The sequence below is a fragment of the Sitophilus oryzae genome, unplaced genomic scaffold, assembly GCF_002938485.1.
Source record: "Sitophilus oryzae breed Bouriz unplaced genomic scaffold, Soryzae_2.0 scaffold_1440_pilon_pilon, whole genome shotgun sequence".
In the NCBI taxonomy this organism is placed as follows: Eukaryota; Metazoa; Arthropoda; class Insecta; order Coleoptera; family Curculionidae; genus Sitophilus; species Sitophilus oryzae.
Window position 1 is genome coordinate 6,676,465 of NW_022146105.1, and position 137,475 is coordinate 6,813,939.

The window sequence follows — 137,475 nt, forward strand, 5'->3', positions numbered from 1 at the left end:
TCGTACGGCCACCTTATCAAAATTAACAATAAAAGACCACTATTTAATTTATCAGTTGCAGGCATCACTTCACCCGGCTTTTCAACCCCACCACTCATCGCGATTTATTATCAGACTTAAACAGGTTTTGAAACCGATATCCTGAATCATTTGTTTACGTGTTGCAATTATTATTTATTAAATATTTGAATATGAATTTTGTCCACCTAGCTTGGCCAACAACACCGTGCGTCGGTGTCTCGCTTGCCTACTGGGCTGCCCGCGGCCACGCGCTAATGTCGTTGTGCAATCCGGACGCTCAATTGTTTCGTTTTTCTTTTTAACCATTAGTTTATATCTATATATATTTGTTTTTCATCGGGCATACCAAGAATTCAACAACTTGTTTTTCAACATATATGTAGTTGTTCTTAATGAAATAAAACGCTTAATTTAATGTGAAAAGAATAAAGAAACACAAAAGGAATATAAGAAACGTTTACATTTTAATATTAAAAAAATACATGGAAAGGTTTTAGTTGGTTGCTTTACTTGAAAATAGGGTAATTACTTAGATTATTTTATTTAATAAAAATTTTTATTTGTTAACCAAAGCTTACAAGAGATTAAAATCATTTTAAGGAAGACTATTTACACAGAAACACATAAGAAAAAACAACTAACAGACACCTAGACGTATGAAATCTGCAGGGGTCACATCGTGAACTTTACCGCTTAATAATAATATTAAATAATAATAAATATCGCTTTATTGTGCAAAAAGCCAAAATAGCTTTATCGACAAAGCATTTACAAAACAAACAAAAGCACAAAAATATACAATAATAAAAAATCCTTCTTGCATTGGTCAGCCTGACACCTCCCGTCAATCCAAGTTGGTTAAACCTCCCACCGCTGGATGGCACTGGGCTGTCTATCTTATACATTTAAGCCAACTTTGTTTATTCTTATTTACGTGTTTTTTTCTGAAATCCACAGACGGTTTATAAACATCCGGCGACAGTTATGGCAATCAAGGGTGGTTATTGGTTTAACAATGTCCCGACGTTTTTATGTGAGAAGATATCACAAAGCTCTTTTAAAGTTGTACAGTTTGGGAATATTCAAAATAATAAAGTTTAAGGTATAGTTTGCAGATGTTTCCTTCACAAAATCCTGTTAAAAGGGCCATATCTAAAACCAGCAACTCAAAAGATCGAATTTAAGGTAAGAAAATAATCTGTTACAATTTGCTCTCCCCTTAAGAGTGAAGCTATTATTTTCAAAAAAAAATTCAAAAAAAAACTAAATAACATCTGAGCAGAAACAATATAAAAGATATAACGGAAATAAAATCAAACAAGATAAGATTGTCAAAACAAATGAAACAATAGATTCACGACAGTGTTGCCAACTATCTGAAATAGAATTTCCCAAGAATGCGGTCAAAATTTTCGTTTTTTTAATTCTCACCCCGCCTTCCGTTACCTGTTTATTTACGCTTTCATCCGACGAATTAGACATTATACTGCCATGTTAACGAAAAGTTAACTAATTAGTAGGTACACTAAAAGATTTCAACTCAAAAATAAAATACTGGCCACTAACTGCGGCTGATCCGAGAAAACGAATGAATTGAACGAACCAGGGAAGATTTCAACAGACGACATCCAAAAATGACTAAAAATACAATTTATCTGTGTATTAAAATGACATACACAACTGTCGCTGTCATGAAGAGCGTCCTGTATGAGAATCGCGGTAGGCGATGTGCGAAATTATATTTTTATCGAATGAGAGATTTAGATATATTGTAGGTATAAGAGACGTTTAGTTGCTTTACAATGCCTTACTTTCAAAATAAGTACTTCGTAAGTACCCAAGACCTGTTTTCAGAGGAAAAACAAACACTTTTTCAAGCGAGTTCGATTTCTATTAATTGTGAAGAAACTTGTCCACAGATAGCGCTATAATAAAAATAATTCGATTTTGTCTTACTATACAATAGACTATTAGGCCTTTATTGAAATAGGCTATAAATATATTTTTTGCCAAAAATTAAACTAACGAGGTTTTCAAAGCAAGTTTGTGATCGTTCATCATTACAGTTGGGGGTTGGAGTTATAATCATCTGCTGATGATGCTAACAAACGTGTTTATATTGTTATAAACATTTTTGTTTATGTTGTATTTTATTTTGCTATTTATCATAATAAAAAGTTCAATTTACTCGGTTGGCCGAATACGATAACTCTTTTTCTACAGTAATACATGAACTTTAGAAATTCCCACGAATATGGTTAAAATTTCTCCTTTTCCTCTGGATCTCGAAATTTCCAGAAATTGGAAAATTTTCTAAGTTGGCATCACTGGTCTACGACATTATTCCCGCTTATTCAAACTGATCTAATATTAACTATTAAGTACTAATACTAGCAATAATATAACCGCGGCTAACAATTTCCCTTCGCGAATTTCGATTACGACACTTGATCGAATGTAACTCCCAACTCCCATTCTCGCATTTCTTGATCGATGCTTGTTTCTTCTGAATGAATGATGTGCAGATGAAACTGTGAATTATGTAGACGGGTCCATAAATATTATATGGATGTCTCATTAAAATTAACCATGGCACCTTGCTGGAACTGCGCTGCTACTTCCTTTGCGAAATTAACCTAATTTCCGCTTCGACGTTATAATATATATAAAGTATAAATAAAGTTACTTAATTTTGAATAACGTCATATTTGACCTCGGAGGATGAACATTTGCTGTCAGAGGAGGATGGGAAATGCCCCTTCCTCCTAAAACAGGAAGATCCTCATGTATGATGGACTGTATGATGAGTTATAACTCAAGAAAGAGGGACACAATAGATTTTTAAGGTTGTACAGATCCTCATTCCACTCATTCTACATTCTACGTCATATATTGTTGCTGTTTTAAAATGTTAATAAAATGTTAGTAGCACATAATTTATATGGTTCAATGTTACGGAAAATTTGATAATAGTTATCGTCGGGTGGTTGAAGAAGAATTACATATTCCACTTTTTGAAAAGATAACTTTTATTTAAGAATCAGAAATTTTGGAATTACAGATAGCGATTTTATCTGACAATAGCAAATGTTTAAACAGAATAAAATCGTTTTGTAATAAGTCAAAATGCAGAGACTGTCATGCATCTGTATCACAGGATCTATTGGAACCTGCCTAACAGCGGCAATGAAGGTAATTCTAGACCTAACACCACTGCACATTGAAATCGGTAGATATGCCAATGTGACAATGATTAGAATCGCCATTCTACCACGATACAAAGAAAACAAGAAAACAAGGTATAATGGATAGCGGCTCCAATTTCGTTCACTTTGCGCATATCATCTGTGATGTCACTACGCTATACAAAAATATCCGTATTGTTCAATTAGCACTAATAAAGAAAGATCTATAATAGGGAAGAATGAAGACATAACTTCAAAATTTATATCAGATCATTCAGCTTGACATTTGAAAAGTAATTTTCACATTTATTATGTGTCATCAGTTTGACGAATTGAAGTTGGCGCACGGGGCGTGCCGACCAATGATTCCGATATGTAACGAAAATATTTTCGTTACATTTTTCCTTTTATATCGTTTATCCGTTTTTTTATATATTATCGATTTTTTGCGGTACCTCGATAGTGGTACACATCACTAGCGATGGTTGTTAGTTTAAATTGTTTAAATATTTTATATATTTTCTGGTTGCCTATGGGTTACCGATAATAATTTGTTTATTTTTAATAAAAACGAAGGTTTATTATTAATATTTTGTTTAGTGTTAAATAACTAAGATGCAATTGTTACACACATTTTTTTGAAGGTATGTAGGAAATTTTATCGTATGTATTATTTTTCCTATTAATTATAAATTTTTTATATTGACATTTGGTACTTAACGCATGTCTAAATGAATGGGAGAATTCTATAAAGGGACTTGTTTTGCCGAAAATCACTCTCTCTCATCTCGATCTTCTTTGCTTAAACACCTAGGTTTTTTTTCCAGACACCGGCACGAGGTACGACTTGGAAATTATTTATTAGTTTTATTTTTTAAACATTTCTTACTAATATGATTTAATTATTTGATTTAATTAGCTTGTAACTTTAAATTCCTTTTTCTATTTTATCTTTTTATCTCACAGTTCATTTTTTTATCATCATTTCTTTATCTTCTTATCTTAGTAGCACGTGTATGGTAGTTTTGTAAATTTTTTTCTAATGCCTTTAACTTTTATTTAGTACTAATTATTTTTATCTTTCTTATTTATGTACTGAGACGCAAGCTGTCGAACAGAAACCCGCATAGGTGTTCGATTTAGCAATCTCAGGGGCCATGAATAGAATCAATCACTGCAGGAGTACTCTCAGAGACGAACCAGGAGGGACTCTGGTAAGTAAGGATTTTTATAATATTTATATTATACGACTTATGTCACCTTTAACGGATCCTTGCTTGCCAGAAGGCAACTCTTGTTTTATCTGGACCCTGTAGTGGTGGTGTCTATTGGCAGGCCATTCGACAGATAGATTTTGTTTTTTGTTGTTTTGGGTCACTCTAGGGAACGTATCTTTACCTCGTATCTGCCAAATTTACCTTACCTTATCTTTATCTTATTTGGCGGGTGCATTATCTTTGTTCCTGGAGTGACATATCTTTTCTTTTAGTTTTTATCTGTCGAATTGCCGCATTTATCGTTTTCGTATCTTATCCTATCTTTTTATTTACCTTTATCTTTCTATCTAGTTTTTTAATTTATCTTTTAATATCGCATTTTAGTATTAACTTTTGTTCTAATTTAAATTTTCATATATTTCTAGTTATTTATTTTACATATTTTTTTATTCTTTTTACACGTGTCTACAAATTAAATCAAATAATTTACTGTAACAATATATATATTTTTTTCAAGTCGTACCGAAGTGATTGTGGTGGACTGGAATTTTCTAGAGAGAGGGAGCAAAATATTTTTCTTTTATATTTTTTTTATAATTCTATATTTATATTCTTTATATTCTTTAAATAATTTGGTCAATCTTTTCAATTATAACTTAATTTAAACTGTCATTGCCTATTTTCTTTCTTAAATTTTAATTACAATTTTTATTATAATAATTAGTAGTTGGATTTAGATCTTGATTATTGTTTATTTGAATCACTAATATGTTATTTATCATAAGTTATTTTTATTGTACCTTCATTGGCAACCAACAGACAGTTCAATTGGTGATTTAGAACACCACCACAAAACTGGGTACTTATCAATTGTGTTGAGTAGAATACTGCTGTTTGTTATCTTCTAGGAAGATACGAGAATTGACCCTCCCCATAAGTAGCTCACGCACTGAGACTGGTGGAACGTTAGCCGGACAATCACGCTACCCACCAGCGGACGAGTGCAGCGAAGAGGGTGAGGCCTTTCTCCCAACCAACCGAAGCAGAAACACTTAAGTATTCCAGTTGCATATCTAATCTCATATAATCGAGACTGTCACAGCCAATTACATTGATTGTTTATAATTGTTAATTAAATATAAGTCATTAAAATGAAATTTTCTATTGTCTTATTTAATTCCAAAGCATACTTCCACAAACCAGTAACTTTTAGAATTTTGTGGGTTATAGATATCACCTGTGACGTAGCGACCAACTTGCGCAATATCATACCTTCTTTCTTTTTTATAAGCGGAACTTAAGAACCTGGAGGACTCCACACGTAACCTGGAATGGGAATCCTTAAACGGGTATAATACACTGGAAGAAATTTCTCAGAGCGTACAACCCATCAATGATTTTTCTTGATTTAGGTAAGAACAATCTTCGGATTGTCACGAGACTAAAAATCAACGGTTAATGCAGATTCTATGGGGAAAATAGGAAAAGACCAGAACACCTCATCACTGAGTGCGCCGAGTCGACAACCACTCGTGCCATAAACTTTGGTACGATATGGGAGATGGAGAACTAACCTCTCTAAAACCGTCTCAGTTACTGGCTTTTCTCAGAGCCCTGAAAGTGTATGATGAATTATAACACAAGAAACGGGGGGACAATACATCTATAAGATAGCGGTGATTAACTTTCCTCCTCCCATACAATCTACAATTTATATCTACATCTTACTAACTGCGCCAGTTAAATTTAGAAATTAAATCAAAACATTTAAAAAAAAATATTCCACTTTTTGAAAAGATAACTTTTATTCCACAATCAGAAATTAGCGATCCAATCTGGCACTAAAAAATGTCGATGCATTAATATCTTTTTTCCATAGCAACTGTTAAAATTGTCTTATACTCGTATCTATCAAAAATAGTAGATAAAATAGTACTTTAACCGTATGACAAATTTTTTGGATTAATCACTTGTAGCGTGACTATTTTATAATTACAAAAAAACAATTAAGTTGAGCGGAAGGCAAACTTGGATAAGAAGTGCATCGACTCTTTGGGGCGTATGTTTAATGCTTTGTCTTAGTGATGTTAGTTACACAACTCTACTATAACTTACCTTAATTGCGGCCCGACCTCTGTCTGTAATTCTGTAGCTCATTTCTGGAGCCTTTTCTGGACTGCTCTTGAGATATTGTGCTCGTTCATAATGATTTTACTTTTATACTTTTAAAACACTCTTGGTTATTTTTACTATAGAAATAAAACTGCCGAGTTTTCAGAAACATTTAAATTTAATATTAAAAAAAAATATAAAGAACAAAAAGAAAATATATAACAAAAAATTAAGTTACTTATTATTACTCAGAATAAAAAAAGAAGATGGAAAAAATACAAAAAAATTGTCTGGCCTCTGCTTTTATTGAAAAATATGATAATTATATAATCAATTAAACCTTTCATTACCAAATCTTGCTACAACACATTAAAATAAAGTAATTTTAAAGAAGAATAAAATCGAAATTAAGAATATTTGACAAAAGAACTTAAAAACGTAACTATTAGCAGACACCAGACTTAAAAACTACAGGGGGTCACATCGTGAACCTTACCGAGTTTCGCGAACCCGAGGGAGAACCTTCTCTTTTAGAAACTTAAACCGAACTAACTTTTCTGCCTAATAATAGCCCCGAGGTTCCAACATTACAAGGTTGAAGGGTGGTGCATTCGGTACTTAGCCAATAGGATCATCCCTAAAGGTACTGTTCTTTGCTTGATTGGTCAGCTTGACACCGCCCTTCAAACCAAATTGGTTCGACCTCCCGTTGTTAGATGGCAGTACTATGACCATTTTACGTATTTAATTCTCGTTTATGTCTAGTTACGTGCTTTCCTAAAGTTCCCAGATCCTTTAAAAACATCCGGCGATAGTTACATGTTATCAAGGGTTGTAACGTTTTTAGTTCGTTACATGTTTTTTTTTATATATAATATATGATGTCTAGCCTATATCATCACCGGATTCCGTATCGTTCAGGCCTGATAATTTATTTGGCACGCTTGGCGTAATTTTTACGTTCCCTAGTCGCCAACTCTGTTATCGTTTGACAGAACCCTGTTATCGCTCTGAGGAGGCGCTGTCAACATCGCTTCTGTCAACTCTCTCCGTGCTTAACCTGACTTTGTTTTGCCGCTCTGTTGTATCCCGGCTTTTAGAAATGGTGATTATTTAAATCTTGCTGTATAATCTGAATCAGCTGCCATTTCGAAGCTACAGGGTAGAGTTTTGGATTGACCCACCTTAACTCGTATTTGTATTTTGCTGACACGTTGGTGTACTTTTGCTGTTGTCCTCCAGAATGTTAAATGGAAGAAAAAAAAAGGTACGGGTAGTGTTCCCCGGTACCGTTATCTTATGGACGTACATTATCTTATGGACGTACATTATCTTATGGACGTACATTGTCTTATGGACGTCCATTATTTTATGGACGTACATTGTCTTATGAACGGACTGTCTCCAAGGTACGGGTAGTGTTCCCCTGTACCGTTATCTTATGGACGGACTGGGTCCAAGGTTATGGTCCAAGTTACGGACATTATCCAAGGTCCTAGTAGTGTTCCAAGGTACGGGTAGTGTCCCCATATTGCCACAGTATGGATGTAGCGTAAGCCCCATGCTGCTTCGTTCCCATTTCTCAGTCTAGTCAGTAGTTACAGCTGTATCAATTCATGGTGTCCTCATTCTGGCCCCCTTTTGTTGTATTGGATGGCCGAGTAGAAAGATGCAAACCCACCTCACGCTGTTACTGTTTGAAGCAAGATTACATAAAGAACAGCTAAGTGTAGATTTAAGTTCTAGTTTACATTTAATATTTAAAACATTTTCAGTCTTAAACAATAACGTACATTTTAAGTAAGATCGTACAGACTATATTTAGTGGTTAGATTATTAAGAACATTTATGTCGATTTAGTAGTTACAATATGATTTAGATTTTAGGTTTCATTACATTACGCCTTGTAATAGTATGTAACCACTATAATAATTATTAAAATTCTACAATGTCATTTACCAACAAAGAACATCATGAATAAATATAGTCATTAGTTTTAAGTAAAATACAACTGTGTTTTCTTTCTCTGTACATGCCTGGTGCCCAATATCTGTATTTTTTTGTTTATTGGTATTGATTGGTTTTCTCTCTAGTGAAATACCTTATCCACGACTGCTCTCCGATGAAAAGCTGCCGTTCGCAGTGGTAATGTTTTATAAAAAACGCTATAGGGTGGTTATTGGTTTTAAAACGTCCCAGCGTTTTTATCTAAGGTCTATCTTTACAATTTTTCTGTTTAATTCTAAGTACTACAGTTTATTTGCTTTGGCCTTCTATAAGTTTGGGAATTTAAAAATAGTCACGTTTGAAAGATGTTTGTTTTATTACTTCCTGTTAAAAGACCCTCTCCCGAAACTAATAACCGAAAACATCGACTTGAACGTAAAGGACATAGGAAATAATCTGTTAATAATATAAATAATAATATAAAGGAAATAATCTGTTACAACCGCAAGGGTAACCATTTTTGTATTCCTTTTCATAAGTTATTTGGGATTTAAATGGAAGTAGTTCGGATATGGCGTTTGTCGCCTCAGCCTGCATATCTGTTGGTAATTTACTTATTTCATTTTGAGCCATTTCTGGCTCCAATACAATCAGCAATCGACACGAAAGAGAATTAAATAATATTGACTCAAACTGACAACTAAAGAGACAGCTTTATTTATTTGTCAAATTACATAGGTAAAAAAACCAACTCCAACCTAGTACAATATTTTTTCTACTCGTAATAAATTCCTTGAAATAATAATTTCTGAATATTTTTTAAACGTAACTCGCTAAATAAATTTTATCGTCTTGTATTAAAAATAACTATTGTATGTATTACACTAGCTTTTATAAAAAATGCCTATACCTATGTGGCGGATTCATCTCTCCAAAAAATCCTATATGGGTATTTCGCCACTGCAAGAAAATCTAAAAAAGAAAATAGTTATTTTTGTAAACACTGCTGCGTTAATCTATGGTTAATCCAAACGGAAACTACTTGTCAGCAGTTAGGTTTACAGTTATACAAATTTGCCTAACGAACAAAAAAATGCCATTTATATTTAATATAAAAAGTTTATATGATAGGGCAAAAATAATATGTTCAGACATTTCACTAAGCAGAGATATAAACCACATAAAAAATACATTAATAAAAATTGATTATCCACCATATTTTATTGACAAAACATTAAATGAAATACAAATCCCAAATCATAGACACAATGATAACAATACACATTATAAACAACTTACAATTCCATACATGCGAGGCGTTTCGGAAAAAATAAGAAGGATAGGAAAACAATATAACATACGAACATCTTTCAAAACACACAATACACTTAGATCTATTTTATCACATACTAAACCAATGAATACAGAACAACAAAAAAAATGTAATATATAAAATACCATGTGAATACGATAAATTTTACATTGGTAAAACATCTAGACCCTTAAATGTTCGAATTAAAGAAAATAAATATTATTTAAGAAAGGGAGATTTTCACAAATCTAAGATTTGTCAGCATTCATGAGACAAAGGGCGCAGAATAAATTTTAATAACGCCAAAATTATAATGAAAGAAACGATAGCCTCTAAAAGAAAAATAAAATCAGCTTTTTTAATACAATCTAACAAAAATAAATGTATTGCTCATGCATGTGTAGATGTTAGTAATGTATGGCAATCGCTTCTTTGATTTTAAGGAACATAACATACGTAAAAATTAAAAATAAGCATACAGAATGTTTGAGGTTTTTTGGTTTTACCTTATTAAGTAATTGTTATCAGGTAGTAATTGTTAATTTTGAAGTTTAACTTGATAAAAATGTTATTTTAACAGAACGTTAACGGTTTTTGTAGATGTATCTGTTTTAAAAAACTAAAGTGTTCTCGAATAGTTGAATTTAAATATCTTAAATAATTTTTTTCTTTATTCTTTGTATTTTTGTTGCTTCCGACGACGGAAAGAGACAACCTTTCCGAAACGTTAAGCATTTTGCGTTTTGTTCGTTAGGCAAATTTGTATATTTGTAAACCTAACTGCTGACAAGTAGTTTCCGTTTGGATCAACGCCAGCAGTATTTACAAAAAATAACTATTTTTTTTAGATTTTCTTGCAGTGGCCAAATACCCATATAGGATTTTTTGGAGAGACTAGTTTTTATAGAAAATCACGTATCTGTTGCAAAAAAAAACTGGTTTCTAATGAAGTATTAATATTTATCTAAATAATGGAAGGAATGTTTTAGAATTTCCTAAATAATGCTAAGAAATGCGTTGTAATATGCACTAATGCAAAATCAACATAAATTATTAAAAGAACAATGAACAATGTGTATTAAATGCGTAGAATATGGCGTAGAATATAACTGTACGACACATTTTAAGGTTGATTAAGGCATATTCTTATTCTACTGTATAAAAGTATAAATATAAATATTTTATGCAGAAATTCATAAATATTACAGTTCAAGAAACTAAGTTAAATTAATATAAATATTTTTATTTATATAAATATTATATTTATAAAAATATAAATTATCTGTCTTTTATTATATAACATTTAAAATTTTAGATGTTTCACCAATATAAAATTTCCCACATTTTTATGGCGTTTAGTACAGGGTGAGTTTTCGACGATGTCCTCTGTTGGTATCTTGGAGACTACTGGAGATACAGAGTCGATTAAAGGGGGACAGAATTGCAGTTTTGTGGGGTCATAAATATGCGCCTTTCGGATTTTTGAAAAAGTTTATGTCTTACTAGATATTTCGAAAAAAAAAACAAATTTCGGCTGTTTCAAAAATGCTCTCTAATTCCATTATAGTCTGTTTTAGACAAAAAGTTTTCAGTTAAAAGTTGTAGATAAGCACATTCTTAATGAGATTGTGTTCTCCGTTTCTTTTAAAGACTGTCATTTTTGACATACCTATGACAGAAACATAATATGTTTTTTTTAAATGGAAACCATAGTTTGCCATGACTTAATAAGCGTCATTTTTAAAGCTTTCCTTCGATATAGGCTATAATATTTTTTTTTCCGAAAAATTACCTAGTTGCCAATTCTTATCTTTTTTGGCTAATTTCACTTAATTGATATGGTATTATTATTCTATTATGATTTAAAACTAATAAAAGACAGTCTATTTTATTAAACGGTACTTTACAATTATTAAACAAATTAAAACTTAAAAAAAAACTAATATCCCTATACCTGGTGCGTCTCAAAAGTGGCTCATCCCTATCACTTTTTTATTTTTTCAGATAAAAAAACGAGATTTAGTATGTTGGTATATGACATAAATGAGGATTGGTTGGGTGTATTCATTTGTTTTTGGTCACTTCCTGTTTCACCGGAAATGACTACAACTTTTGATTTTTAAGTGCCACCCTCGGTATTTTTTTACTTTATTCGATAGAAAATGACATTCTGAATAGAATGTCATATCATATGTCAACTTTTGACATTCCCGCTTAATAAAAAACTGTATTTTAAAATTCAATCTAGAGTGCCATGGCTATATTAAAAACATTAATCCTTCATCAAGGAGCCTTGGAAAAATAGATTTGATGGTCTAATGTTTTTAGTGCCTTGTCCTGGCCAGTTAGAAAATGCTCAAATCGTATTTCTAATCATATCTCAATTTTTTTCAAATGAAACGAGGGTGGCTCATTAGCATATTTAGAAAAAGAATTTTTTACGAATAATTTGATACCACACACTTGGTATTTCAAGTCAAATTTTCGTTACGAACCGCAAGTTATAGTTTCAAATAAATCATATGCGAAAATGTCAAAAGTTGACATATGATATGTCATTCTATTCAGAGTGACATTTTCTATCGAATAAAGTAAAAAAATCCCCGTGGTGCCATTTAAAAATCAAAAGTCATAGTGATTTCCGGTAAAACCGAAAATGACCGAAAACAATTCCATACGTCAATCAATCCTAAGTTATGTCATATACTAATATACCAAATCTAGTTTTTTTAACTAAAAAAATAAAAAAGTTATAGGGGTGAGCCACTTTTGAGACGCACCCGGTATACACTTTAAGATATTTTAGCAAATGTTCAAAAAATCCGCCATTGTTTTGAGCACATAAAATGCATTTTTTAAAAACTGAATAACAAGCTTTTTTCACAGAACGGCCGGTCGACTTTATTAAATTTCTCCCGTAGCGCCTGTGCCTGCCTCTTCGTTTACCTCTCTTGATTCATAAGTTCTCTTGTAAACCTTGTTGTTAACCATACAGCATAAAAAATCTAAAATGGATAGGACAGGTGACCGAGCGGGCCTATACAATTGGTCCACCTCTTCCTATCCCTGAGTTTACATAATTATGATATAAATCATTTTTAACAATTATTTCATTATGAAGGGGAGCATCATAATGAAAGTCAAGTTGGAACCACTCTATTGATGTGCGCGACTCTAAATTTAACTTTTCTAACATGTTTTATAAACCGTTTTGTAAAAGCGTAAGTAACATTCACCGGTCAACGTATCCTCGAAAATATATGGCCAAGAAAAGTTAAACCAATAATCCCACATCGTCAGTGAAACGTGATAACCTGCTAATTCCATTTTTTTGTTAATAAGTTTTTTTATACCATTAGAAAGAGAAAAAAATACTCTATAAGTATGGAAAGCATATAAAATTTTTTCCATTAAAAACATTTGCTATTTTAACTCAATAATATCTGCTAACTCCCAGCGATCTGAAATAACTACCGAAATGCTGCTATCTCCGTAATTTCCGTTACGATCTAAACGATGCTAGAGCAAACACACACCGATTCTTACTCGTATGTTTCTTTAGTACAGTACGTCGATCCAGTGGATTTTTTTGCGTATTTTTTCATCTTATGTTTTGGTCAATTTTTCCCTATTATATACAGGGTGAGTCTTAAATAAGTGCAAATATTTTTAGGGGTAGTATATTTCGACTCAAGAAACACGATTATGAGTTTTATTGCGCAAATTTCTTTTTTTTTTAATTTCAAATTTTTTAAAAAAATTTTGGATTTTTTTTTAATTTTTAGTTTAAAAACATACTTTGTTTGTAATATACCTAGGTAGATTAAATTTACAAGAAAGAAAATCCAGTAATTCTCAAAATTTCAGCAAAAAATTGGAAATTTTAAAAGTGAAATAACTCGGTTGTTTTGGATTTATTTGAAAAAACGGTAAAGAGAAAATATTATCTTTCTTTTATCGAGATTTACCAGCCCTGAAAATATTTGCACTTATTTAAGACTCACCCTGTATAGAAATCAGGAAACTACCCTAATGCAAGGTAAACCAATGCAATGCAAATATTGTTAAGAATAAATAATGAACTATAAAGGGGGTCCGCGAAGGCTGCCCCCCCTCCCTAATCGTCGTTCTGTAATACGAGGTATCCGTAAAGGGTAAGGGAAAAACGAAATTCTCGATATACGAGCAATTCATCGGCGTGCTATAAATAGTTTAATAAACCATTACTTACTTGTACAAGAATTTCCATAATACCTAATCAGTTTTATTTTTTTCAATGTTTTTCCACGTAATTGATACATAATCTTTATAAAAATTAAAAAAATAAGGAGAAATTATTTCATGCTATAATGACCGCACTGTTTTCCAAGCTCAGTCTACTACCGTTGTAAAAAAATTAGGATAAGCATGGAAGGATTCTACCATATCTTCTAAGAATTATAAGTTTAATTTTTAAGTTATTTTCATATTCATTAAGTCCAAAATGCTGCTACTTCAGTTCTTTAAAAATGCATTAAAAATTTATTCGTTTTTGGACTTATATGTTTTGCTTCTAGACCGACGATATTATAAATATATGGTTATGAATATCATATTTTTTAAATTTAATTGATTATATTTCTAAATCTGTTTGGGTAATATTCAATTCCATTTTCAAAATTCCAAACAATAAAGGTTGCTAACTCCAGAAATATATTTTTATTTCATATTTCTGCAAGACGAATATCTGCTATCTCCCTATTGCGTCTGAAAAAAATGAAGTAACTCGAAATATAGAGTTTTATTGTTCCCCAGCAAATAAAATTCTTATCTCTTTATCATATTAACGCATGAAAATACATCCTACATGTGTATATATTTTTTTGTACCGTTTTTTTGCTCTCCTGTAAAATTAGGAATAATGGAGTTAGCAGTTTATCACATTTCACCGACGACATGCTTTTCTTCATTTGAAAAATTCATATTTACAATTTAGTTGCATCTCGATGGAATATTTTTGTTTGGATTTGACAGTTTGACATCATGGTACAAAGAATACAAGGTATGATATTGCGCAGGTTGGTCGCTACGTCACAGGTGATAACAGGCGCTATTGGTCAGCACGCTCCGCGCGCCAGTTCAAATCGTCAAGATATTGTTATAAACCTGTTTTTTTTGTTTATATACCGTCATTGAATTATCGCTAAGCAAGTTACTGTGGAGCAGTGCGTAAGGAGTCGGGCTAGGAAGCGAGAGACCGGAGTTCGAATCTCGGCCGGGACATAACTTTTTATTTATTTTTTTAAAAACTGTTGTATTCTATAGTTTATTTTTGTAGTATAAAAAAAGAACTATTTATTCTGTTATTTTTTAATCTCCCGTATTAATATAAATTGATTGTTGGTACAATACCTCATTTAATATAAAATAATATTCTACTTTTTGAAATGTATCAAGCCCTAATTGTACCTAAAAGTAATATATTTTTAATGATATACCATATTGTAAACCATTTAATATTTCAGTCACTTAAAAAGTTAATTTGCATTGAATAATTGCCTACCATTAAAGGAAATTTGAGCTATATAATCCTTGATGGGCATATTCTGGGTATGCAAATACTTCCTCTAAATTTTGGGTTTCGTTCAACCGATTTATTCTCAAAACCTGAAACATCTACATATAAAAAGAAGCACAGGTAACTAATTATAATAAACTTCACCCTTGGAATTACTTCCACTAATTATAATAAACTTCACCCTTGGAATTACTTCTATCACAATTACAATACATTCATCTGCATTGGCATTTTCTGCTTTTCGATGGGAAACAATAAAATTCCCAACATTTTTTAAATGATGTAACAATTCCTCTTGTGGTTACTTTTCCATATATATCCTCATGTGAAATCAGAGGCAATGAACATGAAAATTATTTACCATAAACATCGCAAACTAAAAATCTAATAAACAATTTTATAGGTACCGAATATAGAAATAAATTTAGTATTCTTACCTATTATGGTCCAAACTCCAAATCCATGTTAATAGATAATTATTATTTTTAAATATATTTTTTTGGAACTTCTGGTTTTAGTAATTATTAAATTAAACGAACTAAAAAGTCTTAAAAATAAACAATTCTTAACCATAACCTCAAAAATGCAGATCTGTCAACTTTCTTTATTTTTTATTTATTCATTATTTTCCTGGTGACGTCACAGGTGATATGCGCGAACTGAACGAAATTGGAGCCGCTATCGATCATACCTTGTATTCTTTGTACCATGGTTTGACATCTCTGAGAGCAACAGCGATTGAACTTGTTTCCATGGCTAACTAAGTGAACTTGTTTAAAAATGATAAGAATTGCTTATAACTCAGTAATTAAAAAAAACATATTATAGCTTATATCGCTGGAAAGCTGTAAAAGGCGCTTTTTGTGAAGTCATGGCTTGGAAACTATGGTTTCCATTTAAGTTTCCATTTTTTTTTCCATTTTCATTTTTTTTTATTTCCATCCTCTGCAGGTATTTATTTTTCCGATAATTCGAAAATCTGGAAACATCAGATGCTGCGCCGCTTAGTATCTTCCTGTCTCTGCATATTTTATGAGAAGTGTATGTTTGCACAGCGTTTAGGGTAGTTAGTAACTTTTTATACTCATTTGCGGAGTGTCAGTCCGCGCGCGGTCGTTCGTGATACCATTTTTACATCAGTCATTTTATAGTGTTAAATAACTTACCTTTATTTTACCGATTTGTTTTAAGTGAAAATGAGCAAACTGTGATAAAAAAGTGAATAATCGACTTTTCTTTATTAAATAAGTATTATTTTTTAGATGTACTCTGTCAGAAAGATTGCAACAGCTTATGACTGTTTGAACGAAGATGACAAATTAACTACTGAACATGACGATGAAAAGGAAGAACGAGAAGTGGATATTATAGAAAGGCAAGGAACCAAAATAAATTCCGATACTGAAAAATAAATTTCAGATTCCGAAGCATTGAATACAGTATTACCAGAGGATCAGCACTAAAGAATTGTGATAGGCGGAAAAACAGACCAACTCGTTACTCTTTATACAGTGTTACAATTTCGTATGTTTTGAGCACACATAAATATTCTGTAATCACTGTTATACGTAATTAAAAATCAGTGTAATCTCTGTAATTACTGTTATTTTTGAATATTTATTAATATATCTTAATGTTTATGTTTGCTATTTGTAATGAAGCAAGTAAATAAATAATTGTTATTTTGATTATCATATTATTTTATGTCTTTACACCACTCGCAACGCTTAAGATCTCTTGAATTTAGCATGCGGACTCAGAGTCCGCGCGCGACCTTTCATGTAACAAATGAAGTTCGACCTCCTCAAGGTTAAAAGAACATAATATATTTGCAGAGAGAACACTAATAACTAAAGTGAGAGGGCTTGTGGAATAGGGCATTTTGTAGACAAATTTATTTTGTCACCGCGCATCCCAGACGCGCATAGCGTTTAGGCGGTCAAAAAAGGAAGTTTTCATCTTTGCAAGTTAAACATTTGACAGGATTAATTAGATTGTCAGTAGCTTTTTCTATTTCTTAGCTCTAGAAGGAGATAACGAAAATCTGTTGATAATCGGAGTAATAAATTGTTTTTGACTCAATGTACCTGTTCTTTTAGCTTGTGAGAAGAGATTATTGTCATATGATTGTCATTATTGATTATTTGAGATTCCACGATTATTCGCCATTTTTGTAATTTTTGTTTTGTGGTTGAGATCTAGACAAAACGTTTCCTTTAAAGGTAAGTTTTATCTCGGTAATTATTTAAAAATACCTAATAGTAATAGTGAGTGCACATAATATAGTCTAAGAGTTAGCAATGTTTTCGAGAAAGTATTTTAAGACGTCTGGCCCTTTGATATATCTTTTACTATGCTCTCTGGGACAGTCTGCGGCCCGTCTGGCTGCCGATATCCATTGCGTTCACTACTGCGCATCGGAAGAAGATCCTATATTTTTTTTTAATTTAGTCCTATAAATTCTAGTATTGAATATAAATCGAACATGTCTTCGTAGCGCAGTGCGTAGAGTTTCCGACTACGAACCGACGATTCAGAGTTCGAATCTGGGTCAGGGCAAAGACTTTTTTATTTTATTTTTGTATATATTCTGATAGTAAAGTATTAAATAATTCTGGTGATTCAAAAAAAAAATATTTAATACTTTACTATCAGAATATAAACGAAAATAAAATAAAAAAGTTTTTGTCCTAACTCCTCGGTTCGTGGTCTGAAACTCTACGCATTGAGTTATGGAGACTCGGTCGGTTTATATTCAATACTAGAATTTAAATGACTAATAAAATATAGGATCTTCTTTCAATGCGCAGTAGGGAACGCAACGTTTACCGGCAGCCAGACGAGCCGCATGCTGTTCTAGAGAGCATAGTAAACGATATATCAAAGAGCCAGACGTCTTAAAATACTTGTTTTTCCGACGTTGCTAGCTCTCGTACTAATAGTCGTACATTGCTAATTTACATAGGTAAGCATAACCTACGGGATAAATCCGATTGTAAAAGTAAAACATCACATTCTTATTCTTTTCTGATACCTGTGGAACGACTAGGTATTATACCTGGTATTATTAACAATTACCAGTAATACAAATAATTTTTTTCAACTGATAGGTTCTTGGTATAGAATAAAGACTATCAAAAACATTGAATACCTACGGGATACCTACTGATACTCTGTGCGAGCTCCCAACCGTGCTTCCATGTTTACTCCCAACCAAGTTAGATAAAAAAGATATTGAAGATTGCAGCCTTGAGTTGGAGTATGGGCTCTACTACGACATGTACAGAAACGGATTACCTAAACTGGTAAGCATGTAAAATTAATCCTTAATGAAAAATTGAACTTATTTATTTTTAGTTCAAGAAAAGGCATGACAATCCACAACCCACCAAAGACCTGGTAAATGCATTCTGCAAAAACTGAAAATCAAACTAAGTTAAATAAATTATTGTGTTCCTACACAGTATTTTATTTATAGGTTTTAAAGTCTAATAATAAATTTTCGTTGTCAACAAAATAATCTAAAGAAACTACGAAGATTTCTTATTATAAACTTGAAAGATTAAGTTTCGGTTCAAATATACAAATTTTAAATTTTTGGCGCCAGTATATAGGTATAAATGCAACCTACTATATCGATAATGCGCTCATAGTTCGGGTTAGACGCCAAAGGCCGCGCCACTAACATAGTCTTCAAAAATTAACGTTGATCGGTCTCTCTCACTTTAGTTTTTAGTGTTCTCTCTGTATATTTGTATCATATGTCAAAAATGACAGGCATATAAATTGTAAAGAACCGTTTAATAAAATATTCTGTCTTTTATAAGTTTTAAATCATAGAATAATATCAGGCCAGCTAAGTGAAATTAGTCAAAAAAGATAAGAATTTGCTATAACTCAGTAATTTTTCGAAAAAAAAAAACATATCATAGCCTATATCACTGGAAAGCTTCACAAATTACGTTTTTTATGAAGTCATGGCCAACTATGGTTTCCAGTTAAAAGAACATAATGTTTGTGTAACATCTCAAAAATTACAGTCTTTAAAAAAAAACGGAGAACACAATCTCATTAAGAATATGATTATCTACAACTTTTATCTCAAAACTTCTTGTCTAGATTATAATGGAATTAGGGAGCATTTTTAAAACAGTCGAAATTTGTTTTTTTTTCGAAATATCTAGTAATCCATAAAGTTTTCAAAAATTTGAAAGACGCGTATTTATGACCTCGCAAAACTGCAACTTTTTCCCCATCTAACCGACTCTCTAGTTCCTATAGTTTCCGAGATACCCATAGAGAACATCGTGGAAAACTCACCCTGTATGTAATGAAGAAACTGTAAAAATACTAAGTGCTTATAACGCTTAAATTATAGAATGAAAAAGTTTGTATCCCAAACTTTTCCAAAGCTGGTTAGGTTAGTTTTTTCACAGTGTAATTTTTAAGCCCATAAATTGCATTAATAATGAATACTAATTAATTAATGCATTAATCAATTCATTAATTAATTAGTATTCTTATTAATTTCCCGTTGTTAATTCATTTTATACTATGTAATATTTTAATTGCCGTCTTGATATATACATATAAGTAGAGTTGATTTTTCCATATAACTCTTCTTGGTAATTGTAATCTTGAAGCAGTGATTTATAGTACACCAGAAAGTCCATAAGTTTTCATATTATCCAAAAGTGTGAAACTGTTATTAATAGAATCTATCTAATAGAACCTAATAATTAAACATGGCTTCTCAAAGTGAGAATATTCGAATAAAATCAGGCAAATATCTGGCTGAACCTGAGCAAGGCGAAGAGGTAGTGATTTCTGGTAAGTTTTATTTTTTTTGCTGAATGTCTGTTGATTTTAGCGATAAAAAGTTAGAATGTAGAATGAGTGAGAGGGGGGTTTAATCACTGGGACGTTAAAGATCTATTGTGCCCCCCTTCCTTGAGTTATAACTCAAGACACATTTTATAACTCATCATGCATTTACCAGATGTAAGAGGGACAGGGTACTTCCCATCCTCCTCTGACAACACATGTTCTTCCTCCGCGGGTATAGACCTTTCCACGGCTGGAGTTTGGCACTCCGTGCCCTTCACAGTTGAGGAGCTTGCCACCGGCTGAGGTACCCGTGAAGTGGAGGCTGTAGAATCTGTGTCCATTTTCTCCACCTCTTTAACTTGGTCTCTCCTTAGACCTGATTCTGGTATAGTCCCGTATCTGTAACAGAGGATATATCCCTCTTTCTCTTTGAATTTGAGGTCAATTCCTATTGTGAGAATCTGATCACGACCCTTCTCCCTCGAGTTGATGCCTCGCCAAGAAAAAAAGTTAACATTAATAAAAAAAATCTCTTGTACGGTCATCGCAAAACCATTACGATGCACGTGATCAACTTTGAGTGATAAGCGATGTCACCAGCGCTGTCAGATTGTGATGGATTTATGAGATGAATCTTAATGTAAAATTGGGAAACAATATATTTATTATACCATTTTTTTAAAGAATTTTACGTTTTATTTTTAATTTAAAAATTAATATTTTAGTAATCAATTGATTTATTTGTTTTATAGCTTATTTTACTTATTACATATCGGCAAAAAATAGTCCATTATGAAGTTTATTCGAAGCGTTATTATGGGTTATTTATTTATTTATTGGTGTACAATCTTACAACACCACAAGTGGCAATAATAAGTAAGAGGATGCCATTAAAGCACAAACTAATAATCACAGAATTTACTAAAAACTAACGTTGAAATAACGTTGAAAGTGATATAATGTGCTTACCAATCAAACTTACTTCCCTGACTGCAGTCAAGGATAATAAAGTACTCTTGTTGTCAAGTTTTTGTTGAAAATAGTTTATCAGGGAAGCTACTAGCTCTTTGTTTCGACTGTTTAAATGCTGCGGCATATTTTCAACATACAATTTCAAGAAATGCAATAAAAAAGCTCGAAAATTTAGTTCTTAAAAGTAGAAAAAGTAAATTTTTTAAAAAACTATGAAAATAGCCAAAAAAACAGAATTAATCACAAAGGATCAACAACACGATATTATACAAAACTAGCGTGTACCCGTGACTTCGTTCGAGTCGAATTAATCATTTGTAATGGTGATGATAAAGGAAAGCAAGAATTTTCATTAACATACAAACTGGATAAAATTTTCTCACATTTATGTCAGCATGAGAAAAAACAATATGGCGATATTATTATATAACTTGGTAATATTTGAGGGGTAGTTTCATCTCGTTAGAATTTGACTTTCGAAAAATCCGTTTGTCAAAAATAAGCTTTCTACGTCAAGCAGTTTAAGCAGAATCGTGGTTAATCAATTACCTAACTTTTTGGTTTGGTTTGGTTTGGTTTGTAAAAACCAAACACTCTGTATGATTTTTCAAAAAAATTTAAAATATGTAAAATAACAAAATAAATTATACGTGTCCAAGCGTTTTCCCGAAAGACTAACCGTTTTCTACTACACCCCACAGTCAATCCGTTTGCCAAAAATCGTCATATCATCGTTTAAACGTCAAGCAGTTTAAGCAGAATCGTGATTACTCAATGGTCATATTTTATGAAATACTCTGTATAAATTTTTAAAAAATCTTAAAATATGTAAAACAACAAAATAAAATATACGTGCTTAAGAGTTTTTCCGAAATACTCACCGGTTTTTAAATAAAAAATATTCTAATATGTGAAGGGTGGTTTCACCCTCTTAGAATTCGAGTTTTGAAAAATCCCTTCTTATCGAACTTCTACACCCTAAAGTCAATCCGTTTTCCAAAAATCAGCTTTTTACGTCACCCGCTTTAAGCAGGATCGTAATTAATCAATGACCAGATTCTTCGAAACACCCTGTATACATTTTTAAAAAATCTTAAAATATGTGAAAAATCAAAATAAAATATACGTGTTTAAGCGTTTTTTCGGAAACTTGGCCGTTTTTTAAATAAAAAATATTGTAATATTTGAGGGGTGGCTTCACCCTCTTGAAACTGGAATTTCGAAAAATCCCTTCTTATCGAACCTCTACACCCTAGAATCCACCTGTATGCCAAAATTGAGCTTCTTACGTTGAGTGGTTTGAGCAGGATCGTGATTAATCATTGAGTCAGTCACTTTAGGATTTTATAGATAACTAGCGTGTACCCACGACTTCGTTCGCGTCGAATTAATCATTTGTAATGGTGATGATAAAGCAAAGCAAGAATTTCCATTAACATACAAACTGGATAAAATTTTCTCACATTTATGTCAGCATGAGAGAAACAATATGGCGATATTATTATATAACTTAGTAATATTTGAGGGGTAGTTTCATCTCGTTGGAATTTTACTTTCGAAATATCCGTTTGCCAAAAATAAGCTTTTTACGGCAAGCAGTTTAAGCAGAATCGTGGTTAAGAAATTACCCAACCTTTTAGAAAACCCTGTGTGATTTTTTAAAAAATTTCAAAATATGTAAAAAACCAAATAAATTATGCTTGTCCAAGCGTTTTCCCGAAAGACTAACCGTTCTTTAAATAACAAATATTGTAATATTTGAGGGATAGTTTCACCCCCTTAGAATTCGAATTTCGAAAAATCCATTCTTATCGAACCTCTACACCCTAAAGTCAATCCGTTTTCCAAAAATCAGCTTTTTACGTCAAGCTCTTTAAGCAGGATCGTGATTAATCAATGACCAGATTTTTCGAAACACCCTGTATACATTTTTAAAAAATCTTAAAATATGTAAAAAAACAAAATAAAATATACGTGTTTAAGCGTTTTTTTCGGAAACTTGACCGTTTCTTAAATAAAAAATATTGTAATATTCGAGGGGTGGTTTCACCCTCTTGGAACTGGAATTTCGAAAAATCCCTTCTTATCGAACCTCTACACCCTAGAATCAACCTGTATGTCAAAATTGAGCTTCTTACGTTGAGTGATTTGAGCAGGATCGTGATTAATTAGTGAGTGAGTCACTTTAGGATTTTTTTTTAGGATTTTATAGATAATGACTGTCATTATAATAATTGTCAAATAATAAACGACAATGTTGCTGAACACGGCGCACAGTGGGGTATTTGACACAGATAGTTGATCGAAATTTTTTTATGTAGACCTTATATAAATTATTGCTATTTTCAATTAAAGAGGAAATAATATGAACAAAATAAAGGATAATTCGTCGATTCTAAAGAAAGAAAGAAAAATCACTGTTCCAGTGTTTCCACGGTCAATGCCACTAATGCCAGTAGTAATATCGCAACTAATACTACTAATGCTACGACTGATCAGCGAGCAATGCCCATACCACTAAAGTCGCTACTAATGCCAAATTGTGCTATACTGCTAATAGCACTAAAGCGATCGCTTTGTACACAACAATGTCATCGCGGTTTACACCTCGCATTAGTATATCACTGATTGACAAATTAGAGGAAACCAAGAATGTTTTTCTCATTTTATCAGCAAAGTCGCAAAAAGTCGCAGTATTTTATTCTACTGTATGAAAGCCAAATGTTTACTAAGTAAAACGTATATAGACAATATGCTGAATTCTTCGAAATGCGTAACTAAATCTCTAAGTAAAATAAAAATGTCACAAATTTAATCAAATTTTCTTAACGCTTAACTTTTAGTTGCAAAAAATCGTTACTATAGAGAATATCAAAATAAATAATACGTTTTTGTAGAATACATACCTGCAGCTTGCCGAGCCATTTTCAATCAAAACAATAATATAAACGTAAAAAGAGCACACGAACAACAACAATTTATAATTTTAAACATAAAATTTAGCCATTTACCTCTTATCTGTGAGAAGTAACAACTTTGACGTTTCGTTGAAACGAATGAATGCAACTAAACACACCCATAGCAACGCCATTCATGGCAGACATGATTTAACTTATCATTTTTTTTTGGGAAATCTTAAACACATTTGCTTTTTCGAATTTCGATCACCTTTTTCATGCTAATACCCCACCGTGCGGCGCAACATAGCAACAATAAATTCCTGCTTAAATTAATTTTTGCAGCTTTAATCTAAATAAAATATCTGTTACAATCATTTGCTCGATAAAGTAAAATGAAGTGCTGCTCGGTATCTTAAATTATACAATAAATTTAAAAAAAAATAGCCAAAATTTAATTTAGTCAGATTTATAGGCTTTAGTGTCAATTTCGATATGATTGATGACGTGCGTGATGATTGCGATTACCGTATGTAATTTTTTTGCAATAAATAGATAAAATGTATTGTTGAATATATGCAAAATAATTTTAATATAATGCCCTATCTAAAAATGTAATCGCGGCTGTTTAGAAGAATGCATTTTAAACATTGAATAATGACTAAGGATGGGTCATATGTACAAAATTAGCGCAACCACAAAGGATACACTTTAATATCAACATCATTCATCACCATTAAATAGCTATCACCGTTCACTGTTAGGCATTGGCCTACTTTAAGTTCCTCAATGTTTCGCGGTTCTTGGCGAGAATCCAATGGATAATCCATTGAGATTTAGTAGACAAAAAATAATAAAGGGACCAGCTAGGGTTATAGTATTGCAATTATATTATCTAGGAAATAAAGAGAGATATATGTCCAAATTATTAAAACATTTTTTTATGTTATTACTATACTACTATACTATAAACTAATACCTACTATTTAAAAAGTCCCGGTCTCAACGTTTTCATGTTTTGATATAAGCATAGACATTTTCAATTAGTAGAAAAAGTTATCAAACTTTTCCACTAATTTTTCCACACATTTTGGCCTTTGATTATCTTCCGGCAAGAGAAATTGTGGTTAGAAATCAAAAGATGATTGTTTTATAAGCTAAATATTAGGCTTTCTCTATGGATACAACAGACTAACGCAAGCTGTTGCTAGAATATTCTATTAATTTTAATTATGTTTTTTAAACATTATAAATGATCGTAAACCAGAAAGTATAAAGTGTAATTGAAACCACTAATTGCAAGGTTCTGAATGAAGCTAAATAGAGATTATTTTTTGTTAAATAAAACACAACGTAGCAGTTAGTGATAATTTTTAATAACATTATTTTAACATAAATATATTGTAGTCCCGATAAAGAAAGAAATAATTTCGAAATCTTATTGCGACTTGCAGATTTGTTCAAATTGTATTGTTTAAAAATTGTAATTATTAAAATATTTTATTTTTTCAGGCTTGTCTGGTAGATATCCTGAATCAAGAAATGTACATGAATTCCGAGATAATTTATTTAATAAGACTGATATGGTGACTGACGATAATCGCAGGTGGAAACCGAACCATCCAGAAATTCCTCAACGCACTGGAAAATTATACGATATCGAAAAATTTGACTCAAGTTTTTTTGGTTTGTTACAGCCTTTATTTTTTCCGGGTAGAGAAATTAATAAAAACATACTTTCGAAGGTTGAATTTTTAGGAAAAAAAAACTGTTGTATCGACCATCTATTGTCGTTATTTTTACAACGTGTCAGATAGTTATATCACTCTTCGTTATCAAGTAGAAATTCAAAATACATTTCCTAATCTACACTTAAACGTAAATTTTTATAATAAAATTGTGTTTATCTCATCCACCACAGTGAAATCGTCAAAATATCAAGAGGCAACTTTTAATCGGTATTAAACAGTTTACACAATACTGGCAACAAAAGAAAACAAGTCTGTGGCGTACAAGTTTTTTTTTCCATTGATAACCCATATGCACGTCCCTGGTAAATATGTCGACACTTTTTTAAGCATAAAATATGTCGCACCTATAGTAACATTTACCCTCAAAATTTCGTTCAAATAGCTAAAACCACTTGGAAGAAAATTATAAAAAAAAAGATCTTAACCATCCGTAACTATGAAACAAAGCAGAATCGGACCTATGTTGATATAAAAAATAAATCTTATTTTTACGCGAGGAATCACCTCAAGAGAAAAGGCACATGTTTTTTGAAACATCTTGTATATGCTAGTATCTACATAAATATTAAATATTATAAAATTAGCAGTTTCCGCTGACTGACACCATTCCTGGAACAATAATTGAACCTTCGAATTATGGCATCACATGGCCAAAATTATTGTGACGATATTTTTATTTTATTTTGGACCTAACGTGATTCTTTTTATATTTTTGGACATATTGGCTACTAACTAATATAAAATTAAAAATCTTAGTGCAACTAGGCTGTTATTATAATTTAAATATTTTAATTGTGATTTTTTTGGGTATAGTTTTTTTTTATTAAAAATTAAATTATTTCTGGGTGTTTTAAATCATTTTTTCTGAGGTTTAATTTAAAAAACCTATACCCAAGAAAATCACAATTAAAATATTGAATAAAGGTTTAAGAAAAATAAAGATATCTATAGATTATAATTTTATTTCATAATGAGTGAAAATCAACAAAAACAAATTTCATTTTAAACAGATAATATTGAAAACAATTTTAATTATTCCTCACAACTAATAGTCTGTATTGCCTCCTCGAGCCTCAATGCAAGCTGTGAGACGACGTGGCATGCTCTCAATTAAGTTGTCCAGAAGATGTTGAGACTTCCCATGTTTCGCGCGCAGCAATTTTAAATTCATTTAAGATACGGGGGGATCATACCTTTTGGCAATATGGCGTTTTAGCATGTCCCAAGCATGCTCGATCACATTCATATCTGGAGACATCGGTGGCCACAAAAGTTTTCTTATACCCTCTTCCTCACTAAATTCGTGAATCGCTAAAGTGCGATGGGGAGGAGCATTGTCGTCCATGTAAATGAATTTGTCATTCCCCACTGCCCCTCGAAATGGACGCACAATAGGCTCTAAAACGTGTTTAAGATGAGGCACCTGTTATTGTGCCATCAATAAAAACAAGAGGAGTTCGAGCTCCGTGCATTATACCTGCCCATACCATAATGCTTCCCCCTTGAAACGGGACACGGGGTTGAGCTGCATTCAAGCGTGCTCGTCTTCCAGATGGTCTCCAGATCAAAGTTCGTCGCGAGTCTGACACTATCCCATTGTAGTCGCGTAATTTTGTGCTGTAAATTAAGCTTCGGAACACGTAGAGGCCTACTTAAATGTAATCCTCTGCCATGAAGTCTTCTTGCTATGGTCTTTCTTGAAACATTTACTCCTTCACGGCGAGCTAACTTTGTTTTCATAGCAGTACTAGGAAGCGTCGTGGAATTAGGGATATTTGACGGTTTTGCACTGCAGTAGTAACTCTCTTTCTACCTCTTCCAGGTCGGTCTGTAACCTCGTTTGTCTCCCTGATTTTTTTAATATTCGCGAAGCATCGCTTTGGTTAACTCCTACAACATTTACTCCTTCAAGGCGAGCTAACTCATTTTTAATAGCAGTACTAGAAAGCAGAGGATTGCGTCGTGCAATTATGAATATTTGACGGTCTTGCACAGCAGTAGTAACTCTCTTTCTACCAGGCCAGTCTGTAACCTCGTTTGTCTCCCTGATTTTTTTTTAATATTCGCAAAACATCACTTTGGTTAACTCCTACAATTTCAGCTATTGCAACTTGCCGGTAGCCATGTTGAGACAATGTTACTATTCTGACTCTATTAAACTGTGAAATAATGTTTCTAGGCATTTTAAGGCCAAAACAATGGTCAAATTTCTTCTGAAACTCAAGAGACCACAAATCGAAATGTGCAAGAGTTTGTAATAATATTGGGGCTGAACGACAAACATTGTTTACCGTATCCATTTTAACAAAAAAATGTTTATTACAGATTATTAAAGCTATGCACAAAAAAAATCTTTAAATTCCTTTCCGTATATTTTTAAACGACACATGCAATAATTTTGGCCATGTGTGTAATTGTACATAACTTCTAGGCTAGCGGTTACTTAACGAAACATCCTGATTAAATTGAAGATTTACATAATTTCTAGGTATACATTATCGCCAACCAAACGAAATGGACCCGTTATGTAGAATATCTTTGGAAGTTGTTATAGAGGCTATATTAGATGCTGGACTTAATCCCGTTGATTTACAAGGAACAAAAACTGGAGTTTTTATTGGAGCTCACTTTAGCGAAAGTGAAGTGTCTTTGTATTCCAACGTGAACAAAAACAAACCTAATACCTTTGTTATAACTGGGTTAGTATGAATACATGTGTGACATCATTATAATTGTATTTGCTTGTATTCTTTCCTCGCACTGGTCATGAATTTACAATTAGATTCTTCACATTATTTGTGTAATACCAGTAATAATTGAGTAGTTGATAATAAGTAGTTGACACTTGCAATAGATCATTTATACAGGGTTTCCTATGATGTTCTCTATGGGTATCTCGGAAACTACTGAAGATAGAGAGTCGGTTAAATGGGGAAAAGGATTGCAGTTTTGTGAGGTTATATTGTGGGCGCCTTACAGATTTTTGAAAAAGTTAATGGCTTACTAGATATTTCTAAAAAAACAAATTTTGGCTATTTTAAAAATTGTCCCTAATTCCATTATAATCTATTTTAGACAAAAAGTTTTCAGATAAAAATTGTAGATAATCATATCCCTAATGAGTTTATGTTCTCCGATTTTTTCTAAAGCCGTTTTTGACATATGATAAAAACATGTTTTTTTTTTAAATGGAAGTGACAGTTGGCCATGACTTCATAAGAAGCACCATTTTTTGGTTTGGTTTAGCCAATTCTTATCTTTCTTGACTAATTTCACTTAGTTAGCCATGGAAACAACTTCAATCGTCGTTGCTCTCAGAAATGTGAAACTGTCACATTCAAATTTTGTAAATTAAAATAAACAAAAATTGTAAATATGAATTTTTCAAATTTAGAAAAGCGTGTAGGATTATTGGTTCAACTTTTCTTGGCCATACAGTTTCGAGGATACGTTGACCGGTGAACGTTACTTACGTTTTTTAGAGAACGGTTTTCAAGACATGTAGAAAAGTTAAATTGAGATACTCGCACATTAATAGAGTGGTTTCAACATGAATTTTATTAAAAAATGTCTATACCTATTAGTGATGGGTTGTTATTTAACTATCTGTTATTTTATAACAATTATTTAGAAATAACATAACGCAACCGTTACTACTTCTAAAAAATAACAGATATAAAATAACGACACGTACAAATCGGCCGCTCGTGAAACGAAAAACGAAGTCGGCGCTCTGCACCGCCCCGAAATTCTTGCTGCTCGAAGCAATTCCAAAAAACAACTAGTATGGATGGAAAACATGTTATTTCGTCAACCATCGATACAGGCGACGAGGCAACGGACAACGGAGTGGGGAATGCGCTATGGCGAACGTAGCTCCTTCGGTCGATCCCGTCGACGGTCGTGTTGGGCTTACAACAGCTTAAAAATAATAGGATATAAAAGAAGCAGGTTTTTTGAAACAGTTGCGGGCATAACGCCTGGCGGTCGAGATAACAGGAGTGGGAAAGGAAGGCTGCTGCATCGGTCGATTGTCGATGGAGGCTCGCAACGGGTTGGAGAAGCAGTCATTTTAGATACGTTGTTTTTCAACCTGTTACGAGCATAACAGGGTGGCGGTCGAGATAATCGGAGTGGGAAAGGAACGCTGCTGCATCGGTCGATTGTCGATGGAGGTTCGAAACAGGTTGGAGAATAACGCATCAGTTGTTTTAGATACATTGCTTTTCAACCTGTTACGAGCATAACGGGCGAAGGTCGAGATATTATGGCGCTGTATGTTTCAGTACGTTATTAAGTTATATAATTATTATATATAATTATTTAATTAATTTTTCTGAAAAATTTTCCGAATAATATTTTAAGATTTTTTAAAAATGTATACAGAGTGTTTTGAAAAATGTGGTCATTGATTAATCACGATTCTGCTTAAAGCCCTTGACGTAAAAAGCTGATTTTTGGAAAACGGATTGACTTTTGAAAGATGTTCGTATATTGTTTTCCTATCCTTCTTATTTTTTCCGAAACGCCTCGTATGTATGGAATTGTAAGTTGTATATATTGTGTATTGTTATCATTGTATCTATGATTTGGGGTTTGTATTTCGTTTAATGTCTTGTCAATAAAATATGGTGGGTAGTCGTTTTTTATTAATGTATTTTTTATGTGGTTTATATCTCTGTTTAGTGAAATGTCGTCTGTACATATTATTTTTGCTCTATCATATAAACTTTTTATAACACCTTTTTTACACTTATACTGTGATTAGATGTGAAATTTAAGTATCTATCTGTGTTTGTGGGTTTTCTGTAGACATCTAAAATTAATTTATTTTGAAATTTTGACACTAAAACATCAAGAACAAAAACATCATGACTTTTATTATGACACACCACCCTTATTTTTTGAAAAATAAGGGTGGTGTGTCAACACCCAATATTTTGAAAAACAAATGAAAGAACTGTATATTTCTTTTTCTGCTCCCTTAAGTAATATTCCGATAAAATTATCGCCGGTAGTGCCAGTTACGATTTTTGTTTTTTGAAACGTAAATTGTGCCTGTGCAATTGTGTTCGTTCAAATGAACGAATTGTAGGAGTCGCTTCAATGTGAGAAATTGAATCGTGTGATTCAATTCACTAAAAAGAATCGTAATGCCCATCACTAAGGTGTAAAAAAATCTATAGAGATAACAAACCTGATTATTTTTAGAGCTGGCCGAGTGATGATTTCAAACCGTATCAGTTATTATCTGAAATTGAAGGGTCCATCTATGGTCTGCGATACCGCATGCAGTAGCTCATTGCATGCTCTAGAGCATGCTTACAGAGCTATAAGAAATGGAGAGTGTGAAAATGCTATTGTAGTAGCAGCATCGCTTTGTTTGTGGCCAACAGTTTCTTTACAGTTTTACAGGTATAATTAGACAAATTTGTATATTTTATTCATTTAAATTGGCGAAAGTTGTAAATAGTGTTTTAGTTATTTTTAATGGTACATAAAATTAACATATGTATACATTTATTGGTATAATTTCGGATAGATGAGATACAGAATCTAAAAAAGTACTTGATCTCGGTATTTGACACTCTAAAATTTTATTTGATATTTGAATTTTTGTGAATCCTCGACGTATGGCCAATGTCGAAGATTTCCATCCTCTGTGACGCTTCAAACTAAATATATCACCCCCTGCATTAGCTAGGAGTGTGGCTGAAGTTCTCCGGAAACAATGCCCATGTAGGGCTCATAATCTGGCAGCTTCAAGTGTTTTGCTATCATGCTAGGCATCTTACCAATAGAATTTATGGCGACCACTTGGTTAACACATATTTTATTTTGATATTTTAAAAACAATCTGCGACTGGTATCATTTCTTGGACGAAGAGCTGCGCATTTTCGGAAAATCTCAATATAATTCAAATTTTGCACTGTAAAGACTCGGTCTATGTTTGTTTTTGTATCGGGCACTTTAACAATCAAAACTGAATCTTTATCTTCTATGTTATCGACCGTCATTTTAGTAAGTTCCTCACGGCGGCAAGCACCAGAAATACCGAGTATTAAAACGACCTAAAAGGAAATCGATGGCGATGTTCAGTAATAAAAAATAACATAACATTCCAAGCTCACGCTTTTTTTTCGAAGCAATAATGTGATAATAATAATTTTTAGTGAAATCCCGATTTTAATGTTTATAGAAAAAAATGTTGTTTGCAACTCGGGCGCGAACGACTTTGGTGATCTCGACTAATTTTTCAACTCGGCTACGTCTCGTTAAAAAATTCAAGTATCGATCACCAAAGTAGCACTTCACGCACTAGATACAAAAATAACTATTAATGGGTGATTTCATTCTAAACGTGATTTTAAAATTTATAGACCAACAACAATATTAATTTTTATTTTAGATTAGGTGCCATTGCTATGGACGGAAAATGCAAAGTTTTTGACAATTCTGGTAACGGATATGCCAGATCTGAAGCAATTAGCGCCATCTTTCTGCAAAAGTCGAAAGAAGCCAAACGAATTTACGCTACAGTGCTACATGCGAAAACAAATTGTGATGGGTTTAAGGATTCAGGAATCACGTTTCCATCTAGGAGTATGCAAATGAAACTATTAAAAGAATTATACGAAGAATGTCAATCGGTTAAACCGTACGACCTAAGTTACCTCGAAGCACATGGAACGGGGACTAAAGTGGGCGATCCAGAAGAATTACAAGCCATCGAGGAAGTGTTTTTACCTGAAAGAAAGAGTCCTCTTCTTATTGGATCGGTTAAGTCCAACATTGGGCATTCAGAACCGTCGACAGGATTGTCCTCCATTGCAAAGGTAACACTATTAATGCCCCCTTGCACCCCCATACAGTAGCATAACACTATAAAACATAATAGTCGGAGAGCCGCGTGCAAAAATATGCGAAAGTTTTCTGAAGGTTCATATTTTCAAAATCGATTGCATTTTAGGGTTAAAAAGCAAAGATACAGTCACAAGTTCTAGTTTCGGGTCACCTGGCGCTGAGAAGCGCGCAAAGGCGTAATTTTAATTACCACCTCCAAACTGTTTTCTGAAGGCAGAAAATTTGTGGATAACATTCGAATGCAATGCAAAAATATAACAGTCAGTCATTGCGCGCTTCTCAGCGCCAGGTGTCCCGAAACTGTAACTGCTGACTGTACAGGGTGGTCGAAATTGGTCTGTTTTAACAGAGAAAACCTATTTCCTGACTAGACATTTCCGAGATACGGTTAATGGCGTAAACCGCCTGTTGATATTTTCACTGCCAACAGAGATACGGGGTCTTTTTTAACTTTTTACCATTTTGAAAATTGCCCATAACTTTTTTATTTCGCGGAATAATAAAATTCTGTAAAAACGTTCTTAAGGAACTTTTTTAAGCACAATCCAGTGGCGTAGTCAGTTTTTTTCCATGCTTGCTCTTTTTGTCAGAAATAATAAAAAATATAATTTTTTAAATGGAAATCATAGCTGGCTACGAACTTAAAAAAAATGCTGCCGTTTAACCCTTTCGAACGATATAAAGTTATGGGTATCTAGTTCTAAGAATGAGATAAATATTAGATTTTTTTATATTTATATCGAAGCGGGCCTTGATTTTGTGTTGACCTATTTGCCTAGATATTTTTTATCACAATTTAATATTCTATATTATTAGTTATCTGCATAATTAAAAACTTTTGGTAAATTAGCATTCTATATTAGTATTAGTAATTACAATTGAAATCGATACAATAAACAAAGAACAAAATTAAAAAACGTATTTTTTGAGTGACGAATTTAGTTTTCTAAAAAAATCATCAAAGATGTTCAAACTGAGCACCTCCTTTTTGGGCACACAATAAACATCTTTTGCGCACAGAGTTCCAACGATTTATTATGCGAACTGGTGTAATAAGTCCAAAAACTTGCCTAGTAGCCTTCTGCAATTCTTCTCTCGTCCCAATGGTTCTTTCCTTATATATATAAGGTCTTTTAATTTCCCCCCTAAAAAAGTCGAAAGGAGTTAAATCACAGGATCTAGGAGGCCCTTGTTCCAATCCAATTCTTTCTAAATTCTCCATTTAATAGTTCAGTTGTAACCCAGGCGTTTTAATTGTAATTGGTAATACTATCATAGAAATGTTGATTTACCTTTTCAAAAGTCATTAATTATGCAGAAAAATAATAATATAGAATATTAAATTGTGATAAACAATAATTAGGTAAATATAGTCTAAGAGCTAGCAACGTTTTCGAGAAAGTATTCTAAGACGTCTGGCTCTTTGATATATCTTTTATTATGCTCTCTGGAACAACGTGCAGGCCGTCTGGCTGCCGATACACGTTGCGTTCACTACTGCGCATCCAAAGAAGATTCTCTACATTTTACTTAGCGCTTTAAATCCTAGTATTGAATAAAAATCGAGCAAGTCTCCATTAGCTCGGCGCGTAGAGCTTTCGCCTATGAAGCGAAGGTCAGTGGTTCGATACCGGCTGGGGGTGCAACATTTTAATTTTTTTTTTCGTTTTTATTCTGATAGTAAAATATTTTTTTTATGGGTTTATGATCCGTAGTGTATATAAGTAGAATTTGATACTTTCATTTGTTTTAAAGGATTATTGGGGTAATTAATTATTAGATAGGTTTAGGATGGTCTGGATGCCGCGCCGGTAGGTTGCGTTCACTACTGCGCATCATATGGGTACAGGGTGTCTCATTTTCGTGCGTTTTTTGGGATTTCGGATATCTGGGATTTCTCGTTTATGAGTGGAGATACAATGATGCGTTTTTTTTTCACATTACTTTGCTAGTTTTTTATGTAACTAATTATTCTACCCCTAGATTTGCGCATTTTCTACACATTAACATTAATTAATCTTGTTTAAAAAGTATTATTATTTTATTTAATTTAATTTAACCAGATAATTTTCTTTTTCCATCGTTATCTTAACAAACTGAACTGAAAATAAACTTGTGTAGCTTTTAGATAACAATTTGTTAAAAAAAGTATTATTAAAATGATTATTAAAATAATAAACAGCTGAAAAAATATTTTGAAAAAAGACAGGCAGAAATTACCTTAATAAAGCATTAAAATGTTAATTTTTTTATATTATGTTTAAATCTTTAAAATGAAATTATAAACGAGAAATCCCAAAAAACGCGCAAAAATGGGACACCCTGTATACATGTGATACGCAGTAGTGAACGCAACCTACCGGCGCGGCAGCCAGACCATCCTAAACCTGCCTAATAATTAATTACCACAATAATCCTTCAAAACAAATGAAAGTATCAAGTTCTACTTATATACACTACGGATCATAAACCCATAAGTGCCATCCGCTCTGGTGATAAAAAATATTTAATACTTTACTATCAGAATATAAACGAAAAAAAAAATAAAAAAGTTGCACTCCCAGCCGGTATCAAACCACTGACCTTCGATTCATAGGCGAAAGCTCTACGCGCCGAGCTAATGGGGACTTGCTCGATTTTTATTCAATACTAGAATTTAAAGAGCTAAGTAAAAAATAGAGGATCTTCTTTCTTCTTTGGATGCGCAGTAGTGAACGCAACGGGTATCGGCAGCCAGATGAGCCGCATACTGTTCCAGAGACCATAATAAAAGATATATCAAAGAGCCAGACGTCTTAAAATACTTGTTTTCCCGACGTTGCTAGCTCTCGTACTATTAGGTCAACTCCAAATCAAGGCCCGTTTCGATACGAAGATAAAAAACCTAACATTTTTCTCATTCTTAGAAATAAATACACATAACTTTATATTGTTCGAAAGCGTTAAACGCCAGTATTTTTTTAAGTTCATAGCCAACTATGATTTCCATTTAAAAAAAGTTATGGGCAATTTTCCAAATGGTAAAAAATTAAAAAAAAAACCGTATCTCAGTTGGCAGTGAAAATATCAACAGACGGTTTACGCCATTAAATGTGTCTCAGAAATCGAGACCATGACATCTATGTCGGTTTTGCTCTATCTAGTCAGGAAATAGGTTTTCTCTGTTAAAACAGACCAGTTTCAACCACACTGTACCTTTGGTTTTTAACACTAAAATGCAACTGATTTTGAAAATGTGGGCCTTCAGAAAACTCTTGCATATTTTTGCACCCTGCTCTTGGACTCTACCTCAATTGTAACTAAGATTTGTATTTCCGTTTACTATAGCTTATTGCGTTTACGCTTTTATTAAAAACCGATTGTTAAACAAAAGGTTCCTGTAATTTTAGAACTGCTGTTTGGAAAAAGGTACGAAATATCAGTTTGCCACAGTGCATAAAACACGTAACAGTTTTTTTCTGATTTACACAGCAATGACGTTTCAGAAAGCTACATCACTCTTTGTTATCAAGTAGATACTACAAATAGATATCCTAAAAGACACAATTTATTGTTAATCTCCGATATTTGTCCTATTATAGGTAATTATAGGATACGAAACTGGGTACATAGCACCTAATCTACACTTTAGAACTCCTAGGGAAGGTATAAAGTCGCTAATGGATGGTAGGTTGAAAGTAGTTACAGATAAAACGGAATTTAAGGATGACAGATGCTTAGTAGGTAGGTAGAAGTATCTCGTAGGTATGACGGAAATGTATTTTCTTATTAAGAGTAGTATCACTTCCTAAAACACTAACGTATAAGCTAATCATTAGAAACTATTTTAAATGTATTGCTTAGGAATCAACAGCTTTGGATTAGGAGGTGCTAATTGTCACATACTACTCCAACCAAATACTAAGAAAAAAGTAAACCAGGGTAGACCATCTGACAATATACCTAGATTGATTTGTGCTAGTGGTAGGACGCCCAATGCAGTGAACATTCTTTTGGATAGTGTTATACAAAATCAATTTGATGCGGAGCATATCAGGTTGCTTCAAGACGTTTTTAGGTACATAACATAATTAAATATACAGGGTTGTTCACCACATACGACACGGAATATTGTAGCTAAACGATTAGATTTTTACAAATTGTAAATTTTGGGTTCGTTGAAGGTGTATTAGAGCTACAATTTAAAAATATTTTTACAAGATACAGAGTGTCCCAAATAAGTAAAAAATATTATAGTTGTATTTTTTTAAATGGAACACCTTGTATATTATTCTATTTTTAGATTCTACGGTTGAAATCAAGGTAAATTTGATTAAGGTTTATCACACTTAAACCTTACCGTTTTTGAAATATTTTCAATTTTATGAAATTGCAGTAAAAAAATTAAGGCTTTATTTCTCCAAGGGTATCAAAGTTTTTAATACTAAATATTTACTGAAGATTATTTATTGATCAGATATTGTGTTGCAATAATAAAAATTTTACTACCTTATACAGAGTGTCCAAAAATTTATATTAAATAATTACTAGCTTTAAACGGCAATAACTTGTTTAATTTAAATGGAACACCCTATATATTTTACGTGAATCAGATGCACAATGTAGTTGTCTATCAAATTGTATTGTTCCATTTTTTTACCCATCTCTTCAAGTTTTCGTAGAAAATGCATTTTCTTATAATTTAGGCCTCATTTATCACTATACCCATGGAATATTGACATTTTAGCTTATTTTTAACGATGTGACAAATTTTCAAAGGGTACAGGTACTAATATTGTCGAGATAGTTCGCTTAGTTAATTAAAAAATAAAAATAAAACTGTTTAAATATTTTTTGTTAAAGAGTACCAATTAATATGATCCCAGTATTCAAACTACATTAAATTGACTGTTTAAAGTAATAACTGTTCCAAATACTAAAAAACTGAATTTTATGTGTGTATTAGACAGTGTGGTAAAAAGTAACACCTTATAAATTTTATTTCATTTATTGACGAATGCTTATTTATAAAAACAGAGACATTCATTTTCATAACTTATTATTATATTGATTTCTGAGCCAAATCCACATTTATTTAGAATAATTTATTAATTAAAACAATTTACAAGTATGTAACTAACTTTTGGTGTTTTTTTATAGGAAATAATGGTGATATATTTAATTCGTATACTCTTTTACAAAGATTTAAATAGTTTTTTTGTATGCAAATGGGCTTGCAATATTTACCACCTGTATATTTTGTACATATTATGGTGCTATAAAAAAATCTGAAATGTCAATATTCCATGGGTATAGTGATAAATGAGGTCAAAATTATAAGAAAATGCATTTTCTACGAAAACCTCAAGAGATGGGTGAAAAATGGTATAATACAATTTCATAGACAATTACATTGTATATCTGATTCATGTAAAATATATAGGGTGTTCCATTTAAATTAAACAAGTTATTGCCGTTTAAAGCTAGTAATTATTTAATATAAATTTTTGGACACTCTGTATAAGGTAGTAAAATTTTTATTATTGCAACACAATATCTGATCAATAAATAATCTTCAGTAAATATTTAGTATGAAAAACTTTGATACAGAGGAGGTCGTTTTTTGGGAGAAATAAAGCCTTAAAATTTTTACTACAATTTTATAAAATTGAAAATATTTCAAAAACGGTAAGGTTTAAGTGTGATAAACCTTAATCAAATTTACCTTTATTTCAATCGTAGAATCTAAAAATAGAATAATATACAGGGTGTTCCATTTAAAAAAATACAACTATAATATTTTTTACTTATTTGGGACACTCTGTATCAAAAATATTTTTAAATTGTAGTTCTAATAGATCTTCAACGAACCCAAAACTTACAATTTGTAAAAATCTAATCGTTTAGCTACAATACTCCGTGTCGTATGTGGTGAACAACCCTGTATACCGGGAGCGTCTCAAAAGTGGGTCACCCTTATAACTTTTTTATTTTATCAGATAAAAAAAACAAAGATAAAGATTTGGTATGTTGGTATATGACATAAATTGGGATTCATTGACATATATTCAATTGTTTTTGGTTATTTCCTGTTTCACCGGAAATGACAACAACTTTTGATTTTTAAATAGCACCCTCGGTATATTTTTACTTTATTTGATAGAAAGTAATACTCTGAATAGAATGACATATCATATGGTCATATGTCAACTTTTGATATTTTCGATTAAAAAAATCGTATTTTAAATTTCAATCTAGAGTGTCAAGGCTGTGTTAAAAACGCTCATTTGTACACAAGGAGCCTTGGAAAAATAGAGTTCAGCGTTTAATATTTTTCGTCTCTTGTTCTGGCCGGTTAAAGGATGCCCAAATCGTATTTTTAATCATATATCAATTTTTTCAAATGGAACAAAGGTTTAGAAAAAAATAGCGTATTTGGAAAAATAATTTTCGTACAAATAATTTGGTAAAACACACTTGGTATTTCGAGTCAAATTGTCGTTATGAACCTCATGTTACAATTTCAACTAAACCATATGCGAAAATGTCCAAAGCTGACATATGATATGTCATTCTATTCACAGTGTCATTTTCTATATATATAATAAAGTAAAAGAAATATTAATGATGTCATTTAAAAATCAAAAGTTGTAGTCATTTTCGGTGAAACAGGAAGTGACCAAAAACAATTGAATACGGCAATCAATCGGGGTGAGCCACTTTTAAGACGATTCCGGTAACATTAACTTTTCTACAGTTTTGAAATTATTTACAATATTAATAATTTGTAGTAATTCACTACTGAGCCACAAAACACTATTGGTTAAATAGAAATAATTCTGTCGTATAATTAATATTTTCAAATTTATCTCAATATTTTATTTTCCTATAGCAAGGATATAAGTGCTCACCACTATGGAGGTTATTTATTAGCCTCTAAATTTGGACAAAAAGCAAGATCACAGACCTATTTTGATTCCACGTCAGCTCCTTTACTGATATGCTTTGGTGTTATTGACGAAACATCTACAAAAAATATAAAAGAATTTTTGGAAGTACCCATATTTGCTGAAGTTCTGGATAAGTAAGTTAAAACTAACTAATTATATAGTTGTCATTACTGCACATAAAGAAGAAAAATTACGACAATATTACTTTGAAATGAAACTATATGTCTTATTTCTGTTTATTTCACATAGATGCATGTTCTTTAATGGATATTTTCAAGTATTCTTAAATAATAATATTGATTCATGTTAATTTTTTTTGTCTTTCATATAAATATAACTAAACCCAGTGGCGGTTGATGCCAGTTACCGCTTTATATTTTTCTTTCGTCTATGCATTTTGTGACCGTTTTGATCGAAAAACAAAATACAAAACTCCTAAACAAAATACAAAAAACAAAATAGTTTGTTAGTTTCTTCACAACCACATAACCATCATACAGGGTGGCTCATCGAAAACGTTCCGCAAGGCATAACGGCCAGGGTTTTTTCAGAAAATCCAAAAACACATCAATTTTGTTTGTGAAAGGGACAACTGTTGCCCTAAAAATGATTGCAAAATCTTCAACCCTCTAAGCGGGGGTGTCATCCCCCGACTTTTTTCAAACGGGAAGGGGGGTCAAGTAGGCCGCAATGAAGAGAGCTTTTTATTCTCTATATTTTCCCGCTTCGTTTTTGAAAATCGGTAGAGTCATTGAGAAAATATGAAGGATTGAAATTTGAAAAGTTTATTTAAACATTTATCAGAGTAAATGATAAGGATAAATTCCTTTGACCAATTTGCTGTTTTTTTCTTATTATATCTAGATGTTCAGGCATGTTTTCACTTGCCACAAGGTTGAACGATCAGGTGCGGTAGTTTCTAGATAGTTGTTCTGTGACTTGTGCGTTGAAGTTCTTCTCAATATCGTTAAACTTTTTAACAATTATGATGTACTCACTTGCAGAAAAAGTGGAAATAATCGTACTTTATTTTAAAAATAATGAATGTGGCAATCGGGTTGCGCAGATATTCAATGAACGCCATCCTGACAAACACCTTTATGGCAAAATTGTTGGCGAGTTAGTAGCAAAATTTCGTGAAACTGGTTCCGTTATGAATAAAAAGAGGCAGAGGGAAAATCCTGTAGTAAATGAAGCTATGGAGGTATTCGTATTGGGCCAAGTTGCCATGGATAGTACGCTGAGTACAAGAAAATTAGCCAATGAGACCGGCGTGAAACGTACAAGTGTCCAAAGGATATTAAAAAACACACAAGTTCCACCCATGGTACAAAGAATACAAGGTATGATCGATAGCGGCTCCAATTTCGTTCAGTTCGCGCATAACACCTGTGACGTCACTAGGAAAATAATGAATAAATAAAAAATAAAGAAAGTTGACAGGAGATCTGCATTTTTGAGGTTATGGTTAAGAATTGTTTATTTTTAAGACTTTTTAGTTCGTTTAATTTAATAATTACTAAAACCAGCAGTTCCAAAAATATATTTAAAAATAATAATTATCTATTAACATGGATTTGGACGATAATAGGTAAAAATAGTAAATTTATTTCTATATTCGGTATAAAATTGTTTATTAGGTTTTTAGTTTGCGATGTTTATGGTAAATAATTTTCATTTTTATTGCCTCTGAATTCACATGAGGACAGAGATGAGGATATCTATGGAAAAGTAACCACAAGAGGAATTGTTAGATCATTTAAAAAATGTTGGATAGTTTATTGTTTCCCATCGAAAAGTAGAAAATGCTAATGCAGATGAACGTATTGTAATTGTGATAGAAGTAATTCCAAGGGTGAAGTTTATTATAATTAGTGGAAGTAATACCAAGGGTGAAGTTTATTATAATTAGTGACCTGTGCTTCTTTTTATATGTAGATGTTTCTGGTTTTGAGAATAAATCGGTTGAACGACACCCAAAATTTAAAGGAAATATTTGCATACCCAGAATATGCCAATCAAGGGTTATATAGCTCAAATTTGCTTTAATGGTAGGCAATTATTCAATGCAAATTAACTTTTTAAGTGACTGAAATATTAAATAGTTTACAATATGGTATATCACTAAAACTATATTACTTTTAGGTAAAATTAGGGCCCGATACATTTCAAAAAGTAGAATATTATTTTATATTAAATGAGGTATTGTACTAACAATCAATTTATATTAATAACGGAGATTAAAAAATAACAGAATAAATAGTTCTTTTTTTTTATACTACAAAAATAAACTATAGAATACCACAGTATTTAAAGAAATAAATAAAAAGTGATGTTCCGGCCGAGATTTGAACTCCGGTCTCTCCCTTCCTAGCCCGACTCCTTATGCACTGCTCCACAGTAACTTGCTTAGCGATAATTCAATGACGGTATATAAACAAAAAAAAAAACAGGTTTATAACAATATCTTGACGATTTAAACTGGCGCGCGAAGCGTGCTGACCAATAGCGCCTGTTATCACCTGTGACATAGCGACCAACCTGCGCAATATCATACCTTGTATTCTTTGTACCATGAGTTCCACCCGTACAGAATTCAGTTGGTACAAGAACTCAACGAAGACGATTTTGATCGTCGCGGGCTGATATTTTTGGAAATTCTATTGTAGGTCAGTTTAACGATATTGAGACCGCACCTGGTCGTTCAACCTTGTGGCAAGTGAAAAAATGCGTAAACATCTAGAAATAATAAGAAAAAAACAGCAAATTGGTCGAAGGAATTTATCCTTATCATTTATTCTGATAAATGTTTAAATAAACTTTTCAAATTTCAATCCTTCATATTTTCTCAACGACTCGATCGATTTTCAAAAACGAGGCGGGGAAATATAGAGAATAGAAAGATCTTTTCATTGCGGCACCACTTGACCCCCCTTCCCATTTGAAAAAAGTTGGGGGATGACACCCCCGCTCAGAGGGTTAAAGATTTTGCAATCATTTTTGGGGCAAAAGTTGTACCACTCACAAACAAAATTGACGTGTTTTTGGATTTTTTGAAAAAAGAAATACCCTGGCCGTTATGCCTTGCGCAACGTTTTCGATGGGCCACCCTGTACATAATTTAACTAACTAACTAATAGAACACACTTAACAAAACGTTTGTTTACAGAATACACCTGATGCTTAAACCGAAGAACCTTAATATTAAAAATATAATCCTGAGGGATAACACCAAATCACCTTTCAACACCATTCTTACTAATGTTGTGTTACAATTGTCTATGTGCGATACTCTAAGAGCTCTTCAAATCGCTCCTACAAAAATCTTTGGCGTTAATAAAGATTTATCTCTGGGTGGTTTGGCATGTGCCTATTTTGATCGTGCTCTAAGTCTGGAAGAAGTTGTCCAGTTGGCCTACGTCATTGGTTCTTTGATGAAGGCCGCAAAGAAAAGTAGTATCGCAGAATTGTATGACGTAATTCAGCAAGACGAACATTATGGTAAGAGATATTTTTAATTAAATATAAAAAATTAAAAACGATATACAGGGTGCTACAAAATCGAGGTACGAGCATTGGTATCTCGGAAACAGTGATAGATACAAAGATGGTTAAATTGGGGCAAAGCTGCTCCTTGAGATGTTCACCAAGATGGCCATCAAAGAAGATTTAAAAATTTCAAGTGTTGCTAAGTTTTTTTGAAAAAAAAACGGATCTTTTTGAAAGTCAATTTTATTTTTTCCTGTCGTTACTTTTCAGAAAATCAAAAAACTGATTGCAGATTCTCATAGCCACTTATTAGGACAATTTGATAGTATTTTTAGATTTTCAAATTAGCTGACAATTCGTGAGATACAGAGGCCAACTTAATTTTTTTAAATACGAACCTGAATTTTTTATTTAAGGTTTTGAAAGAACTGGTTCTCCTGAGTACAATGATATGCTAAATTTGATACTTGTTTTTGTTTTGGGTACCCTAACAATAACAAAACTGTTTAATTATTATTTAAAATAATTTCCAGTTCGACTCTTGTTTTTTAATTTATTTAATCTGATTATATTCATCGCAACAATATTGATCAGCGCTAATTAATATTGAATACAGAAAAGCAAGCCAAGTAAAAGATTCCAATAAATACTATCCAGGTCAGCAATTTAAAGATATTATTTTTAACTTTTTTATTGTGAATTTGAAAGCTCAGTATACGACTTAATAATATGGATAATATCAATCGTAGTTATTATAAATAAATCAACTTCTACAAACTAGTTTCTAATCGAAATATATTGATTTCACTTTTATGAATAATGTCAAGTAATGCCCCCCCCCCCCAGCCCCTTGGCGACATGTTTACGAACCCCGCTGGCCATTATACTGATAATCTACCCTTTCCAATCCATCTTCCGGGGAAATGCTTCGATTGTTTATGTTATATTATATTATTTATGTTACTTATTTATTTCTTTTTATTTATATTATTTTATTGCATTTATTATTATTTTATATTATTTTATTGCATTTGATTTTCTGTATTCAATGTTTACCCCACGTCATTGTTAAATTTGAAAGCTTAACAGTATTGTAACGATGAATAGATTAAATATTAAAAAAAAACAGAGCCGGACTTGAAATTTTTTAAACAAATTATGTTCAAATGTCCGAAACAAAAAAAAAATAAGTGTGGCATATCATTGTACTCAGGAGACCGACTTCTTTCAAAACCTAAAATAAAAAATGCAGGTCCGTATTTAAAAAAATTAAGTTGGCCTCTGTATCTCACAAATTATCAGCTAATTAAAAATCGAAAAATACCATTAGATAGCCCTAATAAAGTGGCTATGGGAGTGTGCAATTAGTTTTTTGATTTTCTAAAAACTAACAACAGGAAAAAATTAAATAGATTTAAAAAAAAACTATTTTTCCAAAAAACTCAGCAATCCTTGATATTTTTAAAAAAATTTTGATGGCATCTTGGTGAAAATCCTAAAGCGCAACTTTGTCGCAATTTAACCATGTTCGTATCTATTACGGTTACCGAGATACCAGTGCTCGTACCCCGAATTTGTAGCACCCTGTATATGTGTCTGTTCCAAGGTTTTAACGTGAGTGAAAATATATTGAAAATATATTCATATTGAATATTTTTTCGGTATGAAATTAATTAATAATTGTCGGACTGTGATAATTACAATTATCTTTAAGCCAAAAGGGAAAGCTTTTTTTATTCCAGTTTATTGGCGCACCTATATTCTTCGCTATTTATTTAGAAGAAATATGAATTTTTCTTCTTCGGGTTCCATCTCCTAATGGAGGTTGGAAATCATTATGGCAATTCTAACCTTGTTAACGGCTCCTCTGAATAACGGGTTTGAACTCATTCCAAACCATTCTTTCAAATTCTTGAGCCATGATGTTCTTCTTCTTTCTTGGCTTCTTCTGCCCTTTATCTTTCCTTCTATTATGTTCGGCAGCAGGGCATATTTAGGTCCTCTCATTATATGTCCAAAGTACTCAAGTTTTCTCTTTTTAAGAGTGTTAATCACTTCTTTGTCCTTCTGAATTCTGCGTCGCAGTTCTACATTTGTAACCTTGTCAGTCCATGCAATCCTCAGCATACGCCGATAACACCATCTTTCGAATGCCTCAAGCTTCTCCATTTCGGCCGTTTTAAGTGTCCAAGCCCCTGAACCATAGAGTAGAGTTGCAAATATGCAACCCCTTAGCATTCTTAATCTAAGCTTTAAGTTGATGCACAATGCACAGACATTTTTTGAGTTTTACAAAGGATGCTCTGGCTATTTCTATTCGAGTTTTTATTTCTGCTGATCCAAGTTTTCGATCAACCAACTGCCTAGATATTTATATTTTTGTACTCTCTCCATACGTGTATCATCTATTAGAACATTGGCTTGGACATCTTCTCTCTTAGTGATTATCATAAATTTAGTTTTCTTAGGGGGTTCATTTTCAGGCCATAGACTCTACACGTGTTGTTTAGTCTTTGTAGAAGTGTTTGCAGACCCTGCTATTCCACGTTGTCTGCTATAAGGACGGTATCGTGAAATCGAAATATGAATAACATTTGAAAAACAATCAACTAATTTTTCTACCATTAATTAATTATATGAAATTTTTAGCCATCCAATATATTAGCTGGCAAATTATATAACATTTGAAATTTATCTTTTAGCAAGAGATTTCGAAGATATTTTGGATAATATCATTACCAAGCCTATAATTTTAAGCGATAATGTAATTGTTGATTCATATTCTGCAAAAATTGATTACAACTATATCATAAATTCTTTAAAATATGACGATGTTCCACAAGAAATTCAGGGTTTTGTCAAAAGTTCAGGTATTTTATTTGAAATTGGAAATGGTGATATAGATCTTCTATTAAAGCCTTCTAAAAAGAACTTATCTGTAGTAAGTCGAGGAGGATTAAATGAGTTCCTAATGTCCATTGGAAGGTAATGTATAGATTTTTTAAAGGTAGTAGACAAAGCTTCATTTAATATAAAAGTCTTATGTCAAACATCTATTGTGTTTATAACCTTATTTACACAACTAGCATGTTTTATATTTTATATTATTTTCCAGAAACTAAAGTTAAATATCTCTAACTACAAAATTTAGATATTGTAAGTTGTTTTAATTTCATACACCTTGCGAACGACAGCTCTTCATCGATACAACAGTCGTGGGTTCGTTGGTTTTGCCAATCGCCAAGTCATTATAATTAATACGGGAATAAAGATGTCTAATATTGATACTAACAATTTGTAACAAAATTATAGAAAGGGTGCTTAAAGAGAAACTAAATAAAATAAACTGACTTAGATTTACATGAGATCTTAGAACTTTCGATAGTGGAAGAATAGTATTGCGAGATTTGGCATATTTTATATGTTTTGTTTTATATTTTTTTATATGTTTTTGATGTTATCATTAATATATTTTTGTAGGTTATTCTCCTACTTTTTTCTTGGGAAATATATAATTAAAAATAATATTAAAGGAGTTTATCTAGCAATAATTCATAAAAGAGGTAACAAAGCAATGATATTTTTAAATGTCCGGAGTGCAGTAGGCAGATAACATCACGTATCGGGCCTTTCAGTCACAGAAAAGCTCATGAAAGAAAACGCCTTGCGTGACCATCTTCTGATGCGTGTCAAATACTCGTCAGCGAGTAATGGCAGTATGTATGTAGTAAACTTTGAATTATTATAATAATTCAAACCAAACATAAAAAATAACCTAAAAATCAGAATTTGAAGTTTGTAACTCTTCTAGAAGTATCTTAGAATTTTGATGACGGAGAGTGAGTTACTGTCGAAGTCAAAGAAGTTTGAGTAGCATTAATTAATAATCCTTAAATTATTGTTGTTACATTCATATACAAATAAAATCAAAAGAGATCGCTCCGATTAATTCTAATTTTCTCCCTTTTTCTCGATTGGAAAGTCAATTACCGTTGGCGGCTAGACAACTAACTTTTAATCCAGGATATTTTGAGATTTTTATTTTTTTCCTTTGGTTATAATCTTAGTTCTTATAAACATTTAATATAATAAATATAAGCATTTTTTTTAAGACATAGTACCGTAGAATTTTGATGATGTGTCAGTGAGTTAATGTCGAAATTAAAGAAATTTGAATAGCAATAATTCTTAAACTATGAGGTATAATTACCAGATATTTAAGTAATCTAGCCAGCTATAGTATGCCCTCTGCCCTCATGTTTAGTTAAAATTAATATTCTTTCTTTAACTAAAACGAAGTTACAGAGTGATCAAAAATGCTGTTAATACCTTCGAGAAAAGGATGGTACAGCTGTGCCCCTATATAATATTAAATCGTTTACTTAGTCTAATTTAATTCATACGTTGCTTTACGAGTTTCCTTAGGAATGTTATGGGTAAAATTACCACAAGATCAACAAAAACAAGAACGAAAACTTCTAGCACAACCTGTAATATATCGGGATCATTATTGAATTATAAATATTCTAAAAAAATAGATCTTTTGCTAGATGTTGTTATTCCCGAGCGCGATTATATTTATGTAATTTTTAAACATTTTATCTCCTTTTTAGCCGACCATACCAATAGGTATGGTAGGCTATTAGGATCGGCAAAAAAAAAGTTTTTTTAATTTCACTCAAAATGAGTTATTTGGGTCATAAATGACCTAAATACAAAATATTTTCATGGTGTCTGTCTGTCTGTCTGCCGTCTGTAACACTATAGCTCAAAAACCGCTGAACCAATTTTAACCAAATTTGGCACAAAAATAGTGTGGCACCCGAGAATCTGGCCATTAGTTTTTGGTGGGGGTGGGGGGTTGGTAAGGGCCGACCATACCAATAGGTATGGTAGGCTATTAGGATCGGCAAAAAAAGTTTTTTAATTTCACTCAAAATGAGTTATTTGGGTCATAAATGACCTAAATACAAAATATTTTCGTGGTGTCTGTCTGTCTGTCTGTCTGCCGTCTGTAACACGATAGCTCAAAACCGCTGAACCGATTTTAACCAAATTTGGCACAAAAAATACTGTGGCACCGAGAATCTTGCCATTAGTTTTTGGTGGTGGTGGGGGTTGGTAAGGGGGTATAGGAGGGGGTTAAAAATTTTAAAAAATCGTAACTCCAAAATTACAGTAGCTAGCGAAATGCAGTTTCCAAATTAAGATTAGGAATAATATTTGCAACAAAATCCATACATCTATAAAAACTCAAAAGGCTTTTGAGTTTTTATATATGTTTTTTTTTGTTACATCTATCCCTGCCGAAACTGCTTTATCAATCTTGTTGATTCTTTTTTTAAATGAAAGGTATATATGTCTAGATTTGCTATGAAGTATTTTTTAAATTGTTGAATGGCTATTTCTTTGTGTAAATTGACTAAATATTAAAACATACCTGAAAAACACCTACACACAATACCTCCAGAAATAAATTATTTGTCATTGTCAGTGGTTTGTCAGTTAGATTATATATCAAGTTTTTAGATATTTTAAGGATCAGTTCATACAGCCAGATTTAGATACATAAATATCAGAACAAAGGTTCGTTTAAACGACATTAGTGAATTAGCTACACAAAGCGATTTTAGGAAATTCATCCTCTTGGAGAGTAAAATTATGTCGGAACAATTTGTTGTATGAAAATTCCTTACTATGTGATCTAGAAGAATGAAATCCTACAAGGAGAATTAGAAGAGATTTTGAAATTCATCAACCAAATGGGTAAAGTTAGTAAAATTTATATGAAACTTGGTGACCTCTGGATTATACACAATAAAATCGGGTAGATAAAAACAAAACAACTCCATCAAAAGGCACTGAGTTTAAAAAATTGTCTTAGATACTTACTATATATGAATTTACAATTACCGAGTGTTAAAATTAAAATTAAAATATCTATCTTATTTATTATTTTTAAAATAAAATATATTTTTTTAAAATAAATTATAGAGGGTGTCACAAGATTACAAATTAATTAAAAAAAAACTGCTAAAGAGTTTTTTGATATCATAATTTTATGTATTTGGCAATAGTTTACAATACGGCTTTTGTGTGTCATGTACGAATAATATCATAGTTTTATTATCTTGTATTTATTTATTAATAAATTAAGTTGTTAATAAATAAATGAATTTAACCATATAGTTGCTATATATTAGACCATTTGCTACGTTCTTAGATTTTAAGTCCCAAACATTGCTCTTGAGATTTTGTCCCGCTAGAATAACCATCCGGCGCAGTGTGTATTTTTGAATGAATTACATTTAAGTTTTATTTAATTATATAAAAAAACTAAAAAATTGACATCTGTTTTAAAAACTAACTAGCTTGAAGAGCTCGTGCGACAGAGTGTAAAAAATAGAATCTGTACTTGGAAAAATGCTAGTCTATTGTTGTCTATTCAGCACTTATACACACACACACAATATAACTCGTGCCTCCCGGCGCCAATTTTTATATAATATCAACACTATTACAAAATACTCACTGTACAATCCGACCGAAACATATTAGTTGTGTAAATAAAAAATAAGGACTATAGCGTTATGAGAGTTATCTTTCAGAATATGTTTTGTGTAAGAAGTGCTTATCGCAATTTCATAAATTGTGAAAATACCAAAATTAAATTTTAATAAAAAAACGATAAAAGGTAATCAGTTATTTTTACTTATTAGATTATACGAGCTCGGTGTTAACCCTCAACTCCAACACTTATATCCTAAGGTGCCGTATCCAGTCAGCAGAGGCACACCTATGATTTCTCCGTCCGTAGGCTGGAATCACGAAAAAAATTGGTCCGTTCAAACTTTAGATGAAAATTCTCAATTTTTTGAAGAAAAAACAATTCTAATTGATGTCAAATTGCCTGAGCATTCTTTCTTGGAAGGACATGTAGCTGATGGTAAAGATATATAAATTGCATAATAATTTCTCGTCGGAGAAATAACTAATTATTTAGTTGACAACTAATTAGTTAGGTGTAGAAGTAAATCTTAAGAGTCCATTTTACTAGTCCGAAAAAGTAGCAAAATAAGCGTTCGTCATTTAACGTTTTATGTAAAAGTGGCTAGGTATTTTTACACAAATAAAGAAGGAAATTAAAGATAAAGGATTGTACTATATCCGCATTGTAATGTAATTTAAAATTTAGTTTTTTTACAATACGGAAATAGATTGAAGTTTCGTGATTACAGTGATATACAGGGTGGCGCACTTCATCCGCCTCGGTTGATTATACGAAAACGGAAAGATGTAGAAACAAAATATTTTATGGGTATATGTAGGAAGGCAATGTGCACAATTTAAAATTATTTTGAAATGTACAGGGTGTTTCAGAACTAAGATCTATACCTAAGTTATATTTTTTCTTCTGGAACACCCCGTATTTTATTTCATTTTTGGATTCTTGGGCCCAAAAAATGATATTTATTATGAGGGTTAAATGTATTTAAAATATTTGGTTTTTGAGATATTTAAAGATATTTAAAAATGCATGCTACAATAGAATAGATTATTAACACCCTGTACATTGCTTTTCAGAATTAATTCTTGTGCTGACTGTTAAGCCAGAGAAATAAACTTTACTGAAAAATTTAATTGTTTCGTTTAATGTATACAGGGGTATCAAAAATTGCTGGTCTATTTTAAATATTTATTTTACATTAAAACTTCGTTATTTCAAATACTACACCCTGTATTTTTTAAAATAAATCAAAGCAGCTTTAAATGCTCTTTCAAACTATAGTAGTGTTGCCTATACCTATCTAGCTCAGATTTTGAATAAAAAGCGATTTTTCAATAAAATGGCGAGAGGACTGGTGTTGCCATGGCAATTTTCTAGTGAACTATTTTCAAAAGCGACATTAGTTTATGGACATTATTATTTAGATTTATAACAGTTTACTTAAATTTAGTTACAATAATTTTATAAGTAAGTATTCATTATTTTGTCAAGAAAATTAAAGCAGTATCTGCTGGCGGAACGAATGGGTATGTTACTAGTGATTTGATCTTGTGAGGAAAATTGCTTCTTGGCCTCAAGGGCTTATGCTCAAAGATATTCAAATAGGAATCTTCATGATAAGCGTTATTTTGAATAACTACTTGTTTAATTTGGCAAAGCTATGGTAGTGTGGTTTATAAAAAACCTATTAGGCAGAAGCCTGTAGTTGGAAGTGGAGAAAATTAATTTGCCGTAATTGGCTCGTAATCATCGTAAAGTCATCGTAAAATATATCAGAGAATTACTTCTTCGTTTTTCTCGATAGAATAATAAAATATTATTTATTAAACTATTGTAGGTAAATTAAATAAAAGTAAACTGCTATAAATGTAAATAAAGTTCATAAACTAATTTCGATAGGAAACCCTAATATAGTTTGAAAGAGTATTTCAATCTGCTTCGATTTATTTAAAAAAATAAAGGGTGTTGTATTCGAAATAACGAAGTTTTTGTATAAAATAAATATTTAAAATAGATCAGCAATTTTTGATACCCCTGTATACATTAAACAAAGCAATCGAATTTTTCAGTAAAGTTTATTTCTCTAGCTTAAAAGGCAGCACAAGAATTAATTCTGAAAAGCAATGTACAGGGTGTTAATAATTTATTTTATTGTAGCATGCATTTTTAAATATATTTAAATATCTCAAAAACCAATTATTTTAAACACATTTAACCCTTATAATAAATACCTTTTTTTGGGCTCAAGAATTCAAAAATGAAATAAAATACCGGGTGTTCCATAAGAAAAAATATAACTTTGGTATAGATCTTAGTTCTGAAACACCCTGTACATTTTAAAATAATTTTAAATTGTGCACATTGCCTCTCCACATATACCCATAAAATATTTTGTTTCTACATCTTTCCGTTTTCGTATAATCAACCGAGGCGAATGAGGTGCGCCACCCTGTATAATTTATATGGTTTTGTAACAAATTACTAGCGATTTTATGGCAAATGCTGAAGCTCTGCAAACCTTAATCAAAATTGGGTGTGGCTTAACATGACAGAATCTGGCCAAGCCTTAGGCAGATTTCTGAAATGTAATATACAGGGTGGTCCAAACTGTATTCCGGAAACTTCGGCAGCATATTCTGCAGATAAAGATAAATAAAAAAGTTCTTATAAATGTATGTCTTAAAATGCTTAGTTTCGGAGATAGAGGGTGTAGAAGATTCATTTTTATTTCGATTTTTTCCAAATAATTTCCGAAGTAACGTCAATATTTGGATGAAAATTGGTGTCTGGGAGTTTTTTGACATGATAAATTTGATTTTGATGTTATTATTGCTCCTACTTATAGAGGGCGCCACCTAGGTATTTTTTAACGGGTTTGAAGAGTAATAACTTTTCGTCCGTACCTGTATTAAACTAGCTAGTTAAAAAATATACATTTACGATATTTTTTACGTAAAAAAGATCTCTTGGTAAAAATCGCTACGAGTAATGCTTCTCGAGATATTTGGATTCGAAATTACCAATACCTGTCATTATTGACATAAATTAAACATGTTGACTAATTAGTTATTAGACTAAAATCATAAATTTGCAATGTTTTTGTGCCAAAAGTTCAACAGAAACTGTTTTATCATCATTTTTTCGAAGAAAAATTTATGATTAGTTGAAAAAAAAAAGTTCCCAAATTTCTCATTTCAGTCAAATAACTATCAACATTGCATGTTTATTTTTAGCCAATAATGACATGTATTGACTATTTCCATTGTAAATATCTTGAGAACGGTTGCTCGTAGCGATTTTTACCAAGAGACATTTTTAACGTAGAAAATCAAGCAAATGTATATTTTTTCACTCAGTAGTTTTATACAGGTACGGACAAAAAGTTATTACTCTTCAAAACAGTTAAAACACATGTAGGTGGCGCCCCCTACAAATAGGAGTTATTTTGATATTAAAATCAAATTTCTCATGTCAAAAAACTCCCAGCCACCAATTTTCATCCAAATATTGACGTTACTTTAGAAATTATTTGGAAAAAGTTGAAATAAAAATGAAACTTCTACACCCTGTATCTCCGAAACTAAGCATTTTAGGACATACATTTATATGAACTTTTTTACTTATTTTTATCAGTAAAGTATGCAACCAAAGGTTCCGGAATACAGTTCAGACCACCCTGTATATTTCCTTCGGCTACACACCCGCTTTACCCGACCGCTGAGAGCGACCCGAAAGTACAGCGTAATAGACTCTTAAAATTTTATTTTTAGGAAGAAATATTTATCCAGCTATGGGATATTTATTATTGGTTTGGGAAGCATTGGCTGATTCCTACAGACTTATGTTGAAAGATACAAAAGTTGTGTTTGAAAACTGTCGGTTTATAAGGGCCTGTTCCGTTTCGTCCATACATGATCCATCTTTGAGATTATATCTGAATGTGTTGTATCATGCCGTGTCCGGCAACTTTGAGATTAGTGAGGGTAAGTCAACTTTTATTAATAATACGCTCACTATAGAATTATAGTTTTCGCGTGCAATCTAAAAAAACTTACCTCAGAGGCAGTTTTTACCGGCACGAAAAACGGGCACCTTAAAATTTTTATGTATTTTAAAGTCTTATACCGGCTGGCAACTGTTACTTTTGGGTCGGCATTTACATGTGTGGAAATAAGTCGCATAGGGATCTTATTAAGTCGGAGTGAGAGAAATGCGACCGACCGACGCGACGCGCGACGGTGTGCTGTTGCGGCGTTGCCAATACGCCTTTCCCTATCAAGTAAAGTAAAATCACGATCGCAAACCGCTTATTTTTAAAAGACTTTTTTTTCAAGAGATAACTAGATAAAATCATTAGACATGTTTCTGAGCATCCGAAATGGAATTATAAGGAAATCGTTAGGGTGTCATTTTTTTATAACGAGCAAACGTCAGTAATCGCGATAATTTTAAAAACTCAACTTTTTAACACATAACAGGCCATAACTCAAGAACCACTTTAGATATTGAAACTTTTTTTTATTTTCAGGATCGGATATTTTACAATATGTTTACATAAGAAAAATTCGATAAGTTTGTTTTTTCCATTCAAAAATTGTAAACAATCCATCCATTTACTTTTAAAGCATAGCAATTTTCAGCAATCGTGTAATTTTTTTCTTGATAAAGATTTTCACATACTCTCTACATAGAAAATACAGCAGAAATATTAACAAAGTTCTTCAAAAAATTACAACCTATTATTTCTAATAGATTTCGAGATATCGATTTTTGAATTCAGAGTTCTAATAGCGCGACCACTATCGAACACCCACTCAATTCCACTTATTTTTACCAAAAATGCAAGTGTTTCTAGCTTGGACTTAAAAAAAATTCAAGCTATAGGGAAAATTACAACGACTCGTTAATAAATAAACAAATTGAGTATCACGAGACATAATTAAATCGTGAAGCTGAACGCATGACGTACACCTTTCCCTAGAACTTTTAAGTACTGACAGGGGTATTGATTGGGTCGACCGGTCAACTGCGACAAATCTGCTATATCCCCTTCCACGTCTCTTAGCGATGTGCACAGTTTCTCGGTTTATTTCATACGTTTGGCAACGTGTTTACTGTCCTCTCTTTGTTCAGTACATTATAAACGCATTGTACTCTTCTTACATACGGAAATCTCGACCCAAGACTAACCTTTGCCAGCCCTTAGTATATTGTGTTCTAGTTAACCAAACTTGATGTTTTTTTTTGTCTCTTTCTAAATTAAAAATAAAAGTTGCCATCTGTCAATTATGCGAGAGGAAAAAATATTGATATTTTGGTGAATGTTTGAAACACTCTGTGGAGTACATTAACAAAGCAAGAAATTTAAAAATCTTTTTGTCATCTAGGTGCATCTTTTCTCCATAATTTGTTTTTGATTCATCTCAATAGCTTTATTATTTTTTGGATATATTCGCTTTTGAAGAAGACACCAACGTATTTTCGTATTTTTTACATTAAAACCATGCCTTGGCTTTCGGTCCTAGTTAACAAACTTATAAAATAGTGGTTATGATTTATGTAAAGCCACTGGTTTTGAAAAATCAAATTATTATTATCTGTTAGGCAGTTACTCTAGCAGATATGGTTTTCAGTACAAAAGTTGATCACTACCATGATCAATTTAGGCAACAATACTTCAGAACTTAAAACCATCTCTATCAGAGTAAACGTCAATAAACAATAAAAATATAACATTTCAATCACAGTGACATTACAAAAGCAATAAACATGATTTTATAAGTGTATCCGATGAGGACCTAAAACCAATGCTAAAATTGCGTTAAAACAGGTCACCTGATGATGGGGTAGGGCCCCGAAACCGGTAGTGAGAGGAGGTTGATCCACATTATGACGCGTGGAATTAATTTCTATATTAGCAGTTCAAGGCAAAAAACTCTTATATAATTTTATTATATACCTAAAAACTGCAAGAAATTTATTTTCCATTGCGTTAAAATCGTTACTGTCTTATTCAAAAGCAAATATCTCCAATCAAAATAAAGCTATTGCGATGAGTCAAAAAACAAACTATCGAAAAAAGACGTACCTAGAGGATGAATTATTTTTAAATTCCTTGTTTTGTTAGCGTATTCCATAGGGCGTTTCAAATTTTCACCAAAATATCAACATTTTGTTTTCCCTCTTATAATTGACAGATGGGAACTTTCATCTTTGATTTAGAAAAAGACAATAAAAAGTCAAATAATCTAGCCACAAATTACTTAAAAAATTTACAATATCGGCCCATTAGTACAAAAAAAGTAGTAAAGTACTCAAAATAATGATCGCATATTTTCTAAAAAAATATTAATTTGAAAAACAAGACACTTTGAATTCTCTGACGTTACGATTTTAAATAGTTTGAATACTGTCAAGGGAAATTCGAAGCAATAAGCCTACTCGTTGAACTGTAATTTTTAGGCGGCCGACTATTTAGTTGCAAAAGTGAAACCAATACATACTTATGGAGCCGATCGGTCGACTATTTGATTGCATGTGAGCGCGGCTCCATAAGGATATATTGGTTACAAATATGCAACTAAATAGTCGGCCGATTAAAAACTGTCTGACAGCATATAGCCTAAGGCTACGCCATGCAATCAACCATTGGACACATCGGCTTCATAAGAATGTATTGTTTTCACTTTTGCAACTAAAGTGCGAGTAACTCGAGTGCGTACCCTAATTAGCCTAAAAAAACTCACAAGAGAAATTCAGAAAAACGCATGTTTTATTTAGAAATATGTAATAATTACTTTTATTCAAATATGCGATAATTGTTTTGAGTAGTGTAAAAAAACTGTAAAATACATTAAAATTTTAAGGTGCCCGTTTTTCGTGCCGGTGAGTGTAGTTTAACTAATACTTTTTGATCATTCTGTATGTATATCTCTAGGTAACTCAACCATTGTAACAGGAAAAATAAAACTAGCTAAAGGAGATGAAGCTAATCTTACGCCACTTCCGTTGCCAGCTGGCGTGTCAAGTACAACTGTACCTTATATGTCAAAAAAAGACGTATACAAAGAATTAAGACTTCGTGGGTATAATTACAGGTATTTTATTATTGCGGTATGCCAGCATTTTTGAACTCATATTTCTTTTACCAGCGGAAAATTCAAAGCTATACAATCTTCTGATATTAGTGGTCAGGTAGCATCAATTGAATGGGATGACAATTGGGTCACGTTTATGGATAATATGCTACAAGTAAAACTTCTACAAGAAGATACACGGTTGCTTTCCGTTCCTACGTTTATATCTAGACTAAGTATTGATGGGAAAAAGCACACTGAGACGGTAGAAAGTCTAGGAGAAAATCCCAATGTGCCAGTTTATGCCTCTAAACATGCGGGTGTTATTCAGTAAGTATTATGGTAAAGGGTGATATGACTGTAATTATATACGAAATTTAAAAATATGACTACATAATTTTATAATCACAAGAAGAAAAGAGAAAGAAGAAAAAAAGTTCAAATTAGCCCTAGCCGCAAAAAAATATGTTGACTTAAAATAGTTTAATTTTTAGATCTGGAGGTATAGAAATTCGTGGTGTAATTGCGAGTTCAATACCTAAAAGGAAAAATACGGGAATTCCTGTACTAGAGAAATATATTTTTCTGCCAAATGTGACTAATCTGAAGTTGGAAGAAGCTGTAAGAGTCAATGTGCAAATATTGTTAGAAAATATTTCTACTCTTCAAGTAAAAGTTGTGGAACTAATTGACGAAGCAACGCCTGAAGAAAACAAAACCTTTGGTAAGTTTATTTATTAGTTTTAATTTGTACATTTCCTAAATATATAAGTAATATGTAGCAAAAACAATATAGTTTTTTTTAAATCAGAGCCACAACGAACACAAAAATAGCATTTTTATCCATAGAAGTGAGAATTGCGGTCTTCAATTCATAGAAATAATAAAATTATATAACAATTAGTTCATATAATTCATATCAATCTTCTATCAAACAAACAAGTACTTTTCGGAACTATGTAAAAAGCTTCAAAGTTTATTTTCCTAAAAATCTTAATAATTTAGACTGTTGCAAACACTATTAATTATTAATCATACCAATAAAATCTATAGGCTTGGTGCATTTCAATTCATTTTAATAATTCCGACGGCAGCGCTCGAACGGCAAAAATTATAAGTGCCGGGTATAAATTATTACACGCATTGGAATAATATTAAAATCGTGGCTTTGTCATAATAATTAAGTATAGAAATTTTAAAACATTTTCCGATGCACGTCATCAACTTTGAGTGGCAAGCGATGGCAACAGCGCTGCCAAATTGTGATGGATTTATGAGATGAATCTTAATTTAAAAGTGACAAACAATATATATTTAGTATATAATTTTTATATAATTTTTTTAAGGCAGCTTGAAACAAATTGAAATAAGTAGAAATAACTTGAAAGTGGTATAATGTGCTTACCAATCAATCTTACTTCTCTGACTGCATTCAAGGGTAATAAAGAACTTATTATTTGTCACGTTCGCGCTCAAAATATTTTATCAAGGAAGATACAAGCGCTTTGCTTCGATTGTTTAAAGGCTTCGGCATATTTTCAATCCACAATTTCAAAAAATGCAGTAAAAAATCTTGAAAATTTATTTCTTAAAAGAACTTTTTGTGCTTAGAAGTACACTTTAAGAAAAAAAACTATGAAAAACGGCAAAAAATGAGAATTACCCCCAAAAATTCAACAACACGATATTATACAAAATAATGACTGACACTAGGATAATTGTCAAATAATACACGACAACATTGCTGAACATGGCGCAATGTGACCAACTATGCGATAATAAAAATCGGTTTAAACTAATTTTTGCAGCTTTAATCTAAATAAAATATCTGTTACTATCATTTGCTCTATAAAGTATAATGAAGTTTACCCAGGTTTATAGGCTTTAGTGCTATGCTTTAGTATCAATTTCGATGTGATTGATGACGTGCATCGGAAAATGTTTTAAAATTTCTATATTTGATTTTTACTAGTACAGTTATTGAAACTATAAAATACTCAGGCACGAGGTTTGTGTGATGTAAAGCTGTTTCGGGTAGCAAAAAATACACGAAAAAAAAACTGAACTAGGCATCGTGTTGTGTTGTAACAATTTTAAATGTTAATAAAGTTGACGAAAAAATGTTAACGCATAAAGGAGAGCGTAATTAAGGTGTTATTGGGTGTAATAACATTCAATAACTCAACTTTCCCGGATCAACATTTTCTTGCTTCACAGTTTCTCACACCGATTTAATCAAAAATGGATTCAAGCACGAAACAAGTGAGTAAACAACATTCATTCGACGAAACAAGTGAGTAAACAAAGTGCTCATTACATAATCAAAAAATTAAATAGGCATATTCTATCTTTTTTCTTGAGGCGCCTCTTCTCAGCTAAGATTGGCGATAACCACAGCGAATTTTTCTCGTCTTTCTGCTGTTCTAACGAGTATTTAGACATACATTCCTGTCGAATCTCATATGTTTCTCATCCACGACATCTGTCTTCTGCCTGGACCTCGCTTCCCTTCAATTTTGCCTTTAATAATAAGGTGTAATAGATTGTATTTGTCGTTTCTTAGAATATGACCAAAGTACGTTGGTTTTCTTTTCTTTATTATATTTAGAAGCTCTCTCCCTCTTGGTTCAATATAATACGTCATTTGACATGTGATTCGTCCAAGATATCTTCAGTATGCGACGAAATAACCACATTTCAAAGGCTTCGATCTTCCTCATACATATACTATGAGAGACAATATAATTTGCAATATTAATGGTATACTTTTTTTAATCAACTAGTGATTAAATGTTTCATGAAGATTTTCTAAAATTATCATTATGTACCTTTAACAAATTTCGTTATAGCCGAAATAGCCCCAATTATGACCCCACTACAAAAAACCGGTGCGTAACCGTTAACTATGCTCGCTAACGTAGTTGAACTCATCTAAAAAGTTTTTTTAGCTGGAATGATAAATAATATTTACATTTTTATTTTTTAAATTTCACAAATTATACTTCCTAACGTTTTTAGAATAATTATATGATATAATTTTCGTATACTCAGACCCGTGTATTTGTATATACCAGTTGTTTACAATATTCTCCGATGGTGGCAGCACCGGCGGAGAATACACCAGGTCTATATTTATAGACATTTAACGATGTAATAAAACTTAGTATTGTAGTTATTAGGGTAACCAAACCAAACCAACTGTACATTGCCTACTGCCAAGGCGTTAAACGCTATGTACGGGAGCTATTAATATTATTGTAGTTATAACAGTTACTTCCTCTGCTATTCTACTATATCATTAAAAGTATTACCGAAAATTTGAATATAAAATATTCGTAGGTGACACAGTATTCGACGTCCTCGCAGATAAACCGCTAATTCAACCAAACATAACCGTTCTTAGTAAAACTGAATTAGTAGTGAGCAACGTGACAGTGGAAGACAAGAGGCTGCTCACTGAGGTTGATTGTCATTTGGTTATAGCTTCACGGCTCTTGGAAAGACCTAATGTAAGTTCTGAGACTCCAATAAAATTTAATTTTGTGACTTCGTTTTTAGATTTTCTTGGACACAATATATTTTAAATGTACGTGCTGACTTTTTTTAAATGTTGTTCTTATTTATAAATGTACTTATTCTAAGCTATTTTTCATTTTTAATGGAGATAACTTGTTCAAATAAATAGTGCTAATTATGGTATATCTCCCGGTCTTTTTTATATATGTGCAGGATCTCTGATATGTATGGAAACGGTCGATTTTAGGGTAAAATATACGAGATACCGCAAAAGGTTAAATACAAAAGTTATAGGGTTTTTAAATGTCTATTGGCGAGTAATAAATGTAAGTATACAAGGTCGGTCATAAAGTCGTGGCACATCAAAGTTTCATTTTTTAAATGGAACCCCCTGTATATTATTGCCGTATTTCAATTCTTCCTTCAATTCTAAGTGAAAATAAAGATACACATAATATATCTCAAACCAACCGTTTCCGAGTTATTGACTGCTATTGATGTTATTTGAAAATATGATTTAAAAAAAATCGATTTAATTAATTTCGATGTGTTTGTTCGGTTTCATTTGACGACGCCATTCTGCGGAAACTGTGATACTTAATAATATTTGACATTCGTTTCCAAGTTAGCATATATAAATGTATAAAAAATGATTATATTAAATCTGGAAATTACAAAATTTTCGTTCAACTATTCAAAACCAAAACTCGATATTTCAGAAACGGTTGGATTTAATTACATTATGTGTATTACAAATTTTGCAAAATTGAAGGAAGAATTGAAATACCCAATAATATATGGGGGATTCCATTGAAAAAAAAATATTTAAGGTGCCACGACTTTATGATCGACCCTGTATACTTAAATTTATTGCATGTTTAAAAACCCTATAACTTTTTAATTTAACTTTTTGCGGGACCTCGTATACTTTGCCCAATAATAATCGACCGTTTCCATATCAGCGATCCTGTATATCTGATTTAGTGGTGAAATATGATTTTTTTTAAGAAATGTGTTTCTATCGAAAATATATTCTTCTCGCCCTTGGTGCATAAGTAACTAATATAAATTGTTTTAGATATTGACAGTTGCATTGGGATCTCTACATACTTCGGGGTTTATACTATCCAGAGAATCAATAGACATAGATCATTCTACTTTTGAAAACGAGAATGTCTCTGTTATAAGTGTTTATACAACGGCTAGTGAAAAATTGATCTTAATGAAAATAATATTTGAATATAAACCACCCAGGATACTAGAAATATCAGCATTAGACACTGGATTTTCCTGGCTCCCAAAATTACGCAGTCTTTTGGAAAAAGAAGAGGATATTCTTATTTTTACCGATAAAGAACCACTCAACGGAATACTTGGATTGTATTCTTGTCTTCGCAGAGAACCAGGTAAACTATTTTTAGATTTTAGGTAAGATCTTTTTCGATCACTAACCGGCGCGGCGCGGCCTTTTTTATTATTTTTTCTTTGAGAGGAGAATATTGAGATCTATGTATAACATTTGCAAACATACCGCTGAGAATACTAGGCATCAACTATGCATTGTAGAATGCGGTTTCATGGCACTCGAGTTATTTCTGCGTTATATTTAATCGCGTATCCTCTATCCTTAGGGCTGAGGAATAATCATATTTTTTAAAAGCAGTTAACTACAGTTTTTTATATTCCCGTAATCGTGATGAAATTTCCTTCTAGCCAAAATATCTGTGGTTGATACAGCTACCGTAAGTCCAGGCTGATTTGAAGATCTAGCTGTATACCATCAGTTTGATTATATCTATATTTTAGAAAAACCCCTCAAGAGCCACGAAATGCTTGAAAACTTTCAAAAAAAGTCGATGTTTTCGTTATTCCTTCATATACAAGTTCCAAATAGTGATAATGATAGGAAGACAATAACTAATTATTAACGTTAAATACAGTTTTTATTTATTTTTTTTTGTATTTAGTTTATTTTGGGTTTATTTAGCATTAAATATAGTAGTTTTGCGCACACATGAAAATAATATACTTAATATTAATATTATACTACGATAATAATCTAGAGTATAATAATTATTTACGCCGATACATTGTCTAGGTCATCTACATGATACAAGAACGGTTAGATAAGATATTACGCATGTAGTGGACGGAGCTTAACAGAAAATTACTACCCGAGTGACGTCATGCGCGCGGAGAACAGATTTGCGACCGCCAAGGATCTTATCTTCCGTTATTGTATCATGGGTCATCTACGGTCAAAATAATATACCATATGATCGAATAAAAACGGTGTCAGCGATGGCTATGATATGAAGATCGCTGTCATTTTCTATGTAAAATTATATGGGAAATGTCATCGATCGTCATTTCATAGCCATAGCTGACGCCGTTTTTATTCGATCAAACGGTACTAACTAACAATTTAAAGTACAATCTAATGAAATTTTTCATTTTACAGGTGGTCAAAATATAAAACTCCTTTTTGTATTTGATCCGTCTGCACCAGATTTTGCTGTAAACTTACCCTTTTACGAATCTCAATTAAGAAAACAATTGTATATAAATATCTACAAGAACGACCAATGGGGAACTTACAGACATATGCTTTGTGATAAAAGCAATGCAATCGAGGCTGAGCATTGTTATTTAAATTCGTTAGTAAGAGGCGATTTGGGTTCGTTGAAATGGATAGAAGGTCCAATTTTATCAAATAATGTGAGATTAGAAACCCCTGCTGAAGAAATTGTGGCAGTAAGTCAAAGTTACTCTATTTTATTTCAAGAAATTTCAGAAATAATGGACTAATTTAGATGACTGTTTATAGCAAATATTGATTATAGATTTCCATTGTTATTATTTATTAACAGTAACAGAGTTTTTGCCTTAAACCTTAATGTTAAATTTAATATTTTGAGAATTGAGAATGTTTTGTCTTGCTATATTGCTACCATTAGTTACCATATTTAAAAACTATTAGAAATAGTTACAAACTATTTAACATTAAAATCTCAAAAGATATCTCTCACTATATTAAATATTTTTCAAATATGTAAAATATAACTGGCAGGAACCATATGATCTCTAATCTTAAATTAAGTTTCTTCGGACATTAGGTGCCGAAAACGCAGAGTTATGTTTTCATTTTGTTAAAAAACCTTGATTCAGTCTATAGACACGCCGTCATATAGACATAACCAACAATATACAAACAAAATACAAATAAACACTAATAGAAGCCGACCAGCGCATGATATTGCTTTGGTGACAGCAAAAGATATAGGTGCGGCAATTTTAATTGTAAGCGAGCCAAATCGAACCGCCATTAAAAACAGAGCAGACTGGATATGCGATGAAAGAGCACAAGAGAAAACGCCATTGTTGCCGGTGATTTTAATGCCAAGTCACCGCAATGGGGAATGAACGTCACGGACAATCGAGGCAGGTTAATGGTAGAATGGATGGCATGATCTCTGTGTTGTCAACCAAGGGGATAAGCCTACTTTCCAAAGTAAAAATTATGGTTCAATACTAGACCTCACCATAACTACTTATAAAATGAGACCTAACATACTAAGATGGGAAGTTAGTGACTTGGAATCCTTAAGTGATCATAACTACATATTTTTTGATATCGCTGATCAAAGGAAGGCACCCTGTGGCAAAAGAAAGCTCCAATTTAATGGATGGAATAGTAATAAAATTAGTGAACAAAAACTCGAAGAAGCGATAGGCAATGTGTCCGATGATCAAACTGGACCGCTTTCATCAAATTTCTCAAGGCGTCTTGCAAAGATCTGTGATAAATGTATGCCAAAGAAGATAATTTGTACAAACCGCAAGCCAATGTATTGGTGGAATAATGACCTGGCAGCGCTGCGTAAGGACAGTATTCAAAAACGAAGACAGTATACCAGAGACTCAAGAAGAAACTTAGGACAGAATAGTGAAGATTTCTAGAAGGTCTACGAAACAAGTAGAAAAAATTTAGGGAAGCCATTAAAAAGTCCAAGAAGAAACATTGGAAAACAGTTTGTGATGCTGTTGATTCTGACATATGGGGCCAGGGGTACAAAATTGTTATGAAGGGATTAGCGGGTTATCCACCTAAGCTGAATCTTACCCTACATGTTGTAGTAAATATAGTAAATTTTTTGTTCCCGAAACATAGACCTGTGATATTCAACTGTGATAAAAACTCAAACTTTGTTGATTTTAGCCTAGAAGAACTAAAAATAGCAAGCAATAAATTAAAAAACAAAAAAGCCCCAGGACCAGGACAAATACCACCTGAAATAATAAAGGCGTTTGTCGAAAAAAAGCCTGATTACGTGTTGTCAATCTATAACAAATTAGCAAGGAAAGCCGAGTTCCCGACTGCATGGAAGATAGCAAAACTAGTTCTGCTAAGAAAACCTAACAAACCACCTGAAAACATGTCATCGTATAGACCGATATGTCTATAGACGTCGAGGGAAAGCTGTACGAGCATATATTATTGGGCAGACTACAGAGTGAGTTGAACCGCACTGGTGGTTTGTCTGAGACGCAGTATGGGTTCAGAAAAGGAAGACACACTGTTGATGCAATTAATCGGGTACGTCTGATTGCCGAGAGTGCAGAACAATATTCTCATGCAAATCGCAGACTGTGTGCTATTGTTACAGTTGACGTTAAAAATGCTTTTAATAATGCTTCATGGCAGATTCTTCTCGACAAACTGAGAAAAAGGAAATTAGACCAAAGTTTAATAAGTCTTATTGGATCATATTTGTCGGACAGAGAAATACTACTTTACACTCAAGATGGTAGCAAAAAGCTGCAAATTACCAGCGGTGTACTACAGGGCTCTGTTCTAGGACCGACCTTATGGAACGTTCTTTATAATGACTTATTAGAAATCAATATATGCCGCCAGAAATAGAATTGGTAGGTTTTGCAGACGACATCGTAGTTACTGGCACGGCAAAAAATGGACGTAATAAATACTGCACTACAGCGCGTATCAAATTGGATGGCAATACATCATCTGACTATAGCTCCAGAAAAAAACCAAAGCTGTACTTTTGACCAGAAAACGAAAGATAGGATCCATTGCCTTCAGCTTAGAAGGCGTATCCGTTAACATAAGCAATGCTGTGAAATATCTTGGAGTATGGATGGACACGAAATTAACATTTGCTGAACATATATCGGCTGTCATTCTTAAAGCAGAAAGAATTCTAAGAGCATTATCTGGTTTGATGCCAAATATAGGAGGTCCAAGATCCTCAAAACGAAAATTATACTCGAGCGTGGTTCATTCCCAAGTCCTCTATGGATCTCCAGCATGGTTTATGGTAACTTCCAATAAAAGGCTTATGGCCAAACTTTTTAGCCAAGCTTATGGCCAAGCAGTTTTTAAAGGGCAGTTGCTATCAGGGTAATAAGCGCATATAGAACCATATCTACAGACGGGATTGGAGTTCTAGCACGGGTACCGCCTATGGAACTCCAAATTATAGAAAGGCGCGAAAAGTACACAGGAGTTGGTTCAACCATAGCGAGGAATAACTTAATGGTCAAGTGGCAAGAGAAATGGGACTCAAGTAGCAAAGCTCGATGGACCCATTTTCTGATTCCGGATATAGAGGTATGGATTAACCAGTGTCATGGAGAAGTAGACTACTACGTTGCCCATGCTCTATCTGGGCATGGCTGTTTCAATAAATACCTGCACAAATTTCGAAGATCAGAGACCGCTGTGTGCTTGTACTGTAGTGAAGAAGATGATGCCAAACATACACTTTTTATTTTTAGCATATGGGAAGGGCAAAGAAGACTATTCTGCACGGAAACTGGAAAAGTTTTTAACCCGACAAATTTGATAGAGTCTTTAATGACCAAAGAAATGTGGGACCTGGGTTATAAAACTATAAGACAAATTATTGAAACCAAAGAACGAGAACATAGACTGAATAAAGCCATCCGGACCATATCTATCCCCCCATAAAACTTATCTGTGATATTATACTGTGATATATAATTACCAGTGATAAATCCTTACCTGTTATATGTACTTACCTGTGATATATACTTATCTGTAATGTACATTATCTGTAATGTAATATATATACTTATCTGTAATACCATATTTACCTTAACTGCAAACTCCACCATAGAATCTATGTTATGCAATGAAGAGATCAGGCAGAGCGTGTTGAAGTACTGCGAGAGCGGTTTCCGATGCGTTTTTGTCTATTTTCGGAGGGGAAGTTTTTAGTCGGTAGGCGGGCACTGATGTGTTCGAATCCGACACACGCCGGCCTTTAGAACACCAGGTTGGTAAGGTCTTTTGACGATTTTTTACCCCTCACAAAAAAAAAATAGACACAACCAGCTCATATTATCACAACCTTTCACAACCTACATACTGCCACGCCGTCATATCATCACAACCTAACCAAGAAACTTAATTTAAGAATATATCGATAGAAGATTCAAGAACTTGAAGCAAGGCGAACTTGAAATTACCAAGGATAATCCATAATATAATATCTAATTTTAAGGTATACTATGCTTCGTTAAACTTCAGAGATATTATGAATGCTACAGGAAAAATAAATGTGGATACAATTACTGGAGATCGAAGGAAACAAAAATGTGCTTTAGGCTTTGAGTTTAGTGGCCGTTTAGCAAGGTAAAAGTTTTTTTAAAGTAATATAAATTATAAAAAATTTAATTTAATCACATATGGGTTAATTACAGTAGAATGCTGTAATGTATTTTACAGTAAATATTCAATAACGGAGATTATTATACAGGGCGTTTCAAAAAATCTCTCGTGGGGTGATTCCTTATGTAAAAATAAGATTTATTTTTCATATCAACATAGACCGATTCTGCTTCGCTTCTTGGCTGCAGCGGGTTAAAGTATTTTTTTTTATTTGTTATAATTTTCCTCTAAATGCCTTTAGCGATTTGGATGAAATTTTGAGCGTAAAAGTTACTATAAGTGCAACATATTTTAATGCAAAAAATGTATTGACATATTCACCAGGGATGTGTATATATGATATCACTCTAATATATTTCTGAAACAATCATAAACGCCACTGACTGAAAATGAAAATGAAAATGTGTCCTTATAACTTATAAATATACAGAATGTGGATAAAGTAGCAGGTGGCAACATTGGATTCTCTGGAAGCACTATAAACAAATTTCCGGAAACTGAACAAGCGGCACTCAAAAGTTTTTCAATATTTTCCTGAAAATATCATGAAAAATATAAAAATTTCAACAAAAAAACTCATGGCCGTGTTTCCGGGGTCGAGATATACCACAAGCTAAAATACTTGCACTTATTTTTGGGACACCCTGTATAGTATTATGATAATCAATATTATGAGCTAATTATATATTTTAGAATAAAATATATTTTACACCCATTTGTTACAGTGGAAAGCGAGTCATGGGCATGGTATCCAACGGAGCTTGTGGCTCGTATTGCAAAGGCGACAAGAATCTTATGTGGGAGGTTCCAGAAAAGTGGTCTTTAAGAGATGCTGCTACCGTTCCTGTAACCTATGCCACAGTTATATATGCATTAGTATTGGTAATGCCTTTTTTATTCAATTGAGTCTCAACCTCTTTCATTTCTCGTATGGGAGAGAAAAAGAGCAAGAAAGATATACTCTTATTTAATTAATTGCAATTAATCCGTTTCATTATAATTTCAAATTATAATTTGTCATAAATTATCATAATTTTTATCATATGCTGTTAAATAAAAAAAATCTCTATTTATCCCTAAATTTTGATTATAAATCATAGTACTTTTTTAATAACTAAAATGAATTATAATTTTAGTTATAATTTTAATAATAATTTAATCTATATTCATGTTGATTTTTAAGAAAGCGAAGATTAAGCCAGGAGATTCTATTCTAATTCACTCTGGTACTGGTGGTGTTGGCCAAGCTGCTATACAAGTAGCCCTTGTTAATAGTTGTACAGTCTATACTACAGTTGGCAATGAAGAAAAGCGAGACTTTATAAAGAAAAGATTTCCACAAATAAATGGTAATAATAGCTTTGTTCGCGGGTCCGATTCCGAACCGGTTCAGGGACTATTCGCATGCGCACTTTAAAAAGTGGCGTTCGCGGATGAATTAATTTTGAATTTTTAATAACAGTTCTGCGTTCGCGGATCTCCTCGAATCGGTTTATTATTGGTTCGGTTTGGTTCGGTTTTTAATTTTTGCTTTTAAAAAATCAAAAAACTAATTGTACTTTCTCCAAAAGTAAGCCACCTTATTAGGGCTATCTGATGGTATCTTTAGATTTTCAAATTAGTTGATAATTCGAACTCGAAAAAAGTAACGACAGGAAAAAATAAAATTTATTTTCAAAAAATCCGTTGTCTCCAAAAAACTCAGCAATCGTTGAAATTTTTAAAACTTTTATGATGGCATCTGGGTAAACATCCCAAGGCGCAACTTTGTGCAAATTTAACCATCTTTTTATCTATTACGGTTTCCGAGATACCAATGCTCGTACCTCGAATTTGAAGCACCCTATATACTAAACTAACCCAAGTATATTAAAATACCGCATGATCGAAAAAAAACGGCATCCAGTTATGCTTTGCTAACTATATTTTCATCAACAGATGACTATAAATGAGACGACTTATATAGCTACTGAAATGAGCATCCAGAGATTTAAATAATTGATTTCGTGTCTTGTGGTTGATTCATGTTTTTTATGCAAACCTTAAAGGTTACAGGTATAAGGAAAAAACTGATTTTAAAAATTTATTAGTTTTACTGTAGATGTGAAAATTCTAAAAAAGACATAATATAATTTGTTCCTTTCCAGACAATCATATATTCAATTCAAGAGACACAAGTTTTGAAAAGAAAGTAATGAAAGCTACAGAAGGTAGAGGAGTGGATGTTGTTTTGAACTCGTTAGCTGAAGAAAAACTTCTAGCCTCAGTTCGATGTTTGGCAAAAGGCGGACACTTTTTGGAAATAGGAAAATTTGATATGGACAATAATAATCCTTTGAGACTGATACTTCTCGAGAAATCAGCTAGTTTTCACGGTATTTTTAAAATTATCATTACTATAACATTATATTCAATGTAGTATTTATTTTAAAGTTTTGCAATACAATCATTTGAATCATCAGTCAAGAATAATCAATTATCCTAACAATAAATTACTAATTATTTAATATTAATGACTAGTATAAACATAAAAAAATAGTCAAATCGTTCCAGTACTCGTCAAAGTGTCAGCTAAGCCAACAAAGGGTATTTAATTTTTACATAATTTTTGCCTATGAAATATCTCTCTCTTCAGTCCTGACCCCCATTAGGGAGTGTAGTGGTCAGCGTAACATCATGGATGATTTTTCTCCATGCGCCTCTATCTTTTGTCATCTCGATGACATCGTGCATTGGCTTGCTACAGCTAGTCGTGATCTGGTCTATCCAGCGAGTTGGAGAGCGGCCACGTGGTCTACGTCCCTCCACCTTGCCTTGAATTATGAGTCTTTGCATATTGTCCGGACTTTTCCTCATTATATGTCAAAAATATTTTAGTTGTTTTAGTCGGATTTTACAGGAAAGCCTGTTAGTAATATTAAGTTCATTTATAATGGAAACGTTTGTACGGCGTTCAGTCCATGGGATACGGAGCATACGTCTATAACAATACATCTCGGTAGCATCGATCTTCTTACGTTCCGCCTGCCTGAGAGTCAACGATTCGCAGCCATACGTCAATATTGGGAGTACCAAACAGTTGACTAGCCGGTTTTTGGTGGCTCTTGAGATCTGGCGGTCTTTCCAGATCTTGGTCAGTCTCCCAACAGCTACCTTTGCCATGTTGCACCTACGCTTTACCTCTTCTTCCGATGTGCCTGTATTTGTCAATAGTGATCCCAGATATACGTATGACTGAACGACTTCAAAGCGGTCGATATGACTTATATTTGGATTGTTGTTATGTTGCCTATCAACTATCATGATTTTGTTTTTTTGCGTATTTAGTTTCAGACCGAGCCGATTGCTTTCGTTTTCTACCCTATTTACTAAATTGATTAACTCTTCTTGACTGCTAGCGAGTAGTGCTGTATCATCTGCAAAGCGTAGATTATTTATTTTTTGGCCATTTATTGAAATGCCTCCTTCCCATGTTTCTAGCGACCTTCTCATTATGTATTCTCCGTATATGTTAAATAGTTGAGGAGACAATATACACCCCTGTCTGACTCTTTGTTCGAGGGAAAATTCCTTTGAAGCTGAATCCAGTATTCTAACTGATCCTGAAGTGTGCTGATACAACTGGATGATAAGTGAAATAAGGTGTTGCGGTACCCCCACTTCCTTTAAGATTTTCTACATGTGATGCCATCTGACTTTATCGAAAGCTTTTTTATAGTCTACGAAACAAATATAAAGAGAGATGTTCAATTCCCTTGCTTTCTCTATGATTTGGCGCATATTCAGAAGATGTTCCTGAGTGCCTCTGCCCTTGGTGAAACCTGCTTGTTCTGCTGGAATTTCTCTTTCTAGAAAAGCTTTCAGTCTTTCATTTATAATTTGCAACATTACTTTACTGGCATGTGAGATGAGGGAAATTGTATGACAGTTGCTGCACTTATGTATGCTCCCTTTCTTGTGGAGAGTGACAATGGTGGAGTGTGTCCAGTCGTCGGGCCTCATATTCAATAATATGACGGCCCATGAAATATAATAATATTCATATGCTAACGTAAACCTGGTTAATCGTGGAGTGTTGATTTTTAAAGCCAAATTGATGATTGAGAATTATATTTTTTTCTTTAATGATTGGTTTTAGTCTTTTCAGTAATAGTTTTTCAAATAATTTAGATAGTGTCGGCAATAGTGATATTGGTTGAGACGATGTTGTTTAATGGGGTGGCTTTTCTGGCTTAAGGATTATTATTAATTCAGCCACTTTCCAAAGTTCTAGTACATACATATTTCAATATAAAAAAAGGATTGATTAAGTTAGAAATTTTGACCAATGTTTTTCTTGGTAGCTCTTTTAAATTTTGTCCATTAATAAGGTCATAATCTGGTGCTTTTTTTAGATTGATATTGGTTTTTATTTCTTGTTTAATTTCAGCTGGTGTGACAAGCGGAATTGATTTATTTTCCTGCCCGCTAACATGAGGAAATGTAATATCTTCCTCTGCTATATTAAGTTGGAATACTTCTTCAAGGTTGTCCGCAAATCTTTCTGCCTTTTTGTTTTTTAAGAAGGTATGTTCGGCAATATTTCTAGATGTCGCACAAGCGTTCCACAAAGTTTGGCACGAAGTCTTGAACCACAAACTCAAAATACTGCTTCCCGCCCAGTACTTCAGAATTAAACAAGATGATGTTTACTCTTACATAAGAAAACTTCAAGCAGGTGTACCGCAAGGAAGTGTATTGGGATCAGTCCTTTACCAATTATTCATCAGCAATCTGCCTACATTCAATAAAAATGCTGTTACTGCTACATTTGCAAATGATACTGCAATTTTATCCACCGCAGACAACAATACCAAGTCAACCGAAAAGTTACAAATGGCCGTCGCCGAAATACAACGCTGGACACCAAAATGGCGCCTTAAATTGAATGAAAAAAAAAAGAGGATATCGACTTCACCAATAAACGAATCGAGTAAAAGCCAATATATGTAAATCAACAAGTAGTTCCTTACGATAATACAACTAAATAGCTTGGTATGACACGTGATTCTAAACTCAGGTAGAAAAAATGCAAAGAAAAGAAACGCATGTAAAGAAAAAATGCAAAGAACTGAAATTAAAGTACAGGAAAATGTACTGGTTACTAGAGCGATGTTTAACCCTGTCAGTATATAATAAGCTTTTGCTTTATCAACAAGTCCTGAAGTCAATATGGACTTATGGTATTCAACTCTGGGGTTGTACCAAACAAAGCAACCAACATATTATCCAAAGATTCCAAAATACGGTACTACAAGGTATTGTAGACGCAACGTGGTACATTCGCAATGACAATCTACATAGGGACTATAAGTGGATGATGTCGACAACGTCATCAGGAAATATACCTTAAGACATGAGGAGAGGCACATTAACATCGAGGCCCACCAGCTCCTGGATGGTGTTGGATTAGTTAGAAGAATGAAAAGAACAAAACCATTTGAACTAATGAAAAGTGTTACTACAGCCCAGGGCATTCTAACATAGTGCTGAACAGAACTCACAGAACCAAAATTATTATCATAGGATTAGTGTTTAGTATTTTAATCGTAGCAAATTAAGTCAAAGACAAATAGCTTATTAGTGTAATTTTACTAGATTGCTATACTACTCGTAAATTGCCCAAGGGTGATTTAAAAAATATTCTAACGTATATTTCCTTTCAGGTGTAATGCTAGATATGTTTATGAATCTCGACTGCTACTTCCGTCGAGAATTAGTAGCTGTAATGAAAAAATATTTGAGTGATGATCTAATTATACCACTCAATTCAACTATCTTTCAAATGGACCAGGCTGAAGAAGCATTTAGATTCATGACCTCTGGAAAGCATACAGGCAAAGTAATGATAGAAATCCGGAAGGAAGAAAAGATAAATATTGCTCACAATGCTACGCCTGTTCTGTATCCATGTATACCGAGGTGTGTACTTTTAGTTTTGATACTCTTTAACTCAAGACCATTTGTTCGTTTACTGGCCAAATATAAACTAGGTTACACATTTTCATTTTTTTGTTAATTAAGTATAAAGTTAGTTATTTGGTGACAACCTGTACAATATTTTCTGTCTTAGATATTACTGTGATGGCACGAAGACTTACATAATCTGTGGAGGACTGGGAGGATTTGGATTAGAACTAGCTGACTGGCTAGTACTAAGAGGATGTAGAAACCTAGTTTTAACGTCAAGAACCGGAATCAAAACTGGTTACCAAGCATACAGAATATCGTATGTTTTGTAAAAAAAATCTTTATTTCTTTATCACAAACTTTATTTTCTTTTTACTATTAGAATATGAAGATCGTACGGTTGTACCGTTTCCATTTTTACTGATGATATAACCACAGAAAGCGGCTGTGAGAGTTTAATCAAGAAAGCCATTTATCTTGGACCTGTGCATGGTATATTTAATTTAGCTGTTGTGGTCCAAGATGCCATTTTTGCAAACCAAACCGAGGATATGTTTAAAATAAGTTTTGGTCCTAAAGCCAGAGCTGCTGAACATTTGGACCTAGTAACGAGAATGCTTTGTCCAAACCTGAGGTTAGGTTAGGTTAAAATATGTTAAGATAATGATAAAAACTTTAAAACATCTGAACGTCCTACCAAAGAGTGCAAAAACTAAAAAAAGTAGATATCATTATTCGTTTTTGATATCTTGGCAAAATGAAATTTGTCAAAACTTTTCTGTAATAGACTTTCCAAGAGGCACGTATAACATTTACTTTGAAAGTAGGGAGATACAATTGTGTTAGCTATTTATTTATATTTTGGTGTAAATATTTGATGATACGCTTGCTTTAGAGGTTCAAAGAAAACCAATAAATACTCGCAGATATTTAAATTACACCCATCAAATCACAGACTACATATGGAAAGGTGTACTACAAAATTTATATAACATAAAAAAAGAAGATCATTAAATTAAATTCAAACACACAAGAAAATATAATTATATTTGTATAGAATATTCTATATTATGTATGTCCCCGGATTGTCTTTACAAGAGGATTTTTTTATTGACAATATTGACATATTGAGAAAAATGTTTTCTTCATAAAAAAAATTTGCTTGTTCTAAAATGGTTAATCCCGTTTATACTTTTTCAAATTTCTATACCATTTTAAAGAAGATTAAGGAAAACATGAAAATATGGTGGATTTTTTTTCCTAAAAGAAAGTCCAAAAAAATTGATTTAAAATTTTATGATGCTTTGATGATTAAAATGCTATTTATGATTAAAATTGATGCTGATTTAAAAAAGGCATTCATTCTTCCCAAAGAGATATGTTTTATAAATCAAAAAGAAGGAAGACTTTGAGTCTTTTCTTCCTTTTCATTTCTTTGCCGATGTTAAAGTATCAGATTTTGCTTGTGTTCAGATAAAGTATAAATTTTTTGCTTCTTTAATATTTTAAAACAACAAAAAATAGTATGTTAATTAAAATTCTATGAATAAAAGTCTCTCAAAGAATGAAAACGAAGTTATATTACTCTAGAAACGCGTTTTGATCTTTAGGAAGAAATTCCACCATATTTTTATGCTTTTCATAATTTTCTCTAAAACGGCATGAAAACTTGAAAAATTATAAACGGAATTAACCATTTTAGAATAAGCAAATTTTTTTATGAAGAATGCATTTTTCTCAAAATGTCAACAATAAAAAAGTTTTTCCTCTTGTACAGAAAATCCGGGAACATACTGTATACGAACAGGTACGATTTAAAATAAATGCATTTTTAAAACACAAAATAAACTTAAATCCTTATTTATTAACACAAAACTGACAAACTCAGTACAGCAGACGAAAAATGTACTAATCAAAACACAATCCGAATGTGGAATAAGAAAAAAAACTAAACAATACACACAAATTTTAATAAATTTTATTCCCCAATTTCATGGACATACTACCTATATATAATACAACAATTTTAATTTTTCAACAAAAAAAAGATTTGGAAATATGGATAAAAGGATTTATGACATATTTTTTTTATAAAAAATATATTTTTTAGAGATTTCGTTATGTTCTCTTCATATTATGTCTCTTCAGTTTTCTGTGGAAGAGGAAACGCTGGACAAACAAATTACGGCATGGCAAATTCCATTATGGAAAGGATCTGCGAAAAAAGAAAGACTGAAGGTTTACCAGGATTAGCCATACAGTGGGGAGCCATTGGAGAAGTACGTAAACTAGTAGCAACTTGATTACAGATATATTTAAAAAAAATAAAAGTAAATTAAAAAAATTCAATGTATCGTGTGGCCATCTAAAAATGGATACCATGGGTGTGGCCATCTAAAATATAACTTTTCAATATCTTTCTTTGTTAGACAAGTTGAATCAATGGAATTTTTCTAACGGACAAGAAATACTTAATATAACCGGACAACATTAAACATTACTTAACCGGATAACACTTAACATAACATTTAACATATTTGGTAAGTTGTATCCATAGAGAAAGCCTAACATTTACTTTATAAACAATTAATGTTTGGGTTCTAACCAAAATTTCTCTTGACGGAAGATAATCAAAAACCAAAATGACAATTCTCGCAAATTTTGAAGTATAATTACTGGAAAAGTTTGATAACTTTTTCTGTCTTTTTCTGCTAATTGTAAATGTCTACCATTAATTTTGACGTTCTAAATGCTTAGATTGAAATTAAAGGAACAAACTTCTACCCTAATTGAAACCATTAATTTATTTCACTAATTGCGAGATTCTGAATGAAGCTATAGACATTATTTAAAATTAAAAAATATTTATATTAACCAGGTGGGATTAGTAGCTGATATGCATGACGAATCTATCGATATAGAAATAGGAGGCACAGTACAACAGAAAATTGCTAGTTGCTTAGAAGTAATGGACATTTTCCTAAGACAACACGAATCTGCTGTAGTTTGCAGTACAGTTGTAGCAGAAAAAAGATTGGAGCTGGTGTCTGATGATATGGTTGGTGCTGTAGCTAGTGTTTTGGGTAAGTTGTTTTAAAATTTAGGAATTGTAAATATACTTTTTGACAGTAAACATAATTTATATATCGAGAAGCGTTACCCAGAGTTCCGAAAATTGTTCTTTCCATTTTTCTATCTGAGATTTTCACTGCAATATTATGTGTGGATGTATGGGGTGTCCCATTTTCGTGGTTTTTTTGTAAGGTTTCTTATTTATGAGATACAAAGATGCGGTTTTTACATCGCTGTGCTATTTTTTTATGAAACTAAAGATTCTACACACATATTTGTCCTAGCCCTCTTAGTTCCTGAGCCCTCTTAGAATGAGTCTTACAGAGTTTTTCAGGTACAACTAAGTGGCGTAAGTAGACTTTCACTGGGAGCTGGTTATTCTTGAACCTTATCCAAACTTATGTTTTTTTTTAAATACGATATCCTGTATATTGTTTTCTTACTTTATTTGCTTTGTTATAAGATTTCTTCTAAAAATATAATAGACTTTTAGTATATACAGGGTGTCCGAATATGAAATACTACGTATTTTTGAAGTCAAAATAAGTTCATTGGACACAATTTATCTCTATAAAAAAGTGCTTTAATTGGCCGCTTGAATATGCATATTGAATTAATTTTACTAAACATTTTTAGTTGAATTAAAGTCTACTGTACATATAGAAATTGGTAGGGACCCAAAAATTACTTACTTACTTACTTACCAAAAACCAAAAATAACCCGAAATATTAACAATACCATATAACCCAAAAATTAACAAAAAAGTGAAGTACTACCTTACCCTTTATTTTTTATATAGACCAGTAGGGTAGTTTGTTTATCTCAAAATTTACCATTTCATTTGATCTGATCTATCGCGTCTAATTTGCAATAAAACAAACTTTAGAAGTAACATCGTGTTTTATTAAAAATTTCGAAATTTCTCGAGATACCTACTCTTTCATTTTAGTCGGGAAGTCTCGACTCTCGAGAGATAAAAAATGCCTAGAAACCCTACCCTGTGTCCATTAAGTAAGGCATTTATTTTAAAAACCAGAAATACATCTTTGAAACTATTTCTTAAAATGTTGCGTCAAGCGCACTATGCCTAAAAACGATTGAATTGAAAATTATTTCAAATTAGAAAGTCAAACAATTATTTTAAATAATATAAAAATGTATACTTTTGCTTCGCAGGCATCAAAGATATAAAAACCATTTCGATGCAAGCTACATTAGCGGAACTTGGTATGGATTCGATGATGACTGTGGAAATTGGACAAACGTTAGAAAGGAAATTTGAGGTGTTTCTGACGCTACAGGATATTAAATCCATGACTTTCACGCGGCTCCATGAGATACAAGACGAGAGAGAATCGTCTTCGAGTTTAAGTATAACTTTATATATTTTTATTATTAAAAAAAACTCAAAATTGAAGTGAGCATGCAGTCAATAATCACCACACAGGCTAATAAAACTACTTTTTCAAATTGTCAAGCTTTCGAGAATTTTATTCCCATCATCAGGACAGTTTCTAAAATGTATAAATAAAAAAGGCATTAACATTTTAAAATTGTATAACAGAAAAAAACAACTTATAGCCTAAGAGCTGACGACATATTTAGAGAACATATTTTAGGCAAGCTAGAATAACTAAAAATGTATAGTTTATTAACTGGTGACCCCAGAATCCTAAGTCTGGCTGGGGGGTTGGGGGTATTTTGCTACTGCGCAACCCATAACATTTGCAAAAAAATAAATCCAAAAAACATTCTTTAGGCAACTTAAAATTTGTTTATTCTTAAATTTTCGCGTCTATTTAACCTAGAAATAAGTATGCCAGACTTTCTTTTCGGGTTTAAAGTGTAACCGACCATTCCAAATATGTTTAATTATTATACCTGGAAAACATACTTTAGGCATTCTAAAATTTTTACAGCGTGTTTATTAGATGATATTAAAAAATATGTGTTAATTGCCAGACGAATTCAATGGGATTTAATACTTGCCAGACGCGAATAAAGATTTTAAATGAGCGCGATAAGAAAGTCTTATGAGTATCTATAAGCCCGAGAAAGATGCATCCGGTCGGCAGCCGATGCGGCTGACGTAACAGCATTTTGGAGTCGTAAAAACTTTAAAAAGACTAACTAATATTGAATAAATAAAAAGAAACATTTTTTAATAAAAATGTATGATTGAAATCCTTTCAATAAGAAGACTTTTTAATATAATTATTTTTTATCTGAAAGAATAAAAAGACGAATAATTATTTAAAAATTAGCATAATATAAAATATATTTTTTCAAACGTCACAAAAGTATAATTATTATTATACTTTTGTAACATATTATATTATTATCAATTTTTGCTACCTGATTGACAATAAAAAAGTTATTTTAACGCCTAAGCATAAAAGTAAAGCACTTTTACTTACTTTTGAATCTAAATAGATTCACAATGGTGATTCACAATCTAGAAAGATTAACAATAGTACTTTAATAAAATTCCAGAATACTTATTTTTTTAGCACTGTACATGGTACCCTTTTTCGGGACTACGTTTTCTGGTAAAATCACTCCTTTAAATTTTAAACCATGTTGTTGGCGCACTTTTAAAAATTCTTTGCATTTTTGAAGTCTGCCTTCATCAAAAACAATAACTTTGTCACTAGTAACTTTTTTACAAACTACACAACTTAAATGTTTTTTATCCATTGTGATTTAGTAGTTAGTAGCGAAATTAGTAGTTACTAAAATATTTATTTGCAGTAATTATTCTAAACTATTTACACTATGCACGTCAATATTTAATTTATAAATACATATTTGTACATGGTAACTTAATTCCAACAAAATAATCTCTGAATTAAAAGCCTGCAAATAATTGAAACCGAAAAAAAATTGTTTTTATGAAAATTTGAAGTACACCAAAATACACCTCAATAAACTATCTTTCTCGCGCTTATAGATACTCATAAGACTTTTTTGTTGCGCTCATTTAAAATCATTATTCGCGTCTGGCAAGTATTAAATCCCATTGAATTCGTCTGGCAATTAACACATATTTTTTAATATCATCTAATAAACACGCTGTAAAAATTTTAGAATGCCTAAAGTATGTTTTCCAGGTATAATAATTAAACATATTTGGAATAGTCTGGTTACACTTTAAACCCGAAAAAAAAGTCTGGCACACTTATTTCTAGGTTAAATAGATGCTAAAATTTAAGAATAAACAAATTTCAAGTTGCCTAAAGAATGTTTTTTGGATTTATTTTTTTGCAAATGTTATGGGTTGCGCAGTAGCGAAATACCCCCAACCCCCCAGCCAGACTTAGGATTCTGGGTTCACAAGTTATTAAACTTTATTTTTTTTGTTATTCTAACTTGCCTAAAATATGTTCTCTAAATATGTCGCCAGCTCTCCGGCTATTACGACTGAGTCAATTAATAACAATTTATTAATTGATACAAGAATTTATTACACACTTTAATAGTGTAAAATAAATTCAATGGGTATATTTTGATATTTCGTGATCATGGATGGTTGTTGTTTTGCAAAAAAACGTTACAAGAAGTAAATGTCATTATATATAAAAAAAAATCTTTTGATAATGAGAGTTCTAGAATGTTCATTGCGGAACTTTATTAAACAGTCACTGTTTGATCGAGCTCGGAACAACAATGTATAACTTGTTTTAAAAAAAGTAATGTCGTTGGATATGTATTTTAATATTTTACATAGGAAATTTTCTTGTATTCCAATGTCATATGTTGCTAGTTTTAAGGCCTTTTTGTGCAGAGGATTTTGTTTTTGCTAATAGACTCAGTCGTAAGTTGTTTTTTCTGTTATACAATTTTAAAATGTTAATTATTTACTTACTGCCATTACTCGCTGACGAGTATTTGACACGCATCAGAAGATGGTTACGCAAGGCGTTTCTTGTCATGAGCTTTTCTGTGACTGAAAAGCCCGATACGTGATGTTATCTCTCTTCCGCACTCCGGACATTGGAAAATCTCATTACTTTGTTGCCTCTTTACTTTTTGGTTGTCGTTATTAACTGAATTTACAACTCTCCTCCATTGCGTTCTATTGTGCGCTGCCTCCTCCCACTGATATTACATACTTATCCCCTTAAAGGTTTGATGCAAAACATCCTTGTATCTTTTGAGTTGTCCACCCGGTTTCCTCTTACCCTCTACAAGTTCACCGTAAAGAAGATATTTTGGTAGGCGGTTTTCTTGCATCCTGCATAAGTGGCCAGCCCATCTTAAGCTAGATGTAGTAATCATGACTTTAGCGCTCTGGCAGCTTGCTTTTTCAAGGACTAATACGTTTGAGACATGGTGGTACCATTTGGTTCTTAACAGTTGTCTAAGGTGTCTCTGTTGCAACTTGTTTAATGCGCTCGTGTGCCGGCGCGGCGGTACGACTCCCAGGTTTCACTTCCATATAACATGGTGGGGATTATTACTGCTCGATACACTGCAAGTTTCGTTCTTTTGCTCAAGTCATGATTGTAGAAAACCTTGTCTTTTAATTTTAGAATGCTCTTGAGGCGCTGCTGGTTCTGTGCTGAATTTCAGAGTCGATATTTGCCTTTTCCGAAATCAAACTGCCGAGGTAATTAAATTCGGATACATATTCCAATAGTTCTTCCCCGATTTTTATAGCGCTGTTATGATTCTCCGGGGGAGTCCGGTGGACATGATTTTAGTTTTATCGATGTTCAGTTTAAGGCCCAAAGTCTCGTATGCCCAGGTATATTTGTTCAACATTTCCTGTAATTGCTGTAACGTATTTGCAACTAGAGCGCAGTCATCAGCGTATTGGAGTTCTGTGATGAATTTTATACGTATTTTTGCACTGAGACTTTTTATGTTGAACAGACCGCCGCCGCGCTGTCGCGTCGTATATGTATCTAATGCCCAATCCTCTTTCCTGCAGTTTGCTGTCCACTATAATAGAGAGCGCTGCCATGAATATATTAAATAAGAGAGGAGCTAGGACACATCCTTGCTAACTCCTGTATTTGTCAGGAAGGGATCGCTCAGTGATCCATGATGTGACACTCTCGACTTGTTATCATGGAGGCTTTTACATACAGTAAGAAATTTGTTGGGCACTTCGAACCGTTTCGAAAAAGTCTTTTTGCCACGTTAATGCCTTTTTTTATTTATACATTTTAGAAACTGTTCTGATGATGGGAATAAAATTCTCGAAAGGTTGACAAATTTGAAAATGTAGTTTTATTAGCCTCTGTGGTGATTATTGATTGCATCCTTACATAAATTTTGGAGTTTTTTCTTAACTTAGTCAGTTATTTTTGTATATTACTTTCTAGAGCTATAACTCATGATACAGTCTCAGGGCTTTGACAAAAGCCAGTATCTGAGACGGTTTTACAGAGGTGAGTTTTCGATCTCCGATCTCAGTCGTACCAAAGTTTATGGCACGAATGGTTGTCGTCTCGGCCGAGGGGTGTCTCACTTGAGAAAAAAGAGATAAAAAACTTTTATTATTGACATTTTGGGAAAAATGGATTTTTCTTTAAAAATTTTGCTAGTTCCAAAATGGTTAATTCCGTTTATACTTTTCAAAATTTCCATACCATTTTAGAGATAATTAAGAAAAACATGAAAATATTGTTGATTTTTTTCTAAAATCAAAAGTCCCGTTTCTATGATAATATCATTTCGATTTCATTCTTTTATAGTCTTTTATAGTTGGTTATTATTAATTTTCGTTAATGTCATATTGTAACCCTTTCCGTAGTACTGAACTAAATGAATTTTGTGTTTTAATATTTTAAAACAACAAAAAACATGACGTTAATTAAAATTCTATGAATAACAATATATCAAAGAATGAAAACAAAATTATATTACCATAGAAACGCGTTTTGATTTTTAGGACTTCAACTTAGGAAAAATCAACCAGATTTTCATTTTTTTCTTTCTTTCCTCTAAAACGGTATGGAAATTTGAAAAAGTATAAAAAATTTTAGCACATGCAAAATTTTTTATGAAGAATGCATTTGTCTCAAAGGGTCAATAATAAAAAAGTTTTTCTTTTTGTAAAGACAATCCGGGACGTACGGTACGGACATTAAGAATATTTTTCTATACTTAAGACACACATTATTCTTCAAATAAGAATTATCATAATATCATAACTTCAAATATATTATATCATCATATTATTATTCGTCTCATTCGAATATTAAATTGTTTAATGATGCGTAAATCTGCGGATTGATCCGTAGTTCTGGTAACACTGTTTCCGACAACTAACCACTCTGTCGACTAAAAGCAGATCTACGATACAATATTATTTACCTGCTACGATGTAATCTGCGCGCAGCGGCGCAGGGCGAAACTAAATCTCGGACAGGTTGATTACTGGCGACGACGGTATCGCCAGCTACATCTCAGACAGGTTTTGTGCCACGAAACCGGCCTTAACATTGCGCATCATCTTATTTTTTCAATCGGAGAAATTCATTTCCCAGTCCTCAACTTTGACGCTGCTTTTTTTCAGTCGTATAGTCGTATGGTATAAAGCGACATAAAACATTATTCTTTTATCATTATTTCTATAACACCATCATTATTTTAGGTGTAAAGAAAGAGCGAGCTCTGACAGATTATGAAATGATTCTTAGTCGTCTCACCGATCAGAATAAAATTGATATACCAATAATGTCTCTTGAGGGTAAAGCATCGAACAAATCAATTTCAGACAGCGTCATTCTAATTCCTGGAATAGCAGGAATCATAGGAGAACTAGAACCACTTTATAAACAATTAGAAGGCGAATTGTATGGCGTGCAGTTTTGCAATAAAAACGAAAAGGACACTATTGAAGATATAGCTTTAACATACCTTGAGGTGAGACATAAGTAAATAAATAACAATGATTTATTGTGTAAAAGTACAAAAGTTGTAATTAAACATAAGATGTAAGCCATTATGATTATTGTTAGTTTCCAGTAGTTAGTACGCAGAAAAAAAAATCATGGGTGTTTGGATTGTTTTAGCAACGGAGTTGGATCTTCGATCTTAGTATACAAGAACAATGTCGTTTTTGAATTATAAAATGCTACTTTAGTGTTAGTGTTCATAAAGCATCGATGGATTTTATGTGCAAAGTTATCAATAAAAGGAAACCTGATATATTTAGTTCCAGGTTCAACTAACGAGATACCCAGCTTTTTTAGATTTGTTCTTGTTAATACATCGGTTTATAAAGCTTGAAGGATAATTGTCTTGATGTAAAATGATCTTGATAGTCTCAATATTTTTACCAAAAAAGATGGGTGATTAAGTTTTTCAGATCTATTTAATAGGCCTATAATTTTTGCTCTTTTCTGCAAAATTGGATTATTTGAATGAACCTTTAGAATTCTACCTGAACTGGTTGGTTTTATGAACCAATTAGTCATAAGTGTCCCGTCCTCATTTCTGAAAATTTCAACGTCCAGGAAGGATATTTTGTTGTCCGTCTCAACTTCGGAGGTAAAAAGGTTCAAAAGGCTACGGAATGTTTCGATTTTATCTTCCGGTACTGCTGTTATCGCCTTCCCAAACACCCACGATTTTTTTTATGCATAAGATGTAAGATTTCACCGTTAGCGCCTCTTCCACTACTAGTAACAAGTGATGATCCAGATACTTATACAAAATTATTTTCTTTGGTAGATAGTCGAAGAAAAACTTAGTAAGTCAGTACCCTTCAAAATTGTCTCTTATTCCTTTGGTGGGTTAGTTGCTTTGCAGATAGCACATGAGCTGGAGAAAAGAGGACATCAAGGTACTGTCGTATGTATAGATTCATCGCAAGATTATTTCCATGCATTGGCAAATTCGTTGGGAGCCGAGTGTGATGATAAGATTCAAGTCAACTTAATATCTTACATAATGGCAATATGTCTTCCAGTAGATGTCGTTACAAAGAATTTTGTGAGTACTTAGAAGATATTACTTACTATCTTTTTAGTGGTAGAATCACAGCTAATATTCTGAATTATTTTTCTGCACATGCAAAATAATAAAAAGCTGAAGTAAAATATTTTTCGATTGCAGAAAAAAAGAATCGAGTCGTATTTCCGTTTATCTAATTGACAGATCAAAACAGTTATCTCAAGTATCGATTTTTATTGTATTACTTTTAGCTAATACAGGGTGGCGCACCTCATTCGCCTCGGTTGATTATACGAAAAAGGAAAGATGTAGAAACAAAATATTTTATGGGTATATATGGGGAGGCAATGTGCACAATTTAAAATTATTTTGAAATATACAGGGTGTTTCAGAATTAAAATCCATACCAAAGTTATATTTCTATTCCGGTATTTTATTCCGTTTTTGGATTCTTAGGCCCAAAAAAGGCATCTATTAAAAATATGTTTAAAATCTTTGGTTTTTGATATATTTCTAGATATTTAAATATGCATGCTACAATAGAATAGATTATTAACACCCTGTACATTACTTTTTAGAATTAGTTCTTGCTGAGTTTAAAGATGGGGAAATAAACTTTACTGAAAAATGTTGTTGCTTCCTTAAATTTATACAGGGGTACCAAAAATTGCTGATCTATTTTAAGGAATTATTTTATACACAAAGTTCGTTATTTTAAATGGAAAAGCCTGTGTTTTTTTTAAATAAATCGAAGCAGATTCAAATGCTCTTTCAAACTATATTAGGGTTTCCTATACCTATCTAGCTCAGATGTTGAAGAAAAAGCGATTTTTCAATAAAATTCCAATCAAGATGGTTTGTGTCGCCATGGAAATTTTCTAGTAACAGTTATAAACTATTTTCTAAATCGACATTAGTTTGTGGGCATTATTATTTAGATTAATAATATATTAAAATTAATAATATTAAATAATAACTTAAATTTACCTACAATAGTGTAATAAGCAAGTATTCTTTATTTTATCAAGAAAAATAAAGCAATATCTGCTAGCGGAACGAATTTTATCTCCTAGTGATTTTATTTTGTGAAAAAAATTGCTTCTTGGCCTCAAGGGCTTATGCTCAAAGATATCCAGATAGGAATCTTTCTGATAAGCGTTCCTTTGAAAAACTACTTGTCCTATTTCGCAGAGCTGGTAGTGTGGTTTTTAAAAAACCTATTAGACAGAAACCTCTCGTTGGAAGTTAAGAAAATGAATTTGCCGAAATTGGCTCTTTTATAGAAAATCGAAATATCTACAAGTCATCGTAAATTAAATCAGAGAATTACTTCTTCGTTTTACTTGATAGAACAATAAATACATATTTAATAAATATTATTTATTGAACTATTATATAGGTAAATTAAATAAAAGTAAACTGGTATAAATTTAAATAAACTAATTTCAATTTTGAAAATAGCTACTAACTGTCGTTAGAAACTTGCCATTACGATATTAGCCCTCTTGATTGCCATTTTATTGAAAAATTGCTCTTTATTCAAAATCTGAGCTAGATAGGCATAGGAAACCCTAATATAGTTTGAAAGAGTTTTTGAATTTGTTTCGATTTATTTTAAAAAAATACAGAGTGTTGTATTTGAAATATCAGAGTTTTTATGTAAAATAGACCACCAATTTTTGATACCCCTGTATGCATTAAACGAAGCTATCAAATTTTTCAGTAAAGTTTATTTTTTTGGCTTAAAATTCAGCACAAGAATTACTTTTGAAAAGCAATGCACAGGGTGTTGACAATATTTTTTTATTATGGCATGCAAATTTAAATATCTCTAAATATCTCAAAAACCAAAGTTTGTAAACAATTTTGTGTCAACGGATCCAAATATGAAATAAAATACCGGGTGTTCCATAAGAAAAAATATAACTTTGGTGTGGATCTTAGTTCTGACATACCCTGTACATTTCAAAATAATTTTAAATTATGGACATTGCCTTCCCACATATACCCATAAAATATTTTGTTTCTCCATCTTTCCGTTTTCGTATAATCAACCGAGTACTCAAATCCAATATTTCATGTTATTTCTATGTTTACATTTTTTATGAGTTTTTGCAGCAATCTGATGATATAATATTGTAAGACAATTAAATATACCCCTATATGTATAATATTAAATGATGGGGATTCTTTTCCAGAAATTATAATGTACGAATTTAAAAATTTGGATCAAGATATAAGTGCATGACATGATAGTTTTGAATAGGCTGTGTGTGTGATACTATATTATATTATAATTTATTTCTTGAAAATTATACATCCATGAAAACTACATTTCATGAAACTTAGTCTGCAATAGTGGTCACAAAAACATGCGCATTTTAAATAGATTTAATCTCTTTTAGAATCAATTATTAAATTGCAAAAGTATTGAGGAACGTTGGGCTCTGGCCGAAAATATTGCAGCACCCGTAATCATTCCTTTAGGTAAAGAATTTATCGTAAGTCTCTATAAGAGACTGAAAGCGATAGTTTCCTGGACACCGGCTTTTAAGCTTGATTCAAAAATTATCTTGTGCAAAGCCAAATTATCCAGTGTAAAGATGAAAAATAACGACTATGGACTTGAGAAAATTTCCCAATATCCGGTTATTGTGAAGGAATTCGATGGAAATCATGTCTCCATGCTGGAAAATCAAGATTTGGCCAATGAGATTAACGAAGCATGTTGGAATGACACGTCTACTAAAGACAAATAGATATTTATATTTACCTTTGATATGTTATCAATAAAGTAATTTCTGTAAACAGCTCTTTTTTTTTATAAACCCATATATAGTTATTTTAGTTAAATGTTACGCAGGGTCCACACTTGCTATATAGCACTGCTACATATCAAAGATAACTTAATATGTTACATATTTTTTAGTCATATTTTAGCAAATTTTAGATAACTAGCAAAATAAAACACTAAATCACCACAAAAAGTGTTTTGGGAAACCAAAACACTTTTACTTTTACATTGGACGCGCGTTTCGCTAACCATGTTAGCATCATCAGCAGATGATTAAAAACTAAACTACAATCTACAATTTTAGCGTTTATATACTCGCTCAGTGGGCACCGAGTGGGCGTGGCAAGATCTAGCGAACAGAGTCAGAGCCCACCGAGCATAACAGTTAGATTTCCGCCACTAGAATACTAGGAACAAAAAACTTGAAGGAATTGGACCGTTGTCTCTGTTCATACTATCTTTACATTTATTAATTCTGATGCTTTCATATGCATTTAATTGCCTGTAATTTGAGACTTGTTTAATTAATTTTAAATTATTAAGATCTATACAATGTTCTTTATCAACAATATGTTCGGCAACGCAAGATTTATCCGGTCTTTAAATCTAGTTAATATTGATCTTCTAGTTTGCCTAACATATTTCTGATTACAATCTTTACAAGACCTTTCATAAATACCCGACCTTTCCAGTGGAGGTGTTTTATCCTTTGGATTACCTAATAATTGTTGTAATTTATTATTAGCACTATACACAAGTTTATAGTTGACATTCATAAAAAAATTCCTTTTAGACCACGGGATAACTCTCTATTAAACGGCATTGAAAAATACTTTGACGTATCTTTCTCTAAATTATCATCTAAATTTCTTGAAAAGTCGAATTTTCAGAAATCATTAACCCATACCTACGTTTTAAGTTTTAAAATTGCCAAAATTTTTTTTTCGAAATATCTAGTAATCTTTATAATAAACTTTTTCAAAAATCCAAAAGGCGCATATTTATGACCCCACAAAACTGCAATTCTTTCCCCATTTAACAGACTCTTTATCTCCAGTAGTTTCCGAGATACTCATAGAGAACATCGTAGGAAACTCACCCTGTATAAGCATTTTACAAATTAAATTTTTAAAATTGATGTTCAAATTTGGCGGGCGGACGATAAGTCCTCGACCGCGGAGTAGAAGCACCGCGTGTGCAACAAAAAAGGATAAAGATAAGATAAATGGAAGTCGTTGATATGTTTGCCACAGTTTCTATAGAAATTTACTTGTCCACGTAAGTATAGTCTGTAAAACGAATAACTTTGAATTTGACAGTTCCCGCGGGCTTTTCTAATGTTAGTTTTATTAGGTTAGCACTTTGAATAAGAAGACTAAGGAAGGAGCATAATGCTATCCATGTATTCATGCATGGTGGGCGGCAGGCGGATGAAACTGCCATTTGAATTTTGGAAACACGGCGGAGTTTCTGCCAGTAGAGGGATAGATGGCGCTGCGTAGAAATTTCATCTAAAGTCCCTAGATATTCATCTAGGGACTTTAATTTCATCATGATTTTATCAAGTCATCCACAGAGTATAGTTTAATTAACAATTCGTTTGATTCTCTGTGGAGTAATTGGAGTAGTTGGAGTAGTTGAAAAATATAAATATTTATATAAAATGTTGATAATTTTACAGCGATGTGCTTTGTTACCCTATGAATAAACATTGATATGAAGTTGCTTTCGCCAGAAACAATTATAATTAAATAATTTAATAAAAATTTAATTTCTAAGTGACCCGGATCAGTTAGATCAGTAAAATAAATTGAAAAATAAACGTCATTCCATATCTGGCAATGTCTGTCAGTTTCTGTGAAGTGGAAGTGAATTGTGATTTGTTTTTATGGGAATATTTACGGATTTTTGCGAATTTAGAGTATTTTGGACGATAGGATTGTGAAATTTAAAAGCCAAGTAGTTTCATATATAAGATTAATTAATCCCTGTGATAATTTTTATGAAATTTCTCATAATCAAAACAAATTCTTTCAACAAAATGGCTGTCTCAGAAATTTGGAAGATCATTAATTTTAAAGTTTTATTTAAGTGTATTTATTCGAATCAAGAATTTGTATAACATATTAAAAGCTTAATTTTAAAGGTTGTGCAGTAATTTATGTAAGTGTACGCTTTTAGATAAATATTAAATATACAAATTTGCAAAGACAAACAAGTAATTTTAAAAAGATCATTTATTTATTTAAACGAGTATAATCATTAATCATTAGGTTGAAAATATATTTGTATTTACTTATTTATATATTTTCTATACCCTTGTATTATTTATAAGCCCTATATGTCCTGTTTTATTTGAAAAAAAAATGCTTCGAGTCATCGAGAATAGATTTAATAACAATTTTGTCCCTTGGCTTTGTGTATTATATAATGTGAATTGTAAGATGTTTCTATTTGAATAGGTCATTAAAGTTGAGATTAAAGTTATACCAAATTATATTCACGGTAACTATATGTCTTTTATATAATGAATTATTTATTTATAATTTATAACCTTTTTTATAATTACTTATAACTGATTGTATAAATTCTGATAACTTTTATATATACTTGTATAGTGTTGAATGTGTTATTATGTAATTTTAACAATGTTATAATAAAATAATAAAGTTACAGATTTTTCGTGTTTTATTCTAATTTCAGGGATAATTTCAACCTAGATTATTAATTTATTTGTATCAAAATACATTATTTTTATTTTGTAAAATGTTTTGTTACAAATAAGTTCATAATCTAGATTGAAATTACCAAATATAAGTAAAAAACTTATGAACTGGCAGTAAAGGTCCATTTGAAAATATGGCGCGAACTTTTAGTTCTGGCAGTAGCCCGCTTGGATCGCGTCGAGCGCGTGTTTCCAGGCTTTAACATAGGAGTTTTCATTTCTTTCAGTTAGTTATTCTATGGTGGGCGGAAAAAGCACCATAAAAGCTCTCTAGGGTGGGGATCCTTGACAGTTCTGTTTGACGATTCATTTGACACATTTGAATTTGATTTGAAATTTTGTGGATTTGTCAGTCTTTACGGAGCTTATTTTATGTTATTTATTATTTATTCTACTACTGATAGTTGTATAAAGGTAGTAAATCTAGATGGAAATTGTGGCAACACTTAAATTAACAGTGACACTATAGCGATTTATCGAAAAAGACTCTAAAATAGTTGGTTGCATAGATAAAAAACTTATAATATTAAATAGATAGGCAACTTATAATACATTTCAATTTTATTATACAAGGGCGCCTCTGGTAGTCGGAGGAAGAAATACTAAGGGAAGAGAGGGATGCGGGGAAGTGGGGTTGTTTTAGTTAATTTAAAATAAATTTAGTCATACATGTAAAAACACTTTGTGTGCTTTTAATTAGGTCGAACATATTATAAACGATAAATCAACTTAATTAAAAGCATACAAAGTGTTCTTATATGTCGGATATTAATTAAAAAAAATATTAAAAAGACTAGTAATAGTATATATTAAGTTGTTACAGTTATAATTTAATCTTTGGCGGTTTTCAGCAAATAGCAGGCAGTTTTACATAATTTTCCTCCCTTTGAAGTGAATTGGAAACGGCTATATAATTTTGGCGTAGGCAAAAGATTCCCAGTTTGTTTCCGTTTGAGATCTGAAATAATAAAAACAAATTAAATTAGATTTAACCATCTGCTGATCATGCTAATATAACGCAACGCGTGTCCTTAATTCCTTACATGCGTAAAAAAATAATTAAATAACTGCTCAGCAAGTAGAATTTATTAGCAGTACTAATTTAAAAAATCTATAACTGTAAGTAGGTAGATATATTTAATTTACTTACCATTGGATCCTTCGGAAACCCGGTGTACAACAATTAAACTCCATGCTCCATGATAAAAAATAACTAACAGTCTATACAAAACACAAATTGTCTCACCATTTCTAAAAAACATTGTCTAAAACAGAATACTGCCAAAAAATCTGAAGAAATTACAATAATTCGACAAATCAAAACGTAAAATCACAACAAAAGCGTCTCTGAGTGTCTCGTGTCAGTTAAAAATCAAATGTTATTATTGTCAGATATTGACATTTGCATTGTTGATATTGACAGTTTTAATATTTTGCGCCTCTGCAACTTGGAGGAAAAACTATTTTTAATGAACTGTCATTTCCATTTAAGTTTCCCAGCCATGGTTGGTTGTGTAGCGTGCGGTAGATCTCGGCAAAAATTGAGTGAAATAATGGAACAACTTTTCGCTAGTAAGTGACTATATAATATACATACGTGTAGTAAACCGATCATTTATGAAATTCACTTAAATTAACTAAATTATATATTTTTCTTGCATTTTAGCTTTTATTTAGCTTGTCAAAGATTAGATGTCAAAGAATTTAGATACGTTAATTTGACTTGCTTCAGTAGCGTATCGGATGTTTGTGTTAATAAATACTTATTATAACATCTATTTTTATTAGAATTATGTATTTTTATAACAATTTTAATAACTACCAACATTTATTCACAACGTAAAATAAAACAACAAATTATTGAGTCTATCCCACGTCTACCCTACATCATAGTTTTACATTTTTTAAATAAAATTAGAACGACACTGATAAACCGGAATCTAAGTCGGCCATATTTGAGGCCCATCGCGGTGTACTTAAGATTTTTGATATGCCCTTCATTAGTCTTCTTATTCAAAGGGTTAGCAACTTGCGGCCATGCTGATGTAATGCGGTCTCTAATAGAACAGCCTCAGCGATATTTATGACGTCACGCTAGTTAGATACTTCGGATTAATAAATATGTGGTAGAATACATGGAACACATAATTATTCCTCGTATTTTTGGTTTGTATTTTAAAAATGATATAGTTTACATGAAATACATAATATACAGTTAATAAAATACAATATATATATATATATATATATATATATATATATATATATATATATATATATATATATATATATATATATATATATACACATATGCTATACATATATATATATATATATATATATATATATATATATATAATGCTATATATATATATATATATATATATATATATATATAATATATGTAACCCTGTATATGCTCTATATATGCTGTATATATATATATATATATATATATATATATATATATACTGCTATATATATATATATATATATATATATATATATATATATATATATATATATATATATATATATATATATACATATATATATATATATATATATATATATATATATATATATATATATATATATACCTATTTATAGTAATAAATACTTTGGCAGATAAACTATAAACCATACAAATGCAGCAAATGTTCTACAATATGGCTGAAATCGTACTCCATAGTCAATGTAGATAGTTGTTGTGTTAAGAATAATAATTTAAAAAAATATGTGGTCATCTTTTGAAGTTTATATTAGTTTATTAATTGCAGTAAACATTATAATATATAAATAAATTTTGTGATTGCAAATAATAATACATCACTCCTAGTAGATATTGAATGTTTTTTTATTAAATTAGATCGATTTTCAAACCACAAAATTTAAAATATATTTTACATTTTACCCATTATCTTATGTACCATCATGTATTCATTAATTGTATATTGTAAAACATTTGTGCTGTATTTGTATGGTTCATAGTTTATTTGGCAAAGAATTTATTACTATAAATAGGTATATATTATATTTTATTTATTAACTTTATATTATGTATATTTCATGTAAACTATATCATTTTTAAAATACAAACCAAAAATACGAGGAATAATTATATTTTCCATGTATTCTACAACATATTTATTAATCCGTAGTATCTAACTAGCGTGACGTCATAAATATCGCTCCGTGGCTGTTCTATTAGAGACGGCATTGGTCTATATTTAGAAATGTCAAAGCTGATAACATTTTACTTTTGTCAATTTGACATTTCGTGTTGATTTTTTGCAAGAAGAGGAAGAACTGTCACTTGTTTTATTATTTTCCTTTTCTATTTCACGAAAGTAAAAAGAGTTACCTATCTGATTCGTTCAGGCACTCAATTTAAAGAATATCAGTAACTTTTTTGATAGAGGGATTTTATATTTGCCATGTTGGTAAAAAATAACGGTCAAAATTCAAAGTTATTTATTTTATAGACTATTGATATGATTTAGGGTCTCATTACTCCAGTGCTCTGAAGCGGTAATATTGACGTGAGTCTGATATTAAGTAAATAAAAATAAAACTACAGGGTTTGTGAATTCAGAAAAAAAAACATTTTAGGATATAGTGTTCTTGGTTGTATATTTTCTTATTAATAATGTTGCTATATGTACAACTAAAACAAATATAAAGAAAACATAAGAATACAGTGGAGTACCGTCAAAAAAACACCACCTACTGGGCATGCTAGAGCGACAATATTGGGAGAATCACGTTCAGTCATTATTTTATTAATAAAATCCAAATACATGTCCACGCGAGAGTATACTCCTGGGTGCATACCATCACCACAGTCAACGCCCCACGACACTACTCCTATTTGAGATACTCCACAGAGCAGTGGTCCTCCCGAATCTCCCTGAAAGCAATAAAGTTAACAAAATTTTTACTAGTAAAACATGTTTAGAAACGATTGTTACTATAGTGTCTTCAACGAGATTGTGTGCGATGTAACGCAGTTTCAGGTAGTAAAAAGTAAGTGAAAATGAACCCAAAGTGGGCGACGCGATATCTTCACAACAGTGAAACAATATATGTAAAGGGAAATTAAAATAACTTTCGTTGCACATCATAATACGACCACCAGAAAACTCCATAAGACGACGCATGGCGTCATTGATGACGTGCAACGAAAGTTGTTCCAATTTCCCTATAGATGGCGTCCCCTACAAGTAGGAGTCATACTAATATCTAAATCGAATTTATCATTTTAAGAAACATCCAGACATCAATTTTCATCCAAATATAAACTAGAAATGTTCAGAAATTATTTAGAGAGAAAAAAACAACGAAATAAAAATGAAATTTCTCCACCCTATATTTCCAGAACGAAGCATTTTAGGACATATGAACTTTCCCAAGTAGCATCTATCTGACTTCGAACTAAATCTGACATGAAGCGACGTCAGATTTTGTGCAAATTTAGGTCGGGTGCTGGTGATACGACCGGTGACGTCGCTTTCATATTAAAAGCGACGTCGTTGGATCCGAGTCGGTAAATCCAACGATCTGTCGACGTACAAAATAAAAAAGTACCGTTTTTATTAATTTCCCAAAGTCGTTTCCACGTTGGCTTGCACGACGTACATATACTTGAACTAGCCCGACGTCTACCTGTTGTCCGAATAGGATAGGTCTCACTGATAATCCCTAAAGTAACGTCTAAGTAATTATATTTTGTTGTATTTTATGTTCATATTTATAACCTAATTTACGTATCTCTATTTACATCCGTAAAGACAACCAATTAAGTAGCATTTGTGGCCTAATAAACACAGAGAAATAGAAGGGATAGAGAATGAGCGTCAACATGCGCAGAAGGTCTAATCAAGTTGGGCGCCATATTCCAGGTCTTCCTGTCATTTTGTATATAGGTGGTAATCTATAAGTAATCAAATATCAATTTGCTGTTTTCAACCATACGGGGGGCAATTTAAATTTAGTGAAATTCTATCATTATTTATTATGGTTAGTTAACATTATGATTTATTTAATTATCAGTTTCAAAACTGCGTACAATATTGGTATATAATACACTAAATATACGAATATTCTGACAAAAGACGCTACGGACAGATGACCTTTTCGTCGTTAAACACTCGAAATGATATTAAATAAGTATTTACAATATTTCATGTTTACTTGTACTGAATTACGCGTTTCAATTTAAAATTTTTGCAAATTTGGTAAAAATTGTTCTAAACAACTTTTTGTTCAAGTTGTATATTCATAAAAAACATTTGGTTCATAATTATTTTTGATGATTATCTACCTTGTATTTTTAATATAAACCTAGAAAAAATATGTTTTTGTTTTATTTTTTTTATTCGTCCCTTCAAATTATGTTTCAAAAACTGTTACATAACATGTCCTCTAACAAATATTTTCATAATACATAAACATCATTGATTTTATTAAGGGTATTATTATTAGTATTTATCCTGGTTTTTGTCGACAATAAAAACTCAATCTTGTAATAGAACATCAATTTTATATTTCGTAAAATTATTTTGATACAAATTCGATTTGTCAAAATTCAAGTCATTAATATATTGATAAACAACCCAAATTATTCCTAAATATTTTATTATAAACAAAAACTGTTACCGGTAAGTTTGTAAAACACATTATGGTTTGTCGTAATACTAGAAAAAATCATTTATTTTTTGCACAAAAGAAGCTTGTCGATCCTTATTTGTCCATAACAAAATTCTGTATGTACATATACCTAATTTATTATTAAGAAAATTAGATTATATGATCTCAGAATTTTAAGAAATTTTTTTTTAAGATAAAATAGTTTCTTCTCAACTGTAATATTGTCAACTTTGGCCTGTATTTTATCTATTTAAAAACATGGGATTGACAATCCCCTTACTAAAATACATACTGGAAGGTACCGATTAAGTTTCATTGCATCAAATACCTTTACTATAAATCCTGGCTCACAACTCACAATTTAAGGCCATTGCAAAATGCTTTTGAACTTCATCATAGATTTTACAAGAATAAAAGTGTAATATTGAAACAAAGTAACACTGTAAGCTTCATGACTAATAGTCTCATTTTTAACACTCTTTAAATATCATCTCGTTAACAATTATGAATATTATATGATTTTTCTCAGTGATTTGTGGCACAGATACAAATTAATATATGCCCCATAACAGTTTTTAAATAAGAAACTTCTGCCTACAGATTTAATTTTCTTATTGGCATAATACCCTTTCTTCCAAGTATATAAATCTTGCCATTTTTTTCAGTCCAATGTTCCTTGTTTTTACAGTTGTAGGAATACTAAAAATGTTGACTATAGAACTTGATACTATGTTTGAAAAAGCCTTCATACCTGTAACTGTGCATAAATCTAATTAACTGAATTCTCCTCCTCTTGACACTCTGAACACTGCTGCTGCTAATGTTAGAAATATTTAGCACAAAACTACAACTACCTACAACAAACTTTACAATAAAAATGTAAAATTTTTGCTGTTCGATTAAAATACCCTATCTTATGTTTTCTTTTCCTCCAAATAATCTTCTTGTCAAGTAAGGACCAATCTTATTTGACATATTTCTGGTACACTTGAACTTGTGCTTTCATGGACACTATAAGAGTGCACTGTTTTACAGAAGCATGAACATTGATTCCAAGTATCTTCTTCCTCCACACGTAATAAATAAAAACATCCTCTTTAAATGGCCACATCATACACTTATTTTTTTGACCATTCCCAATTACAATCACGATTTTACAAATCGCCTTTAGGAAAACTAAAAATAAACAGTTTTTGGATCATCTGTAAACCCGATTATGTTGTATAAACTTACACATGAAAACTAATCATTTTCCCGGCGTATTAGCTTTCTTAGAATGACTATGACAATATACAATAAGCCTTTTTGAATTAGTGTTTAGAATAATTGAGACTCTGATTGAGATAATAATAAATTTTAACTAGATAACAACACGAACGAAAAAAAAAACAAAACAAACAGATGTCAATTAAAGAGGGAAGTGACAGCGAGACCTGGAAGATGTCTGCCATCTTGCCGTTTATAACCTAATTTACGTATCTCTATTTACATCCGTAAAGACAACCAATTAAGTAGCATTTGTGGCCTAATAAACATCATGAACATAACCTAATAAAAAATTTTGTTTTTGTAAACAAAATTATTTTTTTTATTATGCCTAAAAAACACTAAAAATGCATTTAGACATTCATCTACATTTTACACAAAGAGGTCGAGGCTTTTGCAAAATAATAATAGTAGTAGTGATGTCTTGCCTCCACCCACGAATGCAGAGGAGACTGCACATCAGCCAGAACAGGTAGGTATACAATACTTATGTTTGTAGTATTAAGAAAGTATTCTCCTCGTTCAAGTGGCTGCCCATTTTTTAAGGAGAAAACAAAAACTAAAATATAATTGCACAAATTCACAAATAACTGATACGCAAAGTAAGGTTACGCCTACGAAACCATTGAACCGTCAACCGTCAAACATTTTTTGACAACAAACAATTGACCTATCATAGACCAATAACAGACAACGTCGGGAATCGTTTACCAGGAATACAAAAATTATATGCTCTGTGGCCGAGGACGGATGCTCCTGCGTATACCGGCCGATCGCAAATTTTACGTGGCGTACGTTGGAATTATATACGTCATAATACGATTGCCGGTCGTCCGGTTTGATGACTTCGGTCGTGTGAGACGACTAATGTTGGAGACCCGGTCGGAATTGGTATATTGGTAGTTCATATTAAGTCGGACACAGAAATCCGCCATTCTTAACAAGTATCCGATTGTCAGCCATTTTAAAATCGTTTTTTGTTTTTAAAATTTATATCCACATTCCGATTCCTAGTAGAATAATATTGATAAGGTTCAGTTTGGGGGGAACCACAGTACAGTTTTATGATTAAACCAGCTAGAAAATAAAAAAATATATTTTACGAGTTACTTTTTTATAGATATTTTTATTTCATAAATCTACCTAATTTTGAAGGCGCTTTTTGTTTTCCGGAGTATTTTAATCAGATATATCAAAAAGTGACTTCCGTTGACAAAACTGATGTCTGGATTAATGATTTAGAATGATTATAATATGAAATTAGGTAGACACTTATTCGAGGAGTGATTATGAATCCATTATGTATTCTTGGTAGCGAATTTAAAACCAACCGTAACGTAAGTGCTTAGCGACGAATTTTAAGTGACTGAAATCCAACGTAATATGACGTTGGTAATTGGTAGAATTACATTCCCTATTAGGTCAGATACCGACGTCGAGGCGACCCGAATCTGTATTCCCCATTTAGGTGCAATTAAGGGTCGTCAGGCGGTCGAACCGACGTTGGTACCCGACGTCGGGTTTATTGAACGCGACGTATACCCGACGTTAGATAACGTCCAAATACTACTTGGGTTTCTACTTAGTTTTATCTGCAGAATGTGTTGCCGAAGTTTCCTCTATATTGTATGTAATTTTTATTACTCCTTGTTCATTCAAACACTTATTACCATTTGCACTAAATACTTGAAAAAATTTCAGTTTCCCTAAAATTGTTTACATTGTCATACAAAATGTAAATGGCCATTAGTGTCTCACGAGCAAGTACTATAGGCTTGGTGCATTCTTCGCCGGTGCTGCCACCGCCCGAGAATATCCTAAATAACGAATACACACGGGTTTAAATGGCGAATAAACGAAAAAATTAGTATATAATTATTCTAAAAGTGTTAGAACGAATAATTTGTGGAAATTCTAAACAAAAAAATAAAAAGGTAAATATTTTGATATCTCTATATAAGGAATCTTTTTAAAGGTACATAATTATAATTTTAGAAGATGTTTATAAAATATTTAATCACTAGTTGATTAAAAAAGCATACCATTAATATTGCACACAAATTATATTTCATCCTCTCATAGTACATGTAACGGGCACTTTGTTTACCCGCTTGTTTAGTCGAACTGCTTGATTCCTTTTGTGCTATTGATCAAATCGGTGTAAGAAATTATGAAGCTATAAACTGTTGTTTCGGGAGAGTTGAATATCCGGGAAAGTTGAGTTATTGAAAGATATTGCACCAAGAACGCCCTAATTACGCTCTCATTTACGCGTTAACAGTTTTTTGGGCAATTTTATTAACATTTGAAATTGTCACAACACAACAAGACTCTTAGTTTGAAGTCTTTTTTATTTTTTACTACCCGAAATTGCGTTACATCACACAAACCTCGTACCTGAGTGTTTTATAGTCTCAATAAATGCACTAGCAAAAAACTAAAATACCTGATTTCAATATTATTTTAATGCGATCGACATGACGGCGGCGAACTATATTGATAATTTCTGATTTCTGCCGTAGAGTGCGCTGCGGTCGGAATTTGTTGAAATCAACTGAAATGCACCAAGCCTATACGAGCTAGTAAAATTTGACTCACGTCTCAAAAAGATTTGCCATCACTGATCTAGAAGTTTAATCAGTATTTTACCTGACAAGTGTCTATGCCTTCTGCTGAAAATGTACACATCTTCGTCTCATCGATATTCCATAAGCTGTATTTGCATTCGTCTAATGACAGATAAGGAATAAACGCACATTGTAAATTGACCCTTGCGGGAAGTTGTGGATTGTGTCTGTCTCTGTTCATTATTCCCCAGCCCATTACTAGGGCTCTACTACATATTTCCTCTAGGTATGTGGGAACCAACAACATCTTGGGTATTTTTACGTAGTCGATATATTTAGACTTAGGCAATGGATTAGCCAGCTACAAAAACAAATAAAAAATATTATCTTAGACTAGCAATAATGCGATAATGCATAAAATGTAAGATATAATAATTATATATATATATTGGCAATATATCATGTCTTCTTGGTCACTAAAAATTAAGATTCTTGATTCACAACGAAGTTACTGGGGTGTAGAAAGTGCCGTAAGCTGCTTCGAGAAAAGGATGGTACGGCTGTGATGGCAGATACAATTAACTAGATACAACAAATTAGGATTTTCTGTTTGTTTGGGAGTAACTAGAATACTTAATTTTGTTCCAGACAATAATTCACTAAACAAAGATATAAACCACATCAAAAATACATTAATTGAAAACGACTATCCACCATCTTTTATTGAGAGAACATAAGAACGAAATAATAATAATAATAGCTCCCGTATATAACGCCTTGGGAGTAGCAAGGTACAGCTTGCTATACTAGAGCCGTTCGGTATACAAGGAAGGTAATGTGGCTAGCACTACGCTTCAACCGCCTATTATTACCTCAGGATCGTGAATCCCAAGTACTTAGTTAAGGCTGAGTCGATCTAGGTACCCAAACTATTTTTATTTTAATAAAAATATTCAGCTGATGAAATGCCGGGTGTGGGAATCGAACCCACACCTTGAGATTGGTAGACGACAGCCTGTACCTTTACGCCACCGGGCACCTTAAGAACGAAATACAAACCTCAAATCATAGGTAGAATGCACACAATGGCAACAAAAAAAATACACAATATATACACAACTTACAATTCCATACATACGAGGCGTTTCGGAAAAATTAAAGGATATCTTACGCAAAAATTAAAAGAAAGGATAAGAAATCAATATAACATACGAACGTTTTTCAAAACACAAAATACACTTTTATCCATTTTAATCCACACTAAACCAATGAACACTGAACAAAAAATTAAAAATGTAATATAGAAAATACCATGTGAATGTGATAAGTTTTATGTTGGTCAAACCCTTATATATTCGAATTAGAAAAAGCCATAATACTTAAAAACAGGTTAATCCAATATTAGTAATATAATATCAATAAATTAACTGTGGATTTATGCTATGATCACACCTGACATAATTAATAATACCGGTTACGTCAAACAAATAATGAAATCAATCAAAGTCACAATCTGAAATGGGAAGAAATAAAAAATTGTGTGATTCTTCCACGCAAACCAAAGAAATTTTTAAAATTCCGGTTGTTCTTTTAGATCGAATGTCGATACCAACAAGAGTCCCCGATGAATGCTGCGTTCTACACGAATCAACTTTAATAGAAGAAACAAATTCAATTTCAAGAATGCCAAGAAGTTATTCAGCATTTGCTATAAAAATTGCAAATGATGCTCACTCAACACGCGTGCATAAAAGGAAAAGTATAGAAACAACACCTAAAAAGAAAGTAAGATTCCTAAAACCAGGACCGTTATCCTCCAAAGAAAAAGCATGCTGTGAATCCGACAATGATGCATTACTTATTCCCGTGGCTAGAGATGCGATAAATAATGAAACTGAGGCCGATATTTCAATGCCGCATGAAATAGATGCTATTTTGGAAGAAAGTAATGAAAACACGATGGTTGAAGAGTTGGAAAAATCTATTCAATCCGAAGTCATTTCATTAGAGGCGATCCCTAGTCCAACGATTTTAGAAATTACTGAATTGAATGTGGAAGGCAATAATAACTCAGCAAATGACTTACCTAACAGAACGAAAACAACTATAATTTGTTCAAATACAGATGAACGTGGCCAGGAAGAAGAGCCTGAAGAGCAACACTTTAATAATTCACATTATAAAGAAGATGCTGAGAATGGTTCAAAAAATCAGAAACAAAAAGTAATTATTATTAAGGCTAACACTGTTCATATTTATAACCATTATTATAATTATTAGCGGGTACTCTGATATTGTCTCATATATTTAGTGTTATTTATAATAAATAAAAAATTATATGAAATCAATAAAAACTGTTTGATTTTATAAGACAAAGTTATTCTCAAATATCGTAACTTGACGCGGTAACGTTAATATATGTTCAAATTAGTTAAATTGTCTTAAAAGTCTTAATTTGCAATTCAAGTTAAACTGTTGATAAGAAACATAAGCAACATAATAATTATGTTGCAAAAAAATAATAATCACAGGTGTAGAATATTTAATATTGATACTTAATATGGTTAAATGTTCTTCGATAACTTTAGGTGTGTTCTCAGAAGAATCCCTGACTAGTCAGCACGTTTCTCATTGGTTAAAATGCGTAGAAACCTGATTGTTAGTCTGGTTTCTACACATTTCAACCAATAAGAGACGCGCTGACTAGTCAGGGATTCTTCTGATAACAGACCTTTTGTTGATAACTTTTGGACTGTCATTGAAGCTGCCATAACAGTTTATCAGTGTTTTATGACTGGGTAGTGTCATCTGTCAAGCGATATCTGTAGGTAAGTAGATATAAATCAGAAAGTTAGACCGTTAAATGCTGATTAAAAGTTGTCTCTCGATATTTTATCGATTTCTGTCTCCTTGATGAGATAAACGCAATTTAATTAATTTGCCTTAATCCAATTCTATACAGGCCCGGCAATGGATCTCTAGGCATAGGAATTACATGCATTGGAATGAAACGCCTATAAAAAGTCTATGCTTAAACAGAGATGGACAACAACTTCCCCGTTTCCACTTCCACTACGACTGTCTTCTTAGACAAACTCCAATAAGATAACAAACTTTGGAAATTCCGCCACCTCCCATCCACTCATGATACCCATCTCCCTGCCCTTTATTTATCGCCATTATTTTATTTCCCTTCCCGCGCCTCCGGACGTCGCTATTCCGACTCCCGTCATTTCATCACAGAGTTGCCAGGTCTACCGGTTTCGTCTGTAAGCTACCGATCTACCGATTTAAAGAAAAATCTAACGATATATTCAACTGCGTCTTTAGTTTTTACAATAGAAGCACTTTTAAAAAGCTGACTTATTTGACTAAAAATTAAGCGACTGCCGCGTTGGAATCTGTATAATCTGACTTTATTATTGTTTCATTAAATTTTATTTAGTAATAACACACATACAGGTCATCGTTCTGTCTAGTTGCAGAGTTTACAGAGATATTCCTAAAAATCCTTATTACTCCTTATTAGGCGCGGTATTGGCGACATGCCCGAAGAAGTTGATATCTTTTGAAAAGATTTTATTTCATTCATCTACTAAAGTTGAACCCATATTTTCCCCAAAAAATGTAAACAAAAACAAAATTTAAGTTAAGAAACAACCTAAATTCGTACAAATATTTTAGTGATTTTCCCGTCAAAAAATATATTAATATGAAAAAGAGTTGAGAGTTGCTACAGCTTTCCCATTGAAATGAAATTAATTTTAGATATCACTGATCAAAATTTGTACAAAGGTAAAAAGTGACTGCTACACTAATTTGTGACTGCTATCCCTACTTGTTATAGTTTTATATGTTTTTATTAATATATTAATATTATTTAATTCAATATTTTTTTTAATATTAAATAATATACCTAGCTATTTCTAATTCTTGTTATATTTATTATATTTGTATTTTATTTGAGTGATCTATTATTACGACACATAGGAATGCTAATTTTGGACTTAAATATTATATTTTATTTCGTTTCTGTACTTTTAATTTTTGTTGAAGATCTACCGAGAATTTTGTTCTCGTATGGAATTATAATCTAACAAACCCGGCAACCCTGTTCGTCTACTCCTTATAAAGTTTTTTTCGGCCTAATTCCTTTGTCACAGCCGCGGCTTTGTGAAGCGCCGCCGCCGACCGACTGTGTCGGGGCGACTGCTAGGAAGATCGTACAGTATTGCCATTTCATAGAATTGCACTTGCTATTTTAGAAATGATATCAAAGTTTTGCATGTTACTTTTCGTTTTAGAAAGAAGTTATGTGCCTAGAGAAAACATTCGTAAAATTGTTTCGTACTTTATTTAATATTTCATTAAGTAGGCAAGATAATGGGATTAGAAGATTTAGGATTTTGACAAGCCAACATAATTTCGATTTAATTGAATGGCAACACTGTCCGTCCTGTTTCTATTTTTTCGATTCTGTTCTATTAGTAGGCGGTAGCCCCCACACAAGCGTCTTAAAGACCCGCCCGGCAGGGGCTCTCTCGCAGGGGCTCTCTCGTCGTATCACTTCTATGATCACTTTCCCTATACGATGGTAGGGAAAAGACACTTTATCCGTCTCTGTTGCACTGCAGTGTATTTTGCAGCCTTACCATCTTTTTTTATCGCATTGAAAACCTCCTATTGCTAATATTCTTTTGCCAGTAGTGTATAATAGCAACCCTTAAAAAAATGTAATGGCATTAGCTTGCCAAAAAGTTAAATAAGTACTCATTGATTCCCCATAAAAAATATGAAAAAAAGTTTCAATAAACATGGGTGCGGAAATGCATAATTTTAAGGTTACAGGATGTTAAAACTTTTACAAATGGGCCCTAGGAATTTTCTCTAGGTTACACTCTACATCGTGTTATAAATTTTAATTAAATTTGGTAATAAATTACATGAAATAAATATTTTTTTTTATTTGTATTTTTAATGTTATTTTATTGTCATTAATAAAATTGCGTTTACCTCATCGAGGAGATCGATATGGATAAAATATCAATATACATCTTTTAATCGGCATTAAATGGCCTACACAGATTTGTTAATAAGAGGAAAAAGTCAGTGGCGCACATATTTTTTTAGAAAAATACTCCAGTGATAACTTATATACACGTCCCTGGTGAATGTGTCGGCACTTTTTTAGCATTAAAATATGTAGCACTCTCACAAACCTTCCAAATTTCATTCGAATTGCTAAAAGATTTTGGAAGAAAGATTTTAACCTCCTGTAGCTACGAAACAAAACAGAATTGGACCCATGGTTATATGAAAAATACTTATTTATACATGACGAATCTCCCCACGAGAGAAGGCATATGTTCTTTGAAACACTCTGTATTTTACTTAGCTTATTTATATTCGAAAAAAAAAACAATAAAATGACTATAATGTATAACGATTTTGTTGTAATCCAATTTATTTAGTACTAATTTCTCTGTAGTTTTTCCTTTTTATCATAAAATAGGTACGTACTTAAGCTTGATTTTCATGCGTCCGTTATCCGTTGATACGATCGATGGTTCGAATCGAACGGTTCTCGAAGATCCTACGATAACGGACTGTTTGACACTTTTTAACAAATTTAATCTAATCTTAATAAAATTATAATATATTCTGTTTTTTCTCTCAGGTAAGATTTCGACAAGCGATGACAGAAAAAGAGATGACGTCCATACCAATACATTTATTTAAGTAAAAAAAGTTTCTAATATATTTTAAGTTAACTATGGATCGGTTTATATATAAATCCGTCATGAACTTGACATCTCTTGTTGTTTTTAACCAGTTTTATTGGTTTATTTCAAAAATGACAGATCATATTTCAATATTATTGGTTTAACGGAACGATGAACGGACGTCGATGCATATGAACTCGACTTAAGATTTTTGAGAGTTGTCAAACTCTTGCCAAATTATAGGTTATAATTTTGTGTCAAATTATGTCAAATAGAAACGATAAATATTTTGCATTTTGGACTGTGTTATTACGTGTGTTTCGTGTTTTTTTAAATTAAGTGGAGGAAAACTCAAAGGGGAAATTAAGTGTTGACCCAGACCATAGTTTACAGTGAATATTCGGTGCCTAGAGGCAGGTTGCCAGAGATTATGGCCAGAGAGTTGTATTGGTCACAAATAAAGTTTGTACACTATCTTGTATATGATACCAAAAACTGGAGTACCTATCTGTAAAACAGCAAAACACGATAGGTAAATAATAATCATATTGAATAATTATATGAAGAAATTTTTATCTTTTTTTGGTATGTGGTGTTTATTAAAATACACCCTTGCTTATTTTGTATTAACAATACCGTAATTGTTTTTAGTAAAATAACTCGATTAGATTTTTTCAATTTTATACATTTTTTTTTCACAATAATTTGAAGTAATCATTTGTCACTCAAATTTTAAATATATTAATTTTCTGCTATGCTTTGCAATTGTACCAAGTTATTTCTTTTTAAAGTAAAATAAACTACCTTGAAAATAAAATGACAGACACATCTATCACTGTCAAGAATCTTGTCGTTGGACAGACTATAGTACAAGAGCTAGCACCGTCGGGAACACGAGACTTTTAAGAAAATTTATTTTAATATTCGTTATTATGCTCTCCTGACCAAAGTACGGGCCGTCTGGCTGCCGCTAGACTATTGCGGTTCAGTACTGCGCATCACATCTGTACAGGGTATCCCATTTTCGTATGTTTTATGAGATTTCTCGTTTATATGTAGAGATACAATAATTCGATTTTCACATTACTTTGCTATTTTTTTATGAAAAAAAAATATGCTACACTGAGGCACCTGACCTCCTTAGTTTCTGAAATACAGAGCGAATTTGTGATGCGCAGTAGAGAACAGATGTTGAATACAGATATAATGCGCAGTAGTGAACGCAAGGTCTACCGGCAGCCAAACGGGCCGCACTCTGTTCAGGAGAGCATAGCAAAAGATATACATATTAAAGAACCAGCTTTCTTAAAATTCTCTTCCTAAAATGACACCAATCACAAGCAAATCGTATATCCGATGAAAGAAGGCATGAAAATTCAATAAATTTAAAAATTATGTAATTTTCTAACTAATCGAAGTCTTTAGAATGTAGAATGAGTAAGAGGGGGGGTTAATCACTGCGACCTTAAAGATCTATTTGTGCCCCCTTCCTTAAGTCATCACACAATCTATAACCCATCATACTCCTGTTGTAGAAGGGACAGGATATTTCCCAGCCTCCTCCGACAACAGTTCTTCCTCCGAGGGTACCTACACACCCTTCCACGGTTGGAGTTTGGCCCTCCGTGCCGCCCTTCACACTCGAGGAGCTTGCCTTCGACTCCACCCGTGAGGTGGAGGCTGGAGGATCTGTCTCCATTTTCTCCACCTCTTTAACTTGGTCTCTCCTCAGACCTGATACCGTTGTTGTCCCGTATCTATAATAGAGGATATGTCCCTCTTTATCTATTGCCTCCTTGGATTTGAGGTCAATTCTTATTGTGAGGACCTGACCATGACTCTCCTCCCTCGAGTTAATGACTCACCAACTCGCTGTCCTTACATTGAAGTTCTGACCCTGGATAAGGCTCAGCAGGTAGGTGGTGATTTTCCCCTTGGTCCTCGGCAGAAAGACCGTGATGGCCGCCCCTTTAGGGATGTCTATCAAAGTCTTTAAATTCAACCAATAAAATTAATATCGTATCATTGTATCGTCGGACAACGGGTGCATGAAAATCAAGCTTCAGTTAGTGTAATTAGTTACCTTTATGAGTCCTATATCGTTAAAGAATGTATGTGGATTGAAGTCGGGATGCAGAATTTTCCTGTGTGCGTCTCGAACGTAGGGTCCTGAAGGTCTGTTTACTCCTGCGAAAATAACCAAATCAAAGTCACCGGTCAGGCAATGTGACGCTGTCAAAACCCAAAACTCGGATAACAGTGTTCCGCCACATTTTATGTAATATCTGTCACCCTTATCGTAACTGATACTAACCTAAAAGGAGCAAAACAATATCATCATCAAATTTTTAGCGATTTAACAATGAAGTAAAATGATTTTAATTTTAAAAGGAAAAAGTATGCTTCGGACGAAAAAAATCAATAAACAATAAAAATTACAGTTGGGGGTTGGAACTGTTGGTGTTACACAGCAAAATAAAACACTAAATCACCACAATACACCAAAGCACTTTTACTTTTACACTGGACGCGCGTTTCGCTAACCATGTTAAATGAAGGGATAATGATAAAATAATTAGAAAACGTAGGTATCCAATCGACTTTTCAAGTGGAGAAACATACGTCAAAATATTTTTCAATATCGTTTGATAGAGAGTTAAGCTTGATTTTCATGCATCCGTTTTCCGACGATACGTTGATACGATATTAATTTTATTGGTAGAATTTAAAGACTTTGATTGGTTATCATTTTATATTTTCGTTTCCATAACGATTTTGCTATTTTACTTATATTTTTATTAAGGTTAGATTAAATTTGTCAAAAAAGTGTCAAAACGTCCGTTATCGTATGAACGGGTCCGTTGACGGGCTGAAGTAAAATATTTACGGATGAAAAGTGGCGCGAAAACGCTATCACCAATCACAGCACCGACCGTCGGACCTACGTATCAACGTATAAAGCTGGAGTCTCATGCATCCGAAATCCGATGGTACTACATCCGAAATTTGAAGTTATCCTGTGAAATAAAAAAGGCCTGTCACATACATTCGAAAGTTCGTTCCGAAATTTGACACTTTTGACATTTTTCTGCTGCACTGAATAGAGATTCATGTCATGTTTTATTTGAGAAACACTTATAAAAATAACTTCCTCGCCAAATATCCCGAAATTGCCCACTTCCCACTAACCTTGTTTTTAAAAACAAATGTTTTCAAAAAAAGTGAGGTTAAAAAACACACAATATCTTACAAAAGTTAAACAAAATTTAACTTTATACGACGTCGGACGATTAGTTAAAATTATCGGATAATAATTGGTGTCAAAATATTTCGACCAATAGGAGCACCGTCGGATCGTCGTATCATCGGATTTCGGATGCATGAGACTCCGGCTTAACGGATGCATGAAAATCAAGCTTTATCCTGTGATCGAAAAGGAATTTTTAAGAATGTCAGTTATAAACTTGTGTATAGTGCTAATAATAAATTACAACAATTATTAGGTAATCCAAAGGATAAAACACCTCCACTGGAAAGGTCGGGTATTTATGAATTTTTTTGTAAAGATTGTAGTCAGAAATATATTGGGCTAACTAGAAGATCAATATTAACTTGATTTAAAGAACATTTAGCTCAGATAAGATATGGTAGACTGGATAAATCTTGCGTTGCCGAACATATTGTTGATAAAGAACATTGTATAGATCTTAATAATTTAAAATTAATTAAACTAGTCTCAAATTACAGGCAATTAGATGCATATAAAAGCATCAGAATTAATAAATGTAAAGATAGTATGAACAGAGACAACGGTCCATTTCCTTCAAGTTCTTTGTTCCTACCATGTTCCTACTACTCTAGTGGCGGAAATCTAACTGTTACGCTCGGTGGGCTCTGACTCGGTTGGCTAGATCTTGTCACGCCCACTCGGTGCCCACTGAGCGAGTATTAAACGCTAAAATTGTAGATTATTAAAATTGTTTTATTATTAATTGAAGATCTAATTACTAGATCTCATATCTAGTAAAAATAAATTACTAGAAACAATTTACTAGATCAAAAAATGGTAAATATTTCAGAAACGGTAAGTGCGGTAACTGTTTTAATCAAATTTATCTTTTTTTAATCGTAGAAAATAAAAATGTAATAATACACAGGGTGTTATATTTAAAAAAATACAATTTTCACATTATTTATTTATTTTTTACACTATGTACCTTGATTTTTAGTAGTCCTCCAAAGACCCCATTACTCAAAAATTCCAAAAGAATTAATTATTTGACTACAATACCCCGTGTCGAATAGTGTAAACAATCCTGTATCGCATTTTATTTCAAAAACAACAACTTTAGTTTGTAAATGAGTTTGGTTGACCCGATAAATCTGAATTGCCCGATATTTTAGAAAAAAAAAGAAAAGTAAACATTTGAAACAGATAATTTAATATTACTATAATAATATTTGACACAAAAACTAAAACTCTTAATCTAAAACCGAGCCTAGGAATTGCTTAAATGAAAAAAATGCTGTTTCAGACTTTTACAATAATATCACTGATACGTTTTTGCTTTATTCTACGTCTTTAAAAGAGCTCTTTCAGACGAGGATACTGTATGCGAGATTTTGTATACGGGATACAGAATTACAGTCGAATACTATCGAGATACTCCTTTGGCATACTTTTTTTTAGGTACAAAATAATATTCTAGTTTAAAACAAATTTCAGTGCGGTGCAGTCGTATTATTGTATTAAAATGAATATTGAAGAGTGCGTTCTGCTGTGGCATATACATATATAATAATAAAAAGCTTATAAATTTTTCATTATCGAAAGCGGCACGATCCATGGTTCTCTTATTTATTGTTCGAACTCACTCTCACTACTGAATTATTATTTTACTATAATAAACCTACAATAAATATTCTGTTTACCTGTGAAATCGAACTTTTTGTGTCGCAAAAGTATGCAAATCTGGACAGGTCCATAAGCTACTATGAAAATTCTGTATCCCGGATACTCCTTCGTCGTCGGGCGGCTGAACATTCCACATTCAAAAATTCGGCCGCGCGATACTTTATGCGTCGCCGAATGCCATGTGTAAGGTACAATTTAACTACATGTTTTTTCTGTATCTCAGATACGCGCGTCTGGGATACAGCGTCCTCGTCTGAAAGAGGTCTAAAGATTTCATAAATGTTTTACTGACTACTTACTAGAAATGGAAATTCTAAAGTGGAGCAAGTAAACCCTCCTAGAACTCTCAGCTGAGCATCCGACTCATAGAATTCTAAACTTTTCAATAACTTTTTTCTAATCTTCAATGGCAAACACGAAACTTTTTCTATAAATCCCAATATCAAAATCACAACAATTATCGTTTTTGGACACATTTCATCTTCATTTTAAGTAAGGAAATTTTTTGCTATCTTTTCTAGTACTATTCAACTTTTAACAATAATGAACGACATTGTCATTGTTAAGATATATTAGAGTAAAATTAAAAGTCAATCAAAATATGACTTTGAATATATTTGATGGCAGTCAAAGATGGCAGTATAGTATTTTTAATACCTATTTAGAGGTACCAGCCGTTTTAGTAACTTAACGTATGCGGCTTCTTGCACCATCTAAACCCGCATGAAAAAAATTAGGTTATGACCTTTGTCATGTCAAATGCTTGACATATTTCTTATTGCATTGGCGGAGTGACTTGAAATTTCATATTATCAGTGGCCTTTATATAATTTTATAATTAAAATAATTTCTTGCGAGCAGTAGGCAGAATTCATATTATCAGTGGCGGTTTATAATAATTTAAAATTAATTTTATAAAATTCTAAAGATGTTGACGTATTAAAAAAATATAAAAGAAGCGCACTAATTTTAAGGGTTCTTATTGTTTTAAGTTAACTACCGAGTTTCTTTAAAAAATACCTATATTATTTAAGATCTCGATTTAAGGCTTCATAACAAAAAGAATATCTTAACTTATACTTCATTGCTTAATGTAGTAAACTATATTCAAAACGATTTAGATCTCGATTTAAGGCAATTCGAAAAGTTATCTGATGCACTAGAAAGTATAATAAATAATATAACAAGAAGTCGAGCAAGCAGTAATAATATTTATTTAATTTTTTCGTTTAAGTACAAATTCTACAGAAAAACAGGTTTAAAGAGCTTTTGTATTTTTAGCAGCATTCTGATTTGTTCAAAAATAATATTCTTTTTTAATTTGATTCAAGGCATTTCCAATAACTGTTTTCTTCCATAAATGTTCTTTGAAATCTTTTTTTTAATTCTTAAAAAATATAACGAACTTTTGGAAATCTTAGTTTCTGGAGACTCTTCGATAAATTGCCGGAAAATAGTTTCTACTGTGATTTTATCCTTTCGCGCATACATTTGTAAATTACTTCCCTCAAACAATGTAGGGTATCTTTGTAATTCGGATTTTGGTCGGGAGTGGCTTGCAGACATATTTCTTCCAAATTCGAAATCTGCAGCTCTGTTTGGTTTTCAAAAGATTATATAATGTGCATTCTTGAACTTTTAGTGCTTCGGACGTTTTTGAATTGCCTTAAATCGAGATCTCTAAATCGTTTTAGTAAAATAGTTCCAGAAAAACTACCCTTACCATAAAAGTTTTTTGGATTCATCAGAATATCGCATTTTTATATCTTATTTTGCGTTATGACATTAACATGAAATGTAACTTCGGAAACGACATCTAACAAATTATTAATAAGTTCTGCCTACATTTTTATATCTTATTTTGCGTTATGACATTAACATGAAATGTAACTTCAAAAACGTGACATCTAACAAATTATTAATAATCGACGTTCATTTTTGTTGGTAATTTTTTGTTTCAACTGATTTATTAATAATAAATAAGGATGGTGTTATTCTAAATGGGTATTAAAAATACTATAGTATCACCATGATACATATACAAACTAAAAACCCTAGATCATATATACTTACGTGGATAAGTAAATCGCTACGGAAATTGTCCCAAACATATCAACGACTTTAATTTATCTTCTTTTTTTGTTGCACACGCGGTGCTTTTTTACTCTATCTATCGTTGTGAAGGACCTATAGTCCGCGCACCAAATTTGAACATTAATTTTAAAAATTTTATTTGTAAAATGCTTATATTTGAACAAAAAATTGAATATTTACTGTCACAGATATTAAATTATATAAAAAATACATTTACCCACTCCGTACGAATATCAATATTCTTAGGAAATCTAACCAGAAAGTATGCATGTGGCTTAATATACACTCGGATGCAAAAAAACGCAACGGAGAAATTGTTGGTCAAATTTAAAGTGTTATATTTTTGTTATATTTAGACCCATTTTCATGAATTTTTTAGCAAGCTGTATATAATTATATCAGCTTTAATTCGTAAGATTAGTTTTTTTTATAAACTTTAGTATTTGGCATATTATACAGGTTTAATCGAGGGGTATTTTTTTACCTTAACTTTAAAACGCCCTGTGTAATAGTGGCGTGTGTAAATTTTCCTATAATAAAATTTCACAGTCAGAACCATAACTTAGGAGCATTTTGTTTTTTTGATTCACATCAATACAAAGTAAAGTAATGTAAAGATTTCAGTTAACGTCTCCTTTTTGCTGCCAGGGCTAATCTGGACGGGGCCTACTTTGTTTACGCGGAATCCGAACCGCGGTCCTCGGCCATATCATGGTCAATGGCCTACCGACTTGGCATGTGCCTAAATAAACTCTTACTCACGAGATATCCGATCTCATCCGGCCTCGAACCGGCGTGAACGAGCAGTGTGTGTCAGTAGATTTTACACTTTTGCCTTTATTGGACAACAGCACGATACAGAGTTTTGAACCGGTCACCCGTCCATCCACTAGTATCGATAATAATATTATCGATATAGTATCTATATAGTATCGTGCAATAATTTGCAGTTTTTTCAATTATCATTACTTTTTGATGTAATTTTTAATATGACGAGGCGATTTTATTATCGGTTATATTATATTGTCGTAACATCATTTTACACTGCTTTGGATACTCTATACTAAATTTAAAAAAAACGTTAAAGACTAACGATACAGTCCTGGTTTTAATAAACATTAATAACGATAACAGAACTAACGATATTAAAGAAAAGTTTACAAACAGAAAAAAAATTGTAAAAAAACAAACTGTATATTGCCTCCCTTGGTTGCTAGAATGCGTCCTTTCATATTGTCATTGAGTCTGCATACAGGGTGGGTCAATGGAAACTTTCCACCCCAATTTTTCTCGTTTAAAATTAAAATTTGGAAAAACGCTCGGACACGTCGATTTAGTTTTCGAGGGGAAAAGAAAATCTCATAAAATCACTTTCACATCTACAACCCCCAAGGCGGGGGAGGCGCCACCCCTAAATTCTTAAACGGAAAGGGGGGCCGAGTGATACCTCATGTGAAAGGTCTTTCAATTCTCTTCTTAATGATATAAGATATCATGTACTTTCGTTCAGTAGTTTTAGAGATTTATTGATTTAAAGTAGATTTTAGTTTATCAGCTAAGTGATGAAAAAATCGGTTTTTATTTTTTTTCTCTCTCTGTATATTTTTTTTGGAAAACTATGTATACTAAAAATTTTAACTAATCAATCTGCATCGATCCACGCCCAAAAATCTTTCAATTCGGAATAAGTGAAAATGCTCAATTTTGGCCTGGAAAATTTTTAGAAATTTTAAAACATAAAAAAAAATTTAAGCTTGGGGAGTGGCCTTGGGGGTTGTAGGTGTGAAAGTGATTTTATGAGATTTTCTTTTCCCCTCGAAAACTAAATCGACGTGTCCGAGCGTTTAAAAATTTCCTTTCGATTTAAGAATTTAGGGGTGGCGATATTTTCATTTTCCCCTAGAAAACTAAATCGACGTGTCCAAGCGTTTTTCCAAATTTTAATTATAAACGAGAAAAATTGGGGTGGAAAGTTTCCATTGACCCACCCTGAATATCATATTGCGTTATGTTTTTCTATATTCTCTTTTAAGGACCAAGCAAAGTTCATTTAATGAAGCTGGACCGCTTCGCAACCTCTAACCCCTCTGCAGAGCATTTCGCAAACGTCGAACATGATGGGCACTTCAGAGTAGTATATAGTTCAAAATAATCACCAAAGCCGCCTTGTAATATTGAAAAATAACTTCCAAAAAGAAATGATAATTGAAAAAATTGCAAATTGTTAGTGGCAAGTTCATTTCGCTCTTAAAAATTAACCAAGGCATGTATTAACATGATCAAAAAAAAAACAAAATGCTCAGGAGGTATGGTTCTAGCCGTAAAATTATATTTTAGTAAAATTTAGTGCACAGGGTGTTTTAAAGTTATGGTAAGAAAACAACCCCACGTTAATCCTGTATAATATGCCAAATACCTAAGTTTATAAAAAGCTGAGTTTGCGAATTAAAGTTGATATAATTATTTACAGCTTCGTAAAAATTTCATGAAAATAGGGCTAAAAATAACAAAAATATAACACTTTAAATTTGACCAAAAATTTCTCCGTTTTTTTTGCATCTGAGTGTATATAAAGGAACAACTGAATACTTTACTTCCCTATGAAAAAATAATTCCGGGACCTTTATATTAGAACTTTCAGACACTAAACACTTGCATCCTTGGCTATACAGGGTGTTTCAAAAAACATGCAAGAAAAACTAATAATACTTTAAATTAAACTTAACTTTAAATATTAAGACTTTAACACCCCGTATCTACGAAACAAAGCAGAGTCGGACCTATGTTGATATGAAAAATAAATCTTATTTTTACGTGAGGAATCTCCTCACGAGAGATGGCACATGTTTTTTGAAACACCCTGTATATTAGTAACGTAAGTAGGTATTAATAAAAACCACTGCTTTTAAGTTTTGTCTTTATTACATGAACATAAAAATTACACTATTTAAAACTATCGATATAATGGCTGCACTGTTGGCTAGAAGTAATCTCGAAGAAAACGAATGGATTGACATAATGTTGGTGATATAGTTTATATGAGTGTCAAGTCGAGTGTACACCGCTGAATATTTACCATAGCCACAGCTGATACCTGAATTTACCACTCCCATCACAATGGCGCCACAGAGTAAGGGACCTCCTGAATCACCCTAAAAATATTTTAATGTAGTATCTTATTAATTAATATACAAGGTAACCCTTTGGGATCTCTAAAACTATAGGAGAGACGAGGATGGTTACATTAAGGTAAAGTTTTGCATTAATATGCCTAATAATTTGCCGTTTAGAAACATTTAAAATTCAGAGTTCCGAAGATATTCAAGAAGAAAATTTTAACATGTCGCGTTTTCTTTCAAGCAACCAGAGCCGCCTATTGAAAACAAAATTACAAATTACTGACTTTTAAAAATCACTATGTATAACTTTTTATATACTCACTGGCACGAAAAGCGGACACTTTAAAATTTTGACGTATTTTAAAGTTTAATATATTTTGTTCCAGAGATTTTGATGATTTTTTAAGCCGTTTGTAGCTAAATTATTTAACTTACTAGTCTAAATTAATTTCTATATTAGTGAGTACATATTTCTAAAATAAAAATGAAAGTTTCGATCTGTCAATTATATGGAAAGGGAAAGCAAAATGTTGATATTTTGGTGAAAGTTTGAAATATCCTGTGAAATATGTTAACAAAGCAAGGAATTTAATAATTATTTTATGATCTACCTTTCAGATTATTTTTTGATTTATCTCAATAGCTTTTTTTTGATTAGAGTTATTCGCTTTTGAATAAGACACTAACGATTTACAGCAATTTTAGCATTGATTATGGGTCCTCATGAACATACTTATAAAATAGTCTTTATTGTTTTTGTAATGTCACTGTCATTGAAAAGTCATATTATTATTGTTTATTGCTTTGAATAAGAAGACTAAGGAAGGAACATAATGCTATCCATGTATTCATGCATGGTGGGCGGAAAAGCCACCATAAAAGCTCTCTAGGGTGGGGATCCTTGACAGTTCTGTTTGACGATTCATTTGACACATTTGAATTTGATTTGAAATTTTGTGGATTTGTCAGTCTTTACGGAGCTTATTTTATGTTATTTATTATTTATTCTACTACTGATAGTTGTATAAAGGTAGTAAATCTAGATGGATACGTCTATTTTACTTACCTGCTTCAGTAGCGTATCGGATGTTTGTGTTAATAAATACTTATTATAACTTATCTATTTTTATTAGAATTATATATTTTTATAACAATTTTAATAACTACCAACATTTATTCACAACGTAAAATAAAACAACAAATTATTGAGTCTACCCCACGTCTACCCTACATCATAGTTTTACATTTTTTAAATAAAATTAGAACGACACTGATAAACCGGAATTTAAGTCGGCCATATTTGAGGCCCATCGCGGTGTACCTTAAGATTTTTGATATGCTCCTTCCTTAGTCTTCTTATTCAAAGGTTTATTGAGGTTTATTCTAGTAGATATGGTTTTAAGTTCTGATTAGAGAGAACACTAATAACTAAAGTGAGAGGGCTTGTGGAATAGGGCATTTCGTAGACAAGTTTATTTTGTCACCGCGCATCCCAGACGCGCATAGCGTTTAGGCGGTCAAAAAAGGAAGTTTTCAACTTTGCAAGTTAAACATTTGACAGGATTAATTAGATTGTCAGTAGCTGTTTCTATTTCTTAGTTCTAGAAGGAAATAACTAAAATCTGTTGATAATCGGAGCAAGTCGGAGTAATAAATTGTTTTTGACTGAATGTGCCTGTTCTTTTAGCTTGTCAGAAGAGAAGATTATTGTCATTATTGATTATTTCAGATTCCACGATTATTCGGCATTTTTGTAATTTTTGTTTTGTGATTGAGACCCAGACAAAATGTTTCCTTTAAAGGTAAGTTTTATCTCGGTAATTATTTTAACATACCTAATAGTAATAGTGAGTGCACATAATAATCGTACATTGCTAATTTATTTTTTTTTAATTTAAAACATCACATTCTTTTCTGATACCTATGAAACGACTAGGTATTATACCTGGTATTATTTCCAGTAATACAAATTATTTTCTTCAACTGCTAGGTTCTTGTTATAGAATAAAGACTATCAAAAACATTGAATACCTACGGGATACCTACTGATACTCTGTGCGAGCTCCCTACCGTGCTTCCCTGTTCACTTCCAACCAATTTACATAAAAAAGATACTGAAGATTGCAGCCTTCAGTTGGAGTATGGCAAGGAGTATGGAGTTAAATAAATTATTATGTTCCTACACAGTATTTTATTTATAGGTTTTAATGCTTTAAAGACTAATAATAAATTTTCGTTGTCAACAAAATAATCTAAAAAAACTACTAAGATTTCTTATTATAAACTTAAAAGATATTCGGTTCAAATATATTAATTTTAAATTTTTGGCGCCAGTATATAGGTATGAATGCAACCTACTATATCGATAATGCGCTCATAGTTCGGGTTAGACGCCAAAGGCCGCGCCACTAACACAGTCTTCAAAAATTAACGTTGATCGGTCTCTCTCACTTTAGTTATTAGTTTCTCTCTGCTTCTTGAATTTTTAGAAAGTAAATTTATTTCCTGAGAGCTTGAACTTGTTGAAGACCCATCATTGCCAGAAATGTTACACAAAATATTACATGACATTTTTTTCTTATTTTCTTTGGAATTTTCTATATAGCTCTCTGCCACTGTGTTAGAGCGCCAACCACCATGTCTTTTAACAGTTAATAAATCCACTCCTGAATCTGCAAGCAACGACGCAGACCATATACGGAAACAATGTCCAGTATATTGTTGTGGATTTGGAAGACTTAGGAACAATGCTATTTTATACAGCATTTTCCCTAAAGTATTAATGCCAACGGGTTGCTTAATACATTTTCCATTTCTGTACCCCACCCCAAAAAATCGAGTATGCTCTGTGTTGCTTGGCCGCATAGCTATCTGAAATGGAATAATGACATGAATACATTGTCCTTCATCTTTAACATTTTGCAGCTGCAGATTTGTCAACTCGATACGCCGGCAGGCTCCCGCAAGTCGCACTATCAATGAAACTTTTGTCAGGAAATAAGTTTTATCATCGGCTTCCAACAAAAAACGAGTTATGTCATTTTTTCTTAAAATTCTCGATTTGTTTGACCGAAATCCTTCCGATTTTCTTTTTAGAAATGCAATTAAATGGACGTACTTACTAATATCTGTATTTTTCTTCACTTATATAACTGAACGTAGCATGCAATAATATACCCAAAGTGATGAAGCCTTCCTGTGTTTTGAAAGATGTTCAAAATATGCCAGGAGAACCTTTTCGTTACTACTATTCTTGATTCCTTTCTTTTTACACCAATCTTCAAGTTTTACATAGGCTTGCTCGTAATTTTGTCTTGATTTTTTGGGAAGTAGGGAATCGACAACGTTTTGCGCAATGCCTTCAATATCCGAAGGAACACTTTCAGAATCAGAATCACCCATATTAATATTATTTTTTGCTTTTTGCTAAAACTGAACGTTTAACACAAAATTGAACTTCAATAATTGAGTTGTCAAAGTCAAAATGGAAAAAATCAACAAGCACTGATAATTTTGAATTTTAATTTTTATGAGGATATCTCTGATATTTTAAATTAAATCAAATCTCTTTGGATCGTCCCTCGTGTCGCGTCGTAGATTAAATTTTGAATGATACACGTTCGATACGAACTTTTTAATGAAACTTGTGTAACTAAGCCACTCGGCTAACGATGTTATAATGGTGTTCGTATCGAACTTGTATCATTAATAACTATTATAGGTCTGTTGACTAGGACCAAAGGCATGGCTTTAATCTAAAAAAATTGAAGAAATGTTAGTATCTTCTTCCAAAGCGAATATCTAAAAAAAATAAAACTATTGAGAAAAGGTATATCTAGATTGATTTTTATAGTCTGTCCAACGAGAAGATCCTTGACAGTGATAGATGTGTCTGTCATTTTAATTTCAAAGTAGTTTATTTTATTTTACAAAGAAATAAGTTGGTACAACTGGAACGCACAGCAGGAAATTATTATATTTAAAATTTGACTGACAAGTGATTACTTCAAAATATTGTGAAAAAAACTGTATAAAACTAAAAAAATGTAATCGAGTTATTTAATTTAATAAAAAACGGTATGTGTTAATACAAAACAAACAAGAACAAGACACCACAGACGAAAAAAATATAAAAAAGAACTATTTCTTACCTATTTTCGTTCAAGCTTTATGAAACTTCCCGCATTTATAATTATATTTATCAATATAACTTATGTACAAATACAAATTTGTAATATTCCGCAGGAATAAATAAAACAACATAAATAAAACAAACTATTTTATTATTAATAACACTTACCAAATTTTATAGGTACCTTAAAGGTTGATTAATTAACCTTAATCTTATTTTTTCTAAACCAGTACCTTTGGCATTATTTTTCTTGTGCAGTACTAAAATCCATTATTTACCTATCGTGTGATGTCGATATTTTACAGCTACTCCAGTTTTTAGTATGTGTTTAGTATGGTCCTTGTACCATATTCGAGATGCACTTATCTACGACGAGATGGTATACGAACTTTAAAGATGATAACTTTATTGGTGTATAAGACTTTTTGCCTGGGCAGCGAGTATTAACCATAAACTGTGCTCTGGGTCTACAGTTAATTTTCACTCGATTTTTCCTCCACTTGACTTCAAAAGACACAAAACACACGTAATAACATGAATCAAAATGCATCATCTTCCAAAACGCAGGGTATTTGACAAAACTGACAAAAGTTGACTCAAAATTATAACCTCTAATTTGGCAAGACTTTGACAAGCGTCAAAAATCTAAAGGCGAGTTCATACGGCGTCCGTTTGTCGTTCATCGTCCCGGCAAACCAATAAAATTGAAATACGATCTGTCATTTTTGAAATAAACCAATAAAACTGGTTAAAAACAACAAGAGACGACGCATGACGGATTTATATAACTTAAAAATTATTAGAAACTTTTTTTAGTAAAATAAATTGATTGGTATGGGACGTCATCTGCTTTTCTTCTGTCATCGTCTATCGAAATCTTACCTGAGAAAAAAAACAGAGTACAAATTCCTTGCTTTGTTAACGTACTCACAGGGTATTTCAAACATTCACCAAAATATCAACATTTTGTTTTTGGTCGTATAATTGAAAGATGGCAACTTTCATTTTTAATTTAGAAAGAGATACTAAAAAGTAAAATTATTTAGCTACAAATTGCTTAAAAAATCATCGAAATCGGTTCACTGGAACACAATATACAAATAAATCATAAAATAGCAGGTTAGTCGTGACTGACTAAGTTAAGAAAAAAACTCAGTTTTAGTGAGGATGCAATCATAGTATTGACTGCATCCTCACTTAAATTTTGAGTTTTTTTATAAATCATAATATACATATAAAACCTGTAAATGTAAAGTTATTACAGAAATTATGGCAGAATTTTGAAAACGTTCTTAACAGAAACCGTAGTAATAAAACAAATTTAAATTGGAAAGTACGCATAAAGACTGTTTGCAAGTGACGCGATCTTATTCTAAGAAGCTTTTGATGATTTTAGAACATAATTCCTCCGAAATCATACTAAACGGATGTATTTTGCTGTATCGTGTCTCTACAACTATTACGTGCTTGCGTATGTACTTCTGTATTGCGTATGTTGCGTTATATCTAGAATTGTGTAATGCGTATAGTTGGGCGATGATATGCAATTTTTAGTCCGCCAATTATTTAGTTGCAGAATTGAAATCAATATTTTTTATGGTGATGCGCACACATGCAACCAAGTAATCACTCGATTAAATAATTTTTGACCAGACACAAACTGCGTGCTACTTTTTAGTCGTCCACTAATTTGCAACGTAATATACAGGTTTTAACTTGTTTACGCTCACTTGAATCAACTTTTAAGTAAAATAGATATTTTAAGATATCTCTTAGTGGTGTTGTAACTAATAAAAATAAGCTAAGGAAGTACTAATTTAATATGTCTCAATAAGACATTAATGTTTATCTCAATAAGAAAATGTGTCTCATGTCTTCAAAAGTTATAACAAGAAAAATTAATTTTACGTACATGAGAAAATTTTGATATATATTTATGATACTAATACAACGTTTAGGGCTGATTTTAGAAACGTTGGTTGCGCGATTTTCAAGTTCATTATTGGCCAACCATGGACATATTCGGCGCTGCCGCCAGGCTGACTACTTTAAGCTTAAAAATATTTACTAGCAGACCTTGCAGTCGAATATTGTACTTTTTAGAGCCACTTTTAGTGCGAAGTGTACAGATAGCTTAATAGCCGTAAAAAACTCATCTTTGTGTGTTGATAAAAAAACAACACGGCCGAAAATATAGAAATGCGAGCGAAACCCAACAGTATTGTCATATTTATGCACCCATCCCTTCATCAGGATATCAACTTATATAAAAGTATTAAATTATGTACGATTGAAATTAAATTGTGTGTTATGAGTGTTGTGTCACAACCGTTAGATGTCTTTTCCGGCAAACCCTACATTCCAATCTAAATTTATTTCCTTTATCTATAACGAAAATAAAAAAACAACTTTTTAAGATGACATTTTGTACCTGACAGACATCTTCTTCGTTTGTTATAATTGAGCACATTTGTGTGGGATTTATATTTTTCACTTGTCCGATACACTGCTCGTAAGGCAGGACGCGAAAAGTGGAACACTGCAAATTGATCAACTTAGGCAAATCCGATTTAGATTTTCTGCTGCGTGTGTAACTCCAGCCCATCAATAACGTTGAATTGCAGATGTCTCTTTCGTACTCAACCGATAATTGTCTTAATGGTAACCGGGCAAAATCGATGTATTCTGACAGGGGCATTGGACTTGCCAACTATAAACAATTATAAATAAATATCATTACAAGGGCATCATTACTCAAGACAGATGATTTGTTTAACATTTGGCACATTAAATTGTAGCAAATGCATTTTTTTTAAATACCTTTTTTATCCTTGATGACCTACTGATTTCTGATTTGGTACAACTGGCGGAGTGACTTTTTTGTCTTTTGAGCCTGAGGATGGGATTTGATTCCAGAAAGATGTTGCCCGCCGTTATTTAAATAGTAAAAATTTAAAATAAAAAAGTTTTATACAAGACTGTGAGTGTGAGTCTTCTTTTCCCTCAGTAGAGGATTTTAATTAATAAATAAATATTTTTACATTAACCAAAATAAAGCAGAGCTGCTCTGACATCACTCTAGGAACTCCTACGTAGAAAATCCTAGTAATCCAGGAGGCAGTGAAGATTTTCCGTACTTATTTTTTCAATCAGCAAACACCGATAGAATTATTTGGTATGTTATTCTAAGCAAATTTCATATACCGGATGCATCTCAAAAGTGGCTCACCCCTATAACTTTTTTATTTTTTAGTTAAAAAAACGAGATTTGATATGTTAGAATATGACATAAAATGGGATTGATTGACATATTCAATTGTTTTTGGTCGCTTCCTGTTTCACCGGAAATGACCACAACTTTTGATTTTTAAATGGCACCATCGGTATATCTTTACTTTATTCGATAGAAAACAACACTCTGAATAGAATGACTGAAATATGTCAACTTTTCACATTTTCGCATATGGTTTATTTGAAATTATAAGTTGTGGTTCGTAACAAGAATTTGACTCGAAATACCAAGTGTGTGGTATCAAATTATTCGTAAAAATATGCTTTTTCCAAATATGCTAATGAGCCACCATTTAAAAAAATTGGTATATGATTAAAATACGATTTGGGCATTTTTTAACCGACCAGGACAAGACACTAAAACATTATACGATCAAATCTATTTTCCAAGGCTTCTTGATTAAAAATTAGTGTTTTTAACACAGCCATGGCTTTCTAGATTTAAATTTAAAATACGATTATTTATTAATCAAGAATGTCAAAAGCTGACATATGATATGTCATTCTATTCGGAATGTCATTTTCTATCGATTAAAATAAAAAAAAAGACCGAGGGTGCCATTTAAAAATCAAAAGTTGTAGTCATTTCTGGTGAAACTGGAAGTGATCAAAAACAATTGAATACGTCAATCAATACTAATTTATGTCATATACTAACATACCAAATCTCGTTTTTTTTATCTGAAATCTGAAAAACTAAAAAAGTTATAGGGGTGAGCCACTTTTGAGACGCACCCGGTATATATAGAGGGGGGTTTTTCGATGGGTTGAGGCGGAAAATGTATTAGAAAGTACAAATATACTGCACTTTTTTTCAGCTACAAAAATAGTTCTATTAGTAAGAGATGTTGTGCAGTTAAGAAAAAAAATAGTCTGGCTCATCTATGAGAATGGATATGCCTGGCAGGTGAAAAATTAGGAAACAATTATTGAGACCAATGCCCTTATTTTCGCAGTTCTCAAAATTTGTCAGATGATAGTTTATACTACAATTAAAGCTGCAAAAATAATCTCGCTAATGTAAAACAGGTTATACAGGTGCTAGTTATTTCTACATGTTTATACTTTTCATAAAGGGTAACATTTTACTACGACTAAAACTGCTTTCCTTAATGTTTTGAGACCCCAGGAATCCAAAAAAAATTGTTGTAGGAATATGTTAGTCCCTTCGTCCGCCATAAAAAAATTCAATAGCCAATAACTTTATAAATATCAGAGATACTACAAAGTTGCTTATTTTAGAAAATTTAATTGTTTACAAAATCGATTTCTTGACTCTATATTGTTTCTCTAGCGTCTTTAACGATTGCACTAAGCTATTCGAAAACGGCTACCTTAAAGGATTGTTTTGCTTGTTGAACTGTCAGTAAAATTTGTGATTTTCTGCGTTCTCTTAATCTTAAGGAAAACGACTTCTTCTTCTATAAATTTCTCAATAAGTAATTGACAATTTACGACTTGGTAGCTATAAATATTGTTCGAAATATCAAAAATGCTGAGAAGCGTCTTCAACATTTCCCTCGCGTAATAAGAATATAGAAAAATAGGTTGACATTACTCAACAATAGGTTATGACATTTACATATCATTCACATTTTTCCTTATTTAATCCACATTTGATTAAAAGATCCCTGAGAAATTGCGATGCTGCCAATATGTGCTCAACGCGTATCCAGAGAACGATTCGCACGGCAACGAGAATACCAGAATTGACTACTTGGCGTTCCGCTAAGCGAATACTTTCGCTTACCGCTTTGAAAGCATAACGTTTTAATGTCGAAGTTCCAGAATTTGGGCCCGGAACTCGGGAGAAAAGTATTTTTTGCAGACCAATGAAATTTGTTTGTATGCATAGCTTTCATAGGTAAATAAATATAAATGTTTTTGCTCAACGTTAAGAATTGGTGCAAACCGCCAATTACTTATTTTAATTTTAGCAGTAAATGAGTTACTTGGAATGTATTTACCATTATTACTCCTATGTCGTTTTCGTACGTGTTGGGTATGAACCTGGGATGATTAAATTTCCTCGCTGCAATACGCACAAGAGGTCCTTGTGGGCTACTGAATCCAGCAAACACCGTCAAACGCCGGGTATTGAGTATGCAGGCGGCTGTTGTCATCACCCAGTATGACGAAATAAGAGTACCGGCGCATTTGATTTCAAATTTTTTTCGAAAACTTTCTGCAATACATACCTAAAGATGAATATGAACATGTTTGTGTGATTTAAAACTCAATTTTAATAATAATCTTATACAGGGTGGCGCCTCTCATACGGCGCGGAGGTTTCAAGGAGAACGACGGTTTTTATTGAAATAAAATGGAGTGAGCATATGTAGGTAAATTCAGAGCACTTGATGAAAATATAGAGAGTTCTACAGGGTGTTTCGAAAAAAAGTTACACATCAAAGTTGTGTTTTTTCTATTGGAATACCCTATATATTAATTTATTTTCGAATTCTAGGAGAAAAATAAAGGTGAGTTTTATTATAGAAGTATATGACTAAAATGTAAGATTTTGGACTTATTTAACATTTTCTGCAAATGAAGAACAATTTTTAAATTTCAATAAAAGCTACGTAATTTGGAATTTACCCGGTATAGCCTAACGTGTAGTTAAAATAACTATTATACTTTAAATCGAATTAAAACTTGAAGCAAAAAATTATACAGGTTGAGAGTATAAAACTTGAGCAAAAAATTATACAGGTTGTTACAAAAATTAATATTGAACATTGGTCACCTTTAAATGCAAGTTACACTTATTTTAAATAAAACATCCAGTATATTATTCCCAATATATTATTCCCATATTTCAATTCAATGGGGAATTTATGTTTCTTCGAAATAATGTTGGTTACCTAACCCTCAAAGAAAGATTTTCCTAGATATTTTCATTTTTATGATTTAGTGTGAATAGATTCTTATTATTTCATAAAATCTAGGTGGCTGTGATATGTCTGGCGTTAGTTCAAAATAGCTGTGTAATTAGTTCAACTTTAACAACTAGTTATTATTTTGTATCAGTTAAAACAAAAAAAATACAGAAAATTGGCGAAAATGAAAATGTCAGAGAGAATTGAGAGAGAATCATAATTATCAATCAGAGAGAATTGATATGATTCTATTAGTTGGTGAATGCAGTGTGCATTTACCAATTAATAGAATACTTGCATGCTCCTGATTTTATCTGGCCTGGCTTTTTCTGGGGATATGTTTTAAAGATAGTGTTCACAAAATCGACCAACAATTGCCGAAAACACGAGAGAAATAATTGTGGCTGTTTTTTGAAGTAGAACTCCACGCATGCCTTTTGTCATAAAAAGATCTTTTGAAAAGAAAATTATTTTATGCAGTGATCAGGAAGGGAGGCATTTTGAACATTTGATCTCATGTAGCTAATTTTGGTCGCATTATATATAACTATACGTTTATATCTAGTTTTAAGTCAGTGATAATTAAAATATGTTTTAAACGTGTGTTTAAACTTTTTATTATAGTATTTTACTCCACATCCTTTAATTTTTGATAAATTAGCAAAAGGTGTATCATAGCCACCTAGATTTTGTCAAATAAAATATCTAATATCTAGGAAAATCTTAGTCTAAGAGGCACGCTTCCTTAATAATATTTTGAAAATATATGAATTCTCCATTGAATACCGGAATTATATACTAGGTGTTCCATTTAAAGTAAAGGAGTAACTTGCTTTTAAAAGTGATAAATATTCAGTATTAGTTTTCTCTCACCCTGTATAACTTTTCGGGTCAAATTTTAATTTAATTTAACATACAATGGTTTATTGTAATTAAATATAAGACTCTTTCTCTTCAGTCCTGACCCCCATTAGGGAGTGTAGTGGTCAGCGTAACATCATGGATGATTTTTCTCCATGCGCCTCTGTCTTTTGTCATCTCGATGACATCGTGCATTGGCTTGTTACAGCTAGGCGTGATCTGGTCTATCCATCGAGTTGGAGAGCGGCCACGTGGTCTACGTCCCTCCACCTTGCCTTGAATTATGAGTCTTTCCATATTGTCCGGACTTTTCCTCATTATATGTCCAAAATATTTTAGTTGTTTTAGTCGGATTTTATAGGAAAGCCTGTTAGTAATATTAAGTTCATTTATAATGGAAACGTTTGTACGGCGTTCAGTACATGGGATACGGAGCATACGTCTATAACAATACATCTCGGTAGCATCGATCTTCTTACGTTCCGCCTGCCTGAGAGTCCACGATTCGCAGCCATACGTCAATATTGGGAGTACCAAACAGTTGACTAGCCGGTTTTTGGTGGCTCTTTTAATCTGACGGTCTTTCTAGATCTTGGTCAGTCTCCCATCAGCTACCTTTGCCATGTTGCACCTACGCTTCACCTCTTCTTCCGATGCAAATATAAGACTATATAGGGTAAATTACAATTTTAGAAGCTGTGACTGAAATTTAAAATGTATTCTTCATTTTCACAAAATGTGAAATATGACAAAATCGTTACATTTCAGGCATATGCTTCTTTAATAAAACTCACCTTTATTTTTTTTCCTAGAATCCAAAAATCATTTAATATATAGGGTGTTCCATTACAAAAAACACAACTTTGATGTGTAACTTTTTTTGGGGACACCCTGTATAACTCTACAGGGTTGTTCACCACATACGACACGGAGTATTGTAGCTAAACGATTAGATTTTTACAAATTGTAAGTTTTGGGTTTATTGAAGGACTATTAGAGCTACAATTTAAAAATATTTTTACAAGATACAGAGTGTCCCAAATAAATAAAAAATATCAAAGTTGTATTTTTTTAACTGGAACACCCTGTATATTATTGCATTTTAGTTTCTACGATTAAAATAAAGGTAAATTTGATTAAGGCTTATTACACTTAAACCTTACCGTTTTTGAAATATTTTCAATTTTGCGAAATTGCAGTATAAATTTTAAGGCTTCATTTCTCCGAGGATATCAAAGTTTTTAATACTAAATATTTACTGAAGGTTATTTATTGATCAGTTATTGTGTTGCAATAATAAAAATTATACTACCTTATACAGAGTGTCGAAAAATTTATTTTAAATAATTACAAGCTTTAAACGGCAATAACTTATTTACTTTAAATAGAACACCCTGTATATTTTATGAGAATCAGATGCACAATTTAATTGTCTATCAAATTGTATTATACCACTTCTTACCTATTCCTCCAAGTTTTCGTAGAAAATGCATTTTCTTATAATTTAGACCTCATTTATCAATATACCCATGGAATATTTATATTTTAGATTGTTTTTAAAATAACAAATGTACAAAATGTACAGGCTAGTAATATTATAGTTTTTAGTAAAACGATAATATTACTAGCCCATTTGTATACAAAAAGAAAACTATTTAAATCTTTATAAAAGAGTATACCATTAATTAAATATACCACCAGTATTTCCGCCCAAATACTAATTAACTACATACTTAATTGTGTTCGTTAATAAATTATTCTAAATAAATGTGGATTTGAATCAAAAATCAATATAATAATAAGTTATAAAAATGAACATCTCTGTTGTTATAAATAGGCATTTGTCGAAAAATGAAATATAATTTTTAAGGTGTTACTTTTTACCACACTGTCTAATACACATACATAATTCAGCTTTTGAGTATTTGGAGCTATTATTATTAATCAACGCGAACAGTCAATTAATGTAGTTTGACTACTGGAATCATATTAATTGGTCCTTTTTAACAAATATTTAAACAGTTTTTTTAATGAAATAAACGAACTATATCGACAATATTAGTATCTATACTCTTTAAAAATTTGGTACATCTTTAAAAATAATCTAAAATGTCAGTATTCCATGGGTATATTGATAAATGAGTTCTAAATTACAAGAAAATGCATTTTCTACGGAAACTTGAAGAGATAGGTAAAAAATGGCATAATACAATTTGATAGACAATTAAATTGTGCATCTGAATCTCATAAAATATACAGGGTGTTCCATTTAAATTAAACAAATTATTGCCCTTTAAAGCTAGTAATTATTTAAAATTAATTTTTAGACACTCTGTATAAGGTAGTAAAGTTTTTATTATTGCAACACAATAACTGATCAATAAATAAACTTCAGTAAATATTTAGTAATAAAAACTTTGATAACCTCGGAGAAATGAAGCCTTAAAATTTATACTGCAATTTCACAAAATTGAAAATATTTCAAAAACGGTAAGGTTTAAGTGTAATAAACCTTAATCAAATTTACCTTTAATTTTAAGCGTAGAAACTAAAAATGTAATAATATATAGGGTGTTCCATTTAAAAAAATACAACTTTGATATTTTTTATTTATTTGGGACACTCTGTATTTTGTAAAAATATTTTTAAATTGTAGCTCTAATAGTCCTTCAACGAATCCAAAACTTACAATTTGTAAAAATCTAGTCGTTTAGCTACAATACTTCGTGTCGTATGTGGTGAACAACCCTGTATATATTTTTATGTATACCCTGTATAACTCTATATTATTACATGTTTCAATTCTTCCTTCAATTCTAAGCAAAAATAGAAATCACACAATGTGCCTCAAAGCATCCGTATCCAAGTTATTGACTTTTGAAAGTGTCACTTAAACAATTCGATTTAATTAATTTCGATGTGTTTGGCTTGATTATTTAATGATGCCATTCTGCCGAAACTGTGATACTGTTGTAATAGGTTTTTAAATTCCTATTAGCTACTAGTAAATTTAAGTATACATGGTCGGCCATAAAGTTGTGTCACATCAAACACTATTTTTTTTTTAAATAAAATCCCTGTATATTATTGCATATTTCAATTCTTCTGTCAATTCTAAGCAATAATCGTAATACACAATGTACATAAATTGGGTCAATTTGAAATTTTAAATGGAAAATTTTCTATAGGAGAATAGACAAAAATTTATACATCTATAAATGTCTGGAGCTCAATTTCAAGTTTAAAACATGATGGTGAAAACCGCATATCGATATCTGTTACCATTTCAAGTTGCTTAGGTATTTTTGAAAAATATGTATTTTTAACAAATCGCTGTAACTTTTTGCTATGGAAAATTTTGTATTTTTATGAAAACATTTCCTAAGCACCTTTTTACGTAGAATTTAATGGTTTAAGTATAATTTTTTAAAATTAATATTTTAAGAATTATGAACAGAAAATTTGATTTTTTTTTATATGGGGCACCCCTGTATATTTTAATTTATTGAAAAGAATTTAAAATTACCTTTACAAAAATATAACACACTTGATATTTTGCTCGATTCCTCTTAGGGATATAGAGTATATAAAAATTCGCCCGCTTTAAATAAGTAGGCTTTGAACGGCACCGGCTGTAATGCAAAAAATCTAGCTGTGAGCATCAATTAAAACGAAAATAATATTTGCTATGAGAGATGCAGAATTTTATAACAATTTAAAATATATTTAACCAACATCAACATATTTAAACTATATCTAATAACAATAAAAATAAATAGCAAACCAAGACATGAGATTCTGCTACAGGTGTTCTACATATCGACCGTCTTCTGTTATGGACAGACGGGGCAGTTTTTGAACATTTCTCGCGGAATTCACTAACTCAGTAGGGTGAAAGATACCCTCTCATAACTGCTAAGTATTTTTAATTCTTATCTAGATTATACGGAAGAATAAGGCACCTTTATTCTTCCGCAAATATGTCCATAGGATTAGATCCATGGGCACTAAGTCAGGCCGCCTCGACGGCCAACTGCTGGGATTTTGGTTAGCTATCCAATTATTCTTGAAATTGGCTGCAAAAATTTGCTGATAACTTCAGCGTTCAGAGGCGGTGCGTCGTCTTGCTGGAAAAATATGTTTTCGAATTCCATTAAGGGCATATCATCAATAAGGGGTCCATAGCCTACTAGTTAAAAGTGGCGAACTTTTAAAAATTCTGTATTTCGAAGGGGATTATAACAAAATATCAAGTGTGCTATATTTTTGGAAAGGTAATTTTAAATTCTTTTCAGTTAATTAAAAATATAGAGGGTGTATCAAATAAAATATCAATTTTTATGTTGATAACTCTTAAATTATTAATTTTAAAAAAAAATTATACTTAAACCATTAAATTCTACGTAAAAAGGTGCTTTGGAAATGTTTTCATAGAAATAGAAAATTTTCCATAGCAAAAAAGTTACAGACATTTGTTAAAAATGCACATTTTTGAAAAACACCCCGTAACTCCGAAATGGTAACAGATATTGATGTGCGGTTTTCACCATCATGTTTTTGATGAAAATTGAGCTTCAGACACCGATATTAGTTTTCATCTATCTCCTATAGAAAAGGGTGTTTCCATTTAAAAGCGTCGAATTTGACCCACCCTGTACATAAATTGAAGAATTTGAAATGTTAAACAAAAATTTTGTAATTTGCAGAATTGCTATACTCTCATTTTATACATCTATAAATGCTAACTTGAGAACTAATGTCAAGTATTATTAAGTATACAGTGTATACATATAGTACATCGTGTGTATTTCAATTTTTGCTTAGAATTAAAGGAAGAACTGAAATACGCAATAATATACAGGGGGTTCCATTTTAAAAAATAAAACTTTGATGTGCCACGACTTTATGACCGACCCTGTATACTTAAATGTATCACCGGCTAATAGATATTTATAAACCCTAAAACTTTTATATTTAACTTTTTGCGGTATCTCCTATATTTTACCTAATAATCGACCATTTCCATACATAAAAGCGACCCTGTATTTATGAATTACCAAGATTAAATAATTACTCCCGTTATTTCGTTTATTATAATAATTATCTAGGATTATAACAATTTAATATATTTGATGTATGTGAATTTCCTTTGTATATTTTTCATAATATATTTATATATATGTATCTATAAAAAATGAATAAGATGACTTACAACAAATGGAAAATCCATAGTAGAGCATTTAAATACGGGTCTGGTTGTCTGGGTATCATTAAAATGAGTAACATTTTCTCGAGTCGTCAGATGTGCAGTTTCTACAATTAATCCTAGCATTAGAACAAAAATAAATATACCTTTCAGAAACATTCTAAATTTCACATTAGTGTCATTGTGACGAACGATTTGAAGTATTTATATTGTCATATTCATCGACAGCTTTCAATAAAATAAAAAACGCCAACCCTAGCGAAAACAATATAAGAGTATTTAAAACCCTAGCGAAAAAAATATTTTTATATATATTTACTTTAAAAGAAGGTGCTATATATACTTTAAAACAAGGTGCTTCAAAAACCTGTGCCATCTCTCGTGGGGAGATTCATCACGTAAAAATAATATTTATTTTTCATATAAACATAGGTCCGATACTGCTTTGTTTTGTAGCTACAGGGTGTTAAAAACTTAATAATTTCTCGATTTATTATAATTTTCTTCTAAGTTCTTTTAGTGTTTCAAATGAAATTTTGAGGGTAAAAGTTGCTATAAGTACTACATATTTTAATGCTAAAAAAGTGTCGATAAATTTATCAGGGACCGTGCATCATTAATCACAATTAATATAATCAAATTTAAAATAAAATTGATAAATTATATATTTTACCTAATTTATTATTTTTTTTGCCTTATTGGGTAGTGTGAGGAACGGATAACTAAGTATCAAGAACTCTCACTTTTACTTAGCCAATAAAGATCGGACCATTGATGTAGATTGAAGTATAGTGGCTTTCTGCATTGTTGAGATAATATCTTCAGATATATTTATTATTTTGAAACTATTCTTCAGATGACATGGTACTAAGCCCGTCGACGACATAATTATCGGGACCAAATTACCTTTTTCATATCCCATGTTTTGGACTTCTTCTCGAAGTTATACTACTGTATTTCTCTATTTTTCCATGATATTTCTGATGTATATTATTATTAGCAGGAATTGATATATCAATCAGGTAAGTAATTTTTTCCTCTTTATCTACCAGAGTAATGTCAAGCCTATTATACCTCACTGTTCGGTCGGTAAGTATAGTTCTATCCCAGTATACTCATACATATTGGCCAGCTCATACATATTGATAATATGGTCGTGTATCTTCCTTAATTCCTGTCTGAGTCATTAAGTTCTGGTGAATAATACCTACCACTTGATTATGCCTTTCTAAATACTTTGTTCGTGCTAATATCCCACAACCTGATAAAATGTGGTCTATTGTTTCTGGGCATTTATATTATTTTCTGCATAAATCAGAGTCCACTGTCTCACTGTGATGAGAAAACCTTCGGTTCCTGGATTCAGGTAACCCTGAATTGCCCATTGAAGTGATTGAGGAATATCAGTTTCACCGTCGTATAAGAAGCGATAGAAACGCTAGTGTAGCTCCTTTGTTCACCACAATCGTATCTTTTCTCTGGTAGTGGAATCTTCTGGAATTTGTATGTTGTTCCGTTGCTTAAGGTTGAGGGGGTGAAATTCTTTTCAGTTTTGACAATTATGCGATGCAGACAGCTTCGGTTTTCGCTTTTAAAGAAATACGCTCTTAAGTCACTAATTTGTCGTTAGCAAAACTCTTTAATATCTTGAATACCTCTTCCTCCTTGGTTGCGTGGTAATGTAATCTTTCCATGCAGGCCTTAGAGTGATGTTTCCTTGATCGGGTCATAAGAACGCGTATTCTACGGTTTAGTTGAGCCAGATCGGTATTGGTCCATTTCACAATACAAATTCTTATAAATACAAAGAAACTAATTTTAGAAAGTTTTAACATCCTGTAAATCTAAAATTAAGCATTTCTATACCCATGTTTATAGGAACTTTTTTTCAAAATTTTTTATAAGGAATCAATGAATACTAATTTAAAACTTTCGTAAGTTAATGATATTAATTTTTTTTAGCTTGCTATTAGCCTTGGATCAAGGCAAATTAATCAAATTGTGTTTATCTCATCGAGGAGGCCAAAATCGACAAAATATCAAGATACAACTTTTAATCGGCATTAAACTACTTACACTATTTCGCTAATAAGAGAAAAAGAGTCAGTGGCGTACATGTTTTTTTTTATAAAAATATTCTAGTGATAACCATTGCCTGGAAACTTATATGGTGAAATTTTGATAAAATAATTTAGTACCCACTAAAAACACGGTATGTCGCTAGTGGTAGGAAAAATAATTTTTAGAGGTTACTAGTTTATTTGGTTGCCTGTGATATGCATATACAGGGTGTTTCCTAATTAATCTAAAAAATAAAAAATCGTTAGAAAGCGAATTAAGGCGGGCTCTTAATAAGTATATTTATTTTTTTCTCGACAACCGTTTGATGAACAAGAAAAACTAAAAAGATCAATTTTGTTTGAAAAAGGATGGCCAGTCAAAAAAAAATATATTTTCTTTTCCATTTATGTTAAGCAAAAAATCGATTTTTTTAAATTTTTAGCACCCTGTAGATCAGAAAGGAAGTACTTTAGACCCAATGGTTATATAAAAATTGTTTTAAGAACACATGAGGAATCACATCATAATTTTTTTGACTAATTCGAAAACACCCTGTATATTGTCAACTTGACAATGACTGCTGATAAATCAAAAATACCTTTTCAGTGAAAAAAGCCTGATTTTGCAGGAAATTTTTATATTTTTATTGAATTTGGGCCTGCCTTTGCAAATACTCGTTTGTTTTTTAATTTTCTATCTATCTAAATTTTAAATATCATAGTCAGAAATAGTTTTATTATTTATTAACTGTAAAATGGTGTTTTCTTGTTGTGTTGCATCTTGCAAAGAAACTAACAAAACTGCAAAAATGTACGTGTTTCCAAAAGACGATAAGGTATGTATCTTAGATAAAAAAAAAAATATATGGTATGTATTCGTTGTTTTTTTTTTTCGTTCTGGATAAATCTGGGTCTATTCCAGGGGCGGGAAAGTAAAATAGTAAAAGCGGTTCCACCGTTTCCATGGAAATTTCAAATAAAATAGTAAAAGCGGTTCCACCGTTTCCATGGAAATTTCAAATAAAATAGTTCCAGCCTCAGGCGCTAGGTGGTAGTGCAATTCATTTTTAGGTTAAGAAGTTGCTACTAGTTATTGCCAGATGTCGTTAAATCAGAATTTTTTGTAGTTTCCATAGTTTCCAACGACCATTGTCATACTATTGTTAAATTCTCAAAAATATTGTCGTTGTCATAGCGCCAATCATAATATTGACGTCAAATGATTATCAAAACGTTTTTCAAACTATAATTTGTTATATGTGTTTTAATTAGACAATTTCGATTTGTTTGTGGCCCTAAAATATATAATGTAATTTTTTTATTTTTGCCATCATTTAAGTACCTATTTATATTTTACTCCATTTACAAAATATTTTTAGTAGTATTATTTACAGTCTAGTCTCATTAGTTCGTATTACGTAGGTCTTGTTTTATTATAATAAACTATGTTTAAATATTTGACTTTTAAATAAAAACTTTGAATAATAAATAATAGTTACACATATTTGGCTTTAATTTTATTTAATAATTGTATAAATTATACTGTTAGAATCTTATTTTTTACACATAACAACGATACTTGTCATTAGTATTGTTGAATTTGTGTAAAAAATAAAATTTAATAATCAAATTTAGTTATTTTAGAGTAAAATTTAATAAATACGCTCATTTAAAAGCCCGCGCTTCGATCCATTTAAAACAAGCCCTACTCAATAGATGGCGCCACTTGACCATTTTTCAGTATGGCAGAGTCCATTCTTTTTTTCTAGCTAGGTATATTAGAAAGGGCGTCTATCCATTAGACAGCCAGTCGACTTATGATCATTTTACATGAAACTCTGTAAAATAAATCAAAAAATAAATTGTAAAGTATATATATTCTTATGTTTCGCAGGAAAAATTACTCTGATATACTAATATATCAGTGTAACTTTGAAAATAAATCCTTTGAATTCAAATTTAAACATAAAAAACATTTACAGCAGAAAAGGCGAAGGCGCTGTGTTAAACGTAGTCTCTGTAAAACACGGTGAGTAATAAATAAAAGCTAAAATGCAAAAACGCTATATAATTTAGTTAATTTTCGTGAATTTCAAAATGATCGATTTACTCAATGTATGTATATTCTGAGTCACTTACTCAGTATGGCAGAGTTCCATTATTTTTTCTAATTTTTGCCGAGATCTTGGTCTATCCATTAGACAGCCAGTCGATTTTATGATCATTTACATGAAATCGCTGTAAAATAAATAAAAATTTAAATTGTAAAATATATATATTCTTATACCTTTATTAAAGTTACTCTAGATATACTAATATATCAGTGTAACTTTAAAAATAAATCCTTTGAATTCAAATATAAACATAAAAAAAACATTTACAGCAGAAAAGGCGAAGGCGCTGGGTTAAACGTAGTCTCCACTAAAAACACGGGGGGGCGCTTTGACCCAAAATTTTACTATTAAGTTTCATATCTATCTTAATAGTAGATTATTTTCTTTTATCTATGGTGATAACTCATATGCACGTCACTGGTGAATATGGTCGACGCCTTTTTAACTTTAAAATACCTTTTACCCTCAAAATTTTATTCGAAACGCTAAAAGTACTTGGAAGAAACTTATAATAAATCGAAAAAATATTAAGATTTTAACACCTTGTAGCTACGAAAATATGCAGAATCGGACCTATGTTGATATGAAAAGTAAATTTTATTTTTACGTAAGGAATCATGCCACGAGAGATGGCACATGCTTTTTGAAACACCCTATATAACGAAACCGTGACGGCAGATTTCTATCAGAGAAATTTACAGATTATGATTAAATTATTGAGATGGCATGGCGCATCGACAGTTGAGGAACAATGGAGTACGAAGATCTGCGTGTATATAATCACAGCCGGCAGCTTTTGAATTATTAATAAACAAATATATTTTTTAATAAAAATAGTCCAATAAATGAAGGTTGAAACCACGGCCTAAAAAAACGGAACGGATCTTTTGGGAAAAAACTGTAACACCGTTCTCGACCAGCTTAGGCTGAAAAAATGGCCCCAAATGGCCGAAAAATCAGTTTTTCTGAATATATCTCTTAGTCTCCTTCCTTAATCTTCCTTAGTTCTTCCTTATACTAAAAATAGTAGATTATTTTCTTTTATCTATGGTAATAACTCATATGCACGTTACGATATGATATGGTCTATAGTAATATAACTTTAAAAAACTTTATTCTTTCTATTTTATTCGAAACGCTAAAAGTTTAGATTTACTTAGAAACTTATAAAATAGAATATTATTAAGATTTATAATAGTGCCATGAATGCAATCGCCAAGTCATTATAATTATTATAGAAATAAATTTTATTTATACGTAAGGAATCATGCCACGATTGTTGAATATGGTTTTGAAACACCCTAAATAACGAAACTGACTTGGTTTTACACGAGATCCCACAACTTTTTATAGCATAGGAATTATGTTGCGAGACTTAGCATTTTTTACATTCTATGTTTTTGGTGGGATATTATTACTACGTAGATTTATTACTATTATCACAAATTACCTATAACAGATTACCCAGGCAGAAAGCATGGCCTTCTAGACTGTCCTAGACAAAATCTGAATATTTCTATATGATTTCTGTCAATTTCTGCTACGGAACATTTTTATGTACGTCGGCGTTTTTATATGTAAAAAAGTGTCAGCTCTCGAGGCCTCTGGCAAGGTCGGGCGCCATTTTAATTTTTGAATGTTTAGATTTGATTAAAGTTTGTTTCATGATATTTCGGTTGAAATTTATATTACAAAGATGTTTATGATATAAAGTGAACTAAAAGTGTTAATAAATTAAAAACAATTCAAATACAAAAATTGTAATGATCAAATTCCCTCATTTAAGGTGAATATTAAAGTAAATATAAATACAGCTCATTCTAAGCTCTACTTATCTTTAATAAAAATTTAAATCATTGTTGCAACTGGGCCTTAATGCCATTATTATATGTAAAATAGATAATATGTTAACTGTTTTTATATTTTTTAGCTTTAAACCCAAGGATCTTGGGATATTCTTTTGCCAAGGATTTTTCCGTATCTCTACTTTAAAGACTGATCGGTGATTTGAAAGCAATTGAAAGCAAAGTTATACAAGGTAAATTATGATTATTGAACTATTATTAGCCTATATTAATTTTCTACAAGATGAACAGAAATGCGTAATTACATATCACATAGGTACCTATTATGTATTTTCATAGCAATAATGCTATAAATCTATGTATGTAGATTATTTTTAAAATACAAATGAGGTATTAGATGTATATGTATTATATTTTTATTAATTTTATTTTCATTCAAGTCCTGTTTG

At 31.9% G+C, this 137,475-nt stretch overlaps 3 protein-coding genes across 3 annotated transcripts; 1 reads left to right on the forward strand and 2 right to left on the reverse strand.

Annotated features, from left to right (window-relative positions):
* Nucleotides 1-20,096: 20,096 nt before the first annotated feature.
* On the forward strand, nt 20,097-86,585 carry LOC115876592 (fatty acid synthase-like). Its single transcript, XM_030892412.1, is given in 32 exon segments — nt 20,097-20,181; nt 25,560-25,733; nt 28,287-28,497; nt 31,010-31,213; nt 32,209-32,635; nt 36,245-36,386; nt 36,507-36,720; nt 39,535-39,726; nt 42,762-43,093; nt 45,784-46,022; nt 48,816-48,847; nt 49,801-50,027; nt 53,360-53,572; nt 56,527-56,686; nt 56,741-56,995; nt 57,160-57,389; nt 60,005-60,174; nt 61,260-61,587; nt 62,643-62,935; nt 66,730-66,860; nt 67,622-67,778; nt 68,080-68,245; nt 69,044-69,271; nt 72,602-72,857; nt 73,009-73,164; nt 73,228-73,479; nt 74,956-75,124; nt 75,724-75,928; nt 77,095-77,289; nt 82,523-82,794; nt 83,605-83,865; nt 86,232-86,585. Coding segments are annotated over 32 exon segments (6,930 nt in total).
* Nucleotides 86,586-92,974: 6,389 nt separating this feature from the next.
* Nucleotides 92,975-110,019, reverse strand: LOC115876929 (trypsin-like). Its single transcript, XM_030892977.1, has 4 exons — nt 109,765-110,019; nt 106,634-106,864; nt 98,910-99,188; nt 92,975-93,255 (listed from the first exon to the last, which is right to left on the reverse strand). The coding sequence occupies exons 1-4, from the start codon at nt 109,939-109,941 to the stop codon at nt 93,013-93,015; spliced, it is 930 nt and encodes a 309-aa protein (XP_030748837.1). The 5' UTR covers nt 109,942-110,019; the 3' UTR covers nt 92,975-93,012.
* A 4,449-nt stretch (nt 110,020-114,468) lies between these two features.
* Nucleotides 114,469-131,249, reverse strand: LOC115876942 (trypsin-like). Its single transcript, XM_030892989.1, has 4 exons — nt 131,054-131,249; nt 124,069-124,299; nt 121,242-121,520; nt 114,469-114,711 (listed from the first exon to the last, which is right to left on the reverse strand). The coding sequence occupies exons 1-4, from the start codon at nt 131,204-131,206 to the stop codon at nt 114,481-114,483; spliced, it is 894 nt and encodes a 297-aa protein (XP_030748849.1). The 5' UTR covers nt 131,207-131,249; the 3' UTR covers nt 114,469-114,480.
* Between the last annotated feature and the right edge of the window lie 6,226 nt (nt 131,250-137,475).

What these genes read in the sequence shown, in the direction of transcription:
- LOC115876942 (XM_030892989.1), bottom strand. Translation starts at nt 131,206, where the DNA reads ATGTTTCTGAAAGGTATATTTATTTTTGTTCTAATGCTAGGATTAATT. An exon ending in ACGACATAGGAGTAATAATG is followed by an intron (nt 121,521 to 124,068) that starts GTAAATACATTC and finishes AATTGTTTATAG; the next exon opens with TTGGCAAGTCCAATGCCCCT. An exon ending in ACGAAGAAGATGTCTGTCAG is followed by an intron (nt 114,712 to 121,241) that starts GTACAAAATGTC and finishes AAATATTTTTAG; the next exon opens with GGTGATTCAGGAGGTCCCTT.
- LOC115876929 (XM_030892977.1), bottom strand. Translation starts at nt 109,941, where the DNA reads ATGTGTCCAAAAACGATAATTGTTGTGATTTTGATATTGGGATTTATA. An exon ending in CTTTAGAATTTCCATTTCTA is followed by an intron (nt 106,865 to 109,764) that starts GTAAGTAGTCAG and finishes TGCTCCTTTTAG; the next exon opens with GTTAGTATCAGTTACGATAA. An exon ending in AAGGCATAGACACTTGTCAG is followed by an intron (nt 93,256 to 98,909) that starts GTAAAATACTGA and finishes TATTGCTTTCAG; the next exon opens with GGAGATTCGGGAGGACCACT.